Genomic DNA, 144179 nt, shown 5'->3' on the forward strand with positions numbered 1-144179 from the left:
AATCTTAATTATAAATAATGAAATGTCTAATTTAGCATCAATAACTAAAAGAATAGATAATGTCTCTATCTTTTAGTTACATGAACATAATTATCGATCTAATGCAGCTAGTTCATCTCCTGCCAAATACGACCATTGGTCCTGAGTCTCATTCGTTAACCCGGCCTGATCCTCCAGTGCCTGATTTTATTTTCCTACTTCATTCATCTCTATATGGGTGTCAATTCACAACGTTAGCTAGCCAGGCTAGTGAGTGAACCTAACATAGTTCATACATAACATAATATAAGATAGTACAAACAAAGATGAAATGGTATATATGCAAGTATGAGTACGGATGCTAAGTTGTCATGAGATGCATGCCAAGTGGGATGATTGTCCATTTGCTTAGGTTGGATATCCATCTACCTGAAACTGTACCTGTTAAATATATGTTGTAGGTAGGCATAGGCAATCACACATATACTACGTGAGTAGGCTTCCACTATTGTGGCCATCTGACAACAAATCTACCAGGCATAACCATCTAGAGAGATTCTCTAGGAACCCAGGCACGAGGTGTGTATATAGTCATCTAGAGAATGCCTCTAGGAACTAGTGTAAGAATGTTATGGATGCATGCAATGCATGTTCAATATCCATACTTCGACATGTGTAATCAATTTATACATCTCTCTTTGAGAAGAAGCAATGAGTTCATGATATTGGTGTTTTACATATCACATATTCAATATACATTAGTAATGTTTAAAACATTAATTAAACAACAAGGATCACGTTAACACAATAATTATATCAGTCATAGCAGTATAACAATTGTCATAGTCATGGTGATCATATCATCTACCTTAACCATACAGGTACGAGACATGTCAGAATTCACTCACCTGTTATTGGTATAGCTAAATCTATCAAGCGATAGTATGCTTTATAATTTAAGACTCAAATCCCTATTAAGATTGTTTAGAGGATTAATAAAATGAAGTTTTCATGTCATAAAAGTTATTGGAAAACGAGTTTCGGAAGGGAAAAAGAAGAAAAATATGCAAAATGAAAAAAAAATAGATAGATATCCATGGTGGCGCTGTGGAATCCACGGTGGCATCGTGTAACTCTGGATAACTCACAGTGGCACTATGCGACTCTGTTCACAACTACACGTTTTTGTGAATTTTTGTGAAAATTTCAAGGTTTTTCCTTATTTCCTTGTTGCCATGGTTTTCTTTTGTACATGGTTTGAATCCATAGTATAAATTGGTTTCCACAACATTAAATTCGAGAAAGGGAAAACACAAAAGATTAATTGGGTTTTAAAACATCCATTAATCTATGATTATCTTACGACAAGATCTATTATCATCAACGTCGTACTTAAATTTCAGTGGGCAATCCAACAGTTAGATTACTCTATAATTCAAAGTCCTAGTATGATTTAACCTTTAAAAATCTCTTATTCAAATTGATCTCGACTAACATGGCTGAATTGCGTAAAACTTATCTCTATAACACGAGATCTCACGCATAGTTGTCCTCTTAATCTTTAAATCCTCTAATAGATTGAAACAAGGATCGCAAGATCGATATGCCCGTAATGTTATTAATAATCAAGAAATTAATAAATTTATTTGGTTAGTCTGATCTTTTTATGGCTAAAAAACTAGGGTTGTTACAGTCCCCTCCTGTGAAAAAACGAAGAAGAAAGATAAAGAAAATGCTGGCCTTCTTGCGCAAGGACCCACCTATTAAACCCATCACAAATAGGTGTGTGGGGCCCACTTGATAATTTTATAGCTGATCCAAGCTGTCCACATGAAAGGCATTTTAATTTCATGCCATTTGTCCAAGTTTGAAGGCAAAAGTCATCATGGATGGACTACATTTGAGGAAATAGTATTAGCGTGAGTTGCTCCTCCAAGCAACCAGAGGAGGATATTTCGGGTGTCCATTCCTCGATCATAGGGTCAGCTGTCCATTTTTAGTTAAATTAGCTAGAATGTTAGTGACTGTTGTGATGTAAGAATAGCCAAATATAGACCTTAGATGTTGTTATATATTGTAAAAAACCGTGTAAAGAAATATATCAATATATGTATATTTTCTGCAAACTATCATGGTATCAAAGCTGGTTATTCCCTGTCATTTAGTATTCTCGATTTTCTAACCTTCACCTACCTCGTTTTCACCTCCCTCCCTCCATGGCCAACACTAATTCCCATTCTGGGGAGTCACCATCTTCCTCCATTTTATCCGAATTAACCACAAAAATGACTGAAGTCTTGACCAAAGCTTCAGCCTCAACCTCCACAACCAACTCTGCAGCTACATCGATTGGCATCAAGTTGGATGACACCAACTATGAAATTTGGTCCCAGGTTGTTGAGATGTATATCTCAGGTAAGGACAAGCTGGGCTACATTAATGGAGACCTCCCGTAGCCTTCACAGATGGATTCCACCTTCCGACAATGGCACACCGACAATGCTATCATCAAAGGATGGTTGATCAACTCCATGGATGCTTCTCTCATTGGAAATTTATTCGGTTCCCCACAGCTAAGGCAGTTTGGGATGCAATAGCCACAACATATTTTGATGGCAGCAACACTTCACAAGTATATGACCTTAGACGGCGTGTAACTCGGCTCAAACAAGCAGGTGGATCCCTTGAAAAATACTACAATGAACTCCAAGGATTGTGGCGTGAAATTGACTTCTGTCGCCCAAATCCAATGGAGTGTGCTGCTGACATTCAACGCTATAATAATATTCTTCAAGCGGATCAAGTCTATGTGTTTTTAGATGGACTGGATGATCAGCTAGACAATATCCAGAGCGATGTTCTGCAGATACAGCCTTTACCCACGCTGGAGCAAGCCTATGATCATGTCCGCAGAGAGGCGACATGTCAAGTAGTAATGGCTGCAGATAATAACTTGGATACTCTACCAGGGGCTGTCTTAGCCTCTAAAAGATTTAAGCATGACCCACCCACTTCCTCGGGTCCAGGAGGACTCTCTTTGAATGGTGAAAAATTGGGTTCAAACACTAAAACCCGACTTGCAGCAGATAGTGGAAAATGCACTCATTGTGGCAGTGCAAAGCATACCCGTGAGGCCTGTTTTAAGCTTCATGGGTATCCTGAGTGGTGGCATGAACTCCAAGCTAAGAAACAGCGTGATGCAGAGGGTAAGGCTACAATGGCATGGGTAGAAATTGCGGGGACTATAGGAGAAGGCACAACTGTAGTAATGACAGCAAAACTACAGCACTTGTCCCTTGTTCAGCCGAGTGTTCCATCTCTAACCAAGGTACTGCATTACTCAGGTCTCATAGAGAGACTGATTGCAACTTGTGGATACTTGATTCTAGAGCCACCGATCACATGACGTTTGATGCAAACGATTTTTCTCAATATTCGTCTCCTCGGCGGAAAAGCATTGCTAATGCTAATGGAATTGTTTCATCGGTAACAAGGGCTGGAACTGTGATTCTTTCACCAGCCCTACCTCTATCTAATACCTTGCTTGTGCCATCTCTCTCTCACAAACTTTTATCAGTAAGTTAAATTACACAAGAGCTGAATTGTGTTGTGCTCATTTACCCTGTGTTTTGTATTATTCAGGATATTCTCATGAAGGAGATCATTGGGCATGGTACTAAGAAGGGGGGGGCTCTATTACATGGAAGATTTAAGTGTGGGTAGAGCACACCATAATGCACCATCCAAGCGATCTCAAAGCGGAGCAGATTTGGCTTTGGCACCATCGATTAGGTCATCTTTCATTTGGGTATTTGAAGCATTTGTTTCCCACTTTATTTACGGATTTATCGGTTTTAGGCTTTAAATGTGAAACTTGCACTTTAGCTAAAAGTCATCGACTGACTTACCCTTTAAACATAGATAAGAGTGACATTCCTTTTGCTTTGATTCATTCTAATGTGTGGGGTCTGTCTTCAAAGTCTACATTCTCTGGTTTCCGTTGGTTTGTGATATTTGTTGATGATTGTACCCGGATGACTCGGCTTTCCCTTTTGAAACACAAGGATGAGGTCTTTACTGTGTTTAAATCCTTTCACGAAATAGTTTAAACTCAGTTCTCTACTAAAGTTCGGATCCTTCGCTTCGACAATGGTGGCGAATATGTGAATCACCATTTTCGTGATTATTTTCATCATCATGGCTTAATTCATGAAACTTCCTGTCCTTAGACTCCGCAGTAGAATAGTATTACGGAAAGAAAAAATTGTCACATTCTTGAGACTACTAGGGCGCTCCTTCTTGGAGCTAATGTACCAAGCGTCCACTAGGCTGATGCAGTTGCCACCGCCATCCATCTGATTAATCGGATGCCCTCCAAAGCTTTAGAATTTTAGACTCGACTACAAGTCTTGTCTACGTATGTCCCCTTACCCACAGCGCTGATGCTCCCACCTCGCATCTTTAGTTGCGTGCTGTTTATACACCTTCACAAGAATCAACGCACGAAACTTGACCCTTGTGCTCGTCATTGCCTTTTCTTGGGATATGTTTTGCATCAAAAATGATACCGATGCTGCGACGCCAACACTCGACACACCTATATGACTATGGATGTCACGTTTCTTGAAACCGAGATGTTCTTCTCTCCTGTAACATCCAATTCTTCTCTTTAGGGGGAGACATGAGATGAAGAGTTGAATTGGCTAAGGTTTGAATGGCCAGAGTTTGATGATATTGAATCACAATTAATTACCGAGGAACTAACAGAGCCGAATAAAGAGCCGAACACAGAGCCAACGGAATCTCAGAATTTACCTGTAACGTCTTAGAAAAATCCGTACAAGGACCCGAGTACCACCTCAGGCAGAAATCGCCCAGGACCAAAACCTTTAGAAATTAGGTTAATATTAGTAAGTGCTAAACTAGAGTACATGTGAAATTAGCATTAATCACTTTAAATATGATCTGCAAGACCCAAACCGTACAGAATCATTGACGCTACATTACCCTGAAATCTAGAATCCATCCCTAAACCCGGATGTTCTCGGGAGCACACCGAAACTCCGTATCGGACCTAGACAGCACGTCGAAAGTCCGATAATCGCAAAACTATACAGTTATGACCGCATTACTGGACTTGACAACCCCCTCGGAAATCAAGTCTTAATAGTGTCCAGAAACGCACAACTTAAGCCCGGAGCAAAGTGTGTGAGAAACGTGAACATATTTAGAAATAAAATTCGAATTTAAGTAAACTGAGTCGTGTCGCTTACGGGCCAAATATATGGATTCAAACCGTCTGATTCAGACCCAAATACACCCTCGGATTAAAAGAAATGTCCCACATATGTCGGTGTACTTGTGGCCCTGATCGAGTGCCGGTGACCGTTAAACTGAAACTAGTCTGCCACGGCTGATCTGTAAACCCGATCGGAACGAAAGCTCAGCCTAACCTAGATCCATGATCAGGGAGCTTAAGTCCGATCGCACGTGGAAAATGGGCCACTAGAAGTGCTCCGATGGGCTGAAACAGATGCCCTTTGGATATAACCGAAGTATACCTTGGCCCTGGGGCCATTTCCATCAAACCTGGGCCTATATAAGGGCCTTAAACCCCCTCTCTAATATTCCATATGAATTTTAAAACCTTAAGAAAGAGATCAGAGGAAAAGGAAAGGAAAGAGAGAGAAAGTGAGAGAGTGAGTTGGAGATTCATCCTGGGATTTGATCCCGTTGCTCCACGCACTTAGCCACCCCATCTGTATCACAAATCCAGCGTTTTCGACAACGTAATTGGGTAAGAAAACCTAACCCTAATCCATGTTAGGGCTTCAGATAATGTAATTTATGAAATAGCTAACCTAATTCATGTTATAGGTTGTCAATCCGCCGTTGACAAAGACTAAGTGTCTAAAACGAATCCATTACGCATTTACCGGCGTAAGGTGCGGACTATAAACGTATAGGTTATGGTTTTCAAGGCTTTCAATGTCGGTTAATGGTTTATTACTGATGTGGGTGCTATTTCACATGCCAAATGCGATGTTTGTTTCGTATTTCAGATATATATGAACTATATGGAGTTTAGTGTATTCCATGTATTTGTAGAAAATATCATATACATATGAAATTTGAAAGTGTGTTTGCCATGATTAATTGTCATGTGTTTATACTAGTTGTATGTGCAACAACTCCTTAGCGAAGGGATTTACCCCAGTATATGTTATGGCCAACATACGTTGTGTATGTTAAAAAGGTGTAGTCTAAGTGTTTATAAAAATGTCTGAATGAGCAAGTACTTGGCATCAGGTACTTTATATGAGTGTTAAGATAAGATTCTCAACTACCTTGACTATGTGTATGATTTCCTCCATGCAACTTATATTATATTGTCTGTTTTATTTACGAAATGCGCATATGTGAATTCCTGTGTATGTTGTACTTCATAACATACTCAAATGGTTGTAGGATTAGAATTATGTGTTTATTATTGCTTTGACTATTTCATACGAATACTTGTTGGAATTGGATATGTTTAGGACTGCGATATAGTCCAGGCAATTAGTAACAGGCCCTGATTTGGTAGCCGGGGTTGTTTTCGCCCCACAAGACGTGTTCGATGAGTCTGAGCCGTACTTCAGTTGTCGACAGTGTTTAGGCCACATGGAGTGCTCGTGCACTTCATGTCGATCAATTCGATGTGCGCTCGTACCGGTCGAGCTCATCAAGTAATCTGATTGACCAGATGTATGTTCACTATATATGGACGCTACTACTTGAATCTAAGGTACCAAACTCACCAGTGGAAGAACCCCTTTAACCTCGGTATCTCGATCCACTTCATGAGCCAGGCATGGTGGTATGGGACACCATGATCGAGCTGTCGGCCTACGCTGGGGTGACGAGCCTCCCCGTAGTGTCCAGTGAGTAACACAGCTTCGTGAGCTGAATACAGTGGTACGGGATACTGTATTCGAGCTGTCGGCCTACACTGATAAGGTGACGAGCCCTTTGTAGTGACCTCGAGCGTACTCTAAGACTGCGTAGAGGCGACAAGCCTTTCTGTAGCAATAAGAGTACAAATTAGGCCTACACTGATAAGGTGACGAGCCCTTTGTAGCGACCTAGAACCGTAACATCGTATGAGATTTACTAGGACTGACGACCCTAGAATGGATCATCGTTTGGGAATTGATATAAGGGAGGTACCTTAGCTTCCCAATCCTGCTGTATGAAAAGAACTAATAAGAACTTGGTAATCACGCTCATGCACTGCACTGCATGTGTCGTTTGGCATTAAGTAGAGAGCATGAGGAAGTGACTGACGTGTGCGACCGTTAGATGAAGATCGCAGAGGGAGTGCAGGCGTGGGCATGCATCATTTATACATACCATTCTTGCATTAATCAGAGTACTTAGGGATGTTTGATTGTGTTGTTTTATCATTACTGCTTGACTGAGCTGAGAACATGTTAACCTTTGCTTTATTGTTCCACTGAGTTGATCACTCACTCCCACATTACGGGACGGTGTTTTAAACACTAACCAGACTCTGTCTTAGTTGTAGATGGAGACCCGACTGATGAGGCAGAGGCGGACTTCGTAGACAATGAGGATGCTTTCTCATATATGCAGTATTCAGGCAGGTTTATATAGACCGCTCTGATCGACGAGGCTTCAGGGTCATACTTGTGGAATATCACATTTTTTTTTTAGAAATTTGTATTTTTGAAACAGTACTTATAATTATTGACCTGGCAACGCATATATACTTTGGGGACCTATACTGGTTTATAAAGTTATATATATTCGTTTCAGTCTTTCGCTTGCGTACTACAATTGTCCCTGGATTATGTTTTGCTGTTTTGACTTAATCTCATTCATGTTATATGCACTAATATAAACAGCATACAACCATCATTAAATATGTTGCATAAGTGATGTGTTGGAACTCAGGAGTTGGGTTTCTACTCGACCCCCGATTTTCAGAGCGTTACATTACCTCCCGAAGCTGAACAACAAGCACCTCCCTACTCCACAGTATCCAACGACCCATCTTCTGAGAATATCGCTGAGGTAAGCTCTCCTGTTATTCCTAACATTTCCAATGATGTTGATAACCATGTTGGATGTAAGCTACCTTTCAGACAAAATCATGGCAAACCCCCGAACCAATACTCTCCTGATGTAGAAGAGCAGAGATCTAAATATCCAATTGCCAATTATGTGTCCTCAAAGAGGCTTTCCGAACCTCTTAAGCACTTCGTGAATGAACTCTCCATGTGCCATATTCCTACAAGTGTTGATGAGGCATTAAAAGATCCAAGGTGGATTCAAGCTATGAAGGAAGAGATGGAGGCACTATTGAAGAATGGGACATGGACTCTTGTTCCACTGCCCAAAGGTCAAAGAACAATGGGGTGTAAATGGGTGTTCTCCAACAAGTACAAAGCCGATGGATCCGTTGAATGATACAAAGCAAGGCTAGTAGCAAAGGGCTATACGCAAACATATGGCGTAGATTACCAAAAAACTCTCTCCCGTGGCCAAGTTGAATACGGTGAGGGTTTTGCTATCCCTTGCAGCTAATCTCGACTGGCCATTGCATCAATTTGATGTAAAAAATGCCTTCCTCCATGGTGATCTTGAAGAAGAAATCTATATGGATGTCCCTCCAGGATATACAACAACTTCAGAAACTAAGCTGTATGCAAGCTATAATGAACTTTGTATGGCCTGAAACAGTCTCCTCGAGCTTAGTTTGGATGGCTTAGTTTGGCGATGAGGAAATATGACTTCCAATAGAGTAACTCCACCATACTCTATTCCTGAAGCATCAAAGAGGCAAGGTGATTTCATTGATAGTCTATATAGATGATATGATTATTACGGGAGATAATCCTTAAGAGATAGTGAGACTCCAAGAACATTTGGCGACAGAGTTTGAGATAAAGAATCTGGGAGGTCTCAAATACTTTCTAGGGATTAAAGTGGCTCGATCCAAGAAGGGCATATTTTTGTATCAACAAAAGTATGCTCTAGACTTATTATCCGAGGTTGGACTACTAGACTGTAAGCCCGCAGACACACCAATAGTCCAAAATCACAGACTTGGAGAGTATCCAAACCAAGTGTTAATCGACAAAGGAAGGTATTAGAGATTGGTTGGAAAACTCATTTATCTCTCACATACACAGCCTGATATTGCCTATGCGGTGAGTGTAGTAAGTCAATTTATGCATTGCCCGAGTGAAGATCATATGAATGCAGTAATTCAGAATCTTCGATATCTAAAGTCTTCCCCAAGGAAAGGACTCATGTTTTCAAGAAATGGTCACTTACGGGTTGAAGGTTATACAGATGCAGACCGGGCAGGAAACATTTCAGATAGGAAGTCGACCTCGGGCTATTTCACATTTGTTGGAGGAAACCTGGTCACATGGAGAAGTAAGAAGCAGAAAATGGTGGTGTTATCAAGTGCAGAAGTTGAGTTTCATGGAATGACTAAGGGTCTTTGTGAGCTTCTCTGGCTTAAAAGACTACTGCCTAAACTCGGTTTTGCCCTAGATAGTGAGGTGAATTTATTTTGCAATAATAAAGCTGCTATTGATATTTCCCGTAACTCTATCCAGCATGACCGGACCAAACATGTGGAAGTGGATCGATGTAACGCCCTGAAATTCGGGGGTCGAGCATAACTCAGCTCCCGAGTTCCAAAACATCACTTATGCAACATATTTAATGATGGATGTATGTTGACTGTATTAGTGCATAAAACATGGAATAGATTAAGCCAAATAGCAAATATAATTCAGGGATAAGTGAAGAAAGCAAGCGGAAGACTTATAGAAATATGTGTATAAGTGCAAATCCCTGAAGTACATATACATACTAGGTCGTAATGTAAGTGTTGCTATCAAAATTACAAGTATTAAATTACATCATTTAATTCCCAAAAGAAATCCCATCATCCCACGCATCAGAACGAGGCTCACTAGAACCCGTTTGAAAACTGTATAAAAGAGAAAGCAGCCTCATCATCATCCATCTCCCGCTCTGCCTCAGAAGTCGCCTCAACATCTGCAACATCATCAGCTACGAAAGAGTCTGGTGGGTGTTTAACACCGCCTCAGAACGTGGGAGTGAGTGATCAACTCAGTGGAACACTAAAGCACAGGTTAACATGTTATCAGTTCAATCAAGTAGTAATGATAAAGCAGAACAATTAAACATGTCCTAAGTACTCTTGTTAATGCAAGGATGTATGCAGAATGATGCGTGCCCTCACGCGTACACCCTCAGCATCTTCATCTTATGTTACGCATGACACCACCTCAAAGTGCGCCACATCTACAAAGCACATGCAAATGCGGTGCATGAATATGATTACTAAGTTATTATTAGTCCTTTTCATACAGCAGGATTGAGAAGCTAAGATACCTTCCTCATATCGCCATCCAAACGGTAATCCATTCTAGGGTCGTCAGTCCTAGACATCTCATATGATCATATGGTTGTAGGTCGTTGCAAAGGGCTCGTCACCAATCAATGCACGCCCATCATACCTTCGTTACTACACTAAGGCTCGTCACCTCAATGCAGTTTCCAGGCATGCTTGAGGTCACTACAAAGGGCTCGTCACCAATCAATGTAGGCCGACAACGCGAATATAGTGTCCCATACCATCATAATCGGCTCACGAGTTTAGTTGCTCACTGGTCACTACGGGGAGGCTCGTCACCCCAGCGTAAGCCGACAGCTCGATCACGGTGTCCCATACCACCATGTCCAGCTCATGAGTCTTAACGGATCAAAGTATCATGGTTAATAGGATTTCATTGGTAAGTTCAGTATCCTAGATTCAAGCAGTAGCGTCCATACATGGTGAACATACATCGGACAATCGGGTTACTTGACGAACTCGACTAGTACGAGCGCACGTTGGGTTGAACGACATAGAGTGCGCAAACACTCCGCGTGGCCAAACCACTGCCGACAACTCTAATACGACTCGGGTTCGTCTAATACGTCCTACGTGGCGAAAGCAACCTCAGCCACGATCTTAAGGCCGATTACCGATTTCCTGGACTAATACAAAGTCCCACACACCTTCCACTATAACAAATATTTATATTGATTGTAGAACAGTAAAGGAACAACAACTCAAATCATATGGTACACAAGCATTTGAAGAATATCAACTTAACATAAATGTAAGCATAAGTAATGCTTGAACTTAAACAACAAGGAATATAACTTGCATGAAGGAAATCATACACACTAGTGGGAGAGTTGAGAATCGCTTCTCAACGCCCATACTAGGTTGAAATATCACACTTTAGATCATTCAAACATTTCAACAAACACTTAGAATACATAATACAATATATATGACGTATGTTGAAATACACACATTTGAACAATTCCTTTTACCAAGGAGTTGTCATACATACATCTAGCATACATACATGACAAATAATCATAGCAAACACAAGTGCATATTTTATACGCATACGGTACTTTATACATACACATAGAATACACAAATCTCAATATAACACATGCATATCAGGAACGCAAAAATAAACATAACATTTGACATGTGAAATCTCATCCATAGCAAGAATAAACCATTCACTGGCATTGAAAGCCTTGAAAACCATAACCTATACACTTAAAGTCCGCACCTTAAGCTAGAAAAGAACACCGAACTGATTTCAGAAGAGTTGTCCTCGTCAACGGCGATAGAATACCCTAAAGCAAGAATAGAAATGAGATACAACAACACCAAGACTATTCTAAGCTCTAACACATATTGGGGTTAGGTTAACTTACCCAAAGATGAACTCAGAATCGTCAGAATAACGATTCAAAGTGAAGGTTCAAGGATGAAGAAGAACAGGAAAGAATCTAAGATGATTCACCAACTTCTCTCTCACTTTCTCTCTCTTTTCCTTTCACTTTCTTAGGTAGGGTTAGAAAATTCGTATGGAAAAGAGAGCTAGGGTTTAAGGTGTAACGCCCTGAAATTCGGGGGTCGAGCATAACTCAGCTCCCGAGTTCCAAAACATCACTTATGCAACATATTTAATGATGGATGTATGTTGACTGTATTAGTGCATAAAACATGGAATAGATTAAGCCAAAACACAGATATGATTCAGGAATAAGTGAATAAAGCAAGTGGAAGACTTATAGAAAAATATGTGTACAAGTGTAAATCCCTGAAGTACATATACAAGCCAGGTCGTATGAAAGTGTTATTTAACAAAATTATAAGTATCAAGTTACATCATTTAAATTTCCAAAAATAATCCCAGCATCCCGCGCATCAGACCAAAGCTCGCTAGAACCCGTCTGAAAACTGCATATAAGATAAGGCAACCTCATTATCATCCATCTCCCGCTCTGCCTCAGAAGTCGCATCCACATCTGCAACATCAGAACCTAAGACAGAGTCTGGTGGGTGTTTAACACCGCCCCAGAAACGTGTGAGTGAGTGATCAACTCAGTAGAACAATAAGGCACTGGTTAACATGTTATCAGTTCAATCAAACAGTAATGATAAAGCAGAACAATTAAATAAATCCTAAGTACTCTTATTAATGCAGGGATGTATGCAAAATGATGCGTGCCCTCACGCGTACACCCTCAGCGTCTTCATCTTACGTTACGCATGACACCACCTTAAAGTGCACCACATCTACAAAGCACATGCAAATGCGGTGCATGGATATGATTACCAAGTTGTTATTAATCCATTTTACACAGCAGAATCGGGAAGCTAAGATACCTTCCTCATATCACCATCCAAACAGTGATCCATTCTAGGATCGTCAGTCCTAGACATCTCATACGATCATATATTTGAGGTCGTAGCAAAGGGCTCGTCATCAATTAATGCACGCCTTTCACACCTTTACTACCACAGTTCGGCTCGTCACCTCATTGCGGTATCCAGGTATGCTCGAGGTCACTACAAAGGGCTCGTCACCAATCAATGTAGGCCGACAGCATGAATATAGTGTCACATACCACCATAATCGGCTCACGAGTTTAATTGCTCACTGATCACTATGGGGAGGCTCGTCACCCCAGCGTAGGCCGACAGCTCAACCACGGTGTCCCATACCACCATGTCCGGCTCATGAGTCTTAGTGGATCAAGGTACCATGGTTATTAAGATTTCACTGGTAAGTTCGATACCCTAGATTCAAGCAGTAGCGTCCATACATGGTGAACATACATCGGACAATCGGGTTACTTGACGTACTCGACTAGCACGAGCGCACGTTGAATTGAGTGACATAGAGTGCGCAAACACTCCGCGTGGCCAAACCACTGCCGACAACTCTAATACGGCTCGGGTTCGTCTAATACGTCCTACGTGGCGAAAGCAACCTCAACCACGAACATATGGTCGATTACCGATTTCTTGGACTAATGCATAGTCCCACACACCTTACACTACAACAGATATTCATGTTGAATGTAAAGCAGTAATGGAACAACAACTTAAATCATGGTACATACGCATCTGAGGAATATCAACTTAACATAAATGTAAGCACAAGTAATGCTTGAATTTAAATAACATGGAATGTAACTGGCATAAAGGAAATCATGCACATCAATAGGAGTGTTGAGAATCACTTCTCAACGCCCGCAATTAGTGTAATAAGTTACACTTTAGATCATTCATGCATTTCTACAAACACTTAGAGTACATGATACAACATACATGACGTATGTTGAAATACATGCATTTAGATAATTCCTTTTACCAAGGAGTTGTCATACACACATCTAGCATGCGTACATGACAAATAATCATGGCAAACACAAGTGCATAATTTATACGTATACGGTACTTTATACATACACATAGAATACACAAATCTCAATATAACACATGCATATCAGGAAAGCAACGTAAACACAACATTTGGCATGTGAAAGCTCATCCATAACAAGAATAAATCACTAACTGGCATTGAAAGCCTTGAAAACCATAACCTATACACTTAAAGTCCGCACCTTAAGCAAGGAAAGAAACACCGAACTGATTTAGACGAGTTGTCTTCGTCAACGGCGATAGGATACCCTAAAGCAAGAATAGAAATGAGATACAACAACACCAAGACTATTCTAAGCTCTAACACAGATTAGGGTTAGGTTAACTTACCCCAAAATGAACTCAGAACCGTCAGAATAACGATTCAAAGTGAAGGTTCAGAGATGAAGAAGAACAAGAAAGAATCCAAGATGATTCACCAACTTATCTCTCTCACTTTCTCTCTTTTCCACTCTCTTTCCAAGCTAGGGTTAGAGAAAATTCGTATGGAAAAGAGGGCTAGGGTTTAAGGACTTTAAATAGGCCTCAAATTGATGGAAATAACCCCAGGGTCAAGGTATACTTAGGGTATAACCAAAACCTGCCTCTTACGATCCAACGAAGCACTTCTGGTGGGCCTATAACCATGAAAGGTCGGACTTAAGCTCACTGACCATGGATCTAGGTCAGGCTGAGTTTTCGTACCGACCGGCTCTTCAGATCAGCCGTGGCGGACTACACTCAATTCAACGGTCACGGAATCTCGATCAGGTCCACAAGCACTAGGATATACCTGAGCCGCCTTCCCTGATCAGAGGGTGAAATTGAGTCAGAATCCAACGGTCAGATAGCTTAAAATCGTCGCGCAAGCGACACGACTCAGATTTCATAAAAACTTATTAAATATCCAACTGTTCTCACACTCTTCACTCCGAACTCAATCAAATCGACCCAGAACATCAGATGGACTTGATTTTCGAGGTGATGGTCAAGCCCAACCTAGTGACCGCAACAGCCTAAGATCATCGCTATTGGACTTTCGACGCGCGGTCCAGGTCCGATCCAAAACTTTCAAAAATTCTCCAGAACAACAAGATTTAGCGATGGATCCCAGATTTCAGAGTAACGTAGCGCTAACTAATCTACAAGTTTTGAGCCATGCAGATACAATTTAAAGTGATTGATGCGAATTTCACAAGCAATCTAGTATAGCGCTAATTACCCCAAAAACAACTACTTAAGGAAAGATTAACACAAAATTTCCAAGGTCGTTACATAAGGACTATAAATAGGCCTAATATTGATGAAAATAACCCCAAGTCCAAGGTATACTTATGGTATAACCAAAATCAGCCTCTTACGATCCAACGAAGAACTTCTGATGGGCATATTACCACGAAAGGTCGGACTTAAGCTTACTGACCATGGATCTAGGTCAAGCTGAGTTTTCGTACCAACCAGATTTTCAGATCAGCCGTGGCAGACCACACTCAATTCAACGGTCACAGAATCTCGATCAGGTCCACAAGTACAAAGACATGCCTGGGCCACCTTCCCTGATCAGAGGGTGAAATTGGGTCAGAATCCAACGGTCAGATTGCTTAAAATCGTCGCGCAAGCGACACGACTCAGATTTCATAAAAGCTTAATAAATTTCCAACCGTTCTCACACTCTTCACTCCAGACTCAATCAAATCGACCCAGAACATCACATGGACTTGATTTTTGAGGTGATGACCAAGCCCAACATGGTGACCACAACAGCCTAAGATCATCGCTATCGGACTTTCGACGTGCGGTCCAGGTCCAATCCAGAACTTCCAAAAATTCCTAAGAACAACTGGATTTAGCAATGGATCTCAGATTTCAGAGTAACATAGCGCTAACTATTCTACAAGTTTTGAGTCATGCAGATACAATTTAAAGTGATTGATGCAAATTTCACAAGCAATCGAGTATAGCGCTAATTACCCCAAAAGCTACTAAGGAAAGATTAGCACAAAATTTTCAGGGTCATTACAATTGACATTTCATCAAACAAAATCTTGAGGCTAAGATAATCCGTTTTCCATTTGTGAAGTCCGAAGACCAGTTGGCAGACATACTCAGAAAAGCAGTGTGCAGTAAAGTTTTTTACAACTCACTTGACAAGTTGGGCATCAGTGATTTATACGCAACAACTTGAGGGGGAGTATTGGCGTGAGTTGCTCCTCCAAGCAATCAAAGGAGGATATTTCAGGTGTCTATTCCTCGATCATAGGGTCAGTTGTCCATTTTTAATTAAATTAGCCAGAATGTTAGTGACTGTCGTGATGTAAGAATAGCCAAATATAGACCATAGATGTTGTTATATATTGTCAAAAACCGTGTAAAGAAATATATCAATATACATATATTTTCTGCAAACTATCAAATAGTTCGAAATTAACTCATAATATTAATGCAGTTGTGGGCCACAAACAACTTAAAATTATTAATTTTTATTTAAATGATCTTACTGTGGGTTCACGATTGTTTGATTAAAATGAACGGATCAAATCGGCCAAGGGGTGGCTCTTATAATTGATTTAGTGGAGCCCACATCGCCATTTTCAAAAGGTCCTCTCGACTTCAGCAGAAAGTTACCATCGTACGAAGGAACGACTATCATGTGGGCAATTTTCATCCTAAAAAAATACAAAAAGTGACTAAAAAAGCTACATAAATAATGGCTTCAAATATTGAGGTAGATACCTTTATTACATCGTATTAAAAGCTATTGAATTAATTTCACCCTAACCTGCCATGAGACCTTTTTTCAGTATCATTTTAAGGCATTATTCCAAATTTGAAATAAATCCAATTATCAAGTGGACTATTATACCATAAGAAACAATGGTGATTGGCTATCAGTGGGCCACAAAAATTTGGGGTCAAGTGGATATTTGTTTTTCCACTTATCTAGGATTACGTTACTTTATCAATAGATGATGGTAGACAAACACTACAGTATTTTTGGGGTAAGTTTTGGATGGGAGGACGGTCAACCACCACTGTTTCTCATGGTGTGGTCCATCTGATAATTGGATCTGCGTCAGTTTTAGGATAATGCCCTAAAATGATTTGGAAAAACGGATGGACAGCGTGGATACATGATACATACATCAAGGTGGGCCCCACGGTAAGGACTGCACCGTCTTGGGTGAGGCCGGGGTCTCACCTCTCCCTGACCATCTCTCCCGCCACGTCGGGTCACCACCACACGCAATCCGCGTCCTTTGTCGACCCACACGTGTGTTAACCTAGCACGGGTCTTACTCTCAGGAGCAGCCTTGGAAAATTCTCGTTTATGTTTACCCCAGCCCACCCTCTTTATTTTCGTCTTCCCTCGTCACCTCCTCTACAATCCTTGTCGACGAAGAAACGCTGAAGAAAGAAGGAAGCAGAGGAAAAAAAACGAAGAGGCGATGAAACACATCTTCAAGAAGCTTCATTTCGGCGGTAGCAACAGCAGCAGCCACGACCCCACTAGTCAGCCGCAGAGATCATCATCACCGTCCAATGAGATCTCTTCCCCACCCTCATGTGGGTCAGACCACCGTATGGCCTCCGCTTCTAATTCAGGCTACTCTCCAGCAAGTCCCTCCTCTCCTTCTCCTGCTGCTGCCACCACTGCTGCCTCAGTCCCTTCAGCTCCTGATCGGGCCGACTACTTCTCGTCAGAGGAGGAATTCCAAATCCAACTAGCCCTAGCCATCAGTGCTTCTTCATCTTCTTCAAATGCCGGATTCAGGGACGAAGATCCTGAAAAGGATCAGATCCTTGCCGCGACGCTTTTGAGCCTTGGACGCCACAGGGTTGATCTGGTCTGCAACGGAGAAGAAGCTGCGGAGGCACTGTCGCGGCGCTATTGGGTTAGTGTCTCACTTATGAATTGTTTCTTCAACTTTTTTTTTTTTTTTTACATCCTCCTGAATTGTATGGTTAGTGGTTGCAGACCAGTTGTGAACTAGGGTTTATGTGTAGCTCTTGTGGGCGCAGTAATCAGCAAAAAATTACAAGGGTATTTGGGTAATCCCGAGTGGGGTTGTGCACCTGCTGAGAAATTACAATTGGTGAATGGGAAATTGCAATCTTTTACAGTGAAATTGGCATTTTCCTGATTGAACAAGCTGGCAGTTGGACTCTGGAGTGTAAAAAACATTTAAAGGATGAAGGTTTGATGTATGGATGACCTGGAATTGTGGGATTCCGCCTGAGGCAGAGAATTCTTGACCCGAGATTCTGGGTCTTCACGTGTTACTTTTACCTTGGCTATGTTTGGATGCACTACTGAATTGGACTGCAACAATCAGTTAAACTAAGTGCAAATAACCCAATTGTAATTAGCTTCCACAGTGTGCAGTTTGAAGACCTCAGTTCCCTTCAAGTCGAAGTTGGATGGACCATAAATATCATTTGGAGCCTAGTCCATCAATTCCAACTCTAAAAAAGGAAATTACAATATTCTCATTTCCCCTTGGATGAATTAAATGTTTCTATCCAATTCAACAGTGCATCTAAACACAGCCTTACATATGATGAGAGAATACCACTGTGGTGTGATCCATCTTGCATGATATATCCCTGATAATTTTAATTGATACTTGTCAACTTCACTGAAAGAACAAATGTGTGTGAAAGGATTGGCAGGAACCATTCATATATATCCAGATGCATTTTCCCTAGCAGGGATGATTACAAGACCTGGCTGAGTGACTAGGCTCGGTTTCAGATGACACCTTGCCCTTGCCTAGTTGTATCCAACTTGCATGACTTCTGTGTATCAGCGGACTGGACCGGTACATCTCTGCAACAGACTCAGCCCTTCAGATCTTATGGGCCAGTTTGATCTGTTTGGTTGCAACTGATACTCCGGGTTGTCTGGTTTTGTCACCATGAATAATTTCCACACTTTCCCATGGCTTGGCCATCCACATTGGCTGGTATCGCTAGAAACAAGCTGGTTCATCTTTAAAAAGTTCTATGTATATTTAAAAAAGGAGCTTTTGGGTGAGAGAAGCTTTTTTCATGATCAAGCTAATAAGAAAGCCATACTAGTTGGATATCGGTGTTTTAATTGATCATTTGCTTCTTCCATATTTGTAAGAGATTGAATTCTACTCATTGATCATATTCATCGTGTCACCCTCCGTAATGTACCTGATGCAATTGACGAAGATTTTTCAAAATGTGGGTGATATATACTGGGGCATGGGCTAAACATCACATTGATTAGATGACCCTAGACTTTTGGTAGGTGCTCACTTAGATTGGTGCTTAACAAGTAAACATTCAATGGTCCAAAATCAATGGGCAAATGACCATTGATTGGACAATTAGTATCTATCATGGGGCCCACAATTTCAACAGTCTAGATTAAGTACATTTTTAGAAGATTACTCATGTCTAGATAGATGGGCCCTGCTTTATAGAATTTGTTGGGAATTGGGATGCATCCATATGTTTGAATTTCCTCCACTTGAAAGAATGCTAAGAATCCCATGCTTCTTTCTCTTAAATACCTATTGTAACAATCCATTGCTCAATTTTGATTACTATCTTTCCACAACATGTGAAGCTGCTACATGACTAGTTTTAGATTTTAACAAAATGGATTCCTAGTTTGTTACACTTGGTGATTAGATCATTGAATGAGACAAAATACATTTGCTGATGACTTATCTGGAATAGCGGATAATTTATTGATCTAATATTTAGTTGGTTATAGAGCCTGGGTAAAAGATGAAGGTTGGTGTCTAGTGGGTAATTAATCATAATGCTTTTACTATTTTATTGTTAAAATCTAACCCCATTGGCGAGTAAGAAGTTAGAAGGTAGATTGGGTTGATTATGTCATTGCTGAAGAGGAAGAAGTAAAAAGGTAGTGTGGAAAAATCCCTTGGGCCAGATGAGTTCTAGACCACATTGTTCCAAGATTCTAGGAGGATGTGAAATGGTGGAATTTGTTTCAGAAATCTATAAGCTAAGGAGCTTGGTGCGCCTTCTATTGCATTAGTCTGAAAGAAGGAAGTGGTAGAGTGCTTAAGAGATTGTAGGCCTATCATCGTGATTGGGGGTTTGTGCGAATGTGCCATCATCCAAACTTAGACACGTGTTGGGCATTAATCTTTGTGGGGCTTTCCTTTTTTAAAGATAGATCCTAAATTGGTCTCTCGCGGCTCATGATTTTAGGACTCCAGATATGAAGAGGAGAGATCGGGTATGGCTTGCAAGCTCTATATGGAGAAAGCTCATACGATCACATAAATTGGACGTTCCTAAAAAAGGAAGTCCTTCACTATTTGCTGTATTGGATGTGTTTTGAGTTAGATGAAGGAAATGGATGTATGTGTACCGTTTGTTGGCTTTTCACTGTTGGTTAATGGGTAACTTCAAGGTTTCTTTTGTACTTTCGGGGTTTGTAATAGGGGGACTCTCTCTCTTTGTTTCGTTGTTTGTGATGGTGGTGGAAGTGTTTAGCATATTGCTACAAAGGACACCAATGGAAGGTCTCACAAAAGGGTTTAAGGTTGAGGATTCTTCTCATTAGGTTGCTCATCTCTAGTTCATGGCAATTCTTATGTTTTGCAATGCCAGTGAGGTTGAAGTATCCAATTTGAGAAGATTATTTGGTGCCTTGAAGTGTCTTTTTGGATTTGAGAGGTTTTAAGCATGATTTTACATTCGTGGCCCTCATGATTGGATCATCCATATTTTTGGGATACAAGTGTAATGCGAGAGGCTCTCACGATGGATGGGTTGGATCTCATGTACATGTCAAGGTGAGCCCCATACATTGCCTTGTAGAATAAGCTTATTCTATAAACGTTGTAGAGGAGCCGTCCATTTCCATATCCCCATTGTAGAAAGGGAAGCATAAGTGTTGGGAAATGCACTTCTTTTCCCCCTATTGCAACCGATGACCAAGCATTTGTTGTGGATCATTGGGGCTAATGCAGGGGCATTTTCACATCGGGCTCGAGTGGGGTAGCCTGTGGGATGCAGAGACACACTTGGGGTGGGTGACCCATGTGATTTAGGGCCCACGGGGGAGATCTTGTGTTCGAGACTCCTCACCGGGGGTGATTAATGCGCGTTTCACACCGGGCTCGAGCGGGGTACTCGTGGGATGCGGGGACACACTCGGGGTGGGCGGCTCATGTGATTTGGGGCCCACGAAGGGGGTTCGGCCGAGGTCCTAACCCATGTGATGTGGGGCTTGGGCTATGAGATAAATGGATTAATTCGCCATACTTTAACAGTTCGAGCTTTTAGAGCAAGTGGTTAATTGTCCCGCATCAGAGGCCCACATACTAAGCGGCCAAATGATCGGATTTATTTATGTCATGGACTCTATGCTTTATGGGCCACCTCTGACATGCCGATTGCACGACACCAGGGTCGCCCCTTACTAATAGCGCCTCTGAGATGTTCGTATCCCTGATCCAGGTGGGATGCCAGTCGTGCATCTCCATGGGGATGGTTGCTGGGCAACCTCTTAAGACCTGGGTCTTGTACAATCAGATGGGACACGACCAATGTGCTCATGTAGCACAATATTTGCATTGGGTAAGACTGCTTTCGTTGATTGCGGGTAAAGCCTCCCTCAAGGCTGGGGGCGCCCGTTTTGACTTGCTAAGGGTTGTCCCCTTTCTAGAGGTCGGAACATATTCGAAATTAAATAACTCCATGACTTGTATGTTGTATCTCAAAATGAAGGGTATTTTTCTTGAAATGTAATTAAAGACTTGTGGTAGCATGGGATGTAACAAGAATTCAGATATAAATAAAACTCCTCATTTTCCCTTATGCATTCCTTCCACGTATGCATCCAGTAATGCTATGTGAATGATCTGTATACGCCTTGTCCTAATCAAATCAACAATGCAAACCACAAAAAAGAAACCCCCAATGATTAGATACTTCATGAAATGACTGAATATTATGAACTTCTATATTGTGCTGTAATTTCTAGCCGACAGCCGTTGGATGTTCAACTTTGTTGATTATAGTTTACCTTTGCGATTTGCATGATTTGGTTGTCCAGCTAGATCGATCAAGACTAAAATATGCTTGAATATAGTTTTAAGCCCTCTTGCTTCTACAATCTTGTGTTGGTAAGTTTCACTTTGTTCAAAGTCAGTTTTTTGGAAGCTCTAGCTTAAAGTACACTGAAATGCACACTTACCTTTCTGCAAAAAAAAGTTATACTGCATACTTCACGAAATGATTGAAGGTCATGAATTTTTTTGTTGTGTTGAATTTATTTATTTATTTTAAAGCAAAAGAGATAATATTGTTTTGTTGATTATAGCTTGCCTTTGTTATTCTCATCATCGATTGACCAGGATTACAATGTGCTTGATTATGAGGAGAAAGTGGTGGATGGTTTTTACGACATATATGGTCTCGCCTCTGACCCTGCAAGCCAAGGAAAAATGCCTTCACTTGCAGATCTCCAAACAAACCATGGGGATCTTGGCTTCGAAGTTGTTATGGTCAATCGAGCAATTGATCATGCCCTAGAAGAATTGGTACAAGTTGCACACTGTATTGCATTAGACTGCCCCGTTACCGAGATTAGTCTTTTGGTGCAAAGGATTTCTGAGCTTGTCACGGAGCATATGGGTGGCCCAGTAAAGGATGCCAATGACATGCTAGCAAGGTGGACAGAACGAAGTACCGAATTACGAACTTCTCTTCAAACAAGTGTACTGCCTATTGGGTGCTTAAATATTGGTCTATCCCGTCACCGTGCTTTGCTTTTCAAGGTTTGTTCTCTACTTGGAAAATCCACAAATCTTACTCATTTGGTCATGGCACATTTTGAAAATTTCTGTCATTTTGAGGACAATCTTATCATCTCTACTTAAAGAGTTTCAGAATCCAGTTCTTTTGTTTTTTGTTTTTTTCCTATTTAGAAAGATATTAGTATTGTCTGCACAAAAGGCAACACAACTTCCTTTGCATTAGTCGCCAATCAGTTTATGCTTTTATTTTCAATAATAATTTCGGATGCAATTATCTTAAGGACTTCCATCTCCATACAATTTCTTCAAATAGAACAATCTCATTAGTAAAAGTTCAGCTACTGCCTCTCTTTTTATTAAAGGAAAAAAAGAAGCACAGATATCATATCTTTGGTTCACATGTTATACTTTATATCAAGAATTTTTTTTGAAAAGATGCTTTATATCAGATATTCCTCTGAGTTAAGTTCATAAACCTGTATTTATATTTTGACGACAACAAGTATTTGGTCTGGTTATTCCTGTAAACATCTACAACTTCAAGCTTAAATGAGGTTGCTCCTAGATAGTTTTCGTGTATCTTCTGATAGATTCCTTGCTGCTTATGACACAATTAATGTGATAAGTTCTCAGTTTCTTTCCCATGAATGCAGGTATTAGCAGACAATGTGGGCATTTCTTGCAGGCTGGTTAAAGGAAGTCACTATACCGGCATTGATGATGATGCTGTAAACATAATAAAGTTGGAGAATGAAAGGTTCTTACATGTGATCATTATTTGTTCTTTGCGTAGCCTGTTCTCTAATTTCTTTTTATCCTTTATGATACAATCTTTAATTTCGTTTCTATCAGATAACATCTAGTGGGATAAGTAATCATGTTATTAGTTCTAGCTTCTTCAGGGCTTCATTAGAGTGATTCTTGTATCGACTGGAAAGGCTTTAGGTATAGTTGATTTCATGATAGTTCTATTGCTAAATCCTTTTGCTTTTGCAGTGGAATGTTTTTTTTTTTGGTGGAAGATCATAGTTGAAGGAGTAGCTTTTGTAACCATGTGTTACTTGAAGTGTTCATGTAGATGTACTTCTCTATCCAGGGTTAGTTCAATGCCCATTATGGATCACAAAAGGAATAGCACGATGAGGATAGATAACATAAAGAATAGCATGATGAGGCATGAAGCCATGAACTATGGTAGAAAACTCTCTGGTTCGACTTGAAAATTGTCCATGGAAACTTGACTCGGTGGAATTTCGAGTTGAGTGATGCTTCAACTTGGCTTCAATTGAGACATGGTGATGCAGGACAATTAACCACTTACTCTAAAAGCTCGAGCTGATAGAGCATGGCGAATTGATCCCTTTATCTCATAGCCCAGGCCCCACATCTCATGGGTTAGGACCTTGGCCGAACCCTCCTTGTGGACTCGAATCATATGGGTACTGCCTCACATGAGCCCCCCACCTTACACGTGTGGGGCCCGCCTCACACGAGCCACCCGCCTCACAAGGGTCGCCCACCCCGAGTGTGCCCCTGCATCCCACAGGCAACCCCACTTGAGCCTGGTGTGAAAATGCCCCTGCATTAATCACCCTCGGTGAAGAGTTTCAAACACGAGACCTCCTGCTTTGATATCAATTTGATGCAGGACAATTAACCACTTGCTCTAAAAGCTCGAACCGATAGAGCATGGCGAATTAATCCCTTTATCTCATAGCCCAGGCCCCACATCTCATGGGTTAGGACCTCGGCCGAACCCCCCTCGTGGGCCCCAAATCACATGGGTACTGCCTCATACGAGCCACCTGCCTTACACGGGTGGGGCCCGCCTCACATGAGCCACCTGCCTCACACGGGCCGCCCACCCCGAGTGTGCCCCTGCATTCCACAGGCAACCCCACTCGAGCTTGGTTTGAAAATGCCCTCGCATTACTCGGTTCTGACTCATGCGGTCGACGTGAGTAACTTGAGTCCGCTCGAGGACTACCAACTTGAGTTATTGATATGAATTAACGTTTTCTTTCCATTCATTGTTTCCCTTCTATATTCCCACTATCTACACAAAGTTCTGCCTCCTATCTCCAATATCACCATCACCATTGATGCCATGACCACTCTTGTTCTAGGGCTTTGTCATGAAAGAGGCATTGGATTTTTTCACAACCGACATCTCCATATAAACAGAGGGTTGGCTTGCAGGTAAAAATCTTGAAATTCTTGGGTTTAGATAGGGAGTGAGATTTCGAACAATTACGTGGGGTAGGATTGAGAATGCTGTGTCTAGATTACAGGGAAGAGGAATGGAGGTTTGGGCAATTTAGGTGTAGGGTTTTTTGTCTCGAGCATGTGATGCACGGCCAAAATATGGCAGATCATACTCATCTTCATGCCCAATTGCCCATTTACACATAACATACATGTAGCTCAATGCAAACCATTTTGGATCCCACTATGGATGGGGTATGTCCAAAAATTCAAGTTGATTGGATTATACAAACCATTTGAAAGACATTGTGGAGCTTGGACAATTGATTATTCGTCTTTTCTTTATTCTCCTTCTCCATCCATGCCGTGGCCATTAACCTAACATCTATGATCGTCTCATGAGTGTGATTCTTCTTCTTCTTCTTTTTTCTGTCCATCTGGTGGCCATGAACCTAACATTCATGATCGTCTCATGAGTATGATTCTTGGGTTATGCTCCATGCAGGATGTGGTCCACTGTTTGGATGGTTTGGATAGAGGTCTATCTATGCCAGTGTACTGGGAACATGTGCATGTGAATAATCTCCCATACTATGCAATGCATCGGGCAATTTCTTTTCATTCATTAAGTGATAGAAAAGTTGAGGTAAAAAGAACTGCAAGAGTCAACTTCGAGGGCCTGTTTGATAAGCGGGAATCCACAGAAAAAGAAAGGAATTAGTAGTTGTTATTTGATGATTTTTTTCTCAAGGTACTATCAATAAATGGATTCCATTTATAGTGGTATGTTTGATTTGTAAGTGGAAATTTCCAATTGAACTCCCAACGTTTATTTATTTATTTATTTTTTACTGTCAATAATGATTACATTATTGAATCTTTGGTTTTCTTTGCAAATCAAACAGGAGAAAACATCATGTTGAGAATAAACAACTTGATGCAGGACATTAAATTCAAGTATGATGTGTAAGATCTTCAGGCTTTAGATCACACTAGTTCAAAAACAATTACACAAAATTCCACGTCTCACACAAAAGTTCAAACACTCAATCAAGGGGACTCGTATGCGGATCCAGGCCTACACATACTAGGGCCGGATCAATCAAAATTATAGACCAAACAAGAATCAAAGGAGGGTAAATTCATCCACGCATGCACAGAAATAATTCCCCAATCCAAGGGGTTTACAGATTTCAATTCGGGAAACCCTAAGGTTGAAGAAAGGGCATAAAATTGAGGATTTGATTAATTTAGGGTTAGGGTTAGGGATTTGGGGTGAAAGAGGAGTGAAAGAGAGGAGAGAGACGAACCGGAGAATTACCGCATATGTGGACAGTAGTAATGGCCTAGACGCACATGCGTGTGATTCCGACCGCATGTGTGTGGGGCCCACTATTCAGAAAAAGGCCATGTTGGCCCTGGTCGGCCAGAGATGGACTCCAAAACTCCAAAATCTCAGCTCGATCCGATGCACGGTTTGTGCGTGGTGCTCTGCCGAAGTTTCAGCCTTCTTGCAGGGCCAGATTTTGAAAATCTGCTGTAGATAGAGAAACGCCTGCAAATCTTGATGGATTTGCAGATGGAATGCTTGTGGGAGAAGAGAAATATGGATGGAAGAAGGTGGGGGCGAATCGGGATAAGTGTGGCTTTGCACCACGGTAGTTAGCCCTTCGATGAAGGGAGGGCTTCGCACCCAATTGGATTTTTCCACAACTCAAGAACTCAGAGGAGTAGAAAAAAATAAAGAATTTTTATTAAACTTCAATGAATCAAAAGAACTACAAGGGGTGCCTATTTATAGGGAAAACAATATACCCCAAAACTCGTGCCATGTGCGCAACCTATTACTTGGCGATGAAGTAAACTAAAATAAAAACCAACCAAAGAAATCTAAAACGTTCATGATGTTCTAAATAATATAAATAAGCAAAACCTAAAGTATGAACTTAATCCAACTAGAGGGCCTCGATCATGAGATCCCATGATAGGCTTTACTTGACTATTAGGCCCACTTCAATGAGCCAAACTCCGTCTTCTAACTAGGAGGCCCTCCCTGGACGTTGTCATCGATCCAGATTGACGGTGGGGCCCTCCTTCTGGCGTACGCACGTAGGGGGCGGCGCGCGCGCGCGATGTCCCCATCACAACTTCTTTTACTTTGTTTTACTGCTTACCAAACATGCCCCAACTATGAAGGGGGCCAAAGTTCCAAAGGGCTTGGTTAGAATCTTCTAAATTTGGACCCATTGTTTGATGACTTATTTAGATGTACATGTATGTCAGTGCACAGAGTATGTGCATGTGAATTATCTCCGTTAGCTCCTTGACTCTGTTATGGATCATGTAAACTCTTTTCTTTCAGCATGAATAGAAAAGTTAAGCCAGAAAAAGAAAAAGTGCAACAATCCGTCAAAGTCTTGAAAGCCTTATGATCTTCCAATGTGGAAGGTTCCTTGGCTTCACTCTGGTGCCCACCATCATTGAATGATGGACCTTGTACATAATTCAGGACCTATGACTTCCTCTTCATATTTTTGAATAATTAAATTGATTGTATATTTTCTTTTGTGTTTAATTATACTGAGTAAGCCACATGAAGACTTGACTGAGTCTTTGAGCTAACCCAACTCAGCTGGACTATCGTGTTGAGTTGCATTGTCAAGTTTCAGAATCCGAACTGTGTGTAAACCTGAAAGCCTGAAAATCATTCTTGCTCCCTGCCCTTGAATCTGAATTTACTTCATAGTTGACACTAGTCTGGTAACTAATGGAAGGCTCCAAACATGAAAGAAGTTCCATGACAAAGCAAGGACAGAAGCCCAATGAAGAAAAAATCATCATCGTCATCATCTAAGACTTCACCCCACGAATTGGGGTTGGCCCAATAAAGAAAGAATGGTGCTGGTTAAAACTTTAAAATATAAATTTTGTAGCTCATTTCATTTTGCATTTTCTATGAAAAGTGTTTGCATCAAAATGCTTTTAGGTGTGTGATTTCAACAAGTTTCTAGTGCTGCAAGGAAGAATACACCCCAGGAATTTCATGCTATTTTGTTACACTTGTCCCGCTTGAGATGCATTAATTCTTGAAATTTGGAAGTGGGGGGTCAACTGAATTCTCTACGAAATCTATATTCTACCAAATCCATGTTTAGAGCAATTCGCATGAATGTCTGGCCTTTTTGTATATCCTTGTGTGAAAAATTTGAGGGCTTAAATCCAACCCAGGGTGCAAGCTTTTGCTTGGGTCACCATGGTTAACAAAGTTCCTATGGTTGATAACCTGAAGAAGAGAAACATTGCAGTCCCAAATGTGTGCATCATGTGCAGGACCGAGGAATCCATTGACCATTTGTTTCCACAGTCAGATTTCCTGTGATATGTGCGCACACTTCTTTAAGCTTTTTGAGATAAATTGAGCATTAAATGGGTCTGTTTTCCAGGTTATTACTGGCTGGATGGTTGGGCCTCTTTGCCCTGGGGCCTCCATTTGGAAAATGCTCCCATACACAGTAACATGGGGGTTTTGAAGAGAAGAAATCTTTGGAGGCAAAATGTTGCCAATTGACGTTTTCAATCATTTGATCTTGTCAATGTTATTTGGGTGGGCTATCTGTAAATATGAGTTGAGCGGGAATGTCTACAGTCTCTATTTGTAGACTAGGAGTCCTTGTTCTAAAGGAGATGGGATAGTCTTTTTGTTTTGCTTTTGGGATTCCTGGGGCAGAGTGACGAGAGGGTCATTTGCTTCTGTTGTAATTTTGTTTTCTGGCCATTTGGCCTTTTAATTCTATATGTGGCAATCTTCTTTAAAAAAATGGTAAATGGGAGAAAATCTGCTACAACCACACCTGTGGTCTGATCCACTGAGAAGGTTATGATGATTTTGCTAACAATTTGGCATCATCTTACCTGGGGAACTCTTTGCTGGCTTTTGCTTTCATACCCCACCATGGTGGAAGTATGCATGGGGACTTAGTTGTTTCCTGGTCAGTATGAACTATGCTTGCTTCCCAAATTTGTGATTGATAGTGTACTGCTCATGTTGAGACATCCAATAGCCACCATTCCTGGGTGAATATTTCTCCTAATGCATTTCTGTGCATATTGCAGTTACCCTCATAATTTATAATGTCAATTGGGTTGTACAGCAGACATTTTCAAAGAATTGTAACTGTAAATTGTTTGGAGGCATTTGGAAGTGCATCTATGTTGACCGTCTGTATGGTTCTATCACCTGGCATACAAGTTCCATGGTTAGTTAGGAATGCTCACCTGAAGATTATTGAGGCAGTCTCAAAGTTACAACCAACCTATTTTATTAACAGTAGATTCTATTTATCAGCTTGCTGTCTAGTGTAAGAGAACAGCTATAAAAGCATTCTGTTGTCACTTGTCTGCAAATTAAGGAGGTTATTGAAGCCACTGTCACTTAATATGCTATAACTCACACCATATTCTGTGTCAATTTGTATGGACACTTGTTGAAATGATACTTAAATGGGCATTTCTGTAATCACATAACATCGTCACCATCACCATCACCATCACCATATGAGCTTTATCCTAACTAATTGGGGTCGGCTACATGAATCATGTTTCACCCTATTGGGGACCATATCGCCAGGTCAGTCCATAAATCTTTTGTTACTACTTCCACCAATCTGTTTGGACCTTCCCAAGGTATTTAAAAAGGGTTACATAACGGAAGCGACTCTAGCCGTTGCGTGTTACGGGTGAGTAAAGGCGTGTTCCAAAAAATTTGGACCGTAACGATCCCGTAATGGTCCCGTAACGGTTTGCTATGATGGTGCGTAATAGCCTAGGGGTGTTACGCACACATAAGTCCCCCTTTTTGGGGGCTGTTTTGCATTTTTCCCCATTTCTCCTCCCACCTTTTGACAATTTTGCTTTCTTGGGACTTTTTTTTTTTTTGGGAGGTAATGAATTTTGTTCAAAAAGCCGCAAAGTGAGCAAAGAATATGAGGGAGCCTCATGCCTCAATTACAATCCCAAAAAAAGGGGATATCAAGATCCTTTACGTTCGGAAAAAGAGAGGCCCACTCGGAGACAAAAGCCTTAGCCAACAACACAACCGCTTCCTCCCCTCTAGAACTGTTTCGAAAACAATGCCTATTTTGCTCGAACGAAATGGTCCACATCATAGCCACAAGGACAAGGAACCAAATCAGTTTGAGATGCTTAACCGTGCATCCACCATGCCACGCCCAAAGAAGCTCGGAAGAAGACTTCGGCATGACCCATGACATATTAAAGCAGCCTAGGAAAAACGACCACACTTTAGAGGTGAAAGAACAATGAATAAAAAGGTGGTCGACTGAATCCGCCTCTTGCATGCAGGGATAACACCTATTTGGGATGATCATGCCCCCCCTTTTTAAAGATTGTCGATCGTCAAAACCTTGCTTCTACCCACTAACCAAATAAAAACCACAACCTTGGGAGGTGTGCCATAGGACAAGAAGTGGAAGGCGTAGTCCATCTGAGGGGTTAGCGCAACAGGTTGGAGCGAGAAATAAAAGAATTGGAAGTGGCCCGAACTGTTGGCCCTCCAAAGTAAGGCATTTCTCTCCCCGAGAGAAGGGATAGGGGCGTCTTTCAGGCGATCAAGGAGTAGCAGGAACTCTTCCATTTTTGAATCCGTAAGGTTTCTTCCGGAAGGGAGAGCCCAAAGACTGGAAGGGCCGCTCCACTATTAACAGTCACTCACCTTGATGTTTTTGGAACAAAAACTCAGAAAGGCTTGGGAGAGGGGGTGTTCCCACACTAAGGATCCGTCTAAAATCTGACTCTAGAACCATCCCCTAGAGAAGGCAATAACTTTCCTTAACTAGGGTGCAATCGCTGAAATGGACTACGTCTAACTCATTTTTACTAGTTTTTCACAATCCTTGAAGATTAAAACACAAGATTTAAGCCATTTTTGTAGAATTGAAGATCCGAGCCTGAATCGGGGGAAAATCGAAACAAATATTTGAAAATTCTTTATTTTTCTTTTTGTTTTTTCTTCCAACAAATTTATTGATTCAACATTATATTACCAAATTGACCAAATCTTGCTAAATTTGTGTTAGATTTGACCATGTTTATATATATATAGTCATGCGCACCTACGAACGTGCGCACCTTTGCACACGTGTCATAGGCATCTAATCCGAACGGTCCATGTGATGCGGAACCCCATGAAACCCCGAACGATAAATTTTCACCCTGATTTAAAATTCCGGTGGGCCATAGCAAAGAGAAATGCAAATTAGAGGAAATTGTTTTCATTTTTCATGGCCCACCAAAGTTTTGGATCAACGTAAAAAATTGGGCCCAGGGGGTTTCATGAGGTACTGCTTCACGTAGACTATTCAGATTTTGGAGTCACATCACGCATGATGAGTTCTCAAAAAAGTTCGCATGAGTTTCGTGCGAACTGGTGCACGGTTGAGCATTCGGCCATATATATATTTGTATTTTTGCCAAGTTTTATATAATTTCCAATGGTTTTCATCTTTATTTTAAATGTTTTCTAAAATATTTCGAGTTAGATTGTTCAAATGCATGTATGGTGTTTAGATCTATGCATGCATGTACTAAATCATTTAAAAAAAAAAAAAAAAAAAATTCTTTTTTCCTATTTTTTGGCATTTTTGTAATTTTGGGTCATTTTTCGAATGAGTAGTGCTGGGTTTATTTTTGAAAAATTTCCTCAAATTTCCTGTTGAAAATGATGTCAAATGCTTAGGGATATGCATTAGTGGGATGAATCCCATAGATTGCATAAATTTTGGCCCATTTTGGGGGCATTTAAGTGGTCCCAAATCAGTCCAACACTATTCATTCAAATTTAATTTTGATTTTTTTCTTCAAATTTTTTGAGGAAAATGGTATATGTAATTAGTGGGATGAATTCCACAGATTGCATGAATTTTGGCCCATTTTGGGGGGCATTCTAGTGGTTCTAAAATCGGCTCGACACCGTTAATCCGAAATCAATTCTACACTATTCATCCAAATTTAATATTTAAGTTGAGGGAAATGGTGAAAAATGGTTAGGGATGTGCAGTAGTGGGACGGGTTTGACAAATTACATGAATTTTGGACCATTTTGGTTGCATTCGAGCGGTCCCAAAATTGGCCAGACACTATTCATCCAAGTTTAATTTTTAAAATTTTCTTCAAATTTCTTGAGGGAAATGGTGTTGGATAGTTATGGATATGCATTAATGGGATGAGTTCCATAGATTTCATGAATTTCGGAATGTTATGGGTGCATTCGAGTGGACGGACCTATACAGTTATACTATATTTGTTTGTGGTAAAATGGTTATATAAGTATAAATATATGTCTCTCGTTATTAGATTCATGCTCATATAATCTTATTTATATTGAATCATTGATATTTAGAAAATTAAATATAGGAGTTTTGAAGTTTGTAAGTTAGTCTAAGCCTCTCTGGTCAATAAAATCATCAAGTAGCTTGAGGCAGCATTCATACTAAAGAATGACCCATTACACCATCGTAAACATGTTCAAAACCAGAGCAAAACACTTATTTCAAATCTTCTCATTTTTTGAACATTTTCTAATATATATTTTTTTACTGATTTGTTTTTTCTTTAAAAAAATTACAACTATTATGGGGCTGTAATGTAACGGCTGAATGGACGGAGCCGGCCATTACCGTTGTTGATTACCTTGGGCCTTCCCCTTGCCCTTTCGTAGCCTTCAACTTGAACCAGCTAATTCCTAACAAATGCAGTTCTTGGTCTCTGATGTGCACCATCTAAGCCTACTTTGCCTCATCTTGTTAGCTAGTGGGGGCTGCTCCTTAGCTAATAAGACGAGGGAATGTAATCCATCCAATATTAATAGCATGTAGCATGTTATATGTATAAAAGTTGTCATATACACCAAAATGTATTTAGTTTATGTGTGTATGATATATTCTGTGATCAGCAAAACTTTATTTATGCAAGGTTGTTTATCTGTCAAATAGTTTATCATTCTCAAAAATATATAAGATACTAAAAAGTGCTTGTGTGACCAAATTCAGAGATTTAGTGTCAGTACAGCAAGAACGCAACCTTCTAGATTTTCGCTCGCCCAATTTTGTCAGTGTGGCAATCGATTCTATCTCTCCTTACCTTGAATGCAGTATCTCTTTACTTTGAATTGTTCTGGTGTTGGCTATGTTTTAGCAAAGAATCTGGCAGCTATTCTTATTGAAAAATTTCGTGGAAATTTATTTCTTCAGATCTGATTCTGTTATGTTTCTGATAATCATTGCTTTCTTTTCTCCATCTTCATTTTATTTTATTTTATTTATTTATTTTTTAATTTTCTGCCCCAGGGAGAGTTTGGTTGATCTCATGGCTGAACCAGGGACACTTATTCCAGCTGAAATCCTGAGCTCAATGGATACTTCCTTGAATTCCTATAATCCAAGATTAAGAAAAAATTTAACTCCTTGGGCTAGTGACTTGGGTGTTGATCTGTCAAGAACGGAGCCAATACATGGTGAAAATAAAAGCAGTAAAGAAAGTAATGGAATGCCAATGAGAAACTCAAGTTCTGAAAAGGCAATCCTGATACCTTCTCTTCCTAGTACAAGCAATGGAGTGAGTATCGGAAGCAGTTCTAGTGGAAATTTGAGAGCTTCAGTTCCAGCTAGCCAATCACATCAGCTCTTGCCTTCAGTAGGTGCAGCTTCTTCCCAGCAGAAAGGGAATCATGGAGTCCCTGTAGTTGGCGATGGTGTCAAAGAGAAGCTGAATGTAGTTCCATATTCGCAAGATACTGTGGACTCCAGGACCCTTTTTGCTGATCTTAACCCATTCCAGATGATTGGGGCTGGAAAAGCTTGCACACAAAACAATGTCACAGAGAATAAAGTTAATGAACCACAGAGGCAGAGAGAAAATGTTGCTTCAGGTCCTGGAAGACCACCTTTGCCGTTGATGTGGAAAACCCGTACTGCTTGTAATGAGGTTCCAAGGACAAAGCAATATGAGTTTGTTGAGGGGCTTTTTCCAAGGAAAAACCTAGAGGCCAAAGATTTTCACTCAACACCATCTTCTTCTGAGAAAATCTACCCTGAAAGTCCTAATATTAGTGATGCTGAGTCTACTTGCATGTCACACTCTGCTGGAACAAGTAATACTGACAGTGAAACGAAAGGCGGCACTTCGTCTGGCCACGGTCTCTCCAGTGGTGGTGATTGGGTGTTGGTTGGAAGTATGGGTCATTACAATAAGTTGCTTTCCAATGATGGTGGTTCTCGAGTGGATAAACCACTCGTATCAATTCAATCTTCAGAAGAAGTGCGTCGTGAGAAAGCTTATAGAGGTGGAGGGGTTTTGCAAAATACTGCAGTAGATGATCTAAAGGAACACCATAAATATTTAAACAACAAACGTGACAGGAGAAAGTGCATCCATGACAGATTTATGGAAACAGCAATGACATCAAAGGATCCTGAAAATTCAAGCTCGCCAGTTCATGCTGGTCTAAATAGGCTTGATCCGATGCTAGATGATGTGGCTGAATGGGAGATTCCATGGGAAGACCTCGTCATTGGTGAAAGGATTGGACTAGGTAATTCTTTTCATCTGGGTTTAAAATGTTGAGATACATTGTCATTTGTCTTAAATCCATTTAGTTGCCACTTGGCAACAGTTACTTTTTGATTTACTTTCTACTCTCCATTATTTTTTCTAAAATAGCAATTAGCCTCCAAAATGGGTTGTCATTAAATGATACTGAAATATGACCTCTTGTTGTGACCATGAAAATCAACTTGGAGGGATGAGTAAGTTATTTCAGTAGAGATAATAAGGAACATAAACCATTCTGCAGATGGCTTTCATGTGTCTAATTATTATTATTATTATTGGAATGGTAACAGCAATTTATTAAACGGAACAAAAGGGGGAATACAAAGGAGGCAGGGTTGTGAGTGACCGACCTGGACACCCACCTCGACTGGAATTACAAACCGCTATCCTAGAATCCCAATACTCCCACTAGATCTTCTTATAATGAAACATCCCAACAGGCCAACAGCACCACCAGACACATGTACATGCAGGAAAGATGCATATTAAAATCCTCAATAGAGCTGGGCATAACACATGGGAAGCCAACAAGCCTAAAAAGATCTCTCCAAAGCTTTAAAGCATACTCTCAGTGGTGAAGTGGTGGTAAATCAATTCCACATCCTTAGGTGCATAACACACCCACCTATTTGTGATCACCATATTCCTTTTTCGCAGATTGCCAACTTCTTCTTAGCCACTAGCCATCTAAAAGTAATGACACCTTCTGGGGCCTGGAAACTGCCAAATCCGACATGCTGAAGCATGAGACCTATCTGTGGGGGTGGGGCAAATATGATCATAAAGGGGGTGTATGGTTGCTGGTTTTTATATTTCCCGCTTAGTAATTTCCCCTTTTTTTACAGGAAAAAAATGTTTGGTTCATGCTTTTTATTGGTTTTTAATTCCGTAGGAATTCCATACCCTAGCCTCTCCCCCACAAAAAAATAAAAAATAGAAAATAAATGCTACAACTATTACCTGGGGAAGTAAAACAGAATTTTAGAATTTACCTATGCTTGCTTAGGAAACCTAGTATATGAATGCAACAAAATATAAATCATTCCCCATGGAATACTAGGTCAACCCTAACGTTCCCTAGGAAACACAAAAACTAGGGAATAAATTCCCCAACAACCAGACATGCCCAAATGGATATTATCTGATGGACGATCTTTTTTTCTTTTTGAACATTGATAGACAATTTTTGTTTTTTGAAAGATGAAAATTATATTAAAGCAAAACGAACAAAGACAAACCCACAACAGGGCATGAATGAAGACTGAAAGCAAAAACAAAGACAAAAAGTAAGAAACCTAGAAAAAAACTATACAACTTGAAAAAGAAACAACAAGTAGCTCCGAGGCAGGGAGGCCTTTGCGAATAGAACTAACCAAGGATTGTTGAAATGATGGACAATCTTTTAATTGGCTGGTTTCGAAATAATGTCTTGGTGAGCATTTATTTATTTCTTATACAAACAACTATAACATCACCCTATGGCTAGATCATCATCATCAAAGCCTCTTATCCCAACCAGTGTTTACCATATCCGTATCGCACCCTTGAGATACAGATACGTATTGATTATCGCACGGGATATATTGCTTGTATCGAGTAATGTATCACACTTTTTGGGAAACATGGGGAAAGATTGGGAAATTGATCGAAATATTCAATGAAAGGATTGGTAAAAAAGACATTAATACACTTTTAAATCATAACATTACAAAAAAAGCACATAATATGTTTCCTTTGTATAGGGTCGTAAGCTATGCGCTGTCTGACCGAACTGATGTAACTATATTCAAAGTGAATTCGTAACATTTACAAATCTAAAAACTTAGAAGACATTTATGGAAATACAACCAATACATTCAAAACCAAAAGAAGTAGACATTTAGAAATATACCTGTGAATGATGTGTCTGACCATGCTCAAACCCACATAAAGCTGTGAGGTGGCTCGTAAATCCCCATCTTGATGAGGTTGGGAATAATATTGTTGCTCCACAAATTGACAGTATTGTGCCCATGTTATAGTAGAATGGTACCAGTGAAGATACTCTTTGACATAATGTTAGTACTCCTCTCCGAGTTGAACCAGATGCCCATCTGTGGGTACTGCGTAATCTTCAATCTGTGGTGGGCATAAATGTAGCTCCTTGGTATCCATACTATTGGCCATATCCATACTGCTACTAATATCCTTGTCTGCATGCGGAAGTGGATTCTTGACTGTAGTCGAAAAACGATGTGCCGTAATTGCTGGAGTCACTCGCCGCATATCCACACCGTTGTACAAAACTTGAGCCACCATCCTATGTTTGTGATCCATATTCATACTGTGGCATAGAACTTGAGCTACCCTCTCTCATCATGATCTAGATGTAGAGCCACCCACCTCTCACCAACGCGCGTCCCTCATGGATATTGCCAATAATTCTTCTATTCCTGTTAGCTTCTGTGTCTGCTTCTTTAGTAGCTTCTTACGCATGTATGCTTTATTAATGACAAGTTGAGGCCGTAGTTTTTCTGGACGAGAACCATGGTCAGTGCCTTGGGTGGCATGATCAAAATCCTTCTTATGCATGTATCGACTAATAAGGTCGTATTGTATTCATATTGGCACAAGCTGATAAATGATATGGGGTCGTATTGGCCCGATATAAAAAAAATGACCCGTATCGGCTTGTATCATACCATATTGGCTGATAAAGTTGATATAGGCCGATACGCCCATAAAAGTCCAATTTTGATTTTTTTTAAAATATCGTATCCATATCAGCATGAGTCGATACACAATATGGGGTCATATCGGCCCGATACGAAAAAAAATGACTTGTATCGGCTGATACAGGTCGACACGCCCATAAAAGTCCAATTTTGAATTATTTTTTTAAAAAAGAAGAAATCACTGATGTCTCCTCTTCTTTTTTTATTTAAATCATGGAAGAAGCTTAAAAATTCATTTTAGGTTAGATCTAGACCTATTTTGGGATCAAAACAAATGATTTGAATGGGATACGACAAATTGAAGCGGAGTGGATTATTATGGGAAAATCGAAAAGAAGGGTAAACCTTCACTTATATATATGTTTTCATATTCTTTTTGTTGTATTTCAATGTAATGAGCCCTTGTTCACCAAATCATGCTTGATTTGTGTTTAATTAGGAACCATTTAGCTTACCTTCAACAAGTCAAACCGACAAACAACATTCTCATCAAAGAATGGTCCGATACATGGTCAAAACACACACAAAAAAAAAGGAAAAGATTCTTGGATATGTCAAAATTTCCCCTATTTTTCTAATATTTTTGCATATTTTTTTACTCAAATATTTTTTTGATGGATAAGGGCCGATATGGCCCCGATATCGATATACGACACCGTATTGTATCATTTTTCTACTGGGCCGATGCGCCGATCGATACTGACATTTACAACCATGCTCTCCCCAATGAATGAGCTAAAAGGCCTTTGAGACTGATTCTCAGGATGAGTCTCGCTGTCTCCACCACTATCCCCTTCACTACTATCACCATCATCACTACCGTTATTGCAGTCACCATCACCCTCACCATCATGGCTGTCATCACCATCACTAGACCCATCACCTACATCACTCTCTGTCTCGCTCTCAGTGTCGGATGTCTCATCGCTGTGTATCGTGTGATAGTGACTGTTGCGGGCTACCATCTGGACTTCCCGTCAATTGGTCGAAAGCTTTGTCAAGAGATTTAGCTTGCTCCACATGAGTGTCAACATCAATCCCCCATCGCGCTGCCTTCGTTACCACATGTGGCTCTGGTCGCCCATCGGAAGTATCCAAGTTATCTGACCTAACCCACTCGTAACGTGGGTCCTCATCCTTTTCAGCATATGCATGCTGACTGATTGTCATTAGGTCCAATTGGTTTTGCGCTTTTCTTGTTTCTTTTTTTCTTCCGTGCAAAGCAGCTTCTCCCATAGCTTCATGTCGTAATGGTAGTACACTAGTTTCTAAAGCTTCTTGTACACCAATCTGTTGCGCTTATTCGGGTGAATGAGGGAAAATGTGCTCCAATTTCTTTCACACGATATGGAGGACACTGTTTGTGCGAGCACACGGACAACCAACCACTATAAAGCCTTCCAATCACTCCCGTACATGACCCACCATTCGCCTGCGAAATATTCAATTTTTTTCATCGGTTTCACATTTACAATAAAAATATGAAAATTAACTTTAAATTCTAAGAGGTAACTAACGTAGTAACTCACATGCCATTATCTGACCCCTCGACCTCGTTGCGGCCTTGCACCTAAACATTCCAACAACATCACGAAGTCTGAGAATCTGTTGATATCATTTAACATTAAGGGTAAGTATAAAGGTTATGATGAAGCTAGAGAAGGTAAGTGCGGAACATATTTACCTCATTACCAAAGCTGCCTTTTCTCGGACAGTGGGGAATAACTTACATACACCTTATGTACACCCTTCTTCAAGGTATTGTTTTCATATAGTCTCTGACTATAGTAGTCAGGGTGTGTCAAATCAGTTACATATCGGCTATAATGGTAACAACATATACTGTTACGTGTTATGGGATTGAAACGGGTGGCCTTGAAAAGCAAACTGTAACGGCCGATGCAGACCATAACGGCCGTTACCTCGTATTAGTGTTTTCAGAAAAAGAAAAAAATTGAAAAAAAAAAATCCAAAAAAGAAAAAAAGAACTTACCTTTTCGTTACTTCTTCTTCTTCTTCTATTGTGGCTGCGGTTGTGGCTGCCGATGCGGATGCTGTTGCTATGGCTATAGCTGTTGTGGTTGCGCATGTTGCTGCCATGGTTACGGCTGTGGCTGCGGATCCTCATCCATTTCCGCTTCTTCTTCTTCGATGTCCTTTCTCTCTCTCTTCTTCCCCCTCCTTTTCTCGTTTTTCCCTCTCTCTCTCTCTCCTCTTTTTCCCCATCTTTTCTCGTTTTCCTCTCTTGCTCTCTCTCTCCTCTTTAAACGGAAGTGGATTGGCTGGTGCACCACACACCAGCAACCTAGTTGGTGTGAGTACGTGTCATGCGAAGATGCGCTGACGCTCCTCGAGCTTCGAGTTGTACGAGTGGTTCAAAGGAGATCAAAGTTATATTGCCCCCACAATGATATATTTAATCATATCTACGCCGTTCATCCATTTGGCAAGATCATTTTAGATCTTGATCCAAAAAATGAGCAATTTCCAGGGCTCAAGTGGTCCACACCACAAATAGCAGTAGATTTTCACCGTTAAAACATTCGCAGGGCTCACCGTAATGTTTACTTTCCATCCAATCTGTTCATAAGGTCACACAGACCTGGATGAAGAGAAAAAACAAATATCATATTGATCCAAAATTTCTGTGACCCCAAAAAGGGTTTCAATGGTAGGCGTTCAATCCTCCACTGCTTTTTACAGTGTGATCAACTTGATTATTGGATCTGTCTTATTTCTCGGCTCAAGCCTTACGATGAGCTCACCAAGTGGACGGACGGTTTGGATATAACTCATACCTCATGATGGGACCCACAGAACTTGGTGACGTCAACACACCAGCTACATCGGTGGTGTGTGGTACACCAGCCAATCCGCTTCTTCTTTAAACGAGAGGAGGATACGTGGCTGTTTCACAGCATGTTAAAAAAAAAAAAAAACTCCGGTGGTATTTCATGTTAAATGCACGCACTGTTTTGTGGGACCAACCTTGATGTATGTGTTATATATCCATGCCGTCCATCAATTTTTCCAGCTAGTTTTAGGGCATGATCCCTAAAATGAAGCAGATCCAAATCTCAAGTGAGCACATGGATTGAATTTCCACTGTTAAAAACTTCTTGGGGGCCACAGGTTTGCATCAAGCTGCTATTTGTGTTTTCCCTTTCATCCAGGTCCATTGGACCTTATCAACATGTTGGATGGCAAATAAACATTACATTGGACCTTGGCAAGTTTTAATGGTGGGTGTTCTATGACCACCTTTTCATGTGGTGCGGTCCACCTGAGATGTGCACCCGCTTCATTTTTCGGACCATGCCATAAAATGAGATGGCAAAACAGATGTACAACGTGGATATACAACACATACATTGAGGTGGGCCCTATACTCACAAATTGCGTAGATGCAATCGCTACTGTATGGTGCTATCTGGGCCCCATCATGATGTAAGGGTTTTATCCACGTTGTCCATCCATTTTGCCAGATCATTTTTGGCATGAACTAAAAAAGGAGGTTGGTGGACCACATCATGGGAAACAATGGTGATTGAACGCCAACCATTAAAAACTTCTTGGGGGCCACAAAAGTTTTGGATCAAGCTGAGATTTGTGTTTTCCCTTCATCCAGGTCTGTATAACGTAATCAACAGGTTGGATGGCCAATAAATATTACAGTGGACCGTAGGAAGCTTTTACTAGCGGACATTCAATCACAACTATTTCTTATTGTGTGGTCCACCTGATATTTGAATCTGCCTCATTTTTTAGACCATGCCTTAAAATGAGTTAGCAAAACAAATCAACGACATGGATATACAACACATACATCAATGTGGGCTCCACGTTCAGGGCCTCACCCACTAGTGGTCTACCTAAGATTGTATGGAGATTTTAGTTACCATAAGCTCTCTTTGATACAACTTTCTCACCAAAGAGTGGACCGTTACGCTACTATAAACAAGTTCAAAATCATAAATGAATGCATATTTGGAATATTCAAAATTTTCTAGATTTAATAGATATTTTTTAAAGAATTTTTTGACAAAAAATAAAAATAAAAATTCTGACCAATACAAGGGGTGTAACGGCCGTTACTCCTCTGTATCGACCGTTACACCATTACACCGTATAGGTAACAGTGGGCACCATTACGCCCACCGTTACCGCAACGGGATACCTTGATAGTAGTACTTGGGATTTAGGACGTACACTAAAACCCAACATGTTGCAAATATTAACAAATCAATACAATAAAATAGCCATATATGCTATGCGAAGAACTAGCAAAGTATTGAAACATGTAGACAAAAAGTAAATAAATAAATAAATCATGTAACTATATACCAGCCCGATGAAGTGGGTGAGAAATGGTCTTTTCCCAATGGTTGTCAATTATAGCATGCACCCATTTATATGCCTAGGGGACTTGAGCCTGGATGACGTCTTTCATCAACTCTATGGATGCATATAATGATCTCATCGATGGATGTTTCATTATCCACCGTCCTTAACACTACATAAATGCGCTCCAGAATAGCCACCACATTATGCATGCACTCCCAGAATGCGTTGCTCAACACAAGTTCCTTAATTCTCCAAGCTCTTATCTTGTCACTCTGAATCCAATCTATGCATTCCCTAGAGCTGAGAAGCTCTTGTAACCCCACCGTGTTTTAGGAAGGTATTTAGGGTAATATAATTTGTGATGAATCGCGTCGCCTTGCAACGCATTGTATCCCTACTACACCTGGCGCGCATCTTGGATAGTAACTAAGTGTGGCTGTATATAAAGGTTGTGATGTAACGTGTGTCAGTAATAGCAGCCTTCACTGAAGGCCTATCCCCAATCTCTTCCAATCAAGGTGTTTTGTATCCGTTATGATACGGCCATAAATGTCGATATATATAGGTAACAACCGTGACCGTTAAGCGATACGGGGGTGAACCGGGGTACTTGTTTGGCCAGTATAGGGCATAACAACTGTTACCTTGTAACAGTCGAAAAACGGCCACTTCTTTTTTCAATGTAAATCTATTTTTTTCATCATTTTACCACTTTTCTCATTCCAAAAACTTTCCTAAATCATTCTACAACAGATTTTGACCACTTGTATTATAGTTTTTAGGATTAAAATAGTAGATTGAAGTGAGTTGGACAAAGAAGTTCCAATGGTAACTTAAAAAAATAAAAAAGTGGTATATATGCATTTTTTTTTTTTTTCGATTTCTAATTCCAATAATTGATTGTGATGTGTAAATATTAAAGACATATAACCATGTTCATAAATTCACCAGATAACCCAATACAATGCTCTCACCAAAGAGTGGACCGTTACGCTACCATAAATATGTTCGAAACAAAAAATGAATCTAGATTTAGAATATTTACATTTTTTGAGATTTTCTAAATATTTTTCAAGGATTTTTCGGGCATTCTTTTTTCAACCATTACAGTGGTAACAGTCGTTACATCACCGTATTGGCCGTTACGACGATACTCGTTTCAGTAATGGTGGTGACCATTATGGACAACGTTACCAATACGGAATACCTTGCTTCTACCATGAGATCTATGTAATGGGCTGCGTAGGGGGTCTAATAAGTATGGTACTTCTTTATTATATCATTTCTCGCCCTTACAAATGCACTCTCATTGTATATAACAAACTGCATGATGTTCTTCCTTCCAATGTCTTTCATGACATCGTGTATCAACCCATAAATGTAATTTCTGTTTTTTTTTTTTTTTTTTTTTAAAATAAAATCTTGTTACTATCATCAATAGATTTTAAGAACACCGTCCGTCTCCTACAATAAACCATAAATTTATGACTGACATTCTTGTCGGTTTGGTCCAACCATAACTTATCACGGTGCAGCCATACATCTCTCATGACTGTGATATCCGTCCACATAACACTTCATCTCTGCGTACTCATCATCTAAGTATTTTCCTATTATCTGATGTGGCGTGGGTGGCACCACACCCTCATTCCTATGCTGCACTTCACTTATCATATTCTTGAAGTGTGGGCTTGCTGCGACATTCGTGAGGATGTGATCATAGATAAAAAAAACTTTGCTATGAACTTCCCCACCTTCCTCACATCTCATTCCTTAAACATTTTCTTAAGTTTATTCTGTGTCCCATCCGCCTCTCTGTACATCCCCAAATCTAAAGGTAGATCCGGTACCCGCATGCTATTGCTACGGATCATACCCCATATCCATCCTCTCTTACTACCCTCCTTCCACCCCTAAGAACTCCCTCCTGCTCCACTACCCCTACCCCACTCGGCTCCACTCCACTCCCCTCACCACGTTCATCTGTAGACTCCTTAAATCCGGGCCTACTTGCCTCCCATCAACTTTGCCCATCCATGTCTTGCTGATCCCGTACGGATTCCTTAAATGCGCATCTGTAATCATGATCCTCTTTCTCTTCCAAATCTACTACATCCTCACTTGCATGTGGTGCCCGCCCTAACTCCTCCCTAATTTCCCTTTCCCGTGCAATACGATCATCTCTTATTTTCACTTTTTTTTTTTTTTTTCAAGAAAGCCCTCATTTATGCTCTCACATCCCATGTGCACTTAGGACAGTCTACAACGTTTCGATATCCTCCTGCTAAATGTTTCTTCAAGCGGTTTACCCCTTTGCTTTTCGATATATGGCCACACAAATTGCAAAGATTCCCGAATCGGTTATTGGGAATAGGGGCGCCATATCTCCATCCAATATCATGCGGTCTCCCTCTTCATCTTGATATATTTTACCTGCAAAAAAACATTGCGTTAGCAATGATAGTGTATTGCATCTATAATTTTTAACATTTATTAATTATTTTAAAAATAAATTTATAATTATATTATCAACAAAAATCATCAACCATCCTTAAATGCTCTAAAAATGCAGTCAATTGATCGCTGATACAAAATAAATTTCAGCTTACTAGTTTCGATTCGACTGAGAGCTTGAATGGGGGAGGAAAAAAAATTATTTTTTAATAATTTTTTATTTTTAATTAAAATTTTTTTTTCTTTGAAAAATCACAAAAACTACATGAATGAGTAGATTAAGCCTTTAACATGTTTGATTTCATGTTTGGACAATAACATTGCAACTAATTTGGGATAGAGTGTATGTGATGATGGTTTCATCAAACACTCCCAATTGGACCCCATTGACCGCTATAGCAAAAAATCACCAAAACTACATGAATCAGTAGATCAGGCCTCATACATGTTTAATTTTGTGTTTGGAGTGTAAGATTGCTACCAATTTGGGAGAAATTGAGGAAAATTTGAAATTTCTCCAATTTTCCTCGAGTCAGATCACCCACCTTCAAATCTCGAAATCGAAGGTTCAAATCCTTGGTTTTCCATGCAAAACATGAACAATCAAGATTTCTAGCCTTTTGTCACAGATTTTGTATGATTTAAACCAAAAAAGGTTGGAAATGCAAAATCACTCGTCGATTGAAACGAGCCTCAAATCCGTAAAAATCTTGAATCCGGTTTGAAATCTCCGTTTTTATCCCAAAAGACTGCGAAGGATGGACCGAAATCCACCCACAATGTGTTTAGATTAGAGAAGAATGAAGGAAAATGATGTAAAAATGAAGTTTGGAGAGTTTTTTTGAAAGACGGCTTGCGGTTCCTACCAGTGTCGACGATATCTGTCGATATCGACAGATATCGTTGATACGAAGTAAATTTTCTAAAGAAAAAAGTGCGAAATATCGTGATACATTCGACACTTTGTGATCCATTGTGATATTTTGCCCGATACCAAGGAATAGTGATACTCCAGGTCAGTTTCGTATTGTTGACCTGCGATATTGATAATGTCAGCCGATATTATCGATATTACAATCATTGCTCCCAACTAAATCGGGTTTGCTACGCAGATCCTGTTCTACCATTCCACTCTATCAAGGGGAGCTTGAAATGTTAGATCATCTAGATTCATGAGAAAAGGATGTGGCCAAAGTTTGACACTGGCTGCCAACCTGACTCAACCTTCTTATCTGGCTTGGGACCACCAATGAGAGCACAAAACTCCCACTGGCAGAACAGCTTCTATATATATATATATATATATATATATAAAACTCACGAGAGATAAACTGGTTCCCCTGTTATCAAACATTTTGAAAGTCTGAAAAGGCTTCAGGCTAACAGCCCACTCCACAACTCTTTGTTTGGCCGTTTGGAACATGTCTCTGGGATTTGGCTTTATCCACAAAATATTGCTTCTTCCATACTGACTGCAGTACAGCTATGTGGACAGTCTCCATAATGTCTGCTCCCCGTACCATGATACAGCCAATTCCATGATCAGAAAGTGCTGTGGAGTTGAGAATCATGAATCATCCAAGTATCCCACAGGGCTTGAGATGACCCCACCAAACATCCATATGAACTTACAACGGATAAACAAATGATACCAACATACGTACAAACTTACAATGCATAGACAAATGATCCAAACATCCATATGAACTTACAATGGATAAACAAATGATTCCAACATCCATACAAATTTACAGTGGGTAAACAAATAATTCAAACATCCATATGAACTTACAGTGGATAAACAAATGATTCATGGATTTGGCATTTCCTCAAACGCAATAAACAAACATTAGCTATAATTATGTCTATTCCTAAGATGATCCAGTGGCAACACGCTGCCATTGCCCAAGCCATCCTGTAGTGCTTGACAAATCCCCACCAAACACCCATCATTAACTCACATTGGATAAACAAATAATTCACAGATTTGCCATTCCTCAAACACGATAAACAACCATCGGTCATGATCATCTCTTCTCTCCTAAGGTTGTCATCCAATATCAACACCTTGTCCTTGCCCAATACCTAGCAAAATGTGGTAAATCTGTGGCCCTTCGAACAATAGATGTGGGCAATGATTGGAAGCAATGTTTTAAAAGGTGTGAGGCGAAGGCAAGGCATTTGGTCCTATGATGATGTATAAGCCTTGTTAAGAATCACTTATAAATTCAAAAATTTAATAAACCAGAAAATATCATGATGATGATGATCATCACCATCATCACCTAAGCCTTAACCCAATTGATTGTGGTCGGGAAAAAAAAATTAATTAGCTAAAATTTGTGATTGGTTCATCCCTCGAACTGGAGGGAAAGGTTCGATTGGCAGGTGATTTTCCTTGAATAAAAAATAGGATGTCAAGAAGTTAGGCCTGATTTTGTTAGAGCAAGCATGCTTAAGGGGAAGAAATGAAAAGAGTTGATGCGTTCACTACCACTTTCTTTCTGGTTGCAAGTTGGGCTAGATGTATGGTGGAATAAATTTGTTTGGCAAAAGGAGAAATTCTAATTTCTTGGGTTCTTAACCTAAAAAGGTAGGATTACTCCTTTAAATAATGTTTTTAGAAAATAGTGTTAAATAAGTGAGGGAGGGAGGACTCACACACAAGGTGTGATCTGGGCACGAGAAGTAATCTATTGGCAAAGTTAGTATGAACTTCATTCCTCTTGATACCGTCCTTAGCTTCTTGTTTTAATAGTAGGAAGATCTATTTTATGTGTATGGTTGTTGTCGTCGTCACCTTTTTATCCCATAGTTGGAAGATCTACCGGGTATCTATTGAGCTCTTTAGAAATTTACTGATTATCACACTTCTTCTTGTTATAGGTTCATATGGGGAAGTATACCATGCTGATTGGAACGGAACGGTGAGTTTATTCTTTTATTTATATGGTGTAATTTTATTTTGGAAAGGTTGCTTTAACTTAATGATAAAAAATGCACTATGGGAGAGAAATAACTATGTGCAACATTCTGAAAGTATCCCTTTCTGAAGGATTTCTTTTTTGATGTCTGGAAAAGACTTCTTCCTCTGACTGATCGTTTTTCATTTATTTTGGCCTTTAGAAACCAATTATTGTGCTTAGCCAATTTGCAGTTTCTTTCTTCTTTATGGGTTCATCTGAATATTTTTGTTGGTGCATACACATTTCTCTATGGGTTGACTGATGATAGCATCAATCTGTAATGCTATAGTAATGTGCTACAGAAATGCTACTGGGGTGTGATTTGTAACATGCTATGGCATACTGCTATAGTAGCACTGCAGTAATATTAGCTTGGCTAGCAAGTTTCCTTAATTAGATGAGGGCCCCACTTGGTTTGGTTTATTACACAAGCTATTGAAGTCCTTTTTTTTGGAAAGCTGACTTTTTTTCTTTTTTTTTTTTGGGGAAGCAGAGGATTTTGTTAAAAAAGAATAGGAAAAGAACAAACAACATGAGCAAATCATAGTGAAAGCATCAAGTGACTCACTCTTCGCTACACAAGCCATCATAGAAGAAATGACAAAAAACAACCAAGGGGAATATAGCTATGGCCTTCTAAAAGATTAGTCCAATCCCTTAAGATGTCCTCTGTTGAGCACCCACGGATCTTCTGTGGGATTTTCATGAAAAGGATACTTCTTCCCAGTGTTCAGATTATCTCTGATATTATCGAAATATCTCCGATATTATCTTTATCTCCAGCTTAGCGATACCGATAACACTTGTAGCGATACTGATAACGCTGGTAATATTAGAAATTCCAGGTATTAGCAATGTATCGCTAAGTATCGCCAACATATCAATATCGCTAATGTAATCACCAATATTTTCAACTATGTAAATTATATGTGTTGCTTGTATTGCCAATGCATCAATATCGCTAATGTGTCGCCAATATTTTTGACTATGTAAATTCTAGGTAATGCTTGTATCATAAGTGTATCGATGATATTTCAATGGTAAATTTTTATTTCAAATTTTTTTTTTTTTTTTTTCATGGGCACATGGTTGTATATAGTGTTCAATTTGTCATTGACAATATTGATAATATCTTGATATTATTGATATCGCAACATGCACGATATTAAGACCACAATCTTTTGTTTCATTTCCAATTATTGATTATTTCTTGGTGAAATATCATGTGTTGTTGATATTTTACGATATTGATGGATGTTTAGATGGAAGGTTGGATGGTTAAATAGGTTGGATGTGATGATTGAACTGATTTCTTATAGCAGCACATGCTTTTAAGGCCCCATCAAATGGAAACTTGTTATGTTTGCATTCTTTTTGCATTTTTTTTTATAAAAAATTTCAAAATATGTAAATATATACATTTTAACATCTCCTAAAGTTTCGCTGAAAATTCCACCATTTTCCCCATGTTTCCCCACATTTCCGGTTATCAGCGATATTATCGGTGATATCGATATTGTTTTTGTAAGCGAAACTTGTAGCGATACCGATACTTCGAACGCTGCTTCTTCCTTCCTCTCTTCCCCCCCCCTCCCCCCACAAAAAAAAAGATCTTCCACATAATCTCGTTTTGACCTTTGAATGGGCCACAACAACACTCCAAAAGCTACGCGCCAATGAACTTATTACAAGCCCAGGAGATCCCAAACTGGGCAATGTAAAAAACCCACAAACCTGTTGCGCATATGCAATGGATGAAGAGGTCATCTATTGATTCCTCCTCCCTACATACAAAACACATTTCGAAAAGCCATAACATGCTTCTTCAAGTTTCTAATGTCAGTATTGTTTGCCGTTTCAACCAAGCAAAAGCTTCGACTCTTAGGACACAAGAGTCTTCCACACTTATAGCACACTGAGGTGGAGGATCACCTTTCCTTACCCTTAGCACTAATAGAAATGATTTAGCTGAGAAATTAGCATTAGTTGCCCACCTCCAAGCTTTCTATCCTCCAACGAGCTGTCAACATGCACATCACCTAACCCGCTTAATAAATTTGCAAAGAGACTTGATTCCTTGTCAAATGTATTCTTCCCTATCTAATTTTCCAAACTTCACAACCCCATAGAAGTCAATAACATCTTCATCCTTAGAAATTGCAATTAAGAACAAGGTCCTCTAACTTGTGGTAAGTGGAGCATCATCTAAACAAGCATCACTCCAAAGTCAAACTTCCTCACCCTTTTCCCACTAGGAACCTAATGCCCTTACGATATTCCATAGCTGCACTCCTTGAGATGCTCGTGTTGACACTATTGGGCTCCCGATCCATGTTATGAATGGATTTCCACTCCTTAGAACCATTAGTTGTAGAAAACACACTTGGAAACCATCTTCCCTTTGCCATGCCACAGTGCCCAAGATCATGTTCCTCCGAAGAATATTTGGTTCCCTTGCTTACCTCCACCACCATTTACCCAAAAGAGCCCGATTCCTCCCCCACAAGTTACCAATATTAAGAAACCATCTCTCATCGTCTTTTGAACATCATTCCATTTAATAAGACGTAACTTTTGCCTTGATTCTCTCCCTTTTCACAATAAATTTCTTTAGAGATGCTCGACTTTTGAAGCCACTGCAGCTGAAATTTTGAAAAGCAATCGGAAATATGCCAAGAGATTAGAAAGAAAGTTCTATCCTTAAAGGAGATATACGACACTTTCCATGTACCCAACTTCTTCTCAATCCTCTCAATAATGGGATCCCAAAACGAGTTGATATTCAGCTTACCCCTAAGTGGGTGCCCAAATAATTATAGGGAAGACACATTTTCACCTCACGTTGAGTTGCTAAGTTCTTGACCCTATGCTCATTGGTTGACACTTTGGCCATTTCGCCCTTTCTTATGTTTTCTCAAAGATCAGATACTGCATCAAAACATCTGACAATGTCTCTCAATGATGCAGGACATGAAAATTTAAATATGCTATGCGAGAGTTCAGGCTTTAGATCATACTAGTTTAGAAACAATCACACAAAATTCCACATCCCACAAAAAAGTCAAGCATTCAAGAAGGGGAATCTATGCAGGTCCAGGCCTACACATGCTAGGGCTGGATCAATTAAAGTTATAGACCAAACAATGCTCAAAGGAGAGTAAAGTCATCCACACATGCACAAAAATAGTTCCCTAATCCCAGGGATTCACAAGTTTCAATTCGAGGAACCCTAGGGTTAGAAAAAAGGGGCAAGAAATTGGAATTTAAGACGATCTAGGGTTAGGGTTAAGGGAATCAGGTAAGGGAGGAGTGAAAGAGAGGAAAGAGGGCTGACGCACGTGCGTGGGGCCCACGAACCCAAAAAACCCCCCTGACGCACGTGCGCAGAGGGCTGTCCGCACGTGCGTGGGGCCCATGAACCCAAAAAAACCCCCTCCTTGGGGCTGGTCGGCTAGGGTTGGGCTACAAACCCTCTAAGTTTCGGCTCGATCCGACATACGGTTCGTGCGTGGTGCTTCATCGAAGTTTCAGCCCTCCTGTAGAGCCAGATTCCAGAAATTTGCTGTGGAGAAGGAACGACTGCAAAATTACGATAGATTTGTAGGTGGAATGACTATAGGAGGAGAAATATGGATGGAAGAAGGTGGGGGTGAATCAGGATGGTTGTGGCTTCGCACCACGGTTGTAGCCCTTCGAAGAAGGGAGGGTTTCACACCTAATTAGGCTTTCACAACTCAGAGAGGAGTAGGAAAACGTAGAAATTTTTATTCAATCTTCAATTAGCAAAAATGTTACAAGGGGTGCCTATTTATAATAAAATCCTATACACCAAAACTCGCGCCATGTGGACACCCTATTAATTGGAGATGAAGTAATAAAAAATAACAACTAATCAAAGCAATCTAAACCATCCATGATATTCCTAATGACAATAATAAGCAAAACTCAAGTACGAGATTATTTAGAATAGTGGGCCATGATCATGAGAACCCATGGTGGGATTCATGTGACGATCGGGTCCACTCCAACGAACAAAAACGCAGTCCTCTAACTAGGAGGCCCTCCCTGGACGTCGTCATCGATCCAGATCAATGGTGGGGCCCCCCTCCTTCTTGTGTACGTGCGTAGGGAGCGTGCGTGTGCGCGTGATGTCCCCATCAACTCTCCCTGGCTGCGAAAATTTCGCCACTAGCGAAACAAAACTCTTGAACCACTCCAAGATGTCAGGATAAAGTCTCTGAAGCTCCTCCTTAGTGAGCCACGTACTGTCTAAAGCTGGGCGTGACTTCCACTTAACCAGGTTCTTCTAAAACCTGCCGTCCGACGTTGATACTATCTGATTGTCCAGAATATCTTCTATTTCCTTTCTGGGTGTGGGAAGGGTAGGTATGAGACGTTGAGGTTGGGAAGAAGGGTCGGGAAGATGCTATGGATCAAGGGACAGGTTTAAGGAATCAGGATGGTTGGGCAAAGGACTGGACAATGTATCAGTGGTCCCATGAAAGGTAACTAGATCCTCCACATTGAATGTGAAACTAATTCCCATGGAAGTTGGAAGATCTACTACATACGCATTGAGACCGTTTCGTTTTATAATTTTGAATGGTCCAGTGCTACGCGCGTGTAATTTATGAACGGCCCCCTGAGGGTACCGCTTGGGCCTAATGCGAACTATCACAGTCCCCTACATTGAATTCCTTGAAACATTTATGCTGGTTTGCAGAAAATTTGTAATGTTCATTACTAGTAGTGATCTTTCGCCTAATTTCTTGATGTGAATGAATGAAATGTGATGCGCAAGGGACTCTGTAGACTCTGATGGCCTATAGGACAGTGACATAGGGACAAGATCAATAGGCTTCTTAGGCTTATAACCAGTAACGACTTCAAAAGGACTTAGACCTGTGAACCTATTGACAGAACTATTAAACGGAAACTTGGCTATAGGTAGTACGGTGTCTTACGTCCTGGTGTGCTTCCTCACTAAACATCTGAACAAACTCTTTAGGCTCCTATTGACCACATCAGTCTGACCATTGGTCTGAGGGTGGTAGGCAGAAGAAAATTGGAGCCTAGTATTCATCATGTGCCATAGTGTCTTCTAAAAGTAACTCATGAATCACACGTCATGGTTAGAAACTATGGTTTTTGGTAACCCATGCAGTTTGACGACCGTACTAAAGAACAACTTGGCAACATGAGATGCATCGTAGGTCTTAGAACAAGGAATGAAGTGGGCCATTTTAGAAAAACGGTCCACGACAACAAATATGTAGTCGTGTTTCCAAATAGTCTTGGAGAGTCCAAGCATGAAGTCCATACTGATGTCCTGCCAAGGGATGAATGGAATTGGCAAGGGTATGTATAATCCTGTATTTTGCATTTTCTGCTTTGCTAGTTGACAAGTATGACATTGCCCTATAATTTTGGCCACATCTCGCTTGAGGCTTGGCCAATGAAACCTGTCCTCCACTAGGGCAATGGTCTTGTCTCGACCGAAATGACCCGCGACCCCTCCTGAATGTAACTCTCAGACAAGAAGATCACGGAGGGAGGTGTGAGGTATGCACAAACGGTCACTCCTAAACAAATATCTGTCTAAAATCAAGTACTCGCTGCTAGCTCATGACGGACTCCCTAACAACGATGCGTACACAACTCCAAAATCTGGACTCTCAGAATAATCTTCTTTGATGCGCTCGAGGCCCGTGACTTCGACACTCGTGGAATTGAGTAACGCGACTCGACGACAACACGTCGGCAGGCTTATTCTCTACACCGGCCTTGTGCTTAAGCACAAAAGTGTACTCTTGAAGGAATTGCACCCACTTGGCGTGCCTAGGGTTTAATTTCTTCTGAGAGTTCAGATATCTCAAAGCCTCGTGATCTGAGAATAAGACGAATTCTTGCGGCAATAGATAATGATGCCAATGGCGCACTGATTGCACTACCGCATAAAACTCTTTGTCATAGGTGGAATATTTTTGTTTCGCCTCATTCAGTTTCTCACTAAAAAAAGGTGACAGGGTGCCCTTCCTGATGAGTATTCCTCTTATGCCGACTCCTGACGCATCACATGCGACTTCAAAAACTTTCGAAAAATCCGAAAGTCGCGTGACCGGAGCTTTAGTCATCCTAACCTTTATCTCCTTGAAGGCCTTTGAGGCTCCCTTTGTCCATTGAAACTCTCATTTTTTCATGCAATCTGTGATGGGAGCCATAATGGAACTGAATCCTCGAATGAACCGCCTATAAAAGGTGGCTAAGCCGTGAAAGCTGTGCACCTCATGAATATTGCGGGGTTCAGGCCAATTGACGATGGCCTTGACCTTCTTGGGATCCGCTGATACGCCCTCAGCTGACACAACAAAACTTAAGAAGATAATACTACTAGACAAAAACGCACACTTCTTTGGGTTGGCGTACAATTTCTTGGCTCTAAGGATCGTACAAACCTGTCTCAAATGGTTGAGGTGTTGTTCCTTGGTCATACTATAAATCAAGATATCATTAAAGTATACGACTAGGAACTTCCCCATCAAGGGCCTCAACACTTGGGTCATTACACGCATGAAAGTGCTTGGGGTGTTAGTCAGCCCAAAAGGCATAACTAGCCACTCGTATAGCCCATCCTTCGTCTTGAAGGCCTTCTTCTACTCAACACCAGGGCGCACACGGATTTGGTGATAACCACTTTTGAGGTTAATTTTCGAGAAGATAGTAGCATTGGCCATCATATCCAACATGTTATCAAGACGCGGTATGGGAAATTGATACTTGACTTGATTTTGTTGATGCCCCTACTATTAACACACGTCCTCCATGTGCCATCCTTCTTAGGTAAGTAGGGCGGGCATGGCACACGGGCTCATGCTCTCTTGAATGAAACTCTTTTCTAGGAGCTCATCAATCTGCCTCTTCAACTCCGCATGCTCCTTTGGGTTCATTCTATAATGAGGGAGGTTTGGTAAAGTCGCTCCAGGGACTAAATCAATGGTGTGCTGTATGTCCCTCATAGGGGGAAGCTCATCCGGCAGATCTGCAGGAAAGACATCACGAAACTCATCTACTACCGGACTAGCCTCAGTGGGTAACTCTACACTAGCCTCTGGTGCACTCTCCCTAGCCACTAGGGCGTACACTATCGAGTCCGCCTCAGTCTCTCGTTCAAAGTCCTTGGCATTTAGAATATGGAGAGGCTTAGACTTGGACTTCGATTCCTTTAATTCTTTTGAGCCGCCTACACCACTCTGTGTGGTGGACTCCTTTCCATTCGTGTTCTTGGGTGGAAGTGGATTTAGCTTGACCTTCTTACCCTCAAACCAGAATGTATACACATTTGAACGACCAAATATGGTAACATCCCTGTCATAGAGCCAGGGTCTACCCAAAATGATATGACCAACATCCATGGGAACAACATCGCACCAAAGTGTTTCTTTGTATGATCCAAACTGAATAGGAACAAGACAACGGTGCGAGATTGGTATGGAAGTCTCATCAACCCAAGACACTCTATAGGGTTAAGGATGGGCTTCTAGCGTCAAGCCCAAACGGCTCACCGTACCAGTTGATGCCACATTGACACAACTATCACTGTCCACAATCATCTTGCAACTCTCATCCCCACACTTTGCATAGGTAAAGAAGATAGTGTTGCGGTGCCAATCGTCGGTATTCTTTGCTTGGGCAAAGGTGCAATGCACAACTGCCAGGGTTGCAGACTCTTGCACTTCCTCTTCCTTATCACTAGGGGTTTTTGCTAGCTCATACTCTCTCCTCACCGTTACTTTCTGGGGGCACTACTTCTACTTGCCCATCAATAAGGAGCACCTTGGTGCCCTCTTTCGTGCTGCACTGGTGGGCAAAGTGACTAAACTCCTGACACCTAAAACACCTAGTTGCTCTACTTCTACACGAGTTAGACCTGATAACCTCCTTACCCTTATCATCTTTGGGCCTGGACTGAGAACTATTGGAAGGTTTGTTTTGGTATCCAGTGCTAGGCTTGGCCCCAGAAGGGTTGGCCTTAGTGCTAGAATCGCGAAACTCAAACCGCCTTCCCGTAGATGCTCTTAGGTATTGTTCGACCTCCAATACTGCTTGATACATCTGTTCAAGAGTGTCTATGTCCTTGGTAAGCAATTCTCTCCTAATGTCAAAACGGAGGCCCGTCTTAAATTGAACAAAGGTGAGTACGGGGTCCTCATCAACTTCATAACGGGTCAAGTACTCTTCGAACTTCTCAATGTACTCGGCAACACTCATGGAACCCTGTTGAAGAGACTGCTATTCCTCAACCAATCTCAAGTGATAAGAGAAAGGGATGTACTTTTTTTTAAGAGTTTCTTTCATTTATCCCCAATGGACTATTGGGAGCTCCCTCGCTCTTTCTTTCTTTCGCTCTACAGTAGCCCAAAACCTCTTTGCTTGGCCCACAAGCTTCATCTTGGCGAATCGGACTCGATGAGCGTTCGACATGTCATACCACTCAAAATAGTGGTCCATATCCGCCAACCAATCTAGAAACACTTTAGGGTCCAAGTGGCCATCAAACGTGGAGGCATCTACTCTTAACTCCTTTGAGAAGTTGCGCATTGAGGTCTAGTGGTCTTGATGTTCCTCATGGGGTGGGTGCACGGGTGCGCACTCATAACCGATTCCTTGGCCACCTCATTTCCTTGGTCTATCCTCCTGACCACCTGCCTGAGATTGAGCATCTTCTCCAATGGTGGGTTTTGCCCGGGCGGAGGTCTCTAGTTGGTTAACATGCAGAGTAAGTTGGTCCAAGCGTTGGTCAATACGTTGTTCTAAGCGCTTACCCAAAGACTCAAACTGCTGGGTCATTTTGTTCATTGATTCTTGCAATTGCTCCATGTTTAGTGTAGGGTGTAAGCCAAAGCCACGACCCGTATGTGTGGGCATACAACCACTAACTCAAGTAAAAGACCTTCTAATACGACTATATGCGTCTAAATGGGACTAAATGATCCTATGAGACTCTATATAAGGGAAACTACACAACGCTACCTAAATTCAGCAATATAGCTGTCAAAATAAAGGGATAACAAAAAATTTCAGCAACGTTAAATTGCTAACTTTCTAATAACAAAAATTTCAGCAGCTTATATCAGGAATTATGGTCCTCTAAACAAGTCTATATGATTAGACTTAATGCATAATGGATAAAAATAAACTAAACCCTAAACATGCAATGCATTCCCCTATAAAAACCTTGTGCTCTGATACCAAATTTGATGCAAGACATGAAAATTTAAATATGCTATGCAAGAGTTCTGGCTTTAGATCATACTAGTTCAGAAACAATCACACAAAATTCCACATCCCACAAAAAAGTCAAGCATTCAACAAGGGGAATCTATGCGGGTCCAGGCCTACACATGCTAGGGCTGGATTAATTAAAGTTATAGACCAAACAATGCTCATAGGAGAGTAAAGTCATCCACACATGCACAGAAATAGTTCCCCAATCCAAGGGATTCACAAGTTTCAATTCGGAGAACCCTTGGGTTAGAAAAAAGGGGCAAGAAATTGGAATTTAAGATGATCTAGGGTTATGGTTAAGGGAATCAGGTAAGAAAGGAGTGAAATAGAGGAAAGAGTGAACCTGAAGATAGCCCACGCGTGTGGATAGCAGGCCAGGCCTGACGCACGTGCGCAGAGGGTTGTTCACACGTGCGTGGGGCCCACGAACCCCAAAACCCCTCCTTGGGGCTAGTTGGCTAGGTTTGGGCTACAAACCCTCCAAGTTTTGGCCTGATCCGACATACGGTCCGTGCGTGGTGCTCTGTCGAAGTTTCAGCCCTCCCGTAGGGCCAGATTCCAGAAATCTGCTGTAGAGAAGGATTTGTATGTAGGTGAAATGACTGTAAGAGAAGAGAAATATGGATGGAAGAAGGTGGATGCGAATCGGGATGGGTGTGGCTTCGCACCACGGTAGTAGCCCTTCGAAGAAGGGAGAGTTTTGCACCCAATTAGGCTTTCATAGCTCAGAGAGGAATAGGAAAACACAGAAATTTTTATTCAATCTTCAATGAGCAAAAAGATTATAAGTGGTGCCTATTTTTAATAAAATCCTATACCCCAAAACTCGCTCCATGTGGGCACCCTATTACTTGGAGACGAAGTAATAAAAAATATCAACTAATCAAAGCAATTTAAACCATCCATGATATTTCTAATAATAATAATAAGCAAAACCCAAAGTATTAGATTATTTAGAATAGTGGGCCACGATCATGAGAACCCATGGTGGCATTCACATGACGATCGGGTCCACTCCAACAAACCAAAACATAGTCATCTAACTAGGAGGCCCTCCCTGGACGTCGTCATCGATCCAGATTGATGGTAGGGCCCTCTTCCTCCTTGTGTATGTGCGTAGGGGGGGCGTGCGCGTGCGCGTGATGTCCCCATCACTCAAGCAAGGTATTTCGTAACGGTAATGGTAACGGCTGTTGTAATGGCCACCACCGTTACCTTTATGATACGGGTCGTAACGACTGTTACAGCCCCTGTAATGGCTGTTAGGATCTCTTTTTTAATTGAAAAAAACCCGAAAAACCTATATCTACCCTGCATCTTCGAAAAAAAGACTGAAAAGCCCGTAGGTTGTATCTGCCCCGTAACAGACCATTTTGGGGCTGTTATGGCCTTTACATGGGATCTAACGGGCTGTTAACGGTGGTTACGGGTCATTTTTTTTTTCCACAACGGCTATTATGACCATTACGACCCCGTAATGTGTAACAGTTGTCACTATCACCTTTACGTAATGGCCTTTATGGCCTTGTAACGGCCTTTATGGCATACCATGCTCTCAAGTTGGATATTCAAATAGGCCTTTTGGTTTTTGGAGGAAATGGTGTTGGAATATTATTCGTCTGAAAGCCATATAATTTATATTTTTTATTTTTATCCAAGGATAAAAAGAGAATATGAATGAGAAAGAGAAGTGAGAAAATTACATCCTTGGAAATGTGCCTTTGACGAGTCTCAAAGCAATAACATTTGTACCCCTTGTGATTATTGGAGTCGTCGTCATCATCATCATAATCATCATCTAAGCCTTATCCCAATTAGTTGGGCCTTCTTGACTATTGGAGTACCCTTGGAAAATACATTGAATAGATTGAGGTTTGAGTTTATCTCTAGCAGGACCTAAAACTTGAATGAAGCAGACACAACCAAACGTTTTTGGGGGAACCACGAACAATTGTGCATTAGGTTTTAAAAGTTTTAGAGAAAAAATTGCCTCCATCCCAATAGGGCTTTGGAACATTAATTGATGTTGGATGATGGAAACTATCATAGGATGCAAGATGAGAGATCGATTATACATTAATTTCAGCAATCAACATGTAAAATCAAGCATTTTCACATAATAGATTCAGAAATTCAGATTTATAACACGAATATCCTAGGTTATCATATACACGGTGCAAGAAAATATAAAATAATTCAAGAGTAGCCCGCTTGGAAGTATGGACTTCCAATCTAGCATGGGTAGTGCAACAACCACGTGGATTGACAAAGATGCAAGCAAAATTCTAATTTGGGGAAAGTTTTACAAAAATTCATATTTACATTAGGGTTTTGTATTCATGGATGAAGATTTAGGAATGGGGTTTTTAGGGATTCAAAGGATTTAGGGGTTAGGGAGTTTTGAAGGAAAATCAAACAGGGGAAACCTTAAATGGGGGCCCACACGTGGCTGCCCATATGGATGCACGTGCGTGCGTGCGTGTGCACGTGCGAGTCCACACATGTCTAGGTAAAGGAGAAGAAAGAGGGAGGATTGAGTGAGGTTTTAATGGGTTTAGAAGGTTGTAATGGAAGGGGAAAGATAAAGACGAGAAGAAAAAGAATACCTTTTGAAGAAGAGAGAGGAATGGTGTAGCTTGGGGAATCCACAAACAGGCTTCTACCATCGCACAATTCGATTGGAAGGGAGGGTTTCTCACAACCCTAAAACACCAGGACAATTCCTTCACACAGAGAACTTCTTTCTTTTTTCTTTCTTCTCAATAACACCAGGGTTGGACCTCCACCCCCTTCTCCCATTGTGCTTTTATAATTAAAAATTTGGAAAAATCACAACTATGCCACTCACTTAAGTGAAATGACCCATCATCCAAAATAAGAAAACTAAAACACTTATTATCAATTTCAACCATCAAATAAATCTTAAAAATAACAAAAAACATAAAAGAAACAAGATCAGAGTCCAAAGGGCCCAAATCTGGAAGATCTGGCGGCCTAATAGCCTGATTGACAAGATTCAACGGTCGGATCAACATGAAATAAAAATTCCATGACTAAAATGGTCTCTTAAGAAACCCACATGCATCATCCTAAACTGGAGTCTTCTTGATGTACGTCCGATGCATGTGGGGTCTTCAAAATGGCTCGGCGGGCCCCATATGGAACTTGTCTCCCATCCACAAAGAAAACTGCGCTGATGTGGGTGGTCGTCTCCATCTCTGGTACACGCAGGTAGGTCCTCTAATGTCTCCATCATGCATCCCCACCAAAATTGAGCCCGTAACCCTTACAAATGGCAATTCTTTCTCTCTTCAAGCCTGTTCTGTTGAGGGATATATGGACATGAGGTTTGCTCTATGACATGACTACAAAGATAACTTCATAAATGATGATATGAGTATTCTTTTGCATTATCCGACCAGAACGTTGATTTTCTCTTCAAACTAGAATCATTGGATGGTAAGGATTTAACAATGGTAGAAACTTCACTTCTATTTTGAATCAATAAAACCCAAGTAAATGCAGTTCAATCATCAATTAAAGAAATGAAGTATTGATAGCCAAGCACAAATATTACAAGAGTAGGTCCCCACACATCAGAATGAACTAAATCAAAGGAATGTAAACATTTATTAATACTTGAAGTTGTATGACAATGTTTAGACAAATGGCACCTTTCACAGTTAAGTTCAACACTGTCATGAAAGTTATTTAGGAATGAAGTCCTAAGACTCCTAAGAGACACGTGACCAAAAGCACATGCCATGACTGAATATGCTCTTTTTTCCATATACATCTTAAAGCAAAGCAGAGTGGATGTCATTGGCATTGGTACAACCCAAGATCTTCACATCCACCACCAATCCCATTATCCATAGATCTTGAACAACATAGGGTGAAGGAAAAAACTGTGATGCTATAATGCAACTGTTTAGATAAGGAACTAACAGCTAGAAGGTTAGAAGGAAATGTGGGAACATGAAGGACAAAGGTAACACTAATGAAGAAGGGATCCAAGAAGTTCCTCTCTTCTTGAGATAGGGACCTATCAGCCAGTTTTATCTGACTTAAGGAACAATAATATGGGAGAAAATTACCATCTGTTCTGGTCATATGATATCTGGCACTAGAATCTATAATCCAAGACAAGAGAATGAATAGAATGTTACAAAGCAGACTGAATGAATGTACTTGCATGAGAAGAATGAACTTCTATAAGCTGATGGTGCAAGATCATTAACTGTCTCTCAAAGGGCACTAATTTGATCTATAGGATTGGAGGCACCACATGAAGATTGCTTCCCCTTAACACTATTTGCATAGGATTGGAGGAAGGGAGGGATCCAAGTATACTTTCCCTTATTTCTACAACAACAAAATTTCTTTTTGCAACAAACTAATTTGGTAGATTTAGTTTGTTCCCTGCTTCTTGAATCTAGCACTGCTTCCAGCATGTATAACGAATCTCTAAAGAGGGAGGGAGGGATCCAAGTATACTTTCCCTTATTTCTACAACAACAAAATTTCTTTTTGCAACAAACTAATTTGGTAGATTTAGTTCGTTCCCTGCTTCTTGAATCTAGAACTGCTTCCAGCACGTATAATGAGTCTCTAAATCTGTTTCGTTTTACCGATTCCACTTCTGAAAGTGTCTAGATTTCTGCCCTAAACCTTCAGCCCAGAGAAGATGTTTACTGGTGGAGACAATATAAGGCATGGACACAATCTGATTGGTGGTTAGCCTAGCTGATATGGAGGAATTTGCCATCAATTCCTCCAAAGCAATGCCAGCCTTTTTATGGATGCGTTTTAGCTTCAAAAACCCGATATTGGTTTCAACGCTAGTCTTTCTCCGCGACAATCACTTGAGTTGAAGGCTCAGTTCCGGAGTGGGAAGCAACAGTCTGGAGTGGTGGAGCTCCTTTGAAGGCAGGGTGTGCGGAATCGGTTACGTATCGGCAGTAACGGTCGATATGTAACGGTAACGGCCGAGACCGTTATGCGTTACGGGGTCGTAACGGCCACCCCCTTATTTTTGTAACCGTAATGGCCACCTCCCTATTTTGTAACCGTAACGGCCGTTACTGCCCGGTAACGGTCAGGGTGTAACAATAAGAAAACAGCTTATTATTATTATTATTATTATTATTTTAAAATTACTTTTTAAGCTCCGATTTTTCACATTTGTTGATACTTTTCTCTTCCAAATTCTTCCTAAACCATTCTATTGCAAATTCCAACTACCCTTAGCTTGAAATTAAGGATCAAAACAAGTTATATTAAGGATTTTTTTTGATTCGAAGCTCCGTGGGCCATTTTCTAGAAATTCTTCAAAAATAGGTATTTATACTTTTTATTCAATGTATTGCTGTTTTAATGGTAAAATATGATGTGTTAATGATAGTAGAACATATTAATATCCATGTAACAGATTATGGTTGTGATTTTATATATATATATATATATATATATTATTATATATATATATATATATATATATATATATATATATATATATATATATTATTATTATTTATTTTCTTCCTGAGGTATGAGAATTATTTTTAAAATTCGAAGAATCATTTTTTATTCAATGTGTTGCTGTTTTAATGGTAGAATAGGATGTGTTAATGATAGTAGAACACATTAATGTCCATTTAACATATTGTGGTTGTGATTTTATATTTTTTTTTCTATTTACGCACTATTTTTGGCCATTTTAAAAAAAATTCGAAAAATTATTTTTATTCAATATATTGTTGTTTTAATGGTTGAATATGATGTGTTAATGATAGTAGAACATATTAATGTTCATTTAACAGATTATGGTTGTGATTTTATATTTTTTTCTATTTTCGGCCATTTTTTTTTTAAATTCAAAAAATCATTTGTTATTCAATGTATTTTTGTTTTAATGGTAGAAGATGATGTGTTAATGATAACAGAACATGTTAATGTCCATTTAACAGATTATGGTTGTGATTATATATATATATATATATATATATATATATATATATATATATATATATATATATATATATATATTCTATTTATGCACTATTTTCGGCCATTTTTTTAAAAATTCGAAAAAGCATTTTTTATTCAATGTTTTGCTGTTTTAATGGTAGAATATGATGTCTTAATAACAGTAGAACATATTAATGTCCATTTAACAGATTATGGTTATGATTTTATATATTTTTTTCTATTTATGCACTATTTTCGGCCATTTTTTTTTTAAATTCAAAAAATCATTTGTTATTCAATGTATTGCTGTTTTAATGATAGAATATGATGTGTTAATGGTAGTAGAACATATTAATGTCCATTTAACAGATTATGGTTGTGATTTTATATTTTTTCAATTTTTTGCCATTTTTTTGAAAAATTCGAAAATTCATTTTTTATTTAATCTATTGCTGTTTTAATGGTAGAATATAATGTGTTAATCATAATTCATAGTAGAACATATTAATGTCCATTTAATAGATTATAGTTGTGATTTTATGTATATATTTTTAATTTTTTTTTTATTTTCTGATTAGTGACTTTATGTTTATATTTTCTTATTTTGGATAGGTTTTGGAGCTTCTTAGGGTTTAGAACATAAAATCATCTTTATTGATTAGATTCAGAAGTTTGAACTTTCTGTTATTAATCTATTTACAGTAGGTTTTCGAGATTTAAATTAATTAATTCATTCTCCTATAAAAAGTAAAAACTGTATTTAAATTTAGAGAATCGAGTAGACTCACAATCTCACATAGACATAGGTCATATCTAATCTACCTAAGAAAATGTCTGGGTCTGGCCAACAAGTGAGGATTTGGATGACAACCTTGTCAGAGGGTTGGTGGTACTAGGCACCAAATGAAGTGCAACTATTGTGAGAGACTAATAACTGGTGGAATTACACGTCTCAAACAACATTTGGCATATCGAAAGGGTCAAGTTGCGGGATGTACTACAGTACCAAAAGAGAGAATGATTTTAATGCAAGCCCGTCTGGATGAGTCGAAGGGTAAACGTGCTGTTGAACAAAAGAAATATGAGATTTTGGATGCGGCTCGACAGGAGGTGTTTGGTCCTGAATATATAGGCATTCCGAGTTCGTGATGAAGATATTATTGATTCTGACGAAGATTCAGATCGGGAATTAACTATAGCTAGGAGAGAGAGCTTGCGTCTTGCTCATGAAGAGGAAGAACATCACCGCATGTTTAGTGCGAGTGGGTCAATACGTAATATGCAGGGGGGGGGGGGGGGTCTTAGGTTTGTTGGCTTACGACGTATGTTTAGGAGCCGACGAGAGGCATTTTCACGTTATGCTCTTATACATTTGGATGAAGTAAATGAGCCTAAGAGACCCTCTATTGATCCAATCATGTTTAGGAAAGAATCAACTAAATAAAAGAAGATAAAACAAATGTGGAGTAGAACTTCCGTTGAGAAGCTAGGTAGGGCAACAACAAAGTTATTTATACATGCTAACATACCTTCTAACACAGCCAATTCTTCATATTGGCAGGTGGTAATTGATGCAATAGCAGAAGCAGGCGAATGAATTAAAGCTCTCATGGCTAGGGAGATTAGGGGGAAATGGACAGATACCGAGTATGCAGATGTGAAAGCATATGTGGGTACCTTTAAACCCATATGGCAGGCCAGAGGATGCACGATCATGTGTGATGGTTAGACTGGCCCAACCAGACGCAGCATGATCAACTTCATGGTGTATTGCCACTTGGGAACTGTACCATAAGTCAATTGATGCCTCGACCGAAATAAAAAATCTTAATTATGTTTTTAGCTTAATGAATACAGTGGTGGGTGAGATTGGAGAGGAGAATGTGGTGAAGATACTGACAGATAATGAAGTATCATATAAGCTTGCAGAACATAAGTTGATGAATAAGAGACCACATCTTTTTTGGTCACCATGTGCTGCCCATTGTATTGATTTTATATTGGAAGATATTGGGAAGAAGAAGAGTTTTAAGGAAATGGTCGAAAGGACAAGAGAAGTGACAACGTTTATTTACAACCATAATCAAGTAGTCACAATAATGAGAAAGTTCATGAATGGACGAGAGTTGCTGAGGTCTGCGATCGAAACAAACTTTATAGCATTGGAGAGTTTACACCAACATAAGGGAGAGTTGAATGAGATTTTGCTTCCTAAGATTGGCTCAACACAAAACATGGGAATGAGACATCAGGGACACCTGTTGAAGTTGTGAACACTATACGGGAAAACAAATATTAGAAGAAGTTAAAGGTGATGGATCCACTAATGAGAGTACTCCGTCTTGTTGAAACCGATGAAGTACCTACCATGGGCTACCTCTACGATGCCATGGATAAGGTGAAAATGACAATTCAACGTGATTGTACAAGTTGGGAGTCTTATTGGAAGATGATTGACAAGAGATGGACAAGACAACTCCATCACGATCTTCTTGTAGCAGATTACTACCTAAATCCTAGGTACAGATATGCCCAATCATTTGTTGCGAATAATGAGAGTGCGACCGCTTCTGCGGTTAGGTTTGTTGGGTTACGGCGTATGTTTGGGAGCTGACGAGAGGTATCTTCACGTTATGCTCCTATACATTTGGATGGAAGTAAATGAGCCTAGGAGACCCTCTATTGATCCAATCCTGTTTAGGAAAGAATCAACTAAATAAAAGAAGATAGAACAAATGTGGAGTAGAACTTCCATTGAGAAGCTAGGTAGGGCAGCAACAAAGTTATTTATACATGCTAACATACCTCCTAATTCGGCCAATTCTTCATATTAGCAGGTGGTAATTGATGCAGTAGCAGAAGCAGGTGAATGAATTAAAGCTCCCACGGCTAGGGAGATTAGGGGGAAACGGACAGATGCAGAATATGCGGATGTGGGTACCTTTAAACCCATATGGCAGGCTAGTGGATGCACGATCATGTGCGATGGTTAGACTGACCTAACCAGACGCAGCATGATCAACTTCATGGTGTATTACCACTTGGGAACTGTGTACTATAAGTCAATTAATGTCTCGGCTGAAACAAAAAAATTCTAATTATGTTTTTAGCTTAATGGATACCGTGGAGGGTGAGATTGGAGAGGAGAATGTGGTGAAGATAATGACAGATAATGAAGCATCATATAAGCTTGCAGGACATAAGTTGATGAATAAGAGACCACATCTTTTTTGGTCACCATGTGCTGTCCATTGTATTGATTTTATATTGGAAGATATTGGGAAGAAGAAGAGTTTTAAGGAAATGGTCGAAAGGGCAAGAGAAGTAACAACGTTTATTTAGAACCATAATCAAGTAGTCACAATAATGAGAAAGTTCATGAATGGACGAGAGTTGCTGAGGCCTACGACGATTAGATACGAAACAAACCTTATAGCATTGGAGAGTTTAAACCAACATAAGGGAGAGTTGAATGAGATTTTGTTTCTCGAGATTGGCTCAACACAAAACATGGGAACAAGACATCAGGGACACCTGTTGAAGTTGTGAACACTATACGGGACAACAAATATTAGAAGAAGGTCAAGAGGATCTTAAAAGTGATGGATCCGCTAATGAGAGTACTCCGTCTTGTTGAAACCGACAAAGCACCTACCATGGGCTACCTCTACGATGCCATGGATAAGGTGAAAATGGCAATTCAACCTGATTGTACAAGCTGAGAGTCTTATTGGAAGATGATCGACAAGAGATGGACAAGACAACTCCATCACGATCTTCTTGCAGCAGATTACTACCTAAATCCTAGGTACAGATATGCCCAATCATTTGTTGTGGATAATGAGAGTGCGACCGCTTCTGCAAGTGGGGGGGGGGGGGGTAGGTTTGTTGGGTTACGACGTATGTTTGGGAGCCAACGAGAGGCATCTTCATGTTATGCTCTTATACATTTGGATGAATTAGATGAGCCTAGGAGACCCTTTATTGATTCAATCGTGTTTAGAAAAGAATCAACTAAATAAAAGAAGATAAAACAAATGTGGAGTAGAACTTCTGTTGAGAAGCTAGGTAGGGCAGCAACAAAGTTATTTATATATGCTAACATACCTCCTAACGCGACCAATTCTTCATATTGGCAGGTGGTAATTGATGCAGTAGCAGAAGCAGGTGAATGAATTAAAGCTCCCACGGCTAGGGAGATTAGGGGGAAATGGACAGATGCAGAGTATGCGGATGTGGGTACCTTTAAACCTATATGGCAGGCTAGTGAATGCACGATCATGTGCAATGGTTAGACTGACCTAACTAGACGCAGCATGATCAACTTTATGGTGTATTGCCACTTGGGAACTGTGTACCATAAGTCAATTGATGCCTCGACCATAACAAAAAATTCTAATTATGTTTTTAGCTTAATGGATACCGTGGTGGGTGAGATTGGAGAGGAGAATGTGGTGAAGATAATGACAGATAATGAAGCATCATATAAGCTTGCAAGACATAAGTTGATGAATAAGAGACCACATCTTTTTTGGTCACCATGTGCTGCCCATTGTATTGATTTTATATTGGAAGATATAGGGAAGAAGAAGTGTTTTAAGGAAATGGTCGAAAGGGCAAGAGAAGTAATAATGTTTATTTAGAACTATAATCAAGTAATCACAATAATGAGAAAGTTCATGAATGGACGAGAGTTGCTGAGGCCTGCGACGATTAGATTCGAAACAAACTTTATAGCATTGGAGAGTTTACACCAACATAAGGGAGAGTTGAATGTGATTTTGCTTCTTGAGATTGACTCAACACAAAACATGGAAATAAGACATCAGGGACACCTGTTGAAGTTGTGAACACTATATGAGACAACAAATATTAGAAGAAGGTCAAGAGGATCTTAAAAGTGATGGATCCACTAATGAGAGTACTCCGTCTTGTTGAAACTGACGAAGCACCTATCATGGGTTACCTCTACGATGCCATGGATAAGGCGAAAATGGCAATTCAACGTGATTGTACAAGTTGGGAGTCTTATTGGAAGATGATCGACAAGAGATGGACAAGACAACTCCATCACGATCTTCTTGCAGCAGATTGCTACCTAAATCCTTGGTACAGATATGCCCAATCATTTGTTGCGGATAATGAAGTTCGTGTTGGGCTAAAGAATGTGATAAAGAGATTAGAGCCTTACTTAGAGATGCAAATAAATGCGTTGAATGAATTAGATACATTTGGAAATCGCCTGGGTAGCTTTGGAGATGCTCTTGCACAGTATACACTATCTAAGTTGCAACCGGCCGAATGATGGATGAATTTCGGAGAGAGTACGAAGGCTCTCCAAAAAATTGTAGTAAAAGTTTTGAGCCAGACAACATCTTCTTCTAGCTGTGAAAGGAATTGGAGTTGTTTTGCACTTATTCATTTAAAGAATATGAATAGATTGCAGACAAGGACGTTGGATAGACTTGTCTTCATACACTACAATATGAAGCTAAGAATGCGACAACATCATAGGAATAGATTGTAGACAAGGACGCTGGATAGACTTGTCTTCATATACTACAATATGAAGCTAAGAATGGGACGACATTATAGGAGCATTACAGGCGCCGATGACACAGACTACTGTCCAATAAACTTGGACAATATTTATAATGAAGACAACCCACTTCCACCTTGGTTGGAAACAAGAGAAAAGCAAATTGAAGAGGATAGTGAAGAATTGGAAATTGATGACCCAGTAATACACACATCACAACAAGGGAGTCGTGCAGCTGTGTTGGACTCAGAAAGAGGGGCAGCTTTTATGCAAAGTACGACTCAAGATCAACGGAAGAGTTCGAGCAGTGGTAGTAGCCCGACCGTGTCAGATGATGGTGATGATGACGCCCTTGCCCCTGGTGCTGACACTTTTGGTGTTGTTCAACACACCATACAGTCGTCTAAAGATCGCGAGGCCGATGAACATCGACAATGTAGTACACGAGGTCGAACTTATGAGTGTATTAAGTCATGATACAGCCAGCAGGAGGAGGGTAGGTCTAATGGTGCACCAGGTTTGTGAGGTCCGGAACATCAGCAGGCCCATGGTCCTGGGTATTATGATAGATATTCTTATGGTTAATTGGATTATGGTTATGGTTATACTGAGCCTGTTCCATCACATTCATGTTGGAGTAGTCCTCTCGATCCATATCCATATGATTATAGATATCCAGATCAAAATCCAAGTTACTTATCACAGATACACTCTCAATCTCAAGATTCTCAACAGCCTGAGTACGGCCACCAGTGTGGCTATTCGACGGGCACTGGTGGATATCCTTACTCGGGGTCGGAGTCGTTGCTTAGTCAGGATCAGTCATCCTCTGGTTTCGTTGACCTGGTATTTCCTTCTGGCACTGGATATTATGGATATGCAGCACCTCCACCTATTGGACAACCGCAACCTGATGATGACGATGACGATGATGTGGAGGTCGAGCAACCACAAAAAAACGCAACAACAAAAAAATAGTTTTTCATTTTGGTGGTGACTTGTGAATTTTATTATGGTAATTGTAAGTATATATTTGTATTAAGGTAAGTATTGCAGCAGTACTATTGCTATATATTCATTAATCCATTACCCACACATTCACCAAGCAAGTACACACTTGACACTGCCGAACTTGTATTTAAAATAACTCCCCTGATAACCAATCAAGTAATCCTCAATCAAGTTGTAGGGGAGTATATCAGACACTACTATTTAATTTTATTTTATTTTAAAATATTCTTGATTTGGGGATGGCAGGACAGTAATCACAGCCGCAGGATAAGAGGAGAAGTCTCTGACATGTTGAATAATGAATACTTTAAAATAGAATGAATATTGTAATTTATGCAAGTTTGGACTCTAGTTTAGACTCTAGAGTAGAGACCTCACTCCTCATGTATGTTAATAACTTAATATAGAATAAATTATGCAAAATAATTGCAAACACCTACACGTGTAAGATATTTTGATATTACATTTATTATAATATATCTACCATTGATAATAGATGGTTAGAAAATTAAATATACGAGTTTTGCAATCAAATCTAGGTTTTCTGGTTCATAAATTCATCAGACTGTCTGATACAACTTCTCACCAAAGAGTGGACCGTTACACCACCATAAACATGTTCCAAATTATAAATGAATGCATATTTGGAATATTTAGAATATTCCAGATTTAATCCATATTTTTTTTGGCGAAAAAAAAAATTATGCACCGTTACGGCCCTGTATTGGCTGATACGGGGCGTATCCCTATCGGTAACGGTGGGTACCGTTACACCCACCGATACTGATACGGAATACCTTGTTTGAAGGTCAAAGCATTTTTTGGGTCATCATGTCTCAATAGGATACTTACGGTGGACAACCTGAAGAAGAGGAGCTTCCATATGCTGAATTGATGTGCAATGTGCTGCAACTCGGAGGAAAGCCTGGCCCATCTTTTCATCCATCATTCTGCAGCTAGCCACCTTTGGCATGCAGTGCCCAAGAGGTTCAGGGTGAAGTGGGTTTCTCACAAGTTTGATTGGGTGCTCTTAGTGGATTGGAGGGTGAAGGCATGGGGTCAGGGTGGTCGGAAATTGTGGAAGGCAGCAGTGGAATTCTGTAACATTGGGTATATGGCTTGAAGGGAACTGGCCCCCAACCCTCCCACCCCCTCTTGTGGCTGCTTCGCTAAACGCTTTGTGCAACTATAAGTAATACCATCAATGCTTTATCATGGAGACAATATAATTTGGGGAAGCCCTCTGAAGGCTTTAAGTTCATCATTGCAGCCTCCTGATAATATGCAGAAGCTCAACTTCAACGGATGCTCGCTTAGCATCACTGTTTTAGGGCTGACATCGGATTGATTCTTGGGATTGTGCATCGCAGATAGTTAACAGAATGGGAAAATTTACGGGACTGTGTTATGTGCTGGAAGTTGGGGTGAGGGGATGATACAGGTTTGGTACTAACGGTGAACAAGCAATCTGCAGGAAAAACCTATAATTTGTGGAAGTTATGGGCGATGGTTAAAGAAATTGGGTTGGAATGTGATTTACAGGACTAGGTTGGTTAAAGAAATTGGGTTGCCACCATTTTTTTTTTCCCCCTGAACGGACACCTCCTGCAGTTAAGTTTTACAGGCAGTTTAGACTAAAGGCTGCATATAGGCTAGGGCTGGAGTGCATTTGTGGGCTTGATTTTGGGTTTTTAAGGGTTGTAGTGTGTTATATTGAAGCTACGGTTGGATTTTTCAGGGTATAGAGGCAGTGGGTAATATAGGCACATGTGTGTGCCAAGGATCTCTGATACACACACGCATGTGATGGTAGCTTAAGTGGTAATCAACAATATTTTAAATATTTATGATATCGGCTGATATATCCCACGATATATCTTGTATCCCACCTGTGCGATACGAAATGCACTTGTAGTGCCGATATATCCCACATGTTCGATCTGGTGAGCGTTTTCAATTTCCCAACCTTTTTTGTCGTTGTTGAAATTATGTTAAATCAGTGTCAAATGGTTATAAATCCATTGGTTTTTCATGTTTTGCATGAAAAATGGAGTTGGAGCTTTGGTTTTGATATCCATTGGTTCTTCATGTTTTCCATTTTTTATTTATTTATTTTTTTAAAAAAAATTCCTTCAACCAGCTATCATTTGAGACTAATTTCGAAGTATTTAGGAGTATTTGATGAAATGGTCATCACATACATTGTAATTTTGAAATTTGAGTGTAGGCGGTCCAATTTGGGGAAAATTCGAAATTTCCCCAATTCCTTCCAAATTGCTTGCAATGTTGCCCTCCAAACGTGAAATCAAAGCATGTTTTAGGGCTAATCTACTGGTTTATTAAGTCTTTGTTAATTTTTGAAAAATAAAAATCATTTTTTAATTAAAATTAATAAAAAAATAATTTTTTTTCTTTCAAAATTTCTCTTCAACCAGCTGTCAATTGAGACTAATTTTGAAGTATTTAGGAGTGTTTAATGAAATGATCATCACATACACTCTAGATGTTATGCATTCAATTTGAATATAGTTGCATTAGTTCAGTCAGACATCGCAAAACTTAGGACCCTATATAAAGGAAACCTATTATGTGCATTTCTTTTTTTTGAGATGTTAAGATTTAAAAGTGTGTATTATGGTCTTTTTACACAATTCCTGAAGTTTCTTTGAAAAATTCAACCATTTCTCCAATGTTTCCCAAAAAGTGCGATAAATTATCTGATACAAACAATATATCCCGTGCGATAACCGCTATGCATCTGTATCCCAATGATGCGATATGTAATGCGATACCGATATTTTGAACACTGGTAACCAGGACTGTCAGGTGCAAGGGGTGTCACAACTGGAGGGTCTTTGCCCCTTGAAGTTGTGCTTGTAATTTCCTGTATTTTGGTTAGTTTAGTTGGACTCGATGAATCCAGTGTCCTGGTGCTAGTGTCACCTGATATTCACTAGAAGTACAACCTAACCCCACAAATGGCTAATGTTGCTTTGTGCTGTTTGACAGGGTAGTTTTTTTTTTCCCTGTACAACTGGTTACTGTTCCACATCATTTTAGATTAACTGCATTAAATTATTTTTTCTCAATTATAAAAGAATTAAGTTGTGTTTGTTTCCATGACTCAATAGAGGAATCTAGTCCTCATTATTGAATTCTCTTCTTTTCCTTTGCCTTTTGTCTTCTCTATCTTTTCCCTCTTTCCCTGTTTCTCTTTCGGCTCTTCCACTGTTTCCTTTTGTGCTTCTTATAAAAAATTGTTCGTTATCCATAAAAAGAAAGACACTATTATGAAGTTGTTTCATGAACGTTATCTTTTTTGGACATGTATCCTGTAGTAGATGTCCTTTATCATTCTTTTTCTTGGAAATCATTATCAACTAAATTGGTAGTGCAATCCGTTAATCCTATTTTCTTTATTTACTACTGGGATAAAATTAAATTGAAACATAATTCTGTTGAGGACAGTAAGGAAGTGGAATAAGTTAGAGCTGATTCTATTACCTGCTGGTGGGTTTTTTTGCTTCAGGAAGTAGCCGTGAAGAAGTTCTTAGACCAGGACTTTTCTGGAGATGCTTTGGTTGAGTTCAGAAGTGAAGTGAGTGAAGTCTTGCCCTTCCAGCAATATGCTTCTTTTATTAGTGGGGATTTCTTATGAGAGATATGGCCATACCTTTGTTCCTTTACTTCAGTCGTGTGTTGACATTGAATCACTAATAGTTAACCTACTAATGCTATGTTTTGTTTTACATGTCAGGTGAGAATAATGCGCAGGCTGCGCCATCCAAATGTTGTACTTTTCATGGGGGCTGTAACCCGTCCTCCTAACCTCTCTATAGTCACCGAGTTCCTTCCAAGGTATAATGAGATAACCCTAATCCATATTTTAATTGTGATTGAGGTACTTGCAGAAAACACAATTGTGTTTGTATGAAATGTATCAACTTCTTGAGTAAATTTTAGGAATGCTTGTTTTCAACTTATGATCTGATTATGATAATCTTGAGAATGTTTCATCTGATGTTGCTGTTGTGGATTTCAAGCTTCTGCCAGTAATTCATTCTGTTCCTTGAGGTCAATGGCAGGTTTGGAATTCTGTAGGTGTAATCATGGCTATCCTGTTAAAAGTTCTAAATTCATTATTGATTTTTTTATAATCGAAGTCTATTTCAAGTTTGGGTTTTGATGGCCATAGTTTTGTTAAATCTCGGCCTTGATTGTTGGGTTATGGGTTTGGAAAGACTTATAAAGAATGACTTCATTGGGAGTCTTGGAATGTTTAGATGCAGAGTCACCTGGCTTGTGATCTTGAGCATATTGGATATTTGCACCAGATGCAGTTAACTTTTTTTCTTTTTTCTTTTTTTGAACCAATTAGTGGTAGGCATGGAATTGATGCTATTCAGTTATTGAATCAATGAGATTTCATTACTTGAATCTCCAGAATGGACAAAGAACACACCATACGAGTTTTTGAATAAAGAGGGATAAACAACTTATTGAAATCAAAACTTCTTCACTAGTCACATCGGTAACTGTGCAGAATTCAGAATATATGTAGTGCCTTTTTCCTATTAGAATAACCCTTTTCATAAACCCTCAAAGAAACTAGAATCCCTATGAATCTTTAAGTAAGATTGTCCAACTCTTAGATTGATTTCAAATATGAGATAAGATATTGCACAGCAACAACTCTTATGTCAAAGATTTGGCCAAATTGCAATGGCCTAAAAATAGTAACAGTAGATCCAGAAATTATCCCCAAAATCTTCAGAAAATCTGAATCAGCAACGGCAATCTTCCAAATAAACAATTGTCATTTTCCCAGCACGTGTTGGGTCACATGGTGGACCTTGGGCCTGCATCAACAATGTAGTGTGAGATGACATTAACCATGTGGCATGTGTTATGGGAGATGACAATTGTTGGGGCTTATGTCCTTGTTCTAGTACACCATCTGTGATTCTATGGTTTTTGAGGAGAATATATCATTACTTGAATATCTCATCTCATGCTCAGAGAGTGGAACAACCTAGACTTCCATCTAATGGTTGGGTATTTGATTATTTGCGCATTAGAGATTGACTTCCATCTAATGGTTGGGTATTTGATTATTTGCGCATTGGAGATTTCAGTGGACCCCACCAGGGAAAAAAAAAAGTGCACTGGAGATTCCATGTGGGATTTGAGGCACTATTTAGTTTGAACATTGAATCCTACTTATTAGTGAAGTTTCACAAATATTTTTGCAGAATTTGGAAATGAGTGATTATCCTCTAAGGTTATGTAGGAGTGATTATACTTCAAGGTTATGTGTATTGTCCTCAGATTGTCAGCTTGTGCAAGTGGTGCCAGATTTCATTGATTCAAACAATTGATCCAATGCATCATTGGGTGAACCATGTCCCCAGAAAATTTCTGTATCGGGATCTTCCCAACCCTTAGATTGGTGGCTTGCAAGCTGAAACTTCATGGTTAAGAAAAAAAACAATAATGGTCTGCCTATAGTGTGAGCGGATGTTGGAGCAGATTTAGGTGTAGAGAAGCACATGTTTCAAAATGTTAGGCATATGGCTTTGCTTATGGCAAGTTTAAAATAGATTTACAATGAACAAATCTTTGGTATCAAGAATTTCTTTGGGAAGGTTACTGTTTATTAAGAATTTCTTATGTGAAAATAAACACGTCTTGTAGACATACCTAAGTGAACACAATTGGCCAATTTTAACGAAGACGTGTACGAAATCAAATTAGAGGTTAAGCCGTTTTAAAACCAAAACGTGTTCAAATCAGAGGTTAGGAGTCTAATATGTATAATTAAACAGTTGGTGCATTTCAGCCAAAAAAAATGTAAAAAATTATAACTTAGAATTTTTCATTTGTTTTGTTAAACAATTAGCCTATTTTAACAAAAAAGTGTGACAAATTAGAGATTAGGTCATTTTTCCATTGTGATGTTTGTGTGACATCCACTCTACACATTAGTTAATTAACCTCATGTTAGGACTTAACCTGATAATCAGTGATCCAAAACTCAAGGTAGCCTACACAGGAAATGGTGGGATTGGATGCCCACCATAGAAACCTTCCTGCGTCCCATTGTATTGTTTAAAAGCCATCCAACCTGTTTCAACAGGTTAACACCACCCGGATGAAGAGATCCACAAAATTAGCGAGTGATACAAAACTCAGGTTGTCGGCACTGAGTGGATATAGAGGTTTTAGTTGTGATTTTACATTATTCCCATGGTGTGACCCACCTGAGTATTGGGCTAAGTTAATCTCTCTCTCTCTCTCTCTCTCTCTCTCTCTCTCTCTTGGTGTATGGTGAATATGAAGTGGAAACTAATGGATGTAGTAGATGTCACATAAACATCAAAGCAGGCCCCACAGAACTAGCATGTTGCACGTGCTTCCTATGACAAGTTTTGCAGAGGATTAAGAGTTGTTATTCAACCGGGTGCCTCATGTGAGGGTGCAGAATAGGTGTCAGAGATTTGGGCAGACTGGTCACCTTGTCATAGATCCGGGCTATACATGAGGTAGAGCATACCATGGACATGCCATGAACCTAAAAACAGTGTTGGTTGGCTGATGAGGCAGGTCAAACTTTTATGGGAAAAATGGGCAGTCAAAGATAGGGTCCAACAGTCCAGATTCAACATACATGTGTGGCTCACTTGATGAATGTGCTACTCCAAAATTTTGGCATGTGGCGTGTTCGCAATGTGCCCTGCTTAATGAATGGCCTGGATCTCTGACACGTGCCATGCACATAGATATATGACGTGTTCTGCCCCCTCAAATGGTCTTCCGCCCATTTCTGCCCCCTATATGAATGACATTTGCCAATAGCTGAAAGGCAATCTAACTATATAAATGGTCCACATATACCCAACTGTATCAATCAATCATATCATTATCACATCATTCATCATCATCATCCAACATCGTTGTCATCAAAGAAAGATTAAGCGCATCATATAGGATTGAGTTCATCAAAAGAATAGTAAGGACTAGTGTAGAGATTTCAATTTCAGTAAGCTGTTTATCCCTCTCTATTGCAATATTCTTGTCTGGTGTGTTTAATTGATCAATTTTAGTAGGTTGGGCATTGAATTCTCATCGTTTTGATAGGTGGATTGAGTCAGATACTCGTCATTTCTGTATCTTGTCCGTTTTAGAAGCCTCATTATTTGTTGAGATAAAAGCTTAACTTCGATTTTACCATGTTGGCCGACAAGATGAATTCCCTATGACACCTCTTCCCTTGGCATGTTTATTTTCTCTTATGCAATGCTCTTTTCTCTTTTTGCTGCAATTTTTTAAAGGCTGAACCATATTGTAACCTTAACCTATCAGTTTGAAGTGTCATTCTTGTTATCCGTATTTTTCTTGTGACTTTCGAGTGATGAGGAAGTACTGTATTCTTCTTTCCTCCAGTAATCCCTTGGAAATATTGACAATTGATAATATCCACTATATATATATATATATATAGTTTATTTTCCATGCATGTATATGGAAATAATTCATGAATTTTGTTTTCCAGAGGAAGCTTGTATCGGATTCTTCATCGTCCTAATTGTCAAATTGATGAAAAGCGCAGAATCAAAATGGCTCTGGATGTGGTATGGCATGATCAACAACTGAGATGCTTTCGTCATATTTCTTGTGCAATATAAAGGAATTTCTGTTGCTTTGCAGGCAAAAGGTATGAATTGCTTGCACACTAGCATACCAACAATTGTCCACCGGGATCTGAAATCACCCAATCTGTTGGTTGATAAAAATTGGAATGTTAAGGTACTACTTTTTACTAAAGATCCTGAGATTTATTTGTTAATTATTATTATTATTATTTTTTCTTTAGGAGCTTTTAAGTGATACCTTTATTTGGTTTTATTGACTTTATCAGATGAAACTAGTAGGGAACCGCACGATGCGTGGGTGCACGCGTGGAAAGATTTTAAACAGATGATAATATATAAAGTTGTGCAGGATCTAAGTCACTTCATAGGTGGTCCCCACCATGCAGTCTCTTTCCTAAAATCAAGATGATATGTGTTGTGGCAACAATTGAATGAAAAATCAATGCTCAGTTTTTGATCTAGTGCCATTCGTTGGAACCCACTCATAATGTCGAGACTCTAGGGTCATTCATAGGTGGAACCCACTCTTAACATGTGCTGGCTCAAAAAGTCAAGCAACCTCACTCATCATGTGGTCATGGATCGCCCAAAGCTATGGTGTTGGCACATGTACTGATATAGTTGGGGATACCTTGCCATAACTAATCCACCAGATATCCAATTTGGCAAAAAACATTAATAATATGTTTTTCATCCCAAGTAGTTGTAGATTGGGGGTGAGATGATGATACAAACCATGTGGTTGAGTGGGAAGAATAGAATGTGGTAGGGCCATCTTTCCACAACACAAGTGACAGGTTGAATTATCAGTCTGGTTCATCCATCTACTGGGCCCTACTAAGGATGGCTTATTATATAAAACTCGACCCTATTAGACAATCCTATTTATCATTTATCACCTCTCTTCAATTTACTCCACTAAGTATTTTGTTCACAACCCCAAGTGTAGGGTCGCGATGTAGTAATAACTCGGTGAGATCGAGGTCGAATCCACAGGGACTAAACTTGTACGTATTTTGAAAATAACTAGAACTAGAACTAGAAGAAGATCTAAACCTAAATCTAGAATAAAAGAGAGTAATTGTGAATGATGTTGATTAAAACTATCAATTGAAAGGTGGAAACTAGGGTGCCAAGGATCCACTTGTAGCTATCAGGATGCTACCTTACTTGATTTAAGAAACACAACTGGAATTGGAGTCCTATCCTATCCAATTGGAAGATAAAGCAATTAAATCAAATCTTTGAACTTTTCATTGATCTAGTCCTTAATGAAGGAGTATTGTGATGATTGGAAGGGATTCCATCATCCTACCATGCCCAAGAGACGATGGTGAACAATAGGATTTACCAATCTCACAATCTCAAAACATGAAAACAAGATATCCAAAGCTATCACAGCATCTATTGTAATTTGAGTCACAATAAATCATAGAAAACTAAAAATATTCCTGTAATATCAAACTAGAAATCAATGAGGTTCAACAAGAACAAAAATCAAAGCAAGAAAATCATCCCAACACGCTACAAGATTCACCTCTTAGCCCTAGCTAAGAGGTTTAGCCAACCATAGACATGATTGGATCTAAAACCTTAAAAATAAATGAAGAAGGAAGAAAAACTCTTGGGAGGCTGCTCCATCCTTTGGCTCTACTTCTTAAAACTTATTTCGTGTTTAAAACTACTCAAAGAACCCATATTTATAGCCTTTGTCCGACCGTCTTTGGAAACTGCCTCAAATTTACACACTCTGCGTAACGCCTTCAATGTCATCGAATGTAACTTGAATCCGGAAGTCGCGCCTTTTCGCACTGCATAACGCCTTTCGCATTGCTTAACTCTTCATGTTATCGAATATACCTTCGATGTCATTGAAGGGTGGTCGGGTAATCGAGAATGTGTCCAGAGCGTTCTAGCAAGTTGCTCTAGAAATCCGTAAAAATCTCGATGTCATCGAATTGCCTTCAATGTCATCGAGCAGGTCTTCGAGCAATTGAACAGGGCTTCGATGTCATCGAGAACTGCATCCAATTTATCCAACAATCGAACTTGATTTTCATGTAATTCTTCGATGTCATCGAGAATTGCATCCAATTTGTCCAGCAACCAAACTTGATTTTCATATAATTCTTTGATGTCATCGACCCGTGTTCAATGTCATCGACTGGTGGTCGATGACATAGACCGTAAAGTTCAGATTCACTAAATTTATGCACTTTGCACTTTCGACTTCCTTCCTTCTCCACTTGGTTTCCTTGAATCTTGGGGTATTGAAATCTTCAATCTTGGTCTCCTAAGATCCATCCCTTGCCTTGGTGATTCTTGAGCATCAAATCCATGCTTTTAACATTCTTTTCAATCCAAGCTCTCAGATTTACCTTGCAATACAAACATGTATAAAATATACCCATTAAGCATTATGATGTTCATAAAACCAAGATATAAACAAGGGGAAATATGCAATATTTGACATTTAACATATTTCAATGTTCAATCTTTCGTTTTTCCATTGCCTTGATGGCCATGATCAAATGGATAGGAATTTCTATTTGGTGTGATTTTGATACATAAGTCGTAAATCAGTATATGGGTGGACCCAATTGGTACACAACTGTGCCATGTGTACTGTATTAGATATGGCCCTACCATAGTCCGATTCCTATAGCTCTACTTTATCATCTGTTCATGGTAATTTCTAATATGTCTCAAACTCTAAATTGAAATTGAAAAATAAAAATGAACAAAGCCAAAAAAGGGAAGAGGAGTGGCCTGCCAGTGGGGGCAACCCATGTTTGAAAAATTACTTGTGCATGTTAGGGATATAGTAGTCACTAGTGATTGTGACTGTTTTCAATTATTTCTGTAAGAACACAGTATTCCGTATTGGTAACGGTGGTCGTAATGGTCACCACTGTTACGGATATGGGTATTGGCCAATAAGGGGGTGTAACGACCATTATGACCCCCCTCGTAATGGTGGAAATTTTTTTTGCCCAAAAATTTTTGGAAAAATATTTAGAAAATCTAGAATAATGTAAATATTCTAAATATATATTCATATTTTAAAACATGTTTATGGTAGCATAGTGATCTACTCTTTGGTGAGAGTGTTGTATCTGGTTGTTTGGTGAATTTATTGACATGGTTATGTATCTCTAATATTTACACATACAATCAAGCATTATAATTAAAAATTGAGGAAAAAAAAGGCATCAATAACATTTTTTTCTTTTTTCTTTTTTTGAAAAAATGGCCGTCGGAGCTTTATTCACCAAAATTGCTTCAATCTTCGGTTTTAATCCTTAAAACTATAGTAAGAGTGGTCGAAATCTGCTGTAGAATAATCTAGGGATGTTTTTGGAATGCGAAGAGTTGAAAAATGAGGAGAAAAATGGATTTAAATAGGAAAAAAAAAAAAAAAAAGTAGCAGTTTTTCGACCGTTATGGGATTAATGGTTGTTATGCCCCGTAACGGCCGATACGGTCCCAAAAAAACCAACTGCTCTGTTTTACCTCCGTATCGCGTAACAGTTATGGTCGTTACCTATACGTATCGAGCTTTATGGCTGTATCGTAATGGATACGGAATACCTCGTGTAAGAAATATTTCTCTATGTTGATCTTGTATAGAATTAAATACTCTTTGCCTCACTGACCATTGTAATATGTATGTGATGTTGAAGAACCAGTAATAGGAAATCAACTAGTTGCTTTGGCAAACATTGTTAACCATGTAGTGAGCTGGCCTTTGCAGAAAAAAAATAACTTCTTGATCTTTCTTACATGCCATCCTTGCCTTGGTCTCCATACAGAGGTTTTGATTGTCTCCACGTTTTGGGAAGCTTACAGCTTCCAGTCTGAATTCAGAATCTAGTTGTTTGCTGTTGTGGTTGGAGCTATTTTGTTTCTAGTTCACGGTCTGAATTTTTCCTGGTTGTTGTAGATTTATTTTCAGCAAGTGATGCTTACAGTGTAGTGTGTTCGTATTCTCTTCTAAACCATATTTGGGTTGATGCTGATGAAAAAAATACAGGTTTGTGATTTTGGACTGTCACGCTTGAAGCATAATACGTTTTTATCATCCAAATCCACTGCTGGAACGGTAAGAAGGGAAAAAAACATGAAAGAATTTATTTTGTTTTTGAAAATAATGGTCAGTCCACTGCAGTTCTTTTTCTGAACTCATTTTCTTGAATGCCTTAGCCTGAGTGGATGGCTCCAGAGGTTCTGCGCAATGAACCATCCGATGAAAAGTAAGTCTTACCACCAATCCCTATCTTTGATTCTTTAGTATATCACATTTTATTAGAAGATACTTGTGTTTATATTGTTATTCCAGTAGACTGCCAGTTACATCTCCTTCTTTTCATCTTAGCTGAGGATCCATTTCAATTTTTCCATGAAGTATTTGCGAAGTTGATTACTTTGGTGGTATCTGGGAAAGCAGGACCTCCAGTTAACATGATTTTGTGAATTACATCTATAATGGACAAAGTCTTTAATGCTAGGAAGACCAAAATTCAGGACCCAGTCTTTTTACTCTTGAACTGACCAATTGACTCAATGATTACTTCTTGAGATCCAGGGGTTTACAAGAAATTCTATGGCAATAGTGGCCAAAATACAAATCCACAATGGCAGCATTTGACAGAAGATTATTATGGTTGTAAACTTTTTCAAATAAAAATTCATTAGCTGGTATTTTCAGCTATTCGTTGAGGACACATTTCTTAAGAGTATGAATGTATTTCTAAATGTATCATGTATGTCAAATTTGCATCTTCCATGGTCTAGAACCAGGATAAATAGCTGCATCTGAGGACACGGGTATGGCAAGTGTACACTTACATTATATGTGGTTGATTACTACATGTACATGAGATTTTTCTTGCATCTCCAAGCTATAGTGACTGCTGAGGCTACATTAATATCACAGATTACAATGAGTTCCAAAAATTAACAAATACAAAAATAACAGGAATTTTGTGTGAGTGGCTTTTGCCTCATGTAAAGTGTGCACCTTGAGGCTGAGGCTTATGTCCAAAGCTACATGAAGCATATACCTTGGCTATGTGAAGCCTCAGCCATGGCTTCTTTTTATATTTATTTCTTTTTATTTTTTTATTTTATTATTATTATTTTTTGAGCAAATGATGAAATTCTATTAAATCGATAAAAAAAAAAAAAAAGAGTGAAAAATAAAAAGAAGCCTGGGGAACAAAGAGCCTGAACGACAAACAAAGCAGAACAGCAAATCAGCAAAACCACCCGACTGGGTTAAACGAAGTGTATAATCAAGACAGGGAACTAAGCTGCCATGCTGGGCCATTAATTGCCTATCTTGGATAATGACATTCCAAAGAACAACTTGGAATGGGATTGGGAAGCCCATTCGATGATAGCCTTTCATCTTTTCCAACAAAGCCTCCAATGAAATCTGGATATCCATAAATATTCTGTTTTCCTTCTTCTTCCACATTTCTCAACATATAGTGAAAGGCACGGGCTTCCATAGGTTATCCTTTTATTATGGAATGGACTATTGTTCCAACTAAGAAACTGTTCATCCAGGGATAAGAAGTGAATTGGGAGGTTTGCCAAAGCCAATTTAATGGGAGTGGTCCTAACCCCCAGCAAGAGAGAGTTTCTCTTCCAAGAAGTAACCTATTCTCGAGTGTCTCCACCACCAGTTCCCAAATAGATGTGAATGCAGCATCAACACCCAGAGGGAGACCCAGGTATGAGATGGGAAAAAAACTGGATTTTGCAACCAACCTTATCGACTATACGCTTGAGCTGGATCTTTCTGATTCCAATGCTTGCCATGGAGATTTTGCTAAGATTTACTTTGAGGCCTGGAATTGCTTGAAAACATCTGAGTATGATCCTTATAGTGGCTACATTGTGCGAGTTTGCCTTGCAAAACGCCATCATGTTGTGTTGAACTAGAGATGCAATAGGGGTAATCTCCCCATTCTGAACCTTTCTACAAGTCCAACTTTCCCCTGTAAGAAACCAACTGGTCAAACCTTACACTACAAGCAATAATAGGAAGGGGTAAAGGGGTCCCCTTGCTGCACGCCCTAGAACTTCTGAAGAAGCTGGAAGGTGATCCGTTGATGAGGATGGAGAAATGTGCTGATGGCATTCTCCCATCCAGCCCTTCCATTTAACACCAAAAACCATCCTACTCATATGCAATGTTTTAAATATCGACGATATTGGCCAATATATCCCACGAAATATCTTGTATCCCACCTATGCGATCTGAAACACACAAGTAGTGCCAGCATATCCCACATGTCTGATCCTGTGAGCATCTTCAATTTTCGATCTCTTTTTTTTTTTTTTTTTTGAAATTATGTTAAATCAGTGTCAAATGATTACAAATCCATTAGTTCTTCATGTTTGCATGAAAAATCATGGACTTGGAGCTTTGATTTCGTTGTCCATTGGTTCTTCATGTTCTCTATATTTTTTTTCAAACTTTCCTTCAACCAACTGTCAATTAAGACTAATTTTGAAGTATTTAGGAGTATTTGATGAAATGATCATCACATACACAATAATTTTGAAATTTGAGCGTAGGTGGTCCGCTTTGGGGAAAATTGGGAAAATTCGAATATTTCCCTATTTCTCCCAAATTGCTTGCAATGTTGCACTCCAAACATGAAATCAAGCATGTATGAGGGCTGATCGGCTGATTTGTTGAGTCCTTGTCAAATTTTGAAAAATAAAGATAATTTTAAATTAAAAATTAATAAAAAATATTAAAATAAATTATTATTTTTCGAAATTTTCCTTCAACCAGCTGTCAATTGAGACTAATTTTGAAGTATTTAGGAGTGTTTGATGAAATGATCATGATATACACCCTAAATGTTATGCATTCAATTTGAATATGTTGCACTAGTTCAGTCAGACAACGCATAGTTTTGGACCCTATACAAAGGAAACCTATTATGCGCACTTCTTTTTTGAGATGTTATGATTTAAAAGTGTGTATTAAGGTATTTTAAAACAATCCTTGAACTTTCATTGAAAAATTCAACCATTTCCCCTATGTTTCCCAAAATTTGCGATAAATTACCCGATACAAACGATATATCCCGTGTGATAACTGATATGTATCTATATCCCAAGGATGCAATATGTAACAAGATATCGATATTTCAAACGCTGCTCATATGTAGGTAAGGAAACCCCAATCGTCCCTGCCAGCCTTTTACATGTTAATTTTGCATACAATCCTTGAATCTTTGTTGGCCTTTCTTGAATTAATGAATTCATTATCTATCAATATACCATCGAGAATCTGATGATTCTCTACAAAGCTCCTTGAAAGCGGGGTATAAGTCCTTGCATCAACTTCTTTAGCGTGTTTGCCACGGTTTTTGCCAGGATCTTGTATACGTTGCTTATTAGACCGATCAACCTGAAATCTTGAAGTTCCGAAGTTCCTTGTTTTTTAGGGCCTGTTTGTTTCACCAATTACATAAGTGAAGGAAATGGGTAATGATTACAATTTGCTTTACTTGTTTGGTGACATCAACTGCATTTGGCTAAAACGATGCATTGCTTACATTGTTTGTTTTTATTTTTGTAAAATTGTACAATTTTACAATGTAAAATTGTAATGATTGCAAACTCCATTACCCGTCTCCTATTACATTTGCATTTGTTCCTCGAAGTATGTGCCATAATACATGTTTAAACAAACGTTGTGAAATAGAAATGATAGCCCATTTGCGTTACTTTAGCATGGAATTTGGCAAAACAAACAGGCCCATGGAGATGAGACATATTAGAGTAATGGAATTCCTTGAAGGACTCTACTAAGTTGGGATTTTAGTCTCAGGTATAGACTAATGATTATTTTCCATCTTTCCTTAAATCGTACAACTGGGTATTTTGTAACAATAACGGTGGTCGTAACGGCCACCACTAGTACCTTTATGATATGGTCCATAACGGCCATTACAGTCTCTCTCTTTTTCTTTTTTTCTTTTTTTTTTTTGAAAATAAAAAATAAGAAAACCTTGTATCTGCCTCATAACAGGCTGTTTCGGGGGGTGTAATGGGCTGTTATGGCCCCTGTAACAGTAGTTACAAGTCAATTTTTCCGTAATGGCCGTTACTATCTCATAACGTGTAACAGTTGCTACCGTTACCTTTACATAATGGCCTTTATAGCCCCGTAACAACCGTTATGGCACACCATGACATACAACTGGAGGCATGAGGTGACTGATGCTAAAAATCATGATGCGAGGAAAGTATGCATCCCAGAGTTTCTTCTAGAATAGTTGATAAGTAATATAGTGATCACGGAGAATCAATTGTTTTTGCTACCCAAGTTATTGAACTAAAAGAGTAATGTAACTAATTGTGGCATAGTTCAAAAACTTGAAAAACTTTTGACTCAACCCGATCAGATTTCATTACGTCTTGAAAAAAAAAAAACTCGATTTGGTTGTGGCTCGGTCAAGACTCGAAAGAAACTTGATTTGACTCTACAATGTTTCAAAAAAAACCCAAGAAAACTCAATGAAAAAATAAGACTACTATCTAAGACTTTGCATTATTTATATGTTGTTATATTTTAAATATTAAATATTACCGAGTCGTTGTGACTCGACCTAGTTGGTCAACTTGACCCGATTGTCCTTTCACACAAGTTGAGTTTTTAAGTGTGAGTTGTAGACTAGTGTATGTTACCTTCATTTAATGTGTTTTACTTGTATAACACGCTATTTTAAATAGCTAAGCTGTATAGTGTGTAGCTTACGTTACATATCGTAGCTTAGCCTTAACGCTACGTAGCTCATGAAAATAGCTTAAGTCGTGTGTAACTTACGCTACATGATAATTTGCATATGTTACACGCTATATATGCTACACTACATGCTACAGAGTTCACATTGCAAGTTATTTTTCACTACAACGTTCAAATCAATTAATGTTTTCAATGGTTTGTTATATTTTCTATTTTCAATAAAAATTAGATAATCTTTTCAATGTTTTTAGTAAAATAATATGAGTAACATTATTAAATCAGTTTCGTTGCTCTCTTTCTTTACCTTTATACTTGAACGTTGCCCTTTGCTATTACTTTAGGTTGCATTTTGTGCACCAAATATCATGAAATTTTGTTAAATTTTACTATTAACAGTCTAATTTGGTGTAGAATATTATGAAATTGATGCAACCAAGTGCAACCTTGATTAAGAATCTGTAAGTAGCATGTAGCTCACGCTTCAGAGGGGTGAACACTGTGGTACATGCTATTCACTATTTAAAACACTGATAACACATTATAGGAAATAACATGCGAAACTACTATGATGCCCAGATATGGCGTGGATATGTTGTGGATGGGGCATGGATGTGGTGTAAATACCTAGATATGGCAAGAATATGGCATGGCTATGGGTTGGTATGGATATTATAATTTTATAAATGAGGATTTTTCTAATGTTCCCACCTTCATGGGGACATTAGCAATGTCCCCAAAGCTTTTTTAATTGACATGTGGGATGCTCTAGTCAATTGTAAATTTGAACCATCAATTCTTCCATACAACTAGGGACAGGCCATTGGTGCAAAAATCACACCAATTGGATGATCCTAAGCATTTGACTAATAGTATGGAAAATGGACTATCAAGATTGAGCAGAGAAACAAGTAGGTTCAAGAATCATCTTGAACCATCTATTTGATAGATCCCACAATATATTGCTTATGATTCCAAAATAGCACTTCGGTTTTATAACTCTTAACCATGAGATCTAGGGCTTGTAAAAAAAGATGGAACAAATTGGCCTCATTCATAAAGTAAGGATCCATTGATCCGCGTGATTCTTGTACCATGGCTTGCCCCTAATGGTACTATTTTATGAACCGTCTTGAATGATGATTGGGCATCCCATGTGTTGCATTAGCAAAACCTATAAATAAAATCAGAGTATCAGACACTACAATATATATAGCTTACCTGTTTGAAGTACCTGACCATTCATTGCTTGTAACACTGGCCAGTGCTGGAGCTGAGACATCATACAGGTTGACCTTAGAAATTCTTGATATGCTTGCGATGACACTTCCACTATTTGTGATGGTTAAGTTATGAATAAGATTCAAGGTTACTTTCTTAGCCATTTCAGAGTTTCTTAGGTCTTCCAGGGGCAAACTGGTAAAGAGGTTGGGGTGGTAGACCAGGGTTTCATTCTTCCTGGGGGAGGAACCTGTGGAGAATGCTTCCACTGTTATCATGCTGTGCGTGTTTGAATGGTGAGAAATATCCAGATTTTCGATGATGATGCTTTTCTTGTTTTGAGCATGTTGGACAAAATCATCAGCCCCTTGGTAAGATGGGCTTAATATTAAGGACGACCCTAAATACCGGTTTTATTCATGAACGATATGGCTATACTGGCTTGAAACAGGGCGTTTGGATCCATGGAGATACTCCTGGTATAGTAGATGCTATCACATACAAACATACTCAGTTCAACGGAATTGTTTGATCTTAAAGGAGATCTTCTATAAATTTACACATGAGGGGTTATTTCTCGGTTTCATCCAGTCATTAATAATGTGATTACTTTTAGATAATATTAGATAGAAACAATGCTCGTAAGGAGTCCTATTGAAACCAAGAAATATAGTCTTGCCTAACATCCATGGCAGAATAGATGGGAGTTTTCTGAAAAACCTACTGGTGACCTAGTGATGAGAGACTTAGGGCTGAAGAGAGCCAAAAACGGATCTTTCGTGTATGATCTTGAATGTTACAGTTCCGGTACGTAGACCAAATGAGATAATGCGAGCAAAAGTTCCTAGATTCATGGAGATATAGAAGAACATAGTAAATTATACCATTAATATCTTTAAGAAAACCATGCAGGTCAGATGAACTGTCCAGAGCTCATTTATTTGCCACATGCACTGTAATAGATTTGAAGGATAAATAAAAGGTTTATTATTGTTATTGTTAATATCTGTTGTTGTTCTTGTTGATTTTGTTGTTATATGTACCATTTGTTGTAAGCTTTATCCATTGTTGGTGTATGGCCGGACTTTTTCAGGTGTGATGTTTATAGCTTTGGGGTCATCCTGTGGGAGTTAGCAACATTGAGAATGCCTTGGAGTGGGATGAATCCAATGCAGGTGGTGGGTGCTGTCGGTTTCCAGAATCGCCGTCTTGAGATTCCAAAAGAAGTAGACCCCTTAGTTGCCAGGATAATTTGGGAATGTTGGCAGACGTAAGTAATTGAAAACACGTGCCAGTTGCCAGAAGAATTTCATTTAAAGCATTTTTCGAAAGAGCTTACCTTGCTATCCTAATGAATGTGCTTTGTTTGGTTGGGTGTTTTCTTTTTCAGCGATCCAAGCTTGAGGCCTTCTTTTGCGCAACTGACGTCTGCACTTAAACCGCTGCAGCAGCTCGCCATCTCATCTCATCAGGATACGCAAAGCTCCCACTTGCCTCAAGAGATATCAGTAAATTCTACCCCTTGAATTATCAGCTTCTCAATTGTGAATATAAAGGAAGTGTTGTGTGAGGAAAAAAAAAAAAAAAAAAAAGAAAGAAAAAGAAAAAGAAAGATAAGTGGAACAGTGTTGGGTCATTTAGCTTCTGTATTGATTAAATTAAATTATATATATATATATATATATATATATATATATGCGTGTCTCTCTCTCTCTCTCATGGCTGCAGCCTTACATAAAAGATGTGCGATGGCAATTTTTGTACAGGGTCAGTGTCTTACTCAAAAATCTTTTGGAAGCCAAAATGTTTGGGTGTATGTTGTAAATGGAGTCGTGCATATATATCAGACGTTTGTAATTAGACAAAATTCAGACTGTAATTGGGTGGTGAAGTGATTTTTTGTTTTGTTAAGGAAAAAAAGGAAAAGCTGGATCATTAACATGATATGTTCTTTGGGCAGTACATGTTATCATGCGAAAGGCATCATTTTTTGTTTTGTTTTGTTTTTTTTTTTTTTTTTTTTTTTTTTTTTTTTTTTTTTTTTTGTGAAATTTACGCAAATTGCCTTTGCTAATACAGTGGTTGGTCCATATTTTAAGTTATCACTGTGCTTTCTTTCTATTCCTTTTTACTCAACATGTGCACTGTTCAGGGTGATCAGGATTGGCAATCTAGTGCATGGATGGCCGTTTAGAATGCCAACAATCATTGTTTCCAAGAGAAGGTTTGAGTACACCAATCATTTTGGGACTTTGTCAGTCATTCAACACGACACAAATGCCATTAATAGTGTCGATGAGATGAGATGGGCTGGGATGGGATGGAGCACATTCATAACAAGGGAAGAAATATATACCGCAGCTACAAAGATTACTTTGAAACTGCTTCTCAAAGATTCAAGACAGATTGGCTTCAAAACCTTTTACAAACAGATATTTTGATAAAAAGTGAGAATGTATGACCATACTCGCAACATTATTAATAGAATATCTTTCCTAGTGGTGGCAGTCGGCCAGGCCCAAGCTTGAAATCTGGGGCTGGTGTCCAGGCCAGGCTGGCACTGGGTACAACTTGTTCGCCCTGTTCAACAATCAAATATGCCACTCTTATCTAAAAAGAGTGGACAACTTAAAGACGTGAGTGGTTCCAATTCTAATAACATGTAATTTAAACAATCAAATATGCCACGCTTATCTAAAAAGAATGGACAGGTAAAGACTTGAGTGGTTCCAATTGTAATAATATGTAGTTTAAATGGGACCTTACTCGTGGCTTAGTGGTAGAATCACAAAATTTTCGACACTTAAATTAATGGGTTCGAGTACCCATTGTGGTGTTTATGGGTGTGTGCCTTAAAAAAAACATGTAGTTTAAAGGCACTCTTGCATGGGATCACGTTCGAAGATCAAACCGTTTATGACATGGGATCTGTCATAGATGGATAGAATGATTATTAGATTAGATTAATATAAACCTTTGATCATTTCACTCTTTTTGTCATGCCCTAAACTCGGAAATCAGTTCTATAAAATTTTCGGCCGCCGAATCCGGTGCCGACAGCTTCCGTAATACCTCATTCTCGGTTCATAGCTCTTATGTACCAGGTTCCGATCTTGAGATCCTACAAGGAGAATTTTCAAAGTGAATTTTATTTTATTTTATTTTTATTTATTTTTTTATTTTTTTTGTAAAGGAGCATAGTCGCAAGTGTACCCAAGTCACCAAAACATTATCACCACATATCCACTAATATAATATTTGAGTACATTGCTGAAAGGAAAATACATCATATAACAAAATTCCAAAAGATCAGGCCCATGCTCCTCCCTCAATGCTGTTGCGGTCTAGCATAACCTACACGTAACGAACATGCATAAGCTTACTACGAAGCATAGAGAGTGCATGCGTGTGTGCACGATGCATGTGCCAAGTATACAAATGTCAAAGTGAACAGAAATGATGGAAGGCTAAACTGGTAAGTCCATAAATACTGTTAGTCATACCAAAGTTATGCAATGCAAGGCCTACATGACCGAATGTCATATGCTAGAGATGCAATGCAAGCATGCTAATCCTTAACTAGTCCATTTATTTGTATGGTTCGTCACTGGAAACATCACTGGGGTTTAGTGCACTCCAACACTGGCTGTTGCCCCATCGCGCGTATGACCAAGTGAGTGGAAGAGACCTTATTATCTACCTTGCTAGTGGTATGCCAATGCCCATCCGGCTCATTGATAATGGACCTATTTATGAGTTGGTTAAACTCAACCTAGCCTACAACCCCCTACCTTTGGACGGATAAGGTCACACCCCTTTTCGATCAACCACGATACAGTGGAAGATGCGGTTTACTGGTATTCAGCACTCAGGCGCTCATGTTACCCACTCGGTCTCGACGTTGAAGCATCCTACTGGTACCACAAGGGTTTAGGGACTTTCACCCAAGGACATCCATAGCGCCTTAATGCTAAAACAGATATTTCCGGTATCCAATCTGACCATTCACCATATGCCTATGGAGGCCATAACCCTGATGTCGTTAGGGCATAAAGTGATTGTGACATACAAGATGAGAAATGCATGAGTTATACCATCCAAGTCATGCATCAAATCTACGCGTACCGCACGATCATGTGGGACAACCCTATCTCATATGGGGTCTCGTAAGTATCTCAACCCAATGACATATGCTATGATCAATTACCACCCACAACATGCATACAAATGATGTGTATGGGCATATGTCTGAGCATGATGTCATTATACTAAGCATGTTCTTAGTGTGTCCTACTAGGCCAAGTACACTAGCATGTTATCAGACATATAAGACAATAATCGGCCTTAATCGGCACATCATATAAGAGAGTGAGAACTAAACGACATGCTCCACTAGAAATATAGAAGTATATGTGGTATGACTCACGTTAGACTAACAATAGCTTCTCATGTAGCTTGCAAGGCATGAATAGAATATATATAACAAGGCGGGGTCCACTGAGAGTGACCTGAATGGACACCCATATGTACAACATGTGTCACTAGGCTACCAATTGATTTGGGCACATGGCCCACTAATAATGTCCTAAAATAATTAGATTATTAATGACATCATTATAATTACTTTAGTAGAATGATCTGCACCGTCTAATCATTACTAATGTAAGTTGATGGTTACAGATCATTGGCTAGTCACTAGGATGTGATCATATGCTCATGGCCCATCTAAGTCTTGGGAATTCATCAGTTCAGGCAAAATATATGCTTAAATGGATTTAATAGAAATATAGTTTCAACATTCACACATCAACTAATTTAAGGACTTGGATTAAAGATGTCAAATATAACCAAAGTTCTAAGGGATCTCGATTCCAGAGATTTTCAAGTCCAAACGATCCCAAAAACCAGGGATTCCCAAGTCCAAGGGATCCCAAAACCAAGAAATCCCAAGTCCAAGTGATTTCTCCCCCCACATTACCCTATGGTACAACTCACCTGAGATATGGATTAACCTGAATTTTGGGCCCATGGCCTAACATGGTCTGATAAGATGGATGAATGGAGTGGATATAATACATACATCATGTAGGGTCCCACGAGTGGGGGCAGCCCAAGGAGGCTTCCTCCCTCACGACGCTGGCCAAAAATACCCAATAATGCCCACTGCCCTGGAGACATAAATAGAGTGGATATGATACATATATCAATATGGGTCCACGAGTGAAATCCACATGGTGGCTTTGGAAGGTAATTGTGTCGGAGACATGTCTTTGGACATTTTGTGTCCAGCCACTACGGTGCCACTACCTCTCTCACTCTCTTGTGTTTTAAGGGTGAGGTAGGGCCCACCTAGGAAATCCACTCCATCCATCCTTTTTTAGTGTATTTTCACCATCCAAGTATGCTTACACAATCAATTGGTTTTAAAATAAAATAAATATCATAGTGGGCCACACAAGGTGGTCCACGCTATGATAGCGTGCGGGACATGCTCTCCAATAACATGGCCCACTTGTGGGTCCCACAACACCATGAGAATAAGAAAAGAAAAGAAAAGGAAGGGAAACCCCCCGCCACTATAGGGTCCACTACATACTCAATACATGATCAAGGTGGGTCCCACCCTTATAGGTCCACCAAAATAGAGAAATCACAAAAAAGGGGAGGGTTTTGACCCTCCCATGCACTCACTTAGAAGGATGGATGGTTGGATCATCTCAGATTGATGATCGGATGGCCCACCAAGCTCTTTTTCACCCCTAATCTTCTTAAATCTCACTTTTCTCTATTCTCTTACTCTTACTCTCTTGATCTTTCCTAATACTCTCACAAGCTCTATTTCTTTCCTCTTAATCTCTCCCCAATCTTTCTTTCTTTTTCTCTTAATCTTTCCCTAATATTTCGAATAATTTTCTCTCTCTTAATCCTTTTCTACTCTTGCTATGAAATGGTAAAAATGAGAGGGAGTTAGGGAGTTTTTGTGGTAGAGATTTTAGGATAGGGAGAGAATAAGGGAAAGATGGAGGGGTAAAATGGGAAGAAAAAGAATAAGAGAATGATGGCTAGCATAGGTAGGGGTATGGGTTGCATGAGAATGGCATGAGTTTTTTTGACTAATGGGAAGAGAGTGACATGAGTGATGGATGGCTTGATTGATGGATTGATTGATTTGACAATATGAGGATTTGTGTAAGTGGGGCCCGCATACATTGCGCAGCCCATCTCAGATTGTGCTAAAATTGTAACTTCAAATCTAAGGGTCAAAATGGGGCGTGCTACACGGCATTGGAATTGTAACGCCTGCACGGTCGGTAGGGTACAGGTCTCGGGGTATCGCGGTACAAAAGTAGGGTAACGATCAAAATTCGTCGATCTGGTTTGCTAGGAACATGCCGTTGTTTAAGTAGAAGTGTACGAAAGGTCTCGCGAGGTTACAGGTCTTACACTCTTTGTTGTGGTGCTGTTCTTGGAGAGCAACAAGTAAAGGCCTTTCTAGCTGAATGAGGGCTAGGGTTGGGTTTAAGGGACTGGGGGCAGGCTAAGGCTAACCTTGACCCTAACTCAACCCTACCGGCATATTGCCACCCCTAATCTTTCTACTAATTGAGTAATAGGCTTACTTTCACAAGCTTAGGGGTAGATTGGATGCCTGTAAAGTCAATTTTGGGATTATAGGTAATTTGAGACACGGTAAAAAGTCATGTTTTATATTATAGGTAAAGTATTTTAGCTAAAAAGACATTATACATGTTAGAACATAATAGTCAATATACACTTATGATATGTGGAGCCCACGGTAATGTGTATGGCACATCCAATCTATCCATCATGTACTTCCCTTAATGCTCTTAGGTGGCCTTAAAAAACAGCTCTTCCATTATCAAGTGGACCACATGAGGGAAAGATGGGATGTCAACCATTAAAAACTTTTAGATTGCATTTGGGGCCATTGTGATGGGTGGAAGACATACAATCTGTTTAGTGTGTGTTGCTGTTGGGTTTTTGGAAATTGGAATGTCGGCGTGGCAAAATTGGATTTGCAGCTCAATTCAAACCGAACAACTATGACCCCAAGCACTGAGATAGGCAGATAGGTACTGTATGACCGAGATCTAATGAGGTCGAGCCACCTATTTAGCCACTTGCTCAATGTGTTAAATAGGATCATACGATATTCAGATGGTAGGGTTCGCCCTCTGATGATGGGTTACACCTTTGCCTTTCATATAAAAGGACTTTTCCTTTACCGATAAAAGAGAAATGAGAAAATGATTCTTATAGTCGGTCATGAAAAACAACTGCAAAACAACTCTCCTTATACATAACTGAATTCATTGTGCAAGCGTAGACTCAAATTACAACTAAAATTACCAGCTACTTGATTAGTACTACGGAATATAAACATCAAGTTAAAAGTAAAGAATTACATTAAGAAATGTAATTTACCTGGCATGAAAAGTAAAGGATTACATTAAGGAATGTAATTGAAAGGATAATTGAAGATAATGTTTGGTTCGATTTGGTTGGTATGAGAAGAGCTCTTCCTGATGAATTCCTTTGCAATTCATAACTTAATCTGACCATCTAAATGCTTCCCATGTTCTGATGGTTGCTATAACTATTTTGACACCACAACTTTCTGCTCCTCCTTTTGTCATCTGTCCTGTAACCGCTCATTTACGATCGACCGTCTTTCATAATGATATGACATTTCTCGATGCATTCTAGCTATGTTATCAAGAAATCCTATTGGTTTATCTCTATCGATCTTCAAAAAACACCATGCGAATATGTACAAATCACACGTAACCTACTATGATTGGTTCTCATGAAGAATGGCAATCTTTAACCTTTGGAAAAAGATTAAAGCGATGTGCGGCCCTTCATTAATGTAGCATTAATTATTTAAACTTTTTTTCTCTTTTTTCTCACATCAATTATTTACACTTGTTGTCACCTTGATAGTCGTCTCCGGTCGACTCATTGCAACACGTCGGCAGCAAATGCCCTTTATCGAAACAAGGGTCAAACCCCGTTTTGACACGTGTTTTCACATCGTTTCCACAAAATCATCATGATGCCCTAATAAATGTCCTATTGGTTTGGCCGATATAAGCGTCGTTTCAGATCTCCTTCATTCTTATGCTTTCATCTTCCTTTCCAAACATTCAAACCAAAACTCCAATTTCATTTTCGATCAATGGGTACCTCATTCCATCAAAATGATCTTATTACTATGATAGACGCCCTTTTTAAGAAATGTCTTAATAAAACAGTATTCGAAATTCCCAATGGAGAATATCTTTTCATGGATCCAGCATTTGCTCCAACAACAGACGTTGATGAAGTTAGCGTGATGGTTCCCATCTATCCTGGTGAAACTTTGTTGATTTAATCCGATCCATCCCCGATTTTACCAATGCTTTGAGGAATCCTCAGTGATGGTCGAAGCTAGTACTAGAATGGGATAATTGGTTTGTCCGTGTTTCTTCTTAATATGAGACAACATGGAGAAATTTGGGCATCTACAAATGCATTAAATTATCCATACATGACTATCCATCTGATCCTACCCTTCTTACTGCTGCTTCGATGTTCTAGAGCTCTTCCACCAACACATTCTTCTTTGACTGCGGCCTTATTAGTCCGACTATTCTTAATGTTGCGGCCTTGACTCAACTCCTCCCTTTTGGTGAAAATGTTTATCCAAGTTTCACCCAGACTCTTCACGAATAAGGCCGATAAAACCTATTCTCACTTCATGCAGGCTTATCGCAAACATAGTGGATATGTCGATTAAGAAGAGCACACGGCTTTTATACTGCTCTGGATTTTTCAACATTTATTCTGTGTGAATGCTCTACAAATTACAAACAAATACATTCCATTGGCCGAGGCACTTGCTCAAGGTCGAAAGCTTGCTCTAACACTTTTGTACTCAGTCATCTGTACATAGGCATATACAAAGTCACCATCAAAGGTTTGTATCACGGAGGATAGTTATGGCTTCTTCAGATGTTGATTTATGAGTACTTTCGTCCTTCCCTTGTACATAATTCCATCCACTCTAGTATCGTTTATTCTTTATATGACGAACGTGTCATCAACTCCCCTCAAGAAGTCCAATCATTTTTTATATATATGAGCACTCTGTTCTTTTCTCTAGATGAAGGCAAGCAGAATCAGTCGTTCATCCCATTTCATGATGGAGAATACGACCCTACTTGGTTCACCGAGTGATATGAGCAAGAGGCTGATGATGAGGAGGTATCTCAACTACACTGAGCATGGGAAAATTACCTCATCTATACGGATTTTCCTTACGGTTGTACAATTGCAAAAGATGTTAAAGCTGGGGTTAAACAATACTACCCTAACTTGTTTGTCCGCCAATTTGGCCTAGTATAATGTATCTCCTATCCATTTACTCAAATAACTTGCAATCAGCCTCCTTACAGTCGCCCGATCGTTGATAATGCCGAACTCTATCACTCTCTCTTCATTTCTTTTCAAGAATCCAACCTACTTCTTGTCATTCCCTGCTATCCAAATCAACCTCGGGTAATGGACACCTTCACTGCTTGGTGAGGAAGCCATGATCAAAAGTTAATTAATAAATCCCCACAAGACATCATTGCCTAACTCTCCTCTACCATGGAGCCTAGAGGGAAGAAAAGAGTAGTGCCCACATTGGTTGTTGTGTCCACTTAAAAAACCAAGAAATCAGAGACTAGATTAGCCACTGCATCTACTCCACAAATTTCACCGACTGAGACAACAACTTTTCACCCAAAGCGCCAAAAAGCTATGGCGAAGGTACCCGTTATTCTTACATCTCCATCAGTTCACTAGCCAACATCAGGTCCAAAGAGAGTTCTTAATCTAGGAGTTCCTCTTAGTCCACCTCCTCAACCAACTACTCTAATTCTTAAGCGCATCGATTCGCCTTCCCAACTAATTTATCCATATCGACCATTGCCAATTTCATTAAAAGGACGACGACAAACAAGTACTTCCTTGGCCGAGGCTGTAGCTTCATTTGAAAAATACTTCAAAACTAAATATTAGTTAAGACTCACCACTGACCAAAGAAATCAATGAAGGTTTGAAACATCACCAGGAAGCTCATTATAATAAATACTGGAATAAATGGTGGTAGGATAAGGAGAGATCGAATAATCATGATCTTCCATTTGATAAAAAAATATCTTATTCCCTATCATCCTAATCCGCCACTATTCCTTACTATAACATAAGCGATGACAATGCTATTAGAAACCCGCAGCCTGTAAACAACTGATTCGTCACGTACGCCGTCCATTCTGATTTAGGTGGAGATTGCTTACCTGTGTAATTATTCTGAGTCTCTTGCTTTTTTCTGTCAATTAATTGTACCATTCTTTAGTAGTTACTGATTGCTGGCCTCCAAGTGCAGAGATTCGTAAGTAATATCCTGTGAATACAAGGTCGATCCCACAGGGAGATGAATTGCGAGAAGGAGAAAATAAAATGCAAAACAAACTAAGTAATAAAAACTAAACTAATGATTTGATTTTGGGAGCTTTGAATGGATATAATTCAATTAAATTAAAATAACACCCAAGCTTCAAAGTTCCACACATAGGTTAATGTTCCAAAATCATGATGACTTGGATAACATAACTAGGATCCGACCACTATGGTCAGCCTAATTGGAAAACAAAACAATTTAAACATTTTAAATAAATGATATAAAAGATTAGAAAATCATGAATTTGCATCATTGATATATATATATATATTCTCAAGCGCCAGTGATTTTAAGAATTCATATCTATAAGATAATGAATATCAAAGAAAGTAGCAGGTTGAGAACCTCTCCTATCTAGGAAGTCTAATTGACTCAGGGTAACCCTATCCATCAATGTGGATCTCATATGATGGAAACATATGGATCTCACATTAGAATAAAAAACTAAACCTAAATAATAGATAACATGCATACACCATTCTTCTCATAATTAAAATAATTAATCATCATAACTATGAAAACATTAAACCAATGTATTTTCCTTCTAGCTTGGGCTAGAGGGAACTTAGAAAAACATAACTATAATAGAGAAAGAAAGCAACAAGAAAGAATAAATATCTAAAAGCTTGTAAAGGAAAACAAATTAAAACTATAAAACTCTCTAAAAACCCTAGCTCTTGCTTTGGAATGCCTTGAATCATGCTCAGGAATGCCTTGCGAAGCCCTATTTAAAAGTGAGGAACTCTAAGTTTTGCACTAAGTTGGAAAACTCTAGAAACTGCCTCAAATTTACGTAGTTTGCTAAAATAGACTTCACTCTGTACAGTTTTCCAAAATAGACTTTAGAGTTTTAGAATACGCTTTTTTAGGACGATTTGAGGATTCTTTACTTTAAATCTTTGATTCTCTTCATTCTTTACTTGGTTTTCTTGGATCTTTGGCATGTGAATTCTTCAATCTTGGTCTCATAAGATCCATCCCTTGCCTTGGTGATTCTTGAGCATCAAATCCATGCTTTTAGCACCCTTTTCAATCCAAGCTCTTAAATTTACCTTGCAACACAAACATGAGTAAAATAGAACATTAAGCTGATTCAAGTTCATAAAACCAAGATATAAATGGGAGAAATTATGCATTATTTGAGTCTCAACAGTTACCCAAGAGCTATCGGTTGCGGAAAAGCAAATCATAGTGGTGCAGCCATTGAAGCAGCACCAACCAGCGATTGATGCTCCTGAAGTGAGCGATATTCGAATTGTCGACTCTGAGGACACAGTCAGTGCTGAAGCTCTTCCTTCCCACACCCCTCCTAAAGCCGCGACTCCTATCATCGAGTCAGAATATATGGTCGATCTTCCCTAAACACCACCTACCGCTGTTGACCAAGAAAAAGAGGAGGAAGAAGAAGAACCGCTAAGTGCCACACATCGGAGTTATGAAAAAAAGATCCTCTCTTTGACTGACCTCTTCATCAACCGAATAGCTTCCTTTAACGGTTAAAGACTCTTCAACTCATGAGGTAATTACACATAAGTCGATGACAGTAGAGACTCCAGTGATCAATGCTCCTAAACCTGATTCACACCCACTACCCACTCCTATGCCAATAATCATGGGCGAAGCTTCCATTCTCCCTATTTCTGTTAAAGGTGTGATTCCATTCAATGATATCATTTTCTCCTTCGAATGGGCTCTCGTTGAAGACATTGTTGTGGCCGAGTAGCCTTCCCTCTTAAGCAACCTGTAAAACCTCAAGGAGGAACTCCAAATCCTCATGCGAGTGGGATCATCTGGAACTTTAATAGCTGAGATGGTCGATAAGCTCGAACAATTGGTCGAATCATATCGTATTTTTTCTTAGTCGGATACTAGCCTTGTAGACAAGTTATCGATTCTTCAAGAATTATTGGGATTTTCTAAAGAACAACATCATATACATGCTATTGTCGACCGATTTGAGGCAGATCATTTAATGACAAAATCTCAAATGGCTTCAGCCAAAGATATTGCCAAACATCTTTCGATCGAGACCACTGAGTTGAAGATATCTAGGTCTGAGTTGGAGAAAATGGAAGTCAAAATCATAGCTCTGAAAGAAAAACTTATGATTCTGAAAAGGAGTTATGCGAAGAAACATGCTGAGCATAGTCACTAGAAGGAAACGATCGAGAATATGGTGATGTCTATTAAGGCTCAGACAACCACAATCGGTCGACTTCGTTGAGCTATTGTCAAATAGGAGGCTACTTTACACATGGCAAAGGACCAATTGAAGACGATAACTACATCGATGTAACGTTTCTCTTCTGTTGAATTGTAATTTTATATCAGAAATCATTTATCAATGCAAGTGGCCATCAAGCCTCCTTTTCTCTGCTTAATGCATAACTTGTTTTTCTTCTTTATTTTGTAACTAACTAACTACTAACCTGACCCTCAAAATTCAAGACATCATGGGTTACTTCCCGAATTAAAAGCCTTGACGACTACACATCCTTGGTTTTCCGGAACATGGAGCGTCTTTCCTACCATAATTGCTGCCATCATGGGTACTTGAATTATCTATTTAAGCTGTTTCGAATCCCATTTAGATTTATTCCAGCTTTATCTTAAAACTGTGTAGCTCCTTCTTACTTCCATGGCTTCCAACTCTTCCTCATCCCTCATTGGTGCCAAGAGCTACTTGCAAGAGATCTTTGACTGGGGTTTGATAGACTTCTGTCAATCTTCATTGCTCTTTTGATGTGAATTACTTTGTCAAGGAGGCTTCGACAATGGTTGAATTAAAGTCACACTGGAAGACATTCTTCAATAGCCGAAACATCTATACTCCATCGGGCACTATTACTTCGAACTTATCTTTGAAGCTGAGTAGCTTGTTGGATATCTTCACCAACGTGCTTTAGCTAAGGAAGATTCTCTAGAGGTGAGCGAAGCTTATGAACTAGCCTAGAACAATCAACTGTGATGGGCCCAGACTCATCAATTCAACTGGACCATGCTCCATACATTACAAGTATATTGTACTGGACTACTGGAAGAACTCAGGGAACTAGAATGTTTCTTCTTTGCTAAGGATCTGCCCATTCCTGAAGATCTCTCCTTCCTGGATGAGCAAATTGTTATTTACCAGATTCGGTCGAAGATAAGCCTCGGTGGGAAAAGAGAACCCGAGAACATAGTTTCTTCTCACAGTATCCACGTCAACCAACTTCTTCATCTCTTTCCAATCATCATTGAAAAGGGAGCTTATTGGAAGCCTAAACAGGAACAAAACAAAACTGAGAAACATGCTCTTCTCAAAGAATCTGAAGAGATAAAGACTAAAATGGCCTGAGTTATTCTGTCACTTTGTTTCTTTTCTTTTTGTTTTTGTAACACGATTAATTACTAGCAACATCTTTGAATAAATTGCTCTTTATCAAAATTCCAAATGCATCAATGTTGATTTTCATAGTATATCAAGGCATTAGATTTTCTTTTAGGATCTCAGATCCTTTGTCTGTAATCGGCCATCGCCTAAGTTATTCAGGATGACCGATTGTCTCTATCCGTTTATTATTATGACATGAGACCTGCCAAATGGTTCTCCTTGGCCGAATTAAGCCATAACAACTCAGCCACTCAATACTTAGCCAAAATTTCCTTTGTTTTGTATACATAGTCTCGTGTTGACTAAGAAGCAACAAATGCGCACGGGTTCCTTAGGGGATTCCTTTATTTCGTTATGTATTTCAACCTTATAGGAATCAAAGTGGTAGCTCAGTCGTTTACCTCTGGTATCCCAACCATCAGCCTTTATTCGATACCTGCATTTATCACTTCTTGTGATGCTTATAAAAGCACCCCTTTCTCAAATTTGAAACACATCGCAACCAAGACTTCGACAACGTGCCTTACAGTCATGGCTCCCTCCCTTTTCTTCTCGCAATCCTTGATGATTTTGAAGATTTTTGAAAAAGGGATCAACCACTTCTCTCATTCTTCTTTCCTCTATGACATCTACCCCTTCATGAAGGATGCAGTTGAAGTAGCAAAGACCGATGAATCTTTACGAGAGGTTTTAGAGGTTCTTTTGGATTTACAGCGGCTTAGGAATGCCTATTCCAAGACTAACTTAGAACTCCATCGATATGCTGCCCTTCTAGAGGAACAATCAACCATTCATGGTGAGTCCGAGAGCCTCTCAGCTCGTTATGATGCTCCATGGAAGACTAGACTACACTGAATTCATCAACATCGCTTCGACCAAGAGATGTTATAATCACTGAGGATGCATCTTGGCAACCTCTTTGTTGACCTCTTAGACGCTTTGCACCTCTATCTAGAGTGTGATCAATCAGACTCTCGAGACATTCTGAATTACATCAAGTCCCAAATAGAGTTCTATTGGTCTCGTGAAGAATCTAGTAGATCCAAAGAACTGAAGGCCAAACATGAACTCATAATTGACAACTGACACCTTGATGTAGTCGTCAGCCTTCTTCACCAGTCCACAAATAAATACTCATCGTGCAAAAGCAAGTTCGCACAAGCTAGGGAGGCAAATGAGTCGGTAGCTAAGCAATTCGAAGAACTCAAGGCAACCTATCTATAATTCAGCCGATCGACTGAGGATCTCCTCTTTTTGCGCGCACACACACACACATATATATATCTTCTTTTTTTTTTTTTTGTAATCGAAAGGCCTACTATTTTAGGGCCTCCTTTCTTGCAATATAAATTATTTGCATATATTCTCTTGCTGATAATTATAAATCCTTCACACTTGTCTGGCCTGTTCTTGAATTACCTCCTATAGCGAGGGGTAACGCAACTTCAGTAATCGATCGTTAATTAGAGTGTTTGTAAATTTTTCATTCATATCTTTTAGAATATACGCTTCACCCTTGAGGACTTGGACGATGACGTATGGTCCATCCCACATAAGAGACCACTTCTTACCTAGATCATGATTTGTATAACTGATCGGTAGTACAACTTTCCAAACCATATCCCGTTATCCAAAGGATTGTCCTTTTACCCCTTTGTTATATGCATCGGCAATGATCACTTTATGAGCAACGATTGAATCAATAGCCTTTATTCTGTAAGTGTTTATACTTAAGCACAATCAAGTTTCTCAAATTTCGTAGTCCCGAAAGGATCACAAGCTCTCATGAAGATATTCTTTGACAACTCATGAAGATATGTTATCTACTAGATTAAGCGTCTTAGGGAAAACTCAATATCTAAAGGTATGAAAGTATATGGTTCGAAGATCGAAACACTCCGGATAAGTTAACCATCAGGTGGTATAACCTTAGATTGACCTTAAGTTAGGTGTATTTTTCATAGCATCTTAATGATCATATTTTATGTTAAAATACACTCAAGTCAGGCCAGTCCGACATCTAGTTTGGCCAGCCTAGCTACCTTCGACTAACCGTACATGATTCGGGCAAGTTTACAGATTGAATAAGATTTTCTGCGGCATGTTCAGCCAGCCTAACCTTGGGTTCGACCAGCCGAACATGACCGATCGGGCAGCCTGAATATGTTCGGTCAAGTTTTCAACAATGTAAGATTTCAGATTTCAAGCAAATTGGACTAGCCAAACCTTATGGTCAGCCAGCCAAATTTGGGCTTGCGCCAGCCAAAATTTTGAAAGATCTTATCCCACGAAATCTGAAGATCCATTAGAACGCAATCGTTGGAATTCGGCCAGTCGAACTTAAAATCGGGCCAGCCAAATTTTTAATTCCTTTGACTATAAATGGAGGCCTTCTCTCATTCATTCCTACACCTAAAATTAGTGAGAAAATCCTTCTATTCAAGAGAGAAAGTCAGGCACCTCTTAAGCTTTTAAGCGGTAATTTTAATATTTTGTTTAAGCTTATTTTATTCTCTTTCTCAAGTTGTTTTAACTGTTTTTAATAGAGTGAACCAAACTATACTTGAGATTTAGAGAATAGAATTTGCAGCACCCAGGGTTTTTGTTTTATAGAATACTCAATAGTCCCTATATTCTTTTGGGTTGCACTCATACATGACTTCATCAATATCCCAAGAAGAAGATTGCTACAACTAAGCTACAATCACATCTTCGACTCGCCAATCGAAGATAAGTATTATATTTACTTTATTTCATTTTGGGTTTTTCTGAGATAGCCCGAAAATCTCAGCGGGTTTGTTTGTGGTGATTCCTTGAAAATCACAAAGTGGGTTTTGTTATGATAGTCTGTGAAAATCACAAGAATTATATCAGGTTGTTAAGGTGACCCTGGGAAAACCTTGAAATAATGAAAGCTAAAATTGTGACAGTAGAAATTTTGGGAGTGGAGTAGGTGTGAGTTTAAGCACCGAACCACTATAATTCCTTTGTGAATTGTGGTGAATGTTTTTATTATTTATATGCTTGTCTTGTGATTAATTTGCTCTTGTTAAGTTGGATATTTTGATTTCAAAGATGTCATGCAATAAGGTTGTCCTGCCTAAATCTTTTAGGTGAAGGTTGTCCTACGAACTATTTGATATCAAGAATTCAATACTCGAAGCAATTGAGTATTATTGTTTTATCATTTCGCATTATATCGAAATATTTGGCATAGTCCTATTCACCCCCCCCCCCCCCTCTAGGACATCTATAGCTCATCCTTTTACATTCGAATTTCATCTAGTTTTTTAAATTCGATCAACATAGCCTCTGTAAACTCAGGAGGGGTCAACTCGGCCTGATAAGCAGTCCTTAGGGATGACATAGTGACCTCTAGGGGAACTACCATGTCATGTCCATAGGTTAACGTGAAAAGACTCATCCTAGTACTTGTTCGGGATGAGTTTCTGTAAGCCCATAATGCTTCTGATAACTTTGTACGCCATTTCCGAGAGTTTTCCTTGATCATCTTCTTTAAGATGTTTTTAATTACCTTATTATTGACTTTGGTCTGGCCATTAGACTGTGCATAAAATGGTGTTGAATACAAGATTTTTATACCATATTTGTCTGCCATCGCCGCACCTCTTTTGTCGAAAATGCTGCACCTCAGTCCATCATTATGGATTCTGAAATTCTCAATTGATGGATGATACCACTTCCAATGAATTCTATGATTTTCCGATGACCGACCCCTTTCATAGGCTTTGCTTTCACCCATTTAGTGAAATAATTGGTCGCCACAATGATTAATGAATCCATCTATGATGAAGGTTGATGAATCTGGCCTATCAAATTGATCACCCAACCTAGGAAAGGTCAAGGCTTTATGATCGAATGTATTTTCGTAGTGGGCATGTAAGGTCTGTGTCCTAGACCATACCGTTCCGTATGCCTCCGCGGTCCTCCCGGTCGAATTCCGGCGACTCGCGATCTGTTATCGGTGCTTGCGTGCGATCCTGAGTCGTATCCTATATATTTGAGTCGGCTCGACCCAAGACTTATACCCTTGTGACCCTGCCGTCATTGCGGTTCCAACGTCGTGTCTCGCGCCCCGAGGCGATACTCGGGCCAGGAGATATGGGCCTGCGTTTAGTTCGAGTAAAACGCCACGTGTTGCAAATATTGATGGAATCTCTATGACACATCACATCAGTCACATCAATCAAGTACACATCACTCCCATCACTCACACCCATCCCCAAGTACAACCATCCTCCCCAAAAGTCAACTTTTCTTACAACAAAGTACACTCTTCCATCACTCACCATCCCTCTCTCCCATCACCTCTCTCATTCTCCCAAGCAATCCAAGCCCCAATGTCCATGCTTCTCAAGCTTCCATAGAGAAGCTAGTGTGGCCCACTTCCTATCTCCCATCCCCACCCTCCACAATCTCAATTGTTGAAGTTCGTCCTTTGGAGCTCTAGGATGCTTTGGCGGAAAGAGGAGGAGAAGATCAAAGGTGGGTGATCTTATGTTTTAATTTTGTTATTAAGGGCCACTTATGGTGGGACCCATCTTGATGTATGTATTGTATAGGGAGGGCCCATAGTGCCGAGGTCCCTCCCCTTCTCACGATCTCTCTCCCTCTCTATCCTTCTCTTTTTCGTTGATTTCATGGCCCACCTTGATGAATTATCCACACCATCCGATCTTGAGGCCTACCATGTTGCCGCCCATTTTTTTGGGATAGATTTGATGAAGGCAAAATACAAATATTGGTCTGATCCAAAGTTGGTGGGCCATGCTATCGTGGACCCCACCTTGATGCATGGTGTATTCATGTCGTCCTGCTGTGAGGACACACCATGATATATGTGTTATATATGTACCATCATGGGGTCCACACATGTCCACACCGTCCAGAGTGTCCAGACGCTGGACGTTTAACAAAAAGGAAAGAAAAGAGAAGAAGTAAAGTATATATATATATATATATATATATATATATATATATATATATAGAGAGAGAGAGAGAGAGAGAGAGAGAGAGAGAGAGAGAGTGGGGTGGCCCACGTACATGGGACCCACCTTAGGATATGTATTGTATATCCATTCCATCCAACGGGTGGTATCCCACCGTCGAAGGGCAGGGACGGTGGGAGCTGTGATGTACGTGTTTTATTCTTGCTGCGTAGCAGCTGTGGGACCCACCGCACATGTGATGCTTTGTGTTCAGCTGTGGGACCACCACCATGATATATATATATATATATATATATATATATATATATATATATATATATATATATATATATATATATATATATCCTGACCATCCAGGGCGTCCAACAGCCCTGGACGGCTATGCAGCGGTTAAGTGACATCACCCAGGTATGTGGGTCCCACGCATGATGTATATCCACACTGTCGGTCCATTTGACGGGACCCACCCCTGATATCCAGACCGTCCGTGCATCTGGACGTGACCCACCTGAGGACGGGATTTCATCCACGCCGTTCATCCATCTCCTGCAGCAGTAGCAGCTGCCGTTGACGTTAGCAATTCTGTGGGGCCTCACCGTGATGTATGTGCTTCTATCCACACCGTCCAGACCTCTGGACGGTGCTGGAGAAATTTGGACGATGCTGTGGACCGCCATGATGTATGTCTTGAATCCAGACTGTCCATCTCTGTGGACCCCACCATGATGCATGCGTTGCATCCTACCGTCCATCATCTGGACGTGGCCCAGTAACCCCCCACGTGTAGCTCAGCTGCTGCACCGTTGTCAGCTAGTTTTGTGGGGCTGATGATGTACCAATTGCATCCAACCGTCCATTCATTTGGTCTGCTCGTCCTGAGGCTTGAGACTGCAATGAAACAGATCCAAATTCCTGGTGGGCCACTTGTGTGAGACCACCCTGTTGTTTGCATTATGTCCATACCATCCAGAATATTTGGACAGTGCTGGACCATGTTTTGGACGGTGCTATGGACCCCACCTCGATGTATGTTCCTTATCCACACCGTCCACGATGTTTGGATGGTGCTGGATAACGCCTGGATGATGCTAATTTGCACGGATAATGTTTGGATAATGCTGATTCACCTGGATGATGTTTGGGCAGTGCTGATCATTTATAGTGGGCCATGTGCCTCATGGAATGAGGTGTACAGTGATACACATGTTGCACCTACAACTATCAAAATGATTTTAGATGTAATCCAAGCTCTCATATGTGAGGCCCACTTTGATGTATTTTGTGGCCCATTCGAGAGGCCTACCTTGATGTACTTGTGGCCCATCGATGAGGCCTACCCTGATATGTTTATAGCCCATCTATGAGGCCTATTGGTGCGGCCCGCTTATTGTATTTGAGGCCCATTGGTGCGGCTCAATGATGTGACCCACCGTGATGTGTATGTTATCCAGGTTGTTCTTTGGCTGGACCGCTGGTAGGCGCAGCTGTGATGAGTATGCTCACTTACTGCATGTGTAGGGCCCACATATTATATATTTGAGGCCCATGATCAGGGACCACCTGTTGTGTATATAAGGTCCATTGGTGCGGCCCATTAATGCTGCCCACCTATTGTATTTGAGGTCCACCGTGACGTGTATTAGGACCATGTGATTTAGTCCATAGTGATGTGTATGTAGCCCTTGTATGAGGCCCATTGCGATGTATATTAGGCCTTTGTGTGAGGCAATGGGCCCACTTTATATTTGGCTCCATGTGGTCCACTGCTTGGGAGCGATGTCGGTTAAATGACCACATTGATGTGAAATGATGGTTGAATGCCCACATTGTGACCTTTCCTTAGGCCTTGATAGTCCCATTCTCATCATTCACTTGTGGGTTAACCCTAATCAGTGGGTCCCATTCACCATAGACGGTGGCTTCGTACTATCGGATTTGATATAACCACGGCCGATGGGCGATCTTTATATTATGGTTGATCGTCTATTCATTTATGGACTCCGCCTTGTTTACGTGCTGGTTGTCGGTATCGTTATCGATGCTGATTGTCGCGGCCGATTGCCGATTAGCGATCAAGGCCGATTGTCGGGACCGATTTGCCAATTCTGATTATCGACCGATTCCGATTATCGTGGCCGATTGCCGATTTCAATTGTTGTGACCGAATTGTCGATTCTGATTATCGATCGATTTCGATTGTCGTGACCGATTGCTGATTCTGATTGACGTGACCAATTTGCCGATTATGATTACCAATCGATCCCGATTGTCGTGGTTGATTGCCGATTCTGATTATCGATCGATTTCGATTGTCGTGATCGATTGCCGATTCCGATTGACGTGACCGATTTATCGATTCTGATTATCGATCGATTCCGATTGTTGTGACCGATTGTCGATTTCAATTGACGTGACCGATTTACCGATTCTGATTATCGATCGATCCCGATTGTCGTGGCCGATTGCCGATTCCGATTATCGATCGATTTCAATGGTCAAGGCTAAGTATCGAGGCCAATTCCGAATTATCGAGGCCGATTGTATAGGCCGATTCCGATTGTTGAGGTCGATTTTAATTGTCGAAGCCAATTTCCATTGTCAAGGCCGATTGTCGAGACCTATATGATGATATGCGACCTGTAGTTGAGGCCCATTGTGACGTGTATTCGGTCTGTGTGATGTATATGCGACCCGTGTTTGAGGCCCAATATGATGTATATGCAGCCCGTATTTGATGCCCATTGTGATGTGTATTTACCCCGTATTTAAGGCCTAATGTGATGAATATGAGGTCTATGTGATGATGCCCATTGTGATGCATTTGGGGGCCAGGCGATGGAGTCCATTGTGATGTATATTAGGCCCATGTGAGAGGCCCATCGTGATGTGTATTAAGCGCTTGAGTAAGGCCCATGGTGTTGTATATTAGGCCCTTGTGCAAGGCTAATGGTCCACTATATGTTAGGCTCTATGTGGGCCATTCCTTGGAGGCAATGTTGGTTAAATGTCCACATTGTCGAGGTTGATTGTAGATTGCCGGTTATTGATGCCGATTATGAGTATGTGACAGCATAACATCATGATACATGCCCATATGCATCATCTGCATATTTGTTATGAGATGTGGTTGACCATTGCATGTCATTATGCATGTTGAGACTCCCTGATAGACAGGGATTGTCTCACATGAGCATACGGTATGCGCATGATTGATGCATGACTGGATTGTATGACTTATGCATCTTGCATTGTGTGTTGTAATTATTATACGCCCTAGCGACATTAGGGTCGTAGCCTTCACAGGCATATCGTGGATGGCCAGATGGGATGCCAGAAATCTGTTCTACCATATAGGTGCCATAGCTGTCCCTGGGTGAAAATTCATAAACCTCCATGGTCAGGAGATGCCCCAACGTCTAGACCGAGTGGATATATACATATGAGCACATGAGGGCCGTATACCAGTAAGCCGTATCTCCCACTGTATCGTGGTCGGTTGGGAGGGGGTGTGACCTTACCCGCCTGAGTGAGGGGGCAATATCTAGGTTGAGTGTGACCAGCTTAAGGAATGAGTTTGCTATCAACGAGCCGAGCCTGATATTGGCAGGCGAATAGTGAGATCTCTTCCACTTACCCAGTTGTACGCTTAGATAGGGGCGACAAGTTGGCGTAGAGTGTAATAGACCCCGATGATGATCCCAGAGAGGAACCGTACTGATATGTGGACTTATTGAGTAGGAGTTGCATACTCATTCATTCATTCATTCATTATCCACTCGGGCTGGTGGTGCGCAACTATTTGTTATGTGTACCTTCGCAATGGCCAGGATTTCGGTTAGGACGCGCGACTAACTTGAGATCAGGAGTTTACCACGTTGAGTCTGACTATCCAAATTTAGGTATGAGACTAGTTTGGATAGAAGTCCCTTGTGGGGGACCCCGTAGCCTGTGATACTACGTACTATCATCCCGACTTCATACTTCAGCTTGGTCATTTCATTCGCATCACATATTGCATTGCATCCTTAGCACATAGTATTTTGCTTATTATATCCGCATTGTATAGCTAATTTACATTACTTTCTCAGTATATGATATTGGTTTATTATATTTTTGCATTGCATAGTCTGGATAAATGGTATTTATGGGCCTTCCATATTATTCTGATAGTGTATGATTTATGGGCTTGTCAGTATTTTCGCTTACTCTGATTACTCTGATATTGCTTACTTGGTACTTACCTTGTGCACACACTTTCACCACCCACTAAGCTTTCTATAAGCTTATACACGATAGATGCGTGCAGGTGGCGTTAGGTTGCAGCAGCGCTGAGCTTGGAGCATGCAGCAGACCTCTGGAGCTTTGATTTTGATATACGTATTTCCCTTTCAGCATTGTATTCAAATGATTATATTAGTGGATATGTGATGATAATGTTGCCTTTGTGATTTGGGTAAACTTGTGGTTATGCTTCTTGTGAAATAAATATACGTTGGAAAATCCTCCTTGTAGGATCCCAGGATCGGAATCTGGTGTATGGGGCACTGGGATCCGAAATAGGATACTACAGAGGCAGTCGGCACCAGATTCGGCGATCGGGTTCCAGTGAGTTCGATCTCCGGGTTTGGGGCATGACAGAAGTTGGTATCGGAGCATAACTTGGGAATACCTGAAGATAACATCACATATCTACTGATAACTACCCTACACTTTATGATTGTTGAGAACTTAGAATGGAAAGATTCCCGAGTTCGAATAACTTAGAAACTTTCTGATTAGCTCCTTATCGTGGAAATTGTGAGGCTGCATAGTATTCCATTTATGATCATTTCTGATCCGGGATCCGAAGATTAGTAAGAGTTACCATTCTGTTGAGGAGACGTCTTGGGAGCGCAAGGCTGAAATTAGAGAATGCTATCTTCACTTGTTTATATATTGATTATGCTTTGTATATGTTTATATTGATGTTTCCTCTTCCCTTACCTTGTCCTGCGTGATAGTAAATTTTGAAGATGAAATTTTTAATAGGTGTGGAGAGTTGTAAGGCCCGTGTCTTAGACCGTACCGTTCTGTATGCCTCCGCGGTCCTCTCGGTCGAATTCCGGCGACCCGCGATCTGTTATCGGTGCTTGCGCGCGATCCTGAGTCATGTCCTATATATCTGAGTCAGCTCGACCCGAGACTTGTACCCTTGCGATCGCGCCGTCGTTGCGGTTTCAACGTCGTGTCTCGCGCGCCAAGGCGATACCCGGGCCAGGAGATGTGGGCCTGCGTTCAGTTCAAGAAAAACGCCGCGCGTTACAAATATTGATGGAATCGTTACGATACATTACATCAGTCACATCAATCAAGTACACATCACTCCCATTACTCACACCCATCTCCAAGTACAACCACCCTCCCCAAAAGTCAACTTTTTTTACAACAATGTACACCCTTCCATCACTCACCATCCCTCTCTCCCATCACCTCTCTCTTTCTCATTCTCTCTCTCATTCTCCCAAGCAATCCAAGCCCCAATGTCCAAGCTTCTCAAGCTTCCATAGAGAAGCTAGTGTGGCCCACTTCCTATCTCCCATCCCCACCCTCCAAAACCAATCTCAACCATTAAAGTTCGTTCTTTGGAACTCTAGGATGCTTTGGCGGAAGGAGGAGGAGAAGATCAAAGGTGGGTAATCTTATGTTTTGATTTTGTGATTTAAGGGTCCACTTATGTTAAGACCCATCTTGATGTATGTATTGTATAGGGAGGGCCCATAGTACCGGGGTCCCTCCCCTTCTCACAATCTCTTTCCCTCTCTCTCCTTCTCTTTTTCGTTGATTTCATGGCCCACCTTAATGAATTATCCACACCATCCGATCTTGCGGGCTACCATGTTGCCGCCCATTTTTTTAGGACAAATTTAATGAAGGCAAAATACAAATATCGGTCTGATCCAAAGTTGGTGGGCCACGCTATCGTGGACCCCACCTTGATGCATGGTGTATTCATGTCATCCTGCTGTGAGGACCCACCATGATATATGTGTTATATATGTACCATTGTGGGGCCCACACATGACTTACTTGTCTTATCCATGTCACCCCCGTAGACGGTGAGGCCTACCCTTCGTGTGGTGTGGATCAAATCCACACTGTCAAGAGCGTCCAGACGCTGGACGTTTAACAAAAAAGAAAGAAAAGAGAAGAAGTGTATATATATATATATATATATATATATAGAGAGAGAGAGAGAGAGAGAGAGAGAGAGAGAGAGAGTGGGGTGGCCCACGACGTGGGACCCACCTTAGGATATGTATTGTATATCCATTCCATCCAACGGGTGGTATCCCACAGTCCAAGGGCAGGGACGGTGGGAGATGTGATGTACGTGTTTTACTCTTGCTGCGTAGCAGCTGTGGGACCCACTGCACATGTGATGTGCTTTATGTCCAGCTGTGGGACCACCACCATGATATATATATATATATATATATATATATATATATATATATATATATATATATATATATATTATTACTGCTGTACAGCCCTGGACGGCTATGCAGCGGTTAAGTGACGTCACCTAGATATGTGGGTCCAACGCATGATGTATATCCACACTGTCGGTCCATTTGGTGGGACCCACCCCTGATATCCAGACCGTCCGTGCATCTGGACGTGACCCACCTGAGGACGGGATTTTATCCACGCTGTTCATCCATCTCCTGCAGCAGCAGCAGCTGCCGTTGACGTTAGCAATTCTGTGGGGCCTCATCGTGATGTATGTGCTTCTATCCACACCGTCCAGACCTTTGGACGGTGCTGGAGAGATTTGGACGATGCTGTGGACCGCCATGATGTATGTCTTGAATCCAGACTGTCCATCTCTGTGGACCCTGCCATGATGCATGCGTTGCATCCTACCGTCCATCATCTAGACGTGGCCCAGTAACCCCCCACGAGTAGCTTAGCTGCTCCACCGTTGTCAGCTAGTTTTGTGGGGCTGATGATGTACCAATTGCATCCAACCGTCCATTCATTTGGTGTGCTCGTCCTGAGGCTTGAGACTGCAATGAAGCAGATCCAAATTCCTGGTGGGCCACTTGTGTGAGACCACCCTGTTGTTTGCATTATATTCATATCGTCCAGAATATTTGGATAGTGCTGGACCATGTTTTGGACGGTGCTATGGACCCCACCCCGATGTATGTTCCTTATCCACACCGTCCACGATGTTTGGATGGTGCTGGATAATCCCTGGATGATGCTAATTTGCATGGATAATGTTTGGATAGTGCTGATTCACCTGGACGATGTTTGGGCAGTGCTGATCATCTATAGTGGGCCATGTGCCTCATGGAATGATGTGTATAGTGATACACATGTTGCACCTACAACTATCGAAATGATTTTAGATGTAATCCAAGCTCTCATCTGTGAGGCCCACTTTAATGTATTTTGTGGCCCATTCGAGAGGCCTACCTTGATATACTTGTGGCCCATCGGTGAGGCCTACCCTGATATGTTTATAGCCCATCTATGAGGCCCATTGGTGCGGCCCACTTGTTGTATATGAGGCCCATTGGTGCGGCTCAATGATGTGACCCACCATGATGTGTATGTTATCCAGGCTGTTCTTTGGTTGGACCGTTGATAGGCCCAGCTGTGATGAGTATGCCCACTTGCTGCATGTGTAGGGCCCACATATTATGTATTTGGGGCCCATGATCAGGTACCACCTGTTGTGTATATAAGGTCCATTGGTGCGGCCCATTAATGCTGCCCACCTATTGTATTTGAGGTCCACCGTAACATGTATTAGGACCATGTGACGCGGTCCATAGTGAGTGTATGTAGCCCTTGTATGAGGCCCATTGCGATGTATATTAGGCTTTTGTGTGAGGCCATGGGCCCACTTTATATTTGGCTCTATGTGGTCCACTGCTTGGGAGCGATGTTGGTTAAATGACCACATTGATGGGCAATGATGGTTGAATGCCCACATTGTGACCTTCCCTTAGGCCTTGATAGTCCCATTCTCATCATTCACTTGTGGGTTAACCCTAATCAGTGGGCCCCATTCACCATAGATGGATGGCTCCGTACTATCAGATTTGATATAACCACGGCCGAGGGCCGATCTTTATATTATGGTTGATCGTCTGTTCATTTATGGACTCTGCCTTGTTTACGTGCTGGTTGTTGATACTGATTATCAATGCTGATTGTCATGGCCGATTGCCGATTAGCCATCAAGGATGATTGTCGTGACCGATTTGCCAATTCTAACTATCGACTGATTTCAATTATCGTGGCCGATCGCCGATTCCGATTATCGTAACCGAATTGCTGATTCTGATTATTGATCGATTCCGATTGTCATGACCTATTGCGGATTTCGATTGACGTGACCAATTTGCCGATTTTGATTATCGATCGATCCCGATTGTCGTAGCCGATTTCCGATTCCGATTGACGTTAGCGATTTGCCGATTCTGATTATCGATCGATTTCGATTGTCGTGACCGATTGTCGATTCTGATTGACGTGATCGATTTGTCGATTCTGATTATCGATTGATTCCAATTGTCGTGACCAATTGCCGATTTCGATTGACGTGACCGATTTGTCAATTCTGATTATCGATCGATCCCGATTGTCGTGGCCGATTGGCGATTTTGATTATCGATCGATTTCGATGGTCGATGCCAAGTATCGAGGCCGATTCCAATTTATTGAGGCCGATTGTATAGGTCGATTCCGATTGTTGAGGCCGAGTATCGTGACTGATTCAATTGTCGATGCTGATTCCGAGTGTCGATTCCGATTGTTGGGGTCGATTTCAATTGTCGAGGCCAATTTCAATTGTCAAGGCCGATTATCGAGACCTATATGATGTATATGTGACTCGTAGTTGAGGCCCATTGTGACGTGTATTCGGCCTGTGTGATGTATATGCGACCCGTGTTTGAGGCCCAATGTGATGTATATGTGGCTCGTATTTGAGGCTCATTGTGATGTGTATTCAGCCCGTGTTTAAGGCCTAATGTGATGAATATGAGGTCTATGTGATGATGCCCATTGTGATGCATTTGAGGGCCAGGCAATGGAGTCCATTGTGATGTATATTAGGCCCATGTGAGAGGCCCATCGTGATGTGTATTAAGCTCTTGAGTAAGGCCAGGGGTGTTGTATATTAGGCTCTTGTGCAAGGCCATGGGTCCACTATATGTTAGGCTTTATGTGGGCCATTCCTTGGAGGCAATGTTGGTTAAATGTCCACATTGTCGAGGTCGATTGTCGATTGCCGGTTATTGATGCCGATTATGAGTATGTGACAACATAACATCATGATATATGCCCATACACATCATATGCATGTTTGTTATGAGATGTGGTTGACCATTGCATATGTCATTGTATATGTTGAGACTCCCTGATAGGCGGAGATTATCTCACATGAGCGTACGGTATGAGCAGGATTGATGCATGATTGGATTGTATGACTCATACATCTTACATTGTGTGTTGTGATTACTGTATGCCCTAGCAACATCAGGGCCATAGCCTCCACAGGCATATCGTGGATGGCCAGATTAGACATCGGAAATCTGTTCTACCATATGGGCGCCATAGATGTCCCTGTGTGAAAATTCCTAAACCTTCGTAGCCAGGAGACACCCCAACATCCAGACCAAGTGGATATATATATATACACACATATATATATACATATATATATATATATATATATATATATGTACATGAGGGCTGTATACCAATAGGCCGCATCTCCCACTATGTCATGGTCGGTTAGGAGAGAGTGTGACCTTACCCGCCTGAGTGAGGGGGCAATATTTAGGTTGAGTTTGACCCGCTTGAGGAATGGGTCCGCTATCGACGAGCCGAGCCCGATATTGGCAGGCGGATAGTGAGGTCTCTTCCACTTACCCAGTTGTGCGCTCAGATAGGGGCGACAAGTTGGCGTAGAGTGTAATAAACCCCGGTGATGATCCCAGAGAGGAACCGTACTGATATGTGGACTTATTGAGCAGGAGTTGTATACTATTCATTCATTCATTCATTATCCACTCGGGCTGGTGGGCGCAACTATTTGTTATGTGTACCTTCACAATGACTAGGATTTCGGTTGGGGCGCTCTACTAACCTGAGATTAGGAGTTTACCACGTTAATTCTGACTATCCAAATTTAGGTATGGGATTGGTTTGGATAGAAGTCCCTTGTGGGAGACCTCGTAGCCTGTGATACTACGTACTATCATCCCGACTTCACACTCCAGCTTGGTCATTTCATTCTCATCACATATTGCATTGCATCCTTAGCACATAGTATTTTGCTTATTATCTCCGCATTGTATAGCTGATCTACATTACTTTCTTAGTATATGATATTGGTTTATTATATTTTTGCATCGCATAGCCTGGATAAGGCTGATGGTATTTATGGGCCTTCCGCATTATTCTGATATTATATGATTTATGGGCTTGTCAGTATTTCCGCTTACTCTGATTACTTTGATATTGCTTACTTGGCACTTACCTTGTGCACACACTTTCACCACCCATTAAGCTTTCTATAAGCTTATACACAATAGATGTGTGCAGGTGGCGTTAGGTTGCAGCAGCGCTGAGCTTGGAGCATGCAGCGGACCTCTAGAGCTTTGATTTTGATATATGTATTTCCCTTTCAGTATTATATTCAAATGATTATATTAGTGGATATGTGATGATAATGTTGCCTTTGTGATTTGGTTAAACTTGTGGTTATGCTTCTTGCGAAATAAATGTACGTTGAAAAATCCTCCTTGTAGGATACCGGGATCGGAATATGGCGTATGGGGCGTTGGGAGCTGAGAATGGGGTACTACGGAGGCTGTCGGCACTGAATTCGGCGATCGGGATTCCTGTGAGTTCGATCTCCGGGTTTGGGGCGTGACAGGGCACATGCTGAATTGGCCCATTCTTCTAGCGAATATCACAACCTTTGACATACCGCATGCAATTGGCCGTCATTATTGACCAAAATTATTCATAACACCTAAGCATGAGTCTCATTTTTTTTCCTACTTGGTAAGCCTCGCATATCCCTTCATGGACCTCATCCATTGCCAACAAAGCCTCTTTTTTAGACATGCATTAGAGTAAGATTTCGTCGTCCCTTTTTAGTAGAGTTCACTATTGATCATGATGTAGTTTGCAGCCGACCTACTCACATTCCCATCGATGTTAGTGCGCGGGCTTGGAAGATAACCCATGGGAGGAGCCCTCCAATCTTCTTCTCTTAACTCTACTTGGCCTATTTTCATAGCACTTCCTCTTTCAAAAACAGATGGCAGAGATCTTTTCTAGATAGCAATCATCCTTTCGGCCGATCCTCCCACCACATTGAGCCTTGCAACTAACTGTGCCATTTCATTGACATCCATGTTTTGATCCCTAGTGATGTGCATTAGTTTCACTTCCTCAAAACTATCCATCATCTGAGCTGCTAAGGCATGGTATGGCAACAAGATTGTACTAGTACACTGGAAGAGCCCTGCCATCTAATTGATCACTATCTGTGAGTCTCCTACTACCATCACAGTTCTTGCAACTGACTCCATCAATAATTCTAGGCCGATTATCATAGCTATATACTCAGCCTAATTATTGGTGTAGTCAAATTCCAATTGGAACGCAAACTCCTGTCTGTTTCCATTTGATGCAATTAAAATTATGCTAGCTCCTAACGCCTCATGCATCCTTGATCCATCAAAGATCAACTTCCATGGCATTAACTGTACACAATACAAATCCTTAATCTCTGGAGAAATCTATACTTCTAAATCAGATGGGTGGTCAGCTAAGAAATTTATTATGGCCTGACCTTTTGCTAGATTTTATTGAGTATAACAAAGATCAAATTCAAATAAAACCAATACCCATTTGCCAATTCGACCATTCTAAATCGGCTGATTGAACATATATTTCACTAAATTGGTCACTGTTATTACATTTACTCTTTCGGCTAACAAATAATGTCTTAATTTAGTGGTCGCGAAGTATAATGATAAGGATAACTTCTTTATAACTACGTAATATTTCTCTATGTCAAGCAATGTTTGGCTTAAATAATAAATCATATACTCTTTCCGAATCTCGTCATCCTGGGCCAAGAGAGCTCTGATTGACTTGGCTGATATTATGATGTAAAGCTTGAACAGTCGACCTGCGACTGGCAGCGGCTTCATCAGATATTTCTTCTTGATTTTATTGAAAGTTAGTTAATGCTCTGCCTTGTATTTGAGCTCGAATCGTTACCGTAGCTGTAAGACCCGTGTCCTAATCCGTACCGTTCCGTTGGCTTCCGCGGTTCTTCCGGTCAAATTTCGGCAACCTTCGCACCATATCCGACGATTGCGCGCGATCTTAAGCCAGGTCTCGCACACCGACGTTGGCTCGATCCGAAACCTATGTCTTGGCGACCGTGTCATCGCCACGGTTCTAACGCTGTGACTTGCGCACAGAACCGATACCCAGGCAAGAAGATGCCGATTTGCGTTTATTCCAAAGAAACACCCGCGTTGCAAATTTTGAGGAAATTTCTACTATTAGTCCCATCAATCAATCATAAATGCAAGCCTTACCTCAAGTACATCAACCCATTCCCTCCCTTTTCAAAAGTCTATCCTCTTTCCACCTCACCACTCCTCTTTTTCCCATTTTCAACAACAACCATACACCTTTTACAATTTTTCAACCCAACCCATCACTCCATCACCTCACCTCACCCATCCATATCTTCTCTCTCTCCCTCATTTCTCCAAAAAGAAAATCCCTCCCAAGCAACTCAACCCCCTCACGTCCAAGCTCCCCTCTCCCTCCCAAGTGTGGTCCACCTTCTTAACTTCCATCTCAACCATCTAAACCCCATCAACCTCCATCAAAGTTGAAGCTAAGGAGCATTGGAGTCTAAGGGACCAAGAAGAAGGAAGATAAGGTGGGTGATTTGTCATTATTTTAAATTTTAGGGCCCACTTGTTGGTGGGACCCATTTGGATGTATGTGATTTAACCAAGAGGGCCCATAGTGGCGGGGTTCCTCTATCTCACCGTATATCTCTCTCTATCTCTCTCTTTCTCTCTTTCTTTGTAATGGTGTGGATCCCACCAATATGTGTTACATCTACCCCGTCCATCGGCATCAGACGGTGTGGCCCACCCTATTGCAGGTGATGATCCACACCATCCACTGTTTGGATGGGTCCAATGCATCTTTTTATATATATATATGTATATATTTATATGTGTTATATTTTATATAATATATATATATATATATATATAATATATATATAATATAATATGTATTTATATATATATATATATATATATAATATAAGATATATATTATATGTATATGCATATATATTGGTGGGCCACGTCCACATGGGACCCACCACAATGTTGTGATTTTGTGAGTCGTCCAGCGTCCCTGGACGCTGGACGTTGCAACAGCGTGTGCATTGGCAATGGGTGTGTACTGCCAAACTAAAAAAAAAGAAGAAAACTTATTACTTTTAGGGTGGACTGCTCCTACAGACCCCACCTCGATTCATGAGCCTGATCCACGCCGTCCATTCCATTCTTCAGCCCGTTTCAGGCGTTGAACCAAGAAATGATGCTGATCCCATTTTCTGACGGGCCATACCATAGGAAGTAACGGCGTTACCATTAAAATCCACCCTGACCCTCCTATTCGCCAAAAGTGGGCCACATATTGGACTCCTTTGGTTGGTCTTGGACCGAGGAATCGAGTGGCTGGAGTGGATCTTGCATCTGTGGGCCCCATCTACTAAAAACCACCGTAAATAAAAAAAATATATAAAAAAAATAAAGACAGCAACACCTGCTGCTGTCAGCGCACGCAGCAGGCGCTGCCTGCGGGTGGTGGGCGGGTGGACGGGCTAGGGCTCACGGCCCCAGCTGTGGGCACCACCTTGATGTGTTTCGGAGATCAACACCGTGCATTTGATGGGTCCCCATATACTGGACGTCCACCTTAAAAATCAGATTTATACGGAACTTAGGTGGGCCACACCATCTAAAATCATGTAAAGACATGTCTAAACATATAAAATCACTTGGTGGGGCCTACCTGAGTTTTGGATGTTGCTGAAACTTGGTCTGTACCGTCAGTTAGATGGGACCCACATAATGGGTGGGCTGGATTTGTGAACCACATTTTGGTGGGCCCCACATCCGCCCCAAGGTCCAATGACCTTATCAACAGGTTGGACGTTAAATAAACATTACAGTGGGCTCCCTGCCCACGTGACCCGCTCAACAGGTTAGATGAAAAATAAATATTACGGTGGGCCCCTCCCTGGCTGCATGGCCCTGTGAAAGGGGTTGGGTGCACCTAAACATTTCAGTGGGCCCCTGGTCCACACGACCTATCAACAGGTTGTATGGAAAACAAACATTGCAGTGGGCCTATTTTAGATGGAAAATAAATAGCAGTGGGCCCTATCCAGGCCCACGTGACCTTATGAATAGATTGGATGATAAATAAATATTTTGGTGGGCCCTACCCTGGTCCACATGACCTTATGAACAGTGGTTGGAAAATAAACATTATATTGGGCCCTAGGCAGGGTGGAAAACAAGCATTATGGTGGGCCCCGCTTATGTATGTATTGTAAATCACACCCTCCATTAGTGTGGGCTCCATCATGATGCATGTGTTTCATCCAACAGTCCAACCGTTTGGAGATAAATTAAGGCCCATTGTGGAGGCCCATATTCATGCATTGGTGGTCCTTGTCGAGGCCCACCTTGATTTGTATTAGGGCCCATATCATGAGGCCCACTGTGATGAATGCAAGCCCCGTGTGACTAGGCCCATGTTGATGCAATTTTGGCCCGTCATTGAGGCCCACCTTGATATGTATCTGTGAGACCCATGTATGAGGCCATTTGATGTATTATAGGCCCACGGGTCAAGGCCCAATAGGATGTACATAAGGCCCAATGTAGTGTAATTCCACCATGGTATATGTATTGATTTTGTATCAGGCCACGCCTTGGGAGCAATGCTGGTTTGATGTCCACATTGAATGGATAATGTTGGTTAAATGTCCACATTATAACTCTCCCTGAGGCCCACTGATAGGCCCATACTTGTGGTAAGTAGGCCGTCTAGGCCCATCTCCGTTATACACAGAGCTCATCTCTTTATACATGTTTAGTATAGATCCATGATTCATGATCATCCGCATCATATGTATGCCTGATGTGAGGAGTGACCGATCATATCATATGCCTTCGGGCAGACTGCTTGTGGGCTCCCTGATAGGCGAAGTTGCATCATATAAGTGCATGGTACACGCAGGATTATTGCATGACTGATAGAGTGGCTCATGCACTTGCATTTATGTGATTGCAGTTACTGTATGCCTTAGCGACATCAGGGCCATAGCCTCCACAGACACATCGTGGATGGCCGGGTTGGATACCGGAAATATTTGGTTCTAGCATACGGGCGCCATAGATGTCCCTGGGTGAAAATCCCTAAACCCGATGGTACCAGAGGATGACTCCAACGTCGAGACCGAGTGGATATATGAGCGCATGAGGGCCGAATACCAGGAGGCCGCGTCTCCCACTGTGTCGTGGTCGGTTGGAAAGGAGTGTGGCCTTACTCGCCCGAGGGTAGGGGGCAATACTAGGCTGAGTTTGACCAGCTCGCGAATGGGTCCGCTATCGACGTGCCGGATAGGTATTGGTAGACTATTGGCCAGGCGGATAGTGAGGTTTCTTACGCTCACTTGGACTGTGCGGCTAGGAGAGCAACAGTGCCATTTGGAGTGTATTGAACCCCGGTGATTATCCAGAATGAGAACTGTACTGATACATGTTGAGGATTGGCATGCTTGAGTTGCATCTCACATCGCATGGCTGTGTTATGGCCGATAGCATTCATATCTTGCACTGCATAGCCTTGGTACGGCTGATTGCATTCATATGCTTATCACCATGATTCCGCATTACTCTGACCTTGCATTTTGAGCACGCTTATATTGCGCACATACTTACACCACCCTCTAAGCTTTCTATAAGCTTATGCACGATTGATGCGTGCAGGTGACGCCAGGACGCAGTCGCAGCCATAGTCTCGCCATAGTTGGAGCGTGCAGCCGAGCTTCTGGAGTTTTGTTTCTTTTGTTACATTGTATTTTTTTCCTTTCAGACGCATTGTACTCAAAAGTTTTTGATCATAGTGGATTTTGTGGTGGTGTTCTTATGGTTATTGTTCGTGGGTTATGCTTTTGGTTATGCTCGTTATGAACCAGACTGATAATTATAAATCCTCCTTGTAGTATCCCAGGATCGGAACCTGGTGAATGGGTGCCAGGGTCCGAGAATGGGGTTCTACGGAGGCTGTCGGTGCCGGATTCGGTGATCGGGAATTTTGTGAGCCCAGTTTCCGAGTTCGGGGCGTGACAGAAGTTGGTATCAGAGCATAACTCGGGAATAACCAAGAACAACATTACATGTCTGCTATGAATGATTAAGTCCTAAGTTCGGATAGCCTAGCGATCTTTTATTATCGACCCTTAACGAGCGTGCCTTTGAGAGTTTTCAAAGTTGATAGGCGCCTTCGCTCTTTCCTGTAGGACATGGCGCGCAGGAGAGTGACCCGATCGACTCCCGCACGACCACCGGATACTTCAGCTCCGCCACCTGCGGCTTCCGCATTACCACCTACGACCCCTGCTCCGCCACCAGAGATTCCTACTGCCCAGCTTGAGAATGTCGCTCCTCTACCAGAGATTCATACCGCCCATCCTGAGGATGCTGCACCCCCACCAGAGACCGGTGCGGATCCGACCGTATCCATGAGTGCTTCTCAGTTGCAGTAGATGCTGCAGGCTGTGACGGCCACACTTCAGGGGCAGAGCAGACACCTGGTTGTTTCACTGGCCCAGACAGAGCAGGAGCGCGCGAGTGCCCTACTTCGAGAGTTCCGACAGTTTGATCCTCCGCGTTTCCAGGGCGAGCCAGATCCGACAGCAGCTGAGAGGTGGCGCTCCGATGTGGAGAAGATTTTTAATACCATGTCATGCACGACCGAGCAGCGAGTTCGGTTGGCAGTGTTTCTTTTTCAGGGCGAGGCCGAGCACTGGTGGACCTCCGTTACCCCCGTCGCAGGACCTGACTATGTCTAGACATGGGAGGACTTTATCAACCAATTCGAGGAGCAGTACTTCCCTGACCATATTCGACGTCTGAGAGCACTGGAGTTCGAGACTTTGGTGCAGGGGGACATGACCGTGGCACAGTACGCGGCTCGTTTCGTGGCGCTATCGAGGTTTGCACCATATATGGTTAATGATGAGGGGCGGAAGGCCCGCCGTTTTGAGAGCGGCTTACGTTATGGTCTTCGAGGCCGTGTGATTGGACACGAGCTTCCGACCTTTCAGGCTGTAGTGCGGAGGGCTCAGATCTACGAGACAGAGTGGGCTGGCGCGCAGGCCGACAGAGATCAGAGGAGGGGTCAGAAGAGGCAGACCCCCTCCAGTAGCTCCCAGCAGCAGCGACGACTACAGAGGTATAGGAGTCACCCACCTGCTAGAGCACCAGCAGCCCCAGCAGCACCTCCAGCGCCACCCCAGCCACCATTTACAGGGACTTGTTTTGGATGTGGTGGGACAGGACACCGCCTGTCTGAGTGCCCTCGCCCTCATCTGCAGCAGTCGAGAGGGCCACAGCAGCCTCACCTACAGCCGCCGAGAGCACCACAGCAGCCTCCAGCACAGCAGCGACCTCAGCAGAAGCCTCCAGCACAACAGCGACCCCATCAGCAGCGACCACAGCCACCTCAGCCGCCGAGACCCCAGCAGCAGCAGAGGCAGCAGTATAGGCCACCGCAGAGGCAGCAGCAGCACCAGGGACCTCAGAGGGGACATGCACCTCCCCAGCCAGCTCAGGCTAGGTTCTACGTGGCTCAGCAAGACCCGCAGTCATCCGGAGGAGTCGTCGAGGGTATACTTCCTGTCTGTGCATGCATCGCTCGAGTATTATTTGATTCTGGCGCTTCTCACTCATTCATGTCCGAGGGATTCTGTCGATCGACTGGATTGCCGACAGAGTCTACTAGTGAGGGATTGACCGTATCGACGCCCTTGGGGAGGACCATAGTATTAAGCCGTTTCTGTCCATCTTGCCCGATTCTTGTCGGTGATATCTTTTTGCCCGTTGATTTGTTTGTGCTGCCGATGACAGATTTTGACGTTATCTTGGGCATGGATTGGCTTGCCGAGTACCACGCTATCTTGGATTACTCCTTGAGGATAATAACATTCTGTATACTAGGCTTGCTACAGTTCTAGTTCGTTGCCGAGCCCAGAGGAGATCCGTTGTCTTGTTTGATGTCATGTGCAGTATAGGAGGCCATAGCAATGAGCATTAATCAGTTGCCAATGGTCTGTGATTTCCTCAATGTATTCCAGGAGATTCCAAGATTGCCACCGCATCGGCATATTGAGTTTCGGATTGATCTTGTGCCTAGAAGCGCGCCTATCTCGAAGGCCTGGTATTATATAACACTGATGGAGTTGTGAGAGCTACAATCGCAGTTGGACAACTTGCGTGAGTTGGGTTTCATTCGTCCGAGCAGTTTGCCGTGGGGAGCACTGGTACTATTCATCAGGAAGAAGGATGGCTCGTTGAGGCTCTACGTGGATTACCACGAGCTCAACCGGGTCACGATCAAGAACAAGTATCCATTCTCGAGGATTGATGATTTGTTCGAACAGCTGCAGGGTGCACAGTCTTTTTCAAGATTGACTTACAGTCCGGTTATCATCGGATTCTAGTCCAAGAGGAGGACATCCCGAAGATAGCTTTCAGGACGTGCTATGGTCACTTTGAGTTTCAAGTCATGTCCTTTAGACTGACCAATGCACTCATGGTCTTCATGCAGTTGATGAGCGAGGTCTTTCGTCCATATCTCGATCAGTTTGTTGTAGTCTTCATCGACGACATTCTGATATATTCGAGGACCCGTGAGGACCATATGTAGCATCTAGAGATCGCCTTGCAGACCCTTCGTGCCCACCAGCTATATGCGAAGCTGGAGAAGTGAGTTCTAGCAGGAGGAGGTGAGATTCCTCGGTCACGTGGTGACAAGGGAGGGTGTCGCAGTAGACCCCTCGAAGGTTGAGGCAGTGCGTCAGTGGGGTCAGCCCAAGACTGCTTCCGAGATTCGCAGTTTCCTTGGTTTAGCGAGATATTATTGACGTTTCATTGAGGGCTTCTCCCGTATTGCAGCCCCGTTGACCAGGTTGACTCGGAAGGGCGCAGAGTTTATTTGGAGTGACGCTTGTGAGCGAGCATTTATGGAGCTAAAGGACCGCCTGACGTCCGCTCCTGTCCTCACTTTTCCCTCTGGGAGTGATGGATTCGTGGTATTTACTGATGCTTCGCGTATTGGATTAGGTGCTGTCCTGATGCAGCACGGCAGACCTGTAGCATTTGCGTCTCATCAGCTCAAGGTTCATGAGCTGAACTACCCCACGCATGACTTAGAGCTGGCAGCAATCGTCTTCGCACTAAAGGTGTGGAGACACTATCTCTATGGGGTTAGGTTCGAGCTCTTCTCTGACCACAAGAGCTTGAAGTATCTATTTTCTCAGTCTGAGCTGAACATGAGACAGAGACGCTGGATGGAGCTTTTGAAGGATTATGATTTTGACCTCCAGTACCACCCAAGCAAGGCGAATGTGGTGGCGGATGCCCTTAGCCGTCAGCCACGAGGCCCGGTGGCACATATGATGATTCGGGAGTGGAAGATGCTCGAGGACATAGCAGAGTACGACTTTGATTTTGGTCTGCGGTCTTCTATCGTTCAGTTATCGAGCCTGTCGATTCAACCCTCTCTTGTCGCAAGGGTGATCGAGGCTCAGCAGACAGATGAGTCGTTACAGGATTACCGAGCAGAGGCAGCATCTGAGAGTCAGACAGATTGACAGATTGGTGCTGATGGTGGACTTCGCTTTAGAGGCCGATTGTGTGTCCCGGATATTCCTGAGTTGCGCAGAGATCTTATAACCGAGGCACATTGATCGCGATTTTCTATCCACCCTGGCTCGACGAAGATGTACCATGATATGAGGTGACAGTATTTTTGGGCGGGGATGAAGTGCCAGATCGCCAGTTTTGTGGCCGAGTGTGACACATGTCAGCGTGTCAAGGCCGATCATCAGAGACCCCCTGGTCTATTGCAGCCGTTGAGCGTCCCGACGTGGAAGTGGGAGCACGTATCTACAGATTTTATTATGGGCTTGCCGAGGACTCAGCGCGGTCATGACGCCATCTGGGTTGTCGTGGACCGTCTGACGAAGTCGGCACATTTTCTTGCGATTCGTGCGACTTGGCCTTTGGACCGGCTTGCGAGGTTATTCCTTGAGGAGATTGTGAGACTGCACGACGTACCAGTCTCGATCGTTTCTGACCGAGACCCGAGGTTCACGTCTCAGTTTTGGAAGAGCTTTCAGAGAGCTATGGGCACTGATTTGCAGCTCAGTACCGCGTATCATTCGCAGACCGATGGCCAGACCGAGAGGGTCAACCAGATCCTTGAGGATATGCTTCGGGCCTGCGTGATTGACTTCGGTGGTAGCTGGGATGAGCATCTGCGATTGGCTGAGTTCGCATACAACAGCAGCTATCAGGCGACCATTGGCATGGCTCCTTTTGAGGCATTATATGGCAGACCGTGCAGATCTCCGAGTTGTTGGACCGAGGTTGGAGAGCGGCGTCTCCTAGGTCCCGAGCTTGTGCAGGAGACATCAGAGGTTATCGATATCATCAGGCAGAGGATGCGCACAGCTCAGAGCCAGCAGAAGAGTTTTGCTGATCGCCAGCGTCGTCCCTTGGAGTTTGATGTAGGGGACCTTGTGTATCTCAAAGTCTCGCCTATGAAGGGCGTAGTTCGTTTTGGAGCGAAGGGCAAGCTTGCCCCGAGATTCATAGGACTTTTTGAGATCACTGAGCGCATTGGCGCTGTGGCTTATCGGCTTGCTTTAGCATCTCAATTATCTGGAGTTCACAACGTTTTCCACGTCTCTATGTTGAGGAAGTGTGGGTCAGACATCGTTCCTGTTATCGATTGGCAGCCGTTGGAGGTTCGTGAGGACGCTTCTTACATTGAGCAGCCAGTTCGTATCCTTGATCGGAAGGAGCAGGTCCTCCGAACTAAGGTCATTCCCTTGGTGAAGGTTCAGTGGGGTCACCATTCTGTGGATGAGGCATCTTGGGAGCGCGAGGCTGAGATCCGTTGGCTTCCGCGGTTCTTCTAGTCAAATTTCGGCAACCTTCGCACCATATTCGACGTTTACGCGCGATCTTAAGCCAGGTCTCGCACACCGACGTCGGCTCGATCCGAAACCTATGTCTTGGCGACCGCGTCGTCGCCGCGGTTCTAACGCCGTGACTTGCGCACAGAACCGATACCCAGGCAAGAAGATGCCGATCTGCGTTTATTCCAAAGAAACACCGCGCGTTGCGGATTTCGAGGGAATCTCTACTATTAGTCCCATCAATCAATCATAAATGCAAGCCTTACCTCAAGTACATCAACCCATTCCCTCCTTTTTCAAAAGTCTATCCTCTTTCCACCTCACCACTCCTCTTTTTCCCATTTTCAACAACAACCATACACCTTTTACAATTTTTCAACCCAACCCATCACTCCATCACCTCACCTCACCCATCCATATGTTCTCTCTCTCTCTCTCATTTCTCCAAAAAGAAAATCTCTCCCAGCAACTCAACCCCCTCACGTCCAAGCTCCCCTCTCCCTCCCAAGTGTGGTCCACCTTCTTAACTTCCATCTCAACCATCTAAACCCCATCAACCTCCATCAAAGTTGAAGCTAAGGAGCATTGGAGTCTAAGAGACCAAGAAGAAGGAAGATAAGGTGGGTGATTTGTCATTATTTTAAATTTTAGGGCCCACTTGTTGGTGGGACCCATTTGGATGTATGTGATTTAATCAAGAGGGCCCATAGTGGCGGGGTTCCTCTATTTCACCGTATATCTCTCTCTATCTCTCTCTTTCTCTCTTTCTTTGTAATGGTGTGGATCCCACCAATATGTGTTACATCTACCCCGTCCATCGGCATCAGACGGTGTGGCCCACCCTATTGCAGGTGATGATCCACACCATCCATTGTTTGGATGGGTCCAATGCATCTTTTTATATATATATATATATATATATATATATATATTTATATGTGTTATATTTTATATAATATATATATATATATATAATATGTATTTATATATATATATATATATATATATAATATAAGATATATATTATATGTATATGCATATATATTGGTGGGCCACGTCTACATGGGACCCACCACAATGTTGTGATTTTGTGAGTCGTCTAGCGTCCCTGGACGCTGGACGTTGCAACAGCGTGTGCACTGGCAATGGGTGTGTACTGCCAAGCTAAAAAAAAAAAAAGAAAACTTATTACTTTTAGGGTGGACTGCTCCTGCAGACCCCACCTCGATTCATGAGCCTGATCCACGCCGTCCATTCCATTCTTCAGCCCGTTTTAGGCGTTGAACCAAGAAATGAAGCTAATCCCATTTTCTGGCGGGCCATACCATAGGAAGTAGCGGCGTTACCATTAAAATCCACCCTAACCCTCTTATTCGCTAAAAGTGGGCCGCATATTGGACTCCTTTGGTTGGTCTTGGACTGAGGAATCGAGTGGCTGGAGTGGATCTTGCATCTGTGAGCCCCATCTACTAAAAACCACCGTAAATAAAAAAAATATATAAATAAAAATTAAAAAAAATAAAGACAGCAACACCTGCTACTGTCAGCGCACGCAGCAGGCGCTGCCTGCGGGTGGCGGACGGGCTGGGGCTCACGGCCCCAGCTGTGGGCCCCACCTTGATGTGTTTCGGAGATCAACACCGTGCATTTGATGGGTCCCCATATACTGGACGTCCACCTTAAAAATCAGATTTATACGGAACTTAGGTGGGCCACACCATCTAAAATCATGTAAAGACATGTCTAAACATATAAAATCACTTAGTGGGGCCTACCTGAGTTTTGGATGTTGTTGAAACTTGGTCTGTACCGTCAGTTAGATGGGACCCACATAATGGGTGGGCTGGATTTGTGAACCACATGTTGGTGGGCCCCACATCCGCCCTAAGGTCCAATGACCTTATCAACAGGTTGGACGTTAAATAAACATTATAGTGGGCTCCCTGCCCACGTGACCCGCTCAACAGGTTAGATGAAAATAAATATTACGGTGGGCCCCTCCCTGGCTGCATGGCCCTGTGAAAGGGGTTGGGTGCACCTAAACATTTCAGTGGGCCCCTGGTCCACACGACCTATCAACAGGTTGTATGGAAAACAAACATTGCAGTGGGCCTATTTTAGACGGAAAATAAATAGCAGTGGGCCCTATCCAGGCCCACGTGACCTTATGAATAGATTGGATGATAAATAAATATTTTGGTGGGCCCTACCCTGGTCCACATGACCTTATGAACAGTGGTTGGAAAATAAACATTATATTGGGCCCTAGGCAGGGTGGAAAACAAGCATTATGGTGGGCCCCGCTTATGTATGTATTGTAAATCACACCCTCCATTAGTGTGGGCTCCATCATAATGCATGTGTTTCATCCAACAGTCCAACCGTTTGGAGATAAATTAAGGCCCATTGTGGAGGCCCATATTCATTCATTGGTGGTCCTTGTCGAGGCCCACCTTGATTTGTATTAGGGCCCATATCATGAGGCCCACTGTGATGAATGCAAGCCCCGTGTGACTAGGCCCATGTTGATGCAATTTTGGCCCGTCATTGAGGCCCACCTTGATATGTATCTGTGAGACCCATGTATGAGGCCATTTGATGTATTATAGGCCCACGGGTCAAGGCCCAATAGGATGTACATAAGGCCCAATGTAGTGTAATTCCACCATGGTATATGTATTGATTTTGTATCGGGCCACGCCTTGGGAGCAATGCTGGTTTGACGTCCACATTGAATGGATAATGTTGGTTAAATGTCCGCATTATAACTCTCCCTGAGGCCCACTGATAGGCCCATACTTGTGGTAAGTAGGCCGTCTAGGCCCATCTCCATTATACACAGAGCTCATCTCTTTATACATGTTTAGTATAGATCCATGATTCATGATCATTCGCATCATATGTATGCCTGATGTGAGGAGTGACCGATCATATCATATGCCTTCAGGCAAACTGCTTGTGGGCTCCCTGATAGGCGGAGTTGCATCATATAAGTGCATGGTACACGCAGGATTATTGCATGACTAATAGAGTGGCTCATGCACTTGCATTTGTGTGATTGTAGTTACTATATGCCCTAGCGACATCAGGGCCATAGCCTCCACAGACGCATCGTGGATGGCAGGGTTGGATACCGGAAATATTTGGTTCTAGCATACGGGCGCCATAGATGTCCCTGGGTGAAAATCCCTAAACCCGATGGTACCAGAGGATGACTCCAACGTCGAGACCGAGTGGATATATGAGCGCATGAGGGCCAAATACCAGGAGGCCGCGTCTCCCACTGTGTCGTGGTCGGTTGGAAAGGAGTGTGGCCTTACTCGCTCGAAGGTAGGGGGCAATACTAGGCTGAGTTTGACCAGCCTGCGAATGGGTCCGCTATCGACGTGCCGGATAGGTATTGGCAGACTATTGGCCAGGCGGATAGTGAGGTTTCTTACGCTCACTTGGACTGTGCGGCTAGGAGAGCAACAGTGCCATTTGGAGTGTATTGAACCCCGGTGATTATCCAGAATGAGAACTGTACTAATACATGTTGAGGATTGGCATGCTTGAGTTGCATCTCACATCGCATGGCTGTGTTATGGCCGATAGCATTCATATCTTGCACTGCATAGCCTTGGTACGGCTGATTGCATTCATATGCTCATCACCATGATTCCGCATTACTCTGACCTTGCATTTTGAACACGCTTATATTGCACACATACTTACACCACCCTCTAAGCTTTCTATAAGCTTATGCACGATCGATGCGTGCAGGTGACGCTAGGATGCAGTCGCAGTCATAGCCTTGTCACAGTTGGAGTGTGTAGCTGAGCTTTTGGAGTTTCTGTTATTTGCATTATCTTGTATTTTCTTTCAGACGCATTGTACTTATAAGTTTTTGATCATAGTGGATTTTGTGGTGGTGTTCTTGTGGTTATTGTTCGTGGGTTATGCTTTTGGTTATGCTCGTTTTGAACCAGACTGATAATTATAAATCTTCCTTGTAGTATCTCAGGATCGGAACCTGGTGAATGGGTGCCAGGGTCCAAGAATGGGGTTCTACGGAGGCTGTCGGCGCTGGATTCGGCGATCGGAAATTTTGTGAGCCCGGTTTCCGAGTTCGGGACTTGACATTAGCTTTATCAATGGTAAAAATATGTTGGTTTTCCCCGCACAATTATATATAAATCTCTGCATGAAATTAACTTGACCTAGGAATCATTGTAGCTCTACTTTATTCTTCGGTGGGTGAATGTTAATGAATGCTCGAGCCTTATTCTGGTCGACTTCCATTCCTCACTGATGCACTAAGTGTCTTAGAAAATTTCTGGCTAAAACCCAAAAAATACACTTTAGGGAGTTCATTTTTAACTTCTGGAGCCTCATTTGTTCAAACGATTTACGCAATTGAACGAAATGGCCCTCTATATCGGCCGACTTGACCACTATATCATCTACATAGACCTCCATAAACCCGCCGATCTTATAATGGAATATGGCATTCATTTCTCTTTGATATGTGGCTCTAGTATTTTAAAGTTCGAAAGGCATCACCACCCAACAGTAAGTTCCTAATGGACCTGGACATCTAAATGTCATCTTTGGCACATCATCCATTGTGATATAAATCTGGTTATACCCAAAATGACCATCTATGAAGGATACAATCCTATCCCTGACAACCCTATCGATTAGTTGATCGGCCACTAGCATTGGGTATTCATCTTTTGGCGTAGCTAAATTTAAAATTTGAAAGTCAATGCAAACCCGTAATTTACAATTCTTTTTTATAACTGGGACAACATCTGAAATCCATTCGGTGTATTTGATAGGCCTAATGAAACTACCCTTCAGAAGCGGTTTAATTTCTTCTTTTATTTTGTGGGTTACTTTTGATGTCATTCGCTTAGGTGGTTGCTTATACGGTCAATATCTTTCTTTTATAGGTAACCTGTGCTTAACTAAACCTCAATCGAGTCCTGACATCTTATGGTAATCCCATGCGAAGCAATTAGTGAACTCTTCATGTAAATTAATCAGCCATGCTTTCTCTTGAGGTCTCAGCAAATCATTAACGAATGTGGGTTTTGGGTCTTACTCGGTCCCTAAATTGACCTCTACTAAAGAATCTTGAACTCATGGCCGAGAATCCTCCAACTTATCAGGGGCTTCCTTAAGCTCCATGCTGTCTTATTCAATTGAGACATACATATCGGCCAAGTTCACAAGACAACCATCGCTTGCCTCTCTCAGTCTTTCTTCAAGCCTTCTTATTCTGGCCATCAAATCGGCCTAGTATTGCTTATCTCTGGATGTACCTATCATGAAATTTCTTTGATGGTACAATGTGAAACTGACTGACTGATAAGGAACAATGTCCATAGGCGGGATATCACTTAATCGAACTACTTCTATAATACCTTGCACAACACTATTTGGATTCTTTTGGATGGATATTCTAGTTGGTCGGCTGAACTTGCTCCTTACAGTAAACCGAATTGGTCCTACTTCTTCCCAATAACATTAGGCTTCATTAGTGTTTGAAGTGGCCAACAAGGTTTATTATTTGGCTACGACTAGTTCAACTTTATTCCGATTAAAAAAGATTACGAAATGATGTAGGGACGACGGGATACACGCGAATGAATGAATCCAATCTCTACCTAGTAAGGCATTATAACTGGACAAAGTGTAGACCACAAAGAATGGAGCCAATGCCATTTTGGTCCCAATAGTTAGGTCGATTGGAAGGACCTCATGAGTGTTCATAACATGACCATCAAAATTACTGACGGTAACCTCCATAGGGATCAAAGAATCCACAATTTTTCCTAGTTTTGACATCATTCTCAGTTGTAAAAGGTTGATAGCGACCCCATTATCGACCAGGATTCTAGTGACTAGGCATCCTTCGAGATGAGTAGATATGCACAACGGCTTAAGATGTTGCATTATGCCATGAGTGGGTCTTTTTATGACCACTATTTCAAATGTAGCCCTCGACTCCACTGTGACTATGTTTACATGTGAGGTTTCATTTATCTCAGGTTAATTTCCAGGCACCTCCTCAAATGGAAAGGAAGCATGTTGTATTACTATTGGAGGACTGAACTCTTCCACATCACCTGCCATTCTACTTGGTTGGGCTAGTCTGGCCTAGAAGCTGGAAGGCAGTGTGATCACTGTTATGGGGAAATATGGTCTGACCACCCCACGATCAGCTCGCACTGACGAGCATACACTCCTGTGCCATCTTATCCAAAGAAGCTAGACTTCGTACTGCTAAGCGTAGTCCTCGGTAGTGCATGTTTACGAGCTCCCACCTATGTGCCTCACAAGGATTGTCCTGAAGCCCCCGGTCAGAACAGGCCCTGGGGATTGATCAACTCAGTGAATTTGAGGAAGAGCTCATAGAGAATAGAAGGAACCGACAAGAAGATAGGTACACCCCTCAATTTGAAAAGCCAATAGCCCAGACGACCAATGCAAAACTTCCAAGCTCCTCATAGCAATCCCTAGCCGGTCAATCGATTGGTTTAGCTTGGCTTTGACACAAATAACTGAGGACTCAGTTCGGGTCGGCTCTATCTAGTTAATCGATTGGTTCAGCTCGGCTTTGACACAAATAATCAAAGACTCAGTTCGGGTCGGCTCCAACAATCCGTGATGGTTGAGCTAGGGGGATGACGGTGTGCCAAAGGCATGTCGGATGATGTTTGGGAGTACAAGGAAGCTCACCCGTGTATGTTAAACAAAGCAACGGCCTTCCAAAAGGTCTTTGTGATGTCCAATTTCTGTAGCCTTTAACTTCTTCATAAGTCCTAATAGCCTCCTCGGATCACTCATATATGGGTTTTCCTCGAGTGAAATAAGAAGTCTAGACCGTACCGACCTATGATGCTCTGTGGCAACCTACGATGCTCCGTGCTGACCTATGATGCTCCAATCAGGGTCACACCGACCAATGATGCTTTGATCAGAGTAGTGCCAACTTACCTCGAGTATGTGCGACTCTAGGGTAACCGTCGAAATCCATCACCTATGCATAACCATCCACCACGTGATTCCAAGTTAATTGCCAACATTCACCACTCGCGCACATCTCACCTAATGGCTAAGATCGTGCCTGAGATTACAGACTACCATGTCCTACATACACTATAAATAAAGGATCTACCTACACTAAAAAGGTACGCAGAATCTCTCACCCTAAACCCCTCAACACGACCAGACCCAGATTCCTCGCTTGACTTTGGCATCGGAGGGTCCCCTACTCTAGGCAAGTTCTCCTTTGCTCTTCTCTTGTGCAGATGCTTGGAGGTCTGAAGAGGCGGTCTAGATTCTTGCATCAACAAACACCATGTTGCAATGGAACACGAATGGTGGCAATGTCCCAAACACAATTCCTTTCTTCAAACATTGTCCCCTTAGTATTCCCACATCCATTTGTATATCAAGGTCTTTATTCATAACCCCAAGTGCAAGGCTACGCTGTAGTAATAACTCAATGAGACCGAGATCATATCCACATGGACTTAACTTATATGTATTCTAAAAGTAACTAGAATTAGAGCTAGCGATATAAGAAATGGAATAATTGAGAATAATTGTGTAAACTGAAGTAATCAAAGTAAGGGAAATTAGAAGCACTAAGGATCCACTTGTAGCTATTATGATGCTACTTTACTTAATTCAATAAAAACGCAACTGGAATCAAAGTCCTATTCTATCCAGTTGGAACATGAAACAATTAAATCATAGTGCTGTTGAACTTCATTGAACTAGTTCACACATGAAGCATTGATCTCATGATCGCAAGAAATTCATGCATCAACCATGCCCATGGACAATGATAGATCATGATCATGAATTTTACAGATCACTCGATTACAAAATGAGAGATGAAGATATTAAGATCTTTGCGAGCATTTATTGTAATTTAAGTCACAATAAATCATAGAAAACTGGAAATATTCCTTCATTGAAACTAGAAATTAATGAAAGTTCAAAATGTACTTGAATCAAAGTAAAATAAACATCAAAATAAACTACAAGTTTCACCTCTTAGTTTTAGCTAAGAGATTAGTTAACCATAGACATGATTAAGCTAAAACTCTTAAAGAAAAACATTAAAAACTAAGGAAAAAGAAAAGAACTCCTTGGTAGCAACTCCACCCTTTGTCAGACTCCTCTAACCCTAATTCGTGTTTAAAACTCCTTGGAGAACTCAAATATATAGGCTTTGTTCGACCGACTTTGGAAACTACCTCAAATATACGTGCTTCACGCCTTGCCGATGTCATCGGCCAGGTCCTTCAACGACATCAAAGTGTGGAATTCCACTTGAATTCAAATTGAAGTTTCATGCATTCGCACTATGTATCTTGTTGATGTCATCAGCGGACTTTCGATGTCATCGAACAGGTCTTTGATTGAATCGAAATTGGTCCCAAAGTGTCCAGCGAGTCGAGCTTGAAAATCCTAAAATTCTCCATGTCATTGAACAAGTTTCGATGACATCAAACCCTCCTTTGATGCAATCGAAGGGTCTTCAATGGAATTGGTATTTGCACCCAATTATCCAGAAATTAAACTTAATTTTTCACTTAAGTCTCAATGTGATCGATCTGTTTTCGATGATATTGAACACTTACTTCGATGGCATCGAAATAGCTCAATGGCATCGATAGATGAGTTTAGTTTTTCTGCAATTCTACGCTTTGCAAATCTAATTTTTTTTCCTATTTCACTTGGTTTTCTTAAATCTTGGGCCTTTCAAATCTTTGATCTTGGTCTCCAAAGATCCATCATTTGCCTTGGTAATCTTCAAGCATATATTTTCATGCTTTTAGCATCTTTTTCAATCTAAGCTCTCGAAATCACTTCGCAAAAGAAACATGTATAAATATATCGATTAAACACTATCATTTCCATAAAACCAAGATATAAACAGGAAAAAATATGTAATATTTAACACTCAACAGTCTACATCCTGCTTAACGGTTTCATCAGTCGTAAGGCTGATCGAGGCACTCACTGGTGAGATGAGTTGTAGTGCTTCAATAGTTGTTGCTAATTCATTCACCAATCATTCATCCCTTGGGAAGCATTCATCGCTAAGGTAATATGATAGAATACCTAAAACATTTTCCTCCTTTGGACTAGCTGACCGATTGGACTGGCCAAAAATATTAGAATCTTGTTCACGTAACACGGGAGATAGGGTTACTCCTATCGTGTTTATAGCCATTAGTTCTTTAGATGCAAAATTCTCTAGAATGGTCGTGGTTGGACTACTTCTAGCTGAGTCAAGTCTATTACTTCTTCCAATTCTCTTCTCATAGCTGCTCAACGACTCTGCCATCGGCGTTTCTTAGTTCGAGTCAATGCCTCAGGTACTTTCAAAAATTTTGGATGCATAACCTGCTTCCATACTCCTTCTCGAGTTGTTGGGGGCTTAACCATCCTTTGGTTGGGTACCCCAACCTGTTGGTAGCAATTAAGGGTTATTTGTTACGGCTAGTACTGACTATTCCTCCCGAATTGCCTAAGAGTCGTGCAACAGTCGTGCAACCTTGATTTGGGAGGATCTCCCCATCCGGGAATAGTTCTTCCAGTACATCGGTCGCACAGTTGTGAACTCCGTTTATCTTGTTGAATGGTGTTTGACTGAGTATTGCTCAAATGAGGAGACCAACGTTGCCCTTGCACTGGTCGTTGTGACATGTCTTCTTGTTTGGTTGGATTGAGATTGATCGCCAGCTGCAGATAATTAGGCTTTCTAAGATTCACTGTGACTATATTGACCTCAAGATTGGGCGGGAATGGATCTGTGTCGATCAACATATCTTCCTCGCCTTTTTTTAGGAACTTTGGCAACCCATGGTCGATATTATCTTGGACAACATTCCTGAATACAACACATTTATTATTCGAATGAGACCGAGTTTCGTGCCACTTGCAACATTCGATCTTTTATAATTGGTCGATAAAAAACTTTTTGGCTAATGAAATTTCAAATATTCCATCAGCTCTTGTGATGTCAAAAGTGTAAACCTTTTGAATTTTTTATGCGGTTGATGCAGTTGATTCCGTTTTGACCAATGTTGAACACACAAGTGGTTTTTTAGCTACCACTTCGGCGATTACGACATCGTAATTTAGGTCAAGATAATAAGTTTATATTGACGAGTTTTTCCGTCAAGTACCTTCTTGTAATAGTTCTTCATACCTAGAGACCTTCCTAATCAGTTCATACAGGTTCATGAACTATGTCCCGATGAACTTCTTACAAAGTTTATATTCAAGCCCATCTTGTGCTAGCTGCACAAATTTAACTTCGGTCATGACAATCTTACATCAGCCTTTTGCCATCTTATACCGAGTAATATAACTCTCACAAGTTTCTCACGATAATTGCCGAAAACAGGCGAGATCGATCATAGTTATTTCTCTATTATTAGAGAAAAATTGAGCATGGAATTTCTCCTCCATTTCTTACCAAGTGTGCACCGAATATGACAATAGGTTTGAATACCACATAAAGGTCACTGTCGTTAGTGAATGATCGAATAACTGTAACTTATGATAGTCATCATTCGCTAACTCTTTGTGTCACGCCCCAAACTCGGAAATCGGGCTCACAAAATTCCCGATTGCCGAATCTGGCGCCGACAGCCTCCGTAGAACCCCATTCTCGGCTCCCAGCGCGCATTCGCCAGGTTCTGATCCTGGGATGCTACAAGGAGGATTTTCAACATTAGTTTGATTCGTAATAAGCATAACCAAAGGCATAACCCACAAACAACAACCAAAAACTCCATCACATTTCCACTATGATAAAAAATTTTACAAGTACAATGAGCATAAAGGGAAATACAATGATAATGGACAAAAAGCTCCAAGATAATCTGCTATGTGCTCCTGCCTCAGCGTTGTTGCGGTCCAACGTCACCTGCACGCAACGGTCATGCATAAGCTTATGGAAAGCTTAGAGGGTGGTGTAAGTGTGTGCTTAAGGTAGTAGTACAAATATGAGTATCAGAGTAATGCGAAATATCCTGATGAATCCATGAATGCTATTAGCCGTACTGGGGCCATGCGGTGCAAGGCATGAATGATGTCGGCCATACTAAGGCCATGTGGTGTGAAATGCAACTCAAGCATACGAATCCTTATCTAAGTCCACATATCAATACAGCTCAACTCTGGAATATCACTGGGGTCTAATACACTCTAAACCAGATTATCGCCCCATTGCGCGCAATAAGGCGAGTGGAAGAGACCTCACTATCTGTCTGCCAATATCGGGCTCAGCTCGTTGATAGCGGACCCATTCCTCGAGCTGGTCAAACTCAGCCTAGCTTTGCCCCCTCCTCTCGAGCGGGTAAGGCCGCACCCCCTTCCAACTAACCACGACATAGTGAAAAGCGCGACCGTCTGGTAATCGGCACTTGAAGCTCATGCACCCACTCGGTCTAGACGTTGGAGCAACCTCCTGGTACCATAAGGGTTTAGAGACTTTCACCCAAGGATATCTATAGCACCCCATGTAGAACGAAATTTTTGGTATCCAATCCTGCCAACCATGATACACCTGTAGTGGCTACAACCATGATGTCGCTAGGGCATACAATAACCATATCACACAATGCGAATGCGTGAATCACACTATCCAGTCATGCAGCAATCCTGCGGGTATTGTGCGCTCATGTTGGGCAACACCGCCTATCTGGGAGCCCCTAAACAATCTACCCAAAGGCATATGCTATGATCAGTCACTTCTCATGTCAAGCATACATATGATGCGTATGATCATGAATCATGGAACTATACTAAACATGTTATATGGTGATGGATGCTGTTCATAACGAAGATGGGCCTAGACGGCCTACAAGTATGGGCCTAACAATGGGCCCTAGGGAGAATTATAATGTGGACATTTAACCAACATTATTCTTACAATGTGGACATCAAACCAACATTGCTCCCAAGGCATGGCCCACCATAAACATCATTACCTGCATTATAGTGAAATCACACATTATATCGGGTGCACCTTCCTCGCATTGAGTCTTATGTACATCCCATTAGGCCTTGACCCATGGGCCTCCAATACATCAAACGGGCCTCCAAACGTGGGCCTCATATATATCAAGGTGGCCCTCAACGGATGGGCCATAACTACATCAAGATGGGCCTCCTCAAATAGGCCTTATAAATATCAAGGTGGGCCTCAACAACGGGCCACCAATACATCAAGGTAGGCCTCCTCCAATGGGCCTTATATACATTACAGTGGGCCCTCATATGGCAAGTGGACCACTTCACATGGGCTATATGTACATCAAGTGGGCCACACCAATAGGCCTCATGCATATTAAGTGGGCCACACCGAACTATAAGTGGTGACAATGATTTCCACCATTAAAATTTCCTAGGCCCACCATAACATTCATTTCTCATCTAATCTGATCATAAGGTCACACAGACCTGAATTAAGAGGGAAAAAAAATTTCATGTTGATCCAGAATTCCTATGATACCAAGGGATTTCAATGGTAGGCGTTCAATGCTCACGGTGTCGTGTGGTCCACTTGATAAATAGATCTGCCTTATTTGTAGTCTTAAGCCTTAAAATGGGCTTTTAAAAGGGTGGGACGGCTTGGGATGCAACACATGCATCATGGTGGGCCCCACCGTCCAAACAGTGGATGGTGTGGATACATACATCACGTTGCACCCCACGCTACACCCCATGCTGCACGGACGTAGCCGTGTACAGGGGCGGGCGGGAGTAGATAAAACACTTACTCATGGTGGGGTCCACACGTGTGGCCCACAATAATGTGTATCTGCCATCCAAGCCATTGATAAGGTCCCACAGACCTGGCTGAATAGGAAAAATAAATTTCATATTAATTTAAGACTTTTATGGACCCAAAAATGGCTTTCAATGGCAGACGGTTCAATCCCACTGTTTCCTATGATGTGGGCCACCTAAGCTTTGGATGTGACTGATCTTTAGAGGGGGCCCACTTTATGAAGTGGCCCACCCAATGAACGGTGTGGATAATCAACATACATCATGGTGGGGCCCACGAATGGACTGTGGTCCCTGGCCCGTCTGCCCACAGTGCAGGACGCCTACGGGTCCTCTGGTGGGGTCAGCGGCAGCAGCAGGCACTGCTGCCTTATTTATTTATTTATTTATTTTGAAAATCCCATTTTCCTGCGGTTTTCCTCATGTGGGGCCTGCATTAGGTGAATCACCCCGTCCAAGGGCCCCTCATGGCTCAAGACAAGCAAAACAAGCCCAATATTGAGCATATTTCGGTGTAATGAAACATTGGAGGGTGTTTCAACGATAAATATACTGTTTGCTATGCTATGGCCCACCTGAAAGTCAGATTGGCCCCATTTTTTCGGCTCAACGCCTAAAATAATCTGGAGAATGGAATGGACGGCTTGGATTAGAACTATACATCAAGGTGGGGCCTACATAGACAACCCTCCCAAAAGCTTTGAAAACAAAGCTAAAATTTGTGTTTTTCATTGACGTCCAGCGTCCCTGGACGCTGGACGGTCTAGTAACCCACATACATAAGGTGGGCCCTGCTGAGGTGGGCCACCAAATGGAGGATGGTGTGAACACAACATATATAAAGTGGGCCCCACTAATAGATGGCTTGGATAAAATACATGCCTTATGGTGGGGTCCATCCGGGTGGACCACAAGGCCATTTCATCATAAAAAAGAGAGAGAGAGAGAGAGAAAGAAAGAGAGAGATAGAGAGACACGTGATGATGGAGGGACCCCGACACTATGGGCCCTCCTTGCAATCAATCATACATCAAGTGGGTCCCATAACACGTGGGCCCAACAAATCAAAGATCAACGGTGGAGATCCCTTCTCCACCAAAATGGAAGGTCTAAATGACCCCTAGCCATGTAAAGAAAATAAACATCATGATGGGGTCCATGGAGAATGGCCCCATCATGGAATGATCATGTGGATCAAGGTGGGCCATCGGCCACACCTAGGGTCCAAAGTGAGATCCATACCATCAATCGGTAGGTCTCACTTGGCCCTTCATCAAAAAAAGGAAATCTAGGCCTAATAGAAGCACCCACCGTTAGATCTTCTTACTCCCTTGACTTCCTTTGCTCCTTAGCTTTGATCCCAATGGAGGAGATGGGTTTGGATGGTTGAGATGAGAGATGAGAGGGTAGGAAAGTGGGCCACACTTGTTGCTTAGCAGGGCTTGGAGAGGCTTGGACGTGTGAATTTTTTCTTGCTTGGGAAAGTGAGTTTGAGAATGAGAGAAAGAGTATTGTAAAGAGAGAGAGAGATGTGATAGAGTGATGGATGGGAGAGAGAGAGGGATGGGTGTGTAAGAGACTTTTTGACTTTTGTGGTAAATGGTGTAAGAAAGGTATGGGTTTGTAAGAAACTTTTGACTTTAGGGGCTGCTTGGGGAAGGGTGAGAGGTAATGTGTACTTGACATGATGGGATTGATTGATTGATTGATTGAAGTGATAAGTCGTAGAGATTCTCTCGGAATTCGCACGTGCGGCGTTTTCCTCACACCGAACGCTGGCCCACATCTCCTGGCCAGAGTATCGCCTCGGCGCGCGAGACGTGGCATCGGAACCCCGACGACGGTGCGGTCGCTAGGGTATAAGTCTCGGGTTGAGTCGACTCAAGTTGACGGTGTGTGAATCAGGGTCGCGCGTAAATGCCGGTTAAGGGTCGAAGGTTATCGAAATTCGATTGGGAAGACCGTGAAAGTCCACGGAACGGTACTGTCTAGGATATGGGGCTTACACTTCGCACTGCATAGTAAATCAGCCGACGTGTTCAATAGTTGATTGACCAAGATTGCCTAAAAATAGGAAAAAATCTGGTCGATAGTTTCTTGACAATGGATGTTGTTGATCTATCAATTCAGGATACGGTTTGTGATACATTGGGATAGTATTGTAACCGAGTACTTGTCCTGCAACCTCCTAGACAATTTGTACAATTTGGTCATGATCCACTTGCTAAGGTTCAAGGACTGGTGGCAGTTCGGGGCTGAATCGGTTCAATCATTCTTAGAATAAAGGATTCATGGGGAATTGTTGAGGGTTATATCCTCCTGGCAATCATTAATTCCGATTTTCAGGTACAAAATTTCTAGCCTCTCACTCTGATCATCTAAATTCTATAGGAGGCAGAGTATTTTGCATCTCCTGAACTAGGACTGGTGGTGGGTTCTTTTATGAAGGCGACTTAGGTGGCTGCTGAGTTGCATTACCGATAGAACTTTCTTTCACATTACATTGCATCACCGATGACGTTCGTTCGGCTATCATAGCCATCAATCGATGTATAGCCTCAGCTTGACTTACCATATATCTATTTGTACTCTCAGTTTGAATACGAAATTGGTCAACTTAGGCTCTTCCATATTCTTGTACATGCTGAATACTCATTTGTACATCTTAAAGCAATCGACTCATAGTCTTCAGTGAATCAGGTCAGGTCGAACTCTTTATCTTTAAATGTATAGAAAGAATAGTTCGACTAATCAAGGGTAAAAGAAAGTAAAAAAAACTCATACACTCAATGAAGGAATAATTGATTTTGGAGTAGAGGATATTGCGATGGGTGAAGGAGGTGAATTCCACATTTGTTAGAACAGATTTGACAAAATTTTCTCCAAAATATTCATAGAACCACATCTGGACAAACCGGATAGACCCACCAGAGAGGTATAAACCCTTCGTAGTTGCTTTAAACATGTTACGATAAAGGTGGCCAAGCACGAAACAGGCAAGAGCAAGCTAACGTCCTCGAGCGAGTGCCTTGGCCAAATGGATGCATTCCTTGGTGATTTGAAGGGCACTCACACATAACAGAAATTAACAAATCTACATCAAAAGGAAAATCGTGTGTTCTTGGTCATCAACTTCATCTTAAAATTTGCATTGTAGAGCCATGAAAGTAGAATATGCCTTATTGGTCTTATCCGGAAGGATGAAAGGATGATGATTCTTCAAAGAAAAGCCCAAATAGACAAGCTCACCAAAGGACAAAAGGTAGGTGAATGCACTTACATCCATGATTATAGGGTGAAAGGCTAGACTAAGTGTTAACACTGCCCTGTTCGGTTCAATAGGAGTATTGAAAAGGAGGTCATTAACCACTCTTGAAGACAAAACATATAGATCTTTGACGAATGATTCTAGATGGAAGGTTGGAACAAAAGAGGAGGAAGATGTAACCATGATAATTGAGTGGGAGGAAACTGGAAAAGGGGTTTCAACATAAAAGAGAAGAAGTAATGTCATGCTCAGAAATTCAGCACCCGAGTTGGCTAGACCTGACTTCAAATTCTCAATCATGATTTAATTTTAAACATTTACAACCACGCTTAATTAAAAAATCATTACAATAAACAAACCTTCATCCAATACAATGTTTAACTATAACATTCTAGACTCACTTCTGAATTTCTGCCATATATTTTTTTATATAAGTAGAATGACAACTTGTAACACCCCAAACTTTTCAATACCCGAGTATTGAAAATTCTCGAGTGTTACTATAAAATTTAACTTGTTATGTACATGTGTACGATACCAATCTAGCTATCCTAACCATACATATATTCTCCAACACGAATCTGACCATTGGGAATTATCTCCATCCATAGATCAAGTCATCTGACCATTGATTTTAAGACAAGATCACCATATGTCTAAGTATTCTCACTTGTCCATCATAACTAACCGTTCAGCCAACTATCCACCGATAGGTAAAGATATCTGATTGCCCACTTTGAGTTTGGACCACCCGATCATAGTAAACTAACTACTTAATATCTGCATTTGCTCGTACACATATCAAATTGAGATTCTGATCCATTCATCTTGTTCACTACCTATGAATATGCTTAACTCACCATCAAAATTACAATCTTAGAATCTTACACATGTGAACAAGTCACTTGAATTTAATGGTATCTGGTTACAAAACTGACCGTACGCCTGTTTAAATACATGATCAGAGTACTAACCATCAAGTTTTTCTATTCTTAACATGTCATCTAACCATCCATTATGTTGGTTAATATATGTACATTCCCTTAATTAATTTGGTGAATAATTCTTTATTCATAATTATTTAGATATAAGTTTTTTGTAAGAATTACTTAAAAATGTACCTATAACCATGTAGAACCATTAAATTTTTCAAAACTCTCGTATCAGCAATAATTACGAAAATGCCATTAACCTAGACCCTTGAATTCTATATCACATGGTTTCCACGATCCATTTGATGTAAAAATTTGTATCATGCCTATGAATCATAAAGTAATCATACATGTCAAATTTCAGCCCTTAAATCATTGTAAAAGTGACCCAATTGACAAATCAGCCCCTTAACCGTTGATTTTTGTGTCCATCGAGTGAAGAAACCTCGTGGTAGTCATAGTAAGATATTTTCCTTTATATGAACGACTTGAATTGCCTATAATATGGACCAAGTATGAAATATGAAGACCTCACTTTGCTAGGCTTTTCCTTAGGCGCGAAGTTATCCTTCAAGGCCTACCAACTCCTTATAAATCTGGATCTTCTGATTTAACAACATTCTTC

The 144179-nt window shown here is 41.0% G+C and overlaps 1 protein-coding gene across 1 annotated transcript; it reads left to right on the forward strand.

The window, feature by feature from the left end:
- The first annotated feature begins 17136 nt into the window (after nt 1-17136).
- On the forward strand, nt 17137-88250 carry LOC131233164 (serine/threonine-protein kinase EDR1). The gene is made up of 13 exons (XM_058229775.1): nt 17137-17706; nt 22183-22605; nt 23238-23341; nt 33153-34396; nt 46815-46855; nt 72229-72297; nt 72457-72557; nt 76252-76330; nt 76407-76505; nt 80385-80453; nt 80555-80604; nt 87439-87615; nt 87736-88250. Exons 1-13 carry the CDS (start codon nt 17260-17262, stop codon nt 87869-87871), a joined length of 3039 nt encoding a protein of 1012 aa, XP_058085758.1. The 5' UTR covers nt 17137-17259; the 3' UTR covers nt 87872-88250.
- The last annotated feature ends 55929 nt before the right edge of the window (nt 88251-144179 follow it).

This window comes from Magnolia sinica, chromosome 18 (assembly GCF_029962835.1).
Source record: "Magnolia sinica isolate HGM2019 chromosome 18, MsV1, whole genome shotgun sequence".
Lineage (NCBI taxonomy): Eukaryota > Viridiplantae > Streptophyta > Magnoliopsida > Magnoliales > Magnoliaceae > Magnolia > Magnolia sinica.

Bases quoted from the DNA above. Each gene is read 5' to 3' on its own strand.
- LOC131233164 (XM_058229775.1), top strand. From the start codon at position 17,260: ATGAAACACATCTTCAAGAAGCTTCATTTCGGCGGTAGCAACAGCAGC. The intron at 17,707-22,182 runs GTTAGTGTCTCA...TCGATTGACCAG, and splicing joins CACTGTCGCGGCGCTATTGG to GATTACAATGTGCTTGATTA. The intron at 22,606-23,237 runs GTTTGTTCTCTA...CCATGAATGCAG, and splicing joins ACCGTGCTTTGCTTTTCAAG to GTATTAGCAGACAATGTGGG.